Source organism: Dama dama, chromosome 3 (assembly GCF_033118175.1).
Source record: "Dama dama isolate Ldn47 chromosome 3, ASM3311817v1, whole genome shotgun sequence".
NCBI lineage: Eukaryota > Metazoa > Chordata > Mammalia > Artiodactyla > Cervidae > Dama > Dama dama.
The window spans coordinates 49746478-49890656 of NC_083683.1; the positions used below are offsets into that span (position 1 = coordinate 49746478).

General features: G+C 40.6%; 1 protein-coding gene and 2 long non-coding RNA genes across 4 annotated transcripts; 1 reads left to right on the top strand and 2 right to left on the bottom strand.

Annotated features, from left to right (window-relative positions):
- Positions 1 to 39599: 39599 nt before the first annotated feature.
- On the bottom strand, positions 39600 to 101770 carry LOC133046504 (uncharacterized). The gene is made up of 3 exons (XR_009690520.1): positions 101634 to 101770; positions 92142 to 92222; positions 39600 to 39678 (listed from the first exon to the last, which is right to left on the bottom strand). It is a non-coding gene; the product is annotated as an uncharacterized LOC133046504 (long non-coding RNA).
- On the bottom strand, positions 81521 to 86991 carry LOC133046509 (uncharacterized). The gene is made up of 3 exons (XR_009690521.1): positions 86753 to 86991; positions 85740 to 85848; positions 81521 to 82778 (listed from the first exon to the last, which is right to left on the bottom strand). It is a non-coding gene; the product is annotated as an uncharacterized LOC133046509 (long non-coding RNA).
- Positions 101771 to 126491: 24721 nt separating the features above from the next.
- On the top strand, positions 126492 to 140921 carry SLC38A2 (solute carrier family 38 member 2). 2 transcript variants are annotated; one of them, XM_061129361.1, is made up of 16 exons: positions 126492 to 126796; positions 127928 to 128125; positions 128404 to 128485; positions 128634 to 128749; positions 131670 to 131743; positions 131833 to 131925; positions 132056 to 132137; positions 133543 to 133625; positions 134017 to 134075; positions 134167 to 134325; positions 134733 to 134812; positions 134926 to 135026; positions 135611 to 135735; positions 136097 to 136241; positions 136355 to 136452; positions 137922 to 140921. In XM_061129361.1, exons 2-16 carry the CDS (start codon positions 128010 to 128012, stop codon positions 138018 to 138020), a joined length of 1512 nt encoding a protein of 503 aa, XP_060985344.1. In that variant the 5' UTR covers positions 126492 to 126796; positions 127928 to 128009; the 3' UTR covers positions 138021 to 140921. The 2 variants fall into 2 exon arrangements, with proteins under 2 accessions (XP_060985344.1, XP_060985349.1); XM_061129366.1 differs by lacking the exons at positions 126492 to 126796; positions 128634 to 128749 and having other exon boundaries at positions 127986 to 128125.
- Positions 140922 to 144179: the final 3258 nt, after the last annotated feature.

Below are 144179 nucleotides of genomic sequence, written 5' to 3' on the forward strand. Positions count from 1 at the left end.
GGGTTGTCCCAGACCACCAGCTTTGAGTGCCCTGCTTTACACATGGAACTTGCACTGGTCATCTATTTTACATATGGTAATATACATGTTTCAATGCTATTCTCTCAAATTATCCCACCCTCACCTTCTCCCACTGAGTTCAAAAGCCTGTTCTTTACATCTGCATCTCTTTTGCTGTCTCACATATAGGATTGTCATTACCATCTTTCTAGATTCCATATATATGTGTTAATACACTGTATTGGTGTTTCTCTTTCTGGCTTACCTCACTCTGTATAATCCAGTTTCATCCACCTCATTAGAACTGACTCAAATGTGTTCTTTTTTATAGCTGAGTAATATTCCACTGTGTATAGGTACCACAACTTCCTTATCCATTCGTCTGCTGATGGACATCTAGGTTGCTTCCATGTCCTAGCTGTTGTAAAGCATGCTGCAATGAACACTGGGGTACATGTGCCTCTTTCAATTCTGCTAAAACCAACCTTTTTGATCAGGCACAGATCTCAAATTAGTTGAAAATAAGGTGACCAACAATCAATGTTTAAACATAACTTTCAATATATGTTATTTATTGACAGAAAGACGAGAACAGAAACTCAGATTCCAGAAGTTTTAGTATTTGACTTTAAAAATGAACATCGCCCCCAGAATCTTCCCTCTTTTTTTTTTTTTTTTTTTTAACAAATACACAAGAAGAGGTTAAGTTTTAATAAATGTTCTGCCACAGTAACAGACCAGAAGAAAGTATCTTTATCACTAGCAACCAGCAGCTGTCCAGTTTTTCCAAGCCCACTTGTTGGCAGTTCTCACGATCTCTATAGCAAATGAACTTCTAACAATACTCCCTAAGAGTAGTAGACTACACAAGTAACCAAAATTGTCTTTAAAGGCTTTGTGAATGAGTGGATCTCTTTCTGGGTTAACACTCAGAGTCCCACGGAAAGGGAATTTACCACAGACATCCCAAAGATGCAGCTGCTCTTCCCGCTAAGAGAGATCATGAGTGCCCAAAGCTTTTGAAACCTTAATTATTCAGTTAAATTTAGGGAAATTGATATTACCAAAGAGTCCCAGCAAATCTAACTGAATGTACTTCAGGGAACAGTGATACTGGCTGAAAACCATGGTTTACATTCCATCTTCAAAGTGAGATAATGCAAGAATGCCAAAAATTCAACAGAGCTTTCTCAAGTAACAATCTTGTCCTTGAGAGAGCACAGGGATTCTGAGCTGTGGAATTTTCCACTCATTTATTCTTTCATTTTCCATCTTCCTTTGCCTTCAAGTGTCAATTGGCTCCTCTCAGTCACAGCTGTACAAATCACAGAACCCTTTTTTTTTTAATTGGCAGAAGACATATACATTATTCATCTATTCATTTCCATCTAATGGAAATCCAAAAAAGACAATTTTATTTTCCAACAAAACATTTAAAGTTTTTAAAGCTTTTCCGCCCCATGAGAAACAGGACAGAAGCCTCCATCCATGGTCTATGTAAGTACAAAACTTTTTGCCTATTAAAGCATGTATGAATTTGATTTTATTAAAATGTATGACTGCTTTTTTCCTGTTATGCTTCATAGTACTTGTACATAAATATGTAGCAAATTCAGTGTTTTTCTTAGCTTGTGAAACCTTAGTACCATAATAATACCAAGAACACTCTGTGCTTTTCCCAGCAAATATTGACTTAAGAGGGCACTTTGTTTACACTTATGCTACATCCTTGATAGAAAGCATGTATGTATTGCATTGTGGGATGTGTTTTTCTCTAACTGTAAATACAGTGAAGCAGAAAAGTCAAGTAGTGACTACATCAAGTGATTACCTTGGCCCCTGGGTTATTGATTGAACTGGAACGCAGGTTAAGGTCATGGCGAACTCTCATTTGGCAGGCCTCTTTGTAGCGAAAGGAAATGACCTGTGTCTAACTCAACATCCACATGACTTCCTATTTGACAAGCCAATTCCCATATGAAATGAAGGGAAAAGTGACGTTTGCATTGGTAGTGAGGTCTATGTATCTGCCTTGCGTGTCGGCCACAATGATAGGTTCACGATATAAGGATAAACCTTCCTCTCCTTCAGGAGATAGTTTACTTCCCTGCTCTGTAAAAGCCTTGTGGGACACAGAGAGCAGTAGAAAGAAATGTCCACCTGCCTCCCCATCTTCAACCCGGCTTTCTATGACAGAAGAATAGTCACCATCAACTACTAATGAAAATGCTAAGCCAAGAAAAAAAAAGGTGTGAGCTCCAAGCTCTCTGTCAGAAGATAAAAGTTCCATTATAAAAGACAGCCATGGCTTTACAAGCCAAACAGAACTTTCTCAACATCTCACAGCCATCTCATTAACCAATGCTCTCTCATCATGAGTGATCATGGGTGTTTAGAGTCAGAAGCAAAATATGGGGAGCTCTGTCTGCAGGCAAGTAGAGACAAGGCATTATAGAGGAAGAGCTAGGTGTGTGAGGAAAATGATGACGTGGGCATATTTTAGTGCTTAATTCATAAGGAAGAAAATGCAGCGCAGGCAGGAACTTAACCCCTTTCTGGTTGGCATGTCAAATGGATACATAAACAATTATTTCCATTTCTTTCAACATCAGTCCCATCTATATGATTTGAACTTCTCTTTTGACCCCCTACTTGGCTTTATTTCAAGGACTGGTAAAAGCACCTCATAAAGGCCTTTCACATATAAAAAGGTACAAATTTCAACATCTTTAATCGTTTTTGAAAGCTCATTGACTCTAAGTAGAGGAAATCATCATTTGAGATGATTCATTTCCGAGTTGCACCAAGTGAACCGTCGAACTCACAACTGGGCATCCCAAATGAAAGATGGAATTTCTGGGACCTAACACTTCAGGGGCAGCAAGGAGGGTGGCTCTGCAGTAGCTGATGCTGAAAAAAGACTTTAAATTCAAACAGTAAAGGACACCCAGCACATACTCCCACAGCATCACATGAGCGGCAAGACTTATCTGCTCTGCAGGAGTCTATACACAAGCCTGGGTGCTTACTTGGTGACGTCAACTTCCTGTTGCCCCATCGCAAGTTGCCCTTATATTCATTTAACCTAGTTTTCTCTGTATACACTTGTCGACACTAAGGAAAGAACTGTTGGATTTGGGACTTTATATTCTTTTGTGGGAGGATTTTGTATTACCGTTAAGTAACGAGTTTGCTCAAACGAATATTTTAAGAAGTAAAGGGTGGAGGGAGGAGAGAAGGAGTGGTTATTTTATATCGCATTTTACCTTTTATATCCCATTTTTCCTATGTTAAAATGTCTGGAAAGTTCATAAGCTTAATGCTTATGCTGCTGCTGCTGCTAAGTCGCCTCAGTCATGTCTGACTCTGCGGGACCCCATAGATGGCAGTCCACCAGGCTCCCCTATCCCTGGGATTCTCCAGGCAAGAATACTGGAGTGGGTCACCATTTCCTTCTCCAACGCATGAAAGTGAAAAGTGAAAGTGAAGTCGCTCAGTCATGTCTGACTCTTAGCGACCCCATGGACTGCAGCCTACCAGACTCCTCTGTCCATGGGATTTTCCAGGCAAGAGTACTGGAGTGGGTTGCCATTGCCTTCTCCATTAATGCTTATATATAAATACAAATGATAATGATATAACTTTTGCTTATCCCTGGAAATAGAGACTTTTTTGTTTGTGTGTGCATGCTCAGTCCTATTCAACTCTTTGCCACCCCTCAGTATACATAGCCCACCAGGCTTCTCCATCAATGGGATTTCCCAGGCAAGAATACTGCAGTGGGTTGCCATGAAGTAGGATAAGGTGGAGCAGACTAGGGTGTTATGGGACAGCCTAGGTTCATGGAGCATATGGTGGTCATCTCCAGTGGCCTTGGCCTGCAATGCCTTGAAGTGGGTCTTGGGTTCCCCACCAGAGATTGGGCTGGGTTGCAGCAATGAAAGCACCAGATCCTCTCAACTAGACCAGTGGTCAGTGACATAGGCCCTGACCCTTTGACTTTGCAGAAAAGAATTTCCGCAAAGATGGAAAGTAATGGAGCATGTAAAGTGTTTATTAAGAGGAAAAAAGTACAGTACGTGTGGACAGTCACACAGGAGGACTCGGGGGAGAGAGAGTCACTGAATCACACCCTCATGGCAGTTTGAACTACTTTAATGGGATATTTCTTCCAGGTTTCCTTTGACCAATCATTTTGATTTGCCTGGTTCACAGTCCATATTTGGTATATCTCAGGCTCCTCCCACGTGTGCACACGCATCTCTTAGTCAAGATGGATCCTACCAAAAAGGCATCTGGGTAGAAAATCCCTTGACAAAACTCTGCTCTGGCCTCCAAGGAGCCTTTTCTGTGTATGTGTGGCCAGGGAGGTCTCTTGGCTTGGAGAATAAGAAGTATGTGGTCTGGGAAGGGCCTAGCTTCTTCCCTCAATTGCCCTGCTATTCTTGTCTTGGAGTTTCAGTCCATAGAGAATGAATATCCAATTGCTTTACCTTGGCGGGGGGTGGGGGGGTGGGGGGGTGGGGTCCATCTGCCTCCTGCCTCAGTAGTAGGTGAAAGTGATGAAAGAAGATGTCCCTCAGTCATATCCAATTCTTCAAAACCCCGTGGAATTCTCCGGGCCAGAATACTGGGATGGGTAGCCTTTCCCTTCTCCAGAGGATCTTCCCAACCCAGGAATCGAACCCAGGTCTCCCACATTACAGGCAGATTCTTTGCCAGCTGAGCCACAAGGGAAACCCTCAGTAGTGGCGAGGGGACAATAGTACTATAGGACGAACTGCTAGTTCAACCCCCCCACAAACCCCCTCCAAACCCCCGTGGTTTTGGAGCTGAGACCCTAAGCTTCAGTAAGGGGAGAATCTTACACCATAGACAAAGAATTGAACGGTTAGAGTTAACTAGGCAAAAATACTGAAAAGGAAAGTGTTAGTCACTCAGTGGTGTCCAATTCTTTGTGATCCCATGAACTGTAGCCTTCAGGCTCCTCTGTCCATGGGATTTCCCAGGCAAGAATACTGGAGTGGGCTGCCATTTCCTTCTCCAAGGGATCTTCCCAATACTTTTAATAAGAAAAACAAAAATGCAAAGTTTACTTACCTGCCATTTACTAGCTATGTTACCCACTCTTTCTGTGGCTCATCTATAAAACTGAAATATAATGGTCATAGGCTTGCTGGGAAAATCAAATCAGTCGATAACTTAAAAGTCATCTAGAAATGAGAAGTATCTGATAAACGTCAACTGTTTTTATTATTGTTGCCACTGCTAGTGTGAATTCAACTAGGCCTTTCTCAAGTAAGTGAATGTTTGTTGATTGGTGAGCTGGAAAACTCAATCCACTATGAAGTGGCATGTCACAGCAGTGTGGGTGTCAGCATTTTAGGATACACTGAGGCAGAGCCTAGCTTCAGCTGGAGCTGAAGGAAGTGGGGGAGGTATCTGGGAGTCTCGTCTCTGTGACTAATGATCACTCATACTTAAGAGCACTTAGGTATCAGCTTTCTTATAGCATAACAAAAACTCCAAAAATGGAATTGAAAACCCAAACTTTTCCTGAGTCACAATTTTGATTTTTGGAAACCTTGACCAAGCCGCTTCTATATCTGGTATTAATAACAATCTTCACCTGAATCGTTACAGAGATTAAATGTGTTAGAAAGCACGTTATGACCTGCGGAGTCTACAGAGAACTGTACCTTCTTAAAAGCCTGGTGTATTACGATTACAAAATGTTTCTCTTATTTTGAAGTCATGGGGAAAAATTCATTCTTGCTTTCTTCCAAGGATTTAGCTTTGACCATGAAAGTAAGATATATGTCCAGAGTATTCATGGAAAGTGTATTTGAAGAGAAACACTGAGCTGGGAATGTTGGAGGGTGGGTTCCAGCCCAGCTTTCCCATGGGCACAGCATACAGCTCCAGGCAAGTCGTTTAGACTTCTTGGCTCCCGGTTTCCTTTCCTGTAAAACACGGGATGAATTAGATGATCTCTCCCCCTCTCACTCTATAATTCTAAATGTCAGACATAAGTTTGCATGAATCCGTGAGTCACTAAAACTTGGTAAATTTCAGAAAATTATTTAATAAACAAAATCTCTCATAAGCAACTCGAGAAAGCTTGGAACTGACTCCCAAAATATTGCATAATCGTGTTTGGGCAAAGACTTCAAACCTAAGAAGAAGATGTTGGAAGTGGGCCTCTTTTCACCACCATTTGCAATTCACAGAAGACAGGCTGTCAGTTCCTGTGTTCATACTCATTCTGCCTTAAGGGCTCAGAGCATTTGAACATCTCTCATTAATTTTGTGGGTCACTTAATAAACAGAAAATGCTATTGCCTCTTTCAAAATGAAATGAAAGCCATTTCTATAACATGTTTAGCATCTCAAAATGCTTAATAAGAGTTTTAGCTTCCCCCTCTTCCTCATTTCTGATTTGATCAACATAATAACTTTGCTAAGAAGGCTGGGCCCAGGAATGCTTATGCTCATTTTGCAATTGAATATTCTGGGGACCAAGAAATAAAGTAACTTGCTTCCTACTTGGAGTTGATGGTCCTCCTTAGATCTCCTGACCCTCATATTAAACCCAATCCTGTCTAAGAGTAACCTCCTCACTATGGTCCCCCTGCCTGCAGATAAGTCCCTGGAAATGCCTGACTCAGCTCCCTTCTTCAGCAAAAAACTCTCCTCCCTACTCACTGCCCAAGTCATTCTCTGGGACCCCACATAGAACTGAAGTAGTTCTCTGAGTGCTTTAGCCCTTTTAAAGAACTTCCATGGAAAAATAAGATTCCCAAGATAGAAACAATGGGCTTATTGATGACTGAATTAGACCCTGCCTCCTTGCCTTGTGGTTTCTCCCCATAAATGTTTTTCCCGTAATTCAGTGGCTGCTTTGGGAGAACTGTCCAGAACCCTTTCATCAAGAGTTATTTTTTCATCCTAAGATTTTGGCTATCTCGCAAAAGGGCAAGAAATGGATCATGTCCTAGAGAAAGATCCTGCAAGGTCCTCAACATTTATATCCATGGGGATAATTAGGAAGATTGGAGAATTACAGCCCCTCCAAGAACTGACTGAGGAGTGGACCAACTTCAAATCACAAATACAGGATTCTGAACACAAAGTATAATTTTATAGAACTCATTTCCCAACCTCTGTGGTAGAGACAAGATGGTGATAGGTTTGAAGTGCCTGCCCTGGGCTTGGCTGGCAGAGTCAGAGGGCTGGGAATGAAAGATCACACAGAGATTAACTCCACAAGAAACATGCTTGTGCTTGCATAATATTCATCTTTCCACCTTCATACTGGCTTCATTTCACGTATCCCCCAAATTAAGTGGCAGAAATAGCTACTCATGGTGGCACACAGCTCGACTACTGCTTCTACTGGTCCTGTGAGAGAGGCACTGTTGCCTTCCCTCTCTTCCCTGGTTGCTCAGACAAAAGAATCCACCTGCAATGCAGGAGACCTGGGTTCAATCCCTGGGTCAGGAAGATTCCCTGGAGAAGGGAATGTCTACCCACTCCAGTATTTTTGCCTGGAGAATTCCAAATGGACAGTGGAGCCTGGAGGGCTACAGTCCATGGGGTTGCAAAGAGTCAGACACACTATAGTAACTAGCACTTTCTGGCAACTGAAGCAAAATAAACACAGCTCCCATCTTTGACTCACTCTTCACTTATGATGGGTGATATTGGCAGCCATATGCATCACTTCACCTAATTCATGTCCACAAATGGTAAGAAACTAGTGTGGGCAAGCCACACATTAGGTGCCCAGGGGACCAAACTCTGAGCTCAGTGGAGTGAACTATGGCTGGAAAAGGATTGTAGGAAGCTGGTGATGGGGAAGGTGAGTCTTCATATTACTGTTTATAATCAAAGGTTTTATAACAAAAACACACCTAATGATCAAACACAACAAAGATATCAGGCTAGGGATCATATTTCCTTTGAAATATCCCTACATCCCACTCTGGTACCTAAAAAAATTTTTTAAGGAAAGAGAAACATCTTGAGGATTCAGGGAAGGGATCGTTCTTAGGAGGATAAGTAATGGTTTCATGAAGAAAGTGGTGCTAGAAATAAGTTCCAAAAGTTGAACTTATGTATATATGATGCACATTTTTTTGGCCATGCCATGCAGGATCTTAGTTTCCCAACCACAGATTGAACTCTTGCCCCCTGCAGTGAGAGTGCAGAGTCCTAACCACTGGACTGCTGGGGAATTCCCAATGCCCAACTTTAAATGGTCCTATTACATCAGGCTTCCGTGGTGGCTCAGATGGTAAAGAATTCGCCTGTAATCCAGGAGACCTGGGTTTGATCCCTTGCTTGGGAAGATCCCCTGAAGGAAGGCATGACCACCCACTCCAGTGTTCTTGCCTGGAGAATCCCCATGGACAGAAGAGCCTGGCAGGCTCCAGTCTATGGGGTCGCAAAGAGTCAAACATGACTGTGCAACTAAGCCCAGCATTACATACATCATCTTACTTCTTAAGACAAGGAGAGGAGGACCCTCCACATAAGAAGTGGACCAGGAGTAAAGGCAAGGGCCTGGGAAGCACCAGATTGCACATGCCAAACCTTTAGTGAGCACCTACTGTGTTCCAGGTGTGAATGTAGGTGATACAAGGATTCTGAAGCTCAGATGTCTGCCTTCAAGTATCATGCAGCCTGGAGGATAGGCTGACATGGTTGGCTCAGAATGTGTGTATCAGGTGGAAACAGAAGATAAAGGCGGGAGACTCCATCAGGACCAGGTGAAAAGGATCATTAAAACTAGGCTAATAGGGCTTCCCTGGTGGCTCAGAGGTTAAAGCGCCTGCCTGCAATGCGGGAGACCTGGGTTCGATCCCTGGGTCGGGAAGATCCCTTGGAGAAGGAAATGGTAACCCACTCCAGTATTCTTGCCTGGAGAATCCCATGGACAGAGGACGGGGTCACAAAGAGTCAGATACAACTGAGCGACTAAACTTTCGCTTTCACTTTCTAATGGGGCTGTACTTATTTCAGTGGTGCCACGATGTTTCAGTGGTGCTCACTCAGTTATGTCAGGCGCTTTCTGACCCTATTGACTGTAGCCTGCCAGGCTCCTCTGTCTATGGGATTTTTTTAGGTAAAAATACTGGAGTGGGTTGCCATGCCCTCCTTCAGGGGATCTTCCCAACCCAGGGATCAAGCTCACATCTCCTGCATCTCCTGCAATGCAAGTAGACTCTTCACTGCTGAACAACCAGGGAAGCCCTATTTCTGTGGTAACAGAGGATTATTAAAGACTTGAGGCTGACCAGACATGAAGTGGGTGGAATACATGATTCATTTAGAGCAAATGCATAGGATTCATTCAGAACAAGAAACCGAGAAGAAAAACTGGGTAGGAGATGAAGGCAAAGGTACCAGGCTATAGGTAACAGTGCTCTGAATCTGGTAGCATTAAAGAGGAGTAAAACGAATGAAGAAAGGGGGGACCCAGCTAAAACAGGCAGTATAGGACATTAAATTGCTTGCAAGGAAAAAGAAACGTTTGATACGGACCATGCTGAGTTTGGGATGCTAGCAGAATGCAGAGAGGAGTCGTTTAGCCCACAGTTGGACAATCGGGTCTGTGGTATTCAGGTGCTGGCTAGAAAGATATGTTTTTGGTGCTATCCACATGTGGGTGGCTGATAAGGCCATGGGATTGAACAATATAGCTGATGGAGCATGTACAGAAGGAGGAGGAAGAAAACATTCCTGGGGAGTACATCCGTTTATGGGGTAGCAGTATTGGGTTGGCCAAACAGTTCGTTTGGGTTTTTCCATACGCTGTTACAGAAAAACGCGAATAAATTTTTGGCCAAACCAATAGAAAGTGATGTATCTGAGGAAAACAAGAGAAATTAGAAAAGAGTTGAGGGTCAAGATAATACATGCCAGGGAACACAGAGCAGGAGAATGTTCAAAGGAAGAGGTATCAAGAGTGAGATGCTGAGGAGAAGTCAGGAGATGTAGACTGGGTCAGGATGAGCCATTGGATCTAGTGCTTGGTGGGAGGGCAGGGGTCACTGGCTGCCTTGAAAAAGAAACTCCAGTGGGGCTGAGAACAGAAAAATCAGCATGCATCAGCAGCAAGTTAGCGAGTGGGAAGAAAGAAGAGACAGATGGATGGAGGGAGGGATGGAGAACACAGATGAGCAAGAGGATGGATGGACTGACGGGGAAGGGGGCAAAGGAATCAGGTTTGCAGATAGGTGACATAGCAAGGAAAAGGATGTATACAACCCAGAGACAAGTTGGGAAGAAGAAAGAAATCATGGAGGGGGGAACGAAAACACAAAGACTCTCCCTAGGCCATACTCACCCATGCCGATGGGCGCAATTACCACCTCTCCCTCTGATGACTCACACATTTATATCTCCTGCCCTAACCTCTTCCTCAGCTCCTGATGTATATATAATATGATCCACTAGACAGCTCCACCTGGGTTCAGAAAGATACCTCAAACTCAACCAGCCTGAATCAAATGTGTGATCTTTCCCTCCAAGCCACATCACCTCCCAATTTTCCCTTCTCAACATAACATCTTTTTTTTTTTCCCATTTATTTTTATTAGTTGGAGGCTAATTACTTTACAATATTGTAGTGGGTTTTGCCATACATTGACATGAATCAGCCATGGATTTACCTGTGTTCCCCATCCCGATCCCCTCTCCCGCCTCCCTCTCCATCCCATCCCTCAGGGTCTTCCCAGTGCACCAGCCCTGAGCACTTGTCTCATGCATCCAACCTGGACTGGTGATCTGTTTCATCCTTGATGGTATACTTGTTTCAATGCTATTATCTCAGAACATCCCACCCTTGTCTTCTCCCACAGAGTCCAAAAGTCTGTTCTGTACATCTGTGTCTCTTTTTCTATTTTGCATATAGGGTTATCGTTACCATCTTTCTAAATTCCGTATATATGCGTTAGTATACTGTATTGGTGTTTATCTTTCTGGCTTACTTCACTCTGTATAATGGGCTCCAGTTTCATCCATCTCATTAGAACTGATTCAAATGAATTCTTTTTAACGGCTGAGTAATATTCCATGGTGTATATGTACCACAGCTTCCTCATCCATTCATCTGCTGATGGGCATCTAGGTTGCTGCCATGTCCTGGCTATTATAAACAGTGCTGCGATGAACATTGGGGTACACGTCAACACGACATCTTTATCCAAAGTCATAATGTTAGAACTTATCTCAGCACCTCGACTGCTCTGAAACCCCTCACCACCTCTAAAGGGTTTTACTTTATCTCCCCAAATCAACCTTTGCCCTCACCTAAGCTCTATACTACAGCTGGAGCGACTTTTTCAAAATGCTAGTCTGATCACGTCCACCCCTGCCTAGGATCTTTCAGTGATTTTCTGTGGGACAGTGCCAGAGTCTGACCCAGCTTCCCAGCTCCGGACAGCCTGGCCCTGCCCACCTCCCAGCCTCACCTCGCATCCTCTTCAGCATGCTTCTCTTCTCTTCCCCCATTACCCCAGCCACCCTGCTTGTCTTCTCTTCCACCTCTGTGCTCCACACAAGCTGTTCCACCTGCCTGGCATCACTTTCCACCATTCTCTTCACCTGCTTAAGTTATATCTCAAGCAAGACAGGAGACAGTACAACAGAGTGGTTAGAACTCCAGACTTTGCAATTAAATTGAATTCCAGTATTTCTACTCAAGCTGCATGATCCTAAATGAGTTACTTACTATCTCCAAGCCTGAATTTTCTCACCTATATGTTAACATGAGTCCATAACTCACCAAAAATCCATATAAAGCACTAAAATCTGGGCCTGGTACATAGGAACCACTTGGTAATTGTCAGCCAATGTTATTATTCTTGTTTTCAACTGTAGGTCCATCATCCCTTTCTGGAGATACCTCTTGACCTGGTCACCACCCCCCGTCGGCACTCTCGGCCCCCCTTGTACCCTCCCTTCTTCACACCCATGACAAATTTAATTTTGCATTTACTAAGAGATTTTTAGTTTAAGTCTGTGTTCTCTGCCAGACTGAAGGCTCTTTGAGATTCTGCCTCCTTAGCTCATGCAAACAGCCTAGAAAAGATGCTAAGATGCTGGGAAAGATTGAAGGCAGGAGAAGAAGGGGACAACAGAGGATGAGATGGTTGGATGGCATCACCAACTCAGTGGACATGAGTTTGAGCAATTCTGGCAGATAGTAAAGGACAGGGAATCCTGGGGTGCTGCAGTCCATGGGGTCACAGAGAGTTGGACATGACTGAGAAACTAACAATGAACAACAACCAGCCAAATTGAGTCAACAAACACCGGCAGAGTGAGTGAGTGAGCAAACAAGTAAACAGACATGGCCCAGCGGTGGTTAGAGTATGTGAGGGTTGGCCCATTCAGCTCGTCCTCTATGTGATAACCCAGTATTGTCACTTAGCCATTGCATCCTGTCTTTAGGGAGGGCCAGATAAACAGTCTGTCAACTCATCTGTGAAAACTAATACATTGTTATTAGCAATATATATTTTTAAGAAACCAAATGACTCTAGAGTAAAATCCATATTTGTGCAGGCCTCATTGACCAAGGACATTTGGTAATCCATGACTGAGGCAGATGACGACAATGAGGATCGTCTCATAATTAACAAGGCTTATGAATGTTAGCACATTCAGTCCCAGAACACATTGGGCTAGTGAGTGGAAAGAACAGAATAGAAGCTCTGGAAAGTTATCTCATGTGCCAAGTGAGAAACGCTGGGGAAGAGCCACCTTCCCTGCACCCTTTAGCCCATCTTAATTTTCTGTGTTGTAGATAGAGCACAGACATCAAACTGGACCCCTTATCGGGGTATGCCCTGCAGCTTCTGACCGTGAACGTGACTTACAGGCTCGAGGGGCAAATCACATCCTCCCTTCCTTCCACATCACCTTCCCTCCAGGTCTCTTCTGAGGAAAACATCTTAGTTCAGAAAATATTTTCTGAAGAATTCTCTCGGTGTCTGCTACTGGGCTCATATTAAATCCATGGGAAGTTCTATACAACCTTGGACAAATATGAGAAAAGCAGATAAAAGATCCCTGTAGCTCCATACAGATCGCCTTCACTACAGCAGGCAAACAGTTTGATTAATGCCTCCCTTTACTTCTAATATCAGCATGTTCTTTCCCTCGATGGAACAGATGGCTGAGTAAACAGTAGCTAGAATTTATGCTGTTATCTGTGGCCTTTCTTCTATTGAATACCTTGTAAAGGTAGCAAACCACAAGGCCCTATGTGTGTTCCCTACACTTGTCATTAAATTGAGCAGTAGTTTCAATGCTTTCAGTGTAAAATCTAAGAGCTTTGTACTCTTGATAGAACAGGAAAGGAAAATTGACATCTTTTTAGCACTCACAGATTGTGACCCATCCCCTGTTCTCCTAGGACTGTTAATCTTAGGAGCTGTTTGGGCCTTGGCAAGTTGCTCTCTTAGTGGAAGCAATAAAGATTAACCACAATATGGTAACATTGAGAACAGCAATGAAAACCTTTCACTTCCAGAACTTAGATAACCTTTCTGAAGAGATCCATTATTGCCTAGAAATTCTACTATAAAGGCACATTAGGGTTTCAAAATGCAAAGTGGCTGAGAAAAAAGATTTATGTAACATTAGAAACAAAAACCTGATTGTAAAGTCTTGTCTAAGTTATGATTGTAACTATATGAAAATTATGTAACATGTTGATGAACTGGAAGGAAACATTCAAACAACTGGTTTTTAAAATGGCAAAATTAGAGATATGTTTTCCTTTCCTTTTTTTCATGTTTGATTTCTGTGGTACTTCTTATGGTATTGTTTGTACAATACATAGTTGTCAGCTAAACATTCGTATTATGCTTAAAATATGGTAGAAAATTATAATTCACTTGTAGTATAAACATTAAAAATTATATCACACCTTAAAGTTGAATACAGAAAATATTGAGCTATTCTACCATATCTTTTAAAATGATTATTCTATGAAAAACTTGTAGCATGGCTCTTAAAATTGGCAGAAACAAATTTCATATATCTCCTTTGGCATCACAGGCAACAACCTCAAAAATTTTATTTTCTTCAATGAGAAATGATAGAACAAAATTAATTTTTATTAATTAATTATTTTTAAATTATTTTTCCTTCTGATTATCTAGTAGGCCAGAAAACGAGTCTAGATAAACTACCCTCTGTTTAGGGAATCCTTAGTAAGGCTAGGTTAGAAAATGCTTCAGCATATATTTGCCTCATGACTACAAATGCTTAAAGACAGAATCCTGGCTGGGTGCTGACAGCCAGAGTTGAATCACTGCATTACAAGTATACAAATTCAACTCAGAAAATAACCACAAAGTCTCCTGTTTCTTAACCTTCTGTTATTCAGTGTTTCACTCACAGGGCCCTATTGCCTATAAACAACACAATGTAAGGTTAGGATAAATCTCACACTGAATGGACATTTCCTTCTGACCAGATATTTCCACTTTTTAAATGAAATAATTTCTGTCCATAAGAACTGGCTGTCTTTGCCCTCTAGAATGCCATTAAGAGGTTAAGGGAGTCTGTGATTAGGTTGGACTTTATCTATCTTAAAGTTCAGGTCCCTCCTTTTGTCCCTTCCATGCAAGTCATTCCAACAAAAATGTATCCAGCTGCGTGACTTCTCAGAGCTGTTGAATCAATAAACTCTACCAGGAGGCTATGGAAATACCTTATTGGCCCTTGAACGCTGTGTCTCACCCACTGATTAGTTAGCATGGTTCATGCAGCTTCTAAACAGTTCAATCCGGAATCAGGGGTACTTCATGTTCCTAACTTTCCTCTTCACATGACTGGTTATATGCGGTAAGAGTTATCAGCTGCAAAAATAAATAAGTCCAGTGCTACACTAACAAGCAATCTGCTGACCAACAAATGAACGACTCAATACTGGTGAGTTGATTACTACACTAAAGATCATGAACTTGATTCTGGGGGCAAAGGGGATCGCAGAATGGTTTTTAAGAAGAGTGTGCATAACGTAACTCTGGTTTAAGATGAGAACTAAGCCTAGAGGCTGGAGGGAAACAAACTGGAGAGGATAGGAATTGGCTGGAATCAGGAAATAAAGAAGAAACAACTGAAATAGTTGAATTGGCTCAAATCAAGGAAATGAATACAAGCATGAAAATCAAATAAGTAACAGAGTAAAAAGGAATCAAATGCTTTGGATCCAATGGATCGAATGAAACAGATTTGACACAGATTAATGAACCCCTGTAGTAATCTCTTCCTGTTCTCCCTGTTTTATCCTTTACCTCCCTCAGTTCCCCTCTGCATGGCAGATAGTGAGATCTTGCTATACTAAAGATAAGCATCCCATCACTCCTCTGCTTAAAAACCTCTAAAGACTCAGCATTCCTACTCTCAAACATAATACTCTCGCCCTAGCCTCGGGGCCTTGGCACTCGCTGTTCCCTTTGCCTGGAGTGCTCTTCCCTAGATTCCTCAAGCTTAGCCCTTTTACATCCTTCTGCTATTAGCCTACAGTCACCATCTCATGGAAGAAGCCTTTTGATGATCCTTTCTTCACCCACCCCAAGCACTGTACATACTCTTCCTCTGTTTTTATTTTCTCTGTAGAAAATTATCATTTGAAATGAAAAATTCATGTATTTGTTTACATGTTCTGTCTCCCTCTTCAATTGCAATGTCAGTTCTTGATAGCATGTCTGTCTTATTCTCATTAAAACCCCAGTTCCTAGTACAAGGTAGGATCTCCATAAGTAATTATTGAGTACTGGTCAGTTGCTCAGTTGTGTCTGACTCTCTGTGGCCCCATGGACTATAGCCCTCCAGGTTCCTCTGTCCATGGAGTATTCCAGTATTCAGGCAAGAATACTGGAGTGGGTTGCCATTTCCTTCTCTAGGAGATCTTCCCAACCCAGGGATCAAACCAGCGTCACCTGCATCTCTTGCATTGGCAAGCAGATTCTTTATCACTTCACCACCTGGGAAGCCTAATTGTTGAATGAAAGAATGAATATATATGGAAGTATATGAATCCTTAAATATGAAACATGCATTTCTTCCCAAGTAAGACTGAACAGTCTTAACTCAGAAACATAATCCTATGACCTTGAGTTACTCTAACCTGGATGTTTCACTGAGGTAAGCCAATTAACCTCTCTGGCCCCCACTGTCCTTCTCATTATGAAATAGCCAACAATTCCCACTCTCCTGCCAAAGACACATGTAGTGAAAAATAAGCAAGGTGAAATCTGGCTAGTGCCTGGAGTCTTACAAGAGGAAGACACTCCCCTTACCTGTTCAACCCACCAGAAACATGACAGGTTGAGGCCAAAATGACAGAATCAAAATCCCCAAAGTACATCAAACCACTGGACTACAAATCTCCAAATGGCTCTCAAACAACAGTCCATCACAATATCCACCAAGTTATAGGTCACAATTCAATGTGGCAATTCCTGAAATTTTTGGAAAACAAAGCCACTCCCCAAATGGATTACTGATGACAAAGAAAATGTAAAATGCCTTCTGCCACAGCATGGTCAACACCTCAGTTCCCAGGCTTCTGGCTTCCCTCTTTCCATGGAGACCACACATCAAGTCCCTCAGGTGACCCAGAGCCCACTACCAGAGCATTCAGCCAGCACCCCCTAGGAGTTTACTCTCTGAAAACCTTTTCAAGATACACCCAACCAAACTGAAGAAAATAGTTTAATCTTGAGCTTCATTTCAAGCCCAGCAAATGGAAGTTGGCTTTATAAGTCTAGGATAATGACTCAGCTCAGGAATACTGACATAAGCACCACCCTTCTCCAGTTATGAACCCACTGCTGCCTGTGAAGTCTCTATTAGAATAAAGGAACTCAGAAAACTCATCACATCTGGTGTAGGAGTTGAGAAAATGAATTGTAGGGACTTCCTTGGTGGTCCAGTGGCTGGAAGTGTGTGCTTCTGATGTTGGCGGGGTGGGGGGGAGGCAGGGGCCAGGTTAGATCCCTAGTTGTGGGCTGAATCCCACATGCCACAACTGAGTATCCCACATGCTATGGCTAGAACCTGACTTGGACAAATAAAAAAATATTAAAAAAGAAAATGGATTTTGTTTTTTTTTTACTTGGGAGGCACCAGGGTTTTCCTTATTTTATCACTTGCCAGTTGTGTCACTTCAGGCAAGTTATTCTAAATCCATAGAGGTTTCAGTTTTCTATTTATAAAATTGAATTGAATGCCTACTTTAGTGGGTTATGGTAGACGAGACAAAGGAGATAGAATAAAACGCTAAGCATGCTCAATGAATGCTAGCTGTTATTGCTAATCAATAGGCAATAATTAATTGTCAATAAAAATATCTGAATTCATGTTATTTCTTTTGTATGTATCCAGCAAATGTTTACTAAGCATCTACTTGATGCCCAGCATTGTGCTAGAGTAAGTGCTGGTGATGAACCAACAAACATGGGAGACTGATCCCTGCACTGGTGCAGCCAACAGATTTGTAAGCAGACATTTACAGAGTGGTGAAGTAAGTGCCGTGTGGGGAAATTCAGAGTGCAGTGAGAAGACCTGAAGGACGTCAAACATGGGCCAGGGAGTCATGCAAGGTTTACTGGAGAAAGTGGTGCTTAAGCTATATGACAAGTATGTCATCCAGAGGTTGGAGATGCTAGAGCAAGAGAAAATCCTATGCAGAAGAAACACTCTTCACAGATGGCCAAATAACAGCAAGACATTTTCAAATTGTTGAAAACAGTTTTGAGCAAGGCACATTAGACTGATAAGGATCCTAGTGAGTGCTTGTTAAAGAATTTCTGCTTTAATCTGAGTACCCTGGGGAGCATGGTAAGATTTGAAGCAAAAGAGTGGCATGGTTGCATTTGTATTTTAGAATGATCACTCTGGCTGCTGTGTAAAGAATGTACTGTGCTATGCTTAGTAGCTCAGTCATGTCCAACTCTCTGCAACCCCAAGGCTGTAGCCCTCCAGGCTCCTCTGTCCATGGGGATTCTCCAGGCAAAACTACTGGAGTGGGTTGCCATGCCCTCCTCCAGGGGATCTTCCCAACCCAGGAATTGAACTGGGGTCTCCTGCATTGCAGGGGGATTCTTTACCAGCTGAGCTACCAGGGAAACCCATGTGAAAAATAAATTGAGGCAAAGAAACTATTATGAGTCTATGAATCAAGAAAATATCCCACAAGCATGCAGAGAAGTGGACATATTCTAGAGATATTTAGAAGAACAATGACAGGACTTGACAATTGATAGAGTGAGAAAGAGAGAGTGGAAGAAGATAATGCCAGGTTAAATGGTGGTACCACTCACTGAAATAAGAAACAGGAGAGGAACAAATTTTGGATGTTCTGTATAGAATAAGCTGAGTCTGAAATGCCTGCAGTATTCTCCAGGGGAAATATTCATGCATAAGTTGATTAATAAGACCTGAATCTTTTCTTGTCATCACAACTACCTTCCTAGAGTGCTTACTCACTGTCACTATGATCCAGCCACACAGGTCTTCTCTTCTTCAAATATACCAAACTCATTTCCTCTTCTAGGCCTTTGCATCTGCTGTTTTTTCCAGCATGGATCCCCTTATCTCGGCTGGCCAAATCTGGCCAAATTTGATATCAACTCAGATATTATCTCCATCCAGGGGTCTTCTCTGACAGCTCAACCTAAACTTGTCCCAAAGTCATGCTTAATCACTCCATTCTAAATAGCCTTATCACTGCCCTGACAAATGATAACTATCAGGAATTATCTGCTCTTTTATTTATTGTTTTCTTGTTTGTCACCCACCTATACCTGTTGTCTAATACCATAGCCTCATGCTGCTTTGTAAATTTCAATAAATTAAAATTTAGAAAGATTTGAAAATTTGGTACCTCATTTGCACCAACCACATTTCAAAGACTGAAATCACATGTAGCTACTGGTTTACACTTATCATCATAGGAGATGAATGCAAAACTAGGAAGTCAAGAGATACCTGAAGTAAACAGGCAAGTTTGGCCTTGGAGTACAAAATGAAGTAGGGCAAAGGCTAAAAGAGTTTTGCCAAGAGAACGCAACTGGTCATAGCAAAGACCCTCTTCTAACAACACAAGAGAAGACTCTACACATGGACATCACCAGATGGTCAATACCAAAATCAAATTGATTGTATTCTTTGCAGCTGAAGATGGAGAAGCTCTAAACAGTCAGGAAAAACAAGGCCGGGAGCTGAGCTGACTGTGGCTCAGATCATGAACTTCTTATTGCAAAATTCAGAGTTAAATTGAAGAAAGTAGGGAAAACCACTAGACCCTTCAGGTATGACCTAAGTCAAATCCCTTACAATTATACAGTGAAAGAGACAAATAGATTCAAGGGATTAGATCTGATAGACAGAGTGCCTGAAGAAATATGGACAGAGGTTCATAACACTGTACAAGAGGTGGTGATCAAAACCATCCCCAAGAAAAAAATGCACAAAGAGCAAAATGGTTGTCTGAGGAGGACTTTACGTAGCTGAGAAAAGAAGAGAAACAAAGGGAAGAAGAGAAAAGGAAAGATATGTCCATCTCAGTGCAGAGTTCCCAAGAACAGCAAAGAGAGATAAGAAAGTCTTTGTGAACAATGCAAAGAAATAGAGGAAAACAATAGAATGGGAAAGACCACAGGCCTCTTCAAGAAAATTAGAGATACCAAAGTAATATTTCATGCAAAGACAGGCACAATAAAGCACAGAGATGGTATAGACCTAAAGAAAGCAGAAGATATTAAAAAGAGGTGGCAAGAATACACAGAAGGACTATACAAAAAGATCTTAATGACCCAGATAACTACAAAGGTGTGATCACTCACCTAAAGCCAGATATCCTGGAGTGTGAAGTCAAGTGGACCTTAGGAAGCATCACCACAAACAAGGTTAGTGGAGGTGATGGAATTCTAGTTGAGTTATTTCAAATTCTAAAAGATGGTACTGTGAAAGTGCTGCACTCAATATGCCAGCAAATTTGGAAAACTCAGCAGTGGCCACAGGACTGGAAAAGGTCAGTTTTCATTCCAATCCCAAAGAACAGCAATGCCAAATAATATTCAAACTACCGTACAATTGCACCCACTCCACCTGCTTGCAAGATAATGCACAAAATTATTCAAGCTAAGCTTCAACAGTATGTGAACCAAGAACTTTCTGCATTTAGAAAAAGCAGAGGAACCAGAGAGCAAATTGCCAACATTCATTGGATCATCAAAAAAGCAAGAGAGTTCCAGAAAAATAGCTACTTCTGTTTCATTGACTATGCTAAAGTATTTGATTGTGTGGATCACAGCAAACTGTGGAAAATTCTTCAAGAGATGGAAATACCAGACCACCTTAACTGCCTCCTGCAAAACCTGCATGTAGGTCAAGAAGCAACAGCTAGAACTGGACATGGAACAATGGACTGGTTCAAAATTGGGAAAGGAGTACATCAAGGCTGTATATTGTCACCCTGCTTATATAACTTATATTCACAGTACAGCATGAGAAATACCCTGCTGGATGAAGCACAAGCTGGAATCAAGCTTGCTAGGCTTGATCAATCAAGCACAAGCACAAGCACAAGCACAAGCTGGAATCAAGATTGCTAGGAGAAATATCAATAACCTCAGGTATGCAGATAACACCACCCTTATGGCAGAAAGCAAAGAGGAACTAAGGAACTTCTTGATTAAGATGAAAGAGGAGAGTGAAAAAAGCTGGCTTAAAATTCAGCATTCCAAAAATGAAGATCATGGCCTCTGGTACCATTCAGTTCAGTTCAGTCGCTCAGTCGTGTCTGACTCTTTGTGACCCCATAAACCACAGCATGCCAGGCCTCCCTGTCCATCACCAACTCCTGGAGTCCACCCAAACACATGTCCATCAAGTAGGTGATGCCATCCAGCCATTTCATTCTCTGTCGTCCCCTTCTCCTCCTGCCCCCAATCCTTCCCAGCATTAGGATCTTTTCCAATGAGTCAACTCTTCACATGAGGTGGCCAAAGTATTGGAGTTTCAGCTTCAACATCAGTCCTTCCAATGAACTCCCAGGACTGATCTCCTTTAGGATGGACTGGTTGGATCTTCTTGCAGTCCAAGGGACTCTCAAGAGTCTTCTCCAACACCACAGTTCAAAACTGTAGTATGAAAAAAAGTGAAAGTGTTAGTAGCTGAGTTGTGTCTGACTCTTTGCAACCACATGGACTGTAGCCCACCAAGCTCTTCTGTTCATGGAATCCTCCAAGCAAGAATACTGGAGTGGGTAGCCATTCCTTTCTCTGGGGGATCTAGTGTGGGCTTATTTTTTGTTGAATCAATCAATAAATAAAATGTTTTATAGTGCACCTGATTACACTACTCCCAACTCACACCCCTTGATGAGGTAATTACTATACTTATTTTAAAGTTGAGAAAATGGAGGTTGTGAGAGTTAAATAACTTGTCCAGAAGACAAAATTTAAAAGGGTCTCGCTGGATCTCGCTGGCTCTACATCCCATGATCTTAAGCATGGATGTGACTGACTCCTGCAAGAGGAGATGAGATGAGGAGCTTGGAGAGGACTGGGAGGAAATCTGGCATTGGAGGATGAGCAAAGGAGGAAGAGTCTGAAAGACGGAGAGGAGCCTCCTGGAGGAGAGGGAGGCTTTCGGGAAGGAGGGAGTGGTGGAAGCTACAAAGGGGTCCAAATGTCAAGGAAAATGGAGCCTGAAAATTTCAAGTCAAGTTAGCCTTGAGGAGGCTGTCAAAGACTTTAGCAAAAATGATTTCAGTGAAGTGACTGGGAACCTACCTCTGAAGGCCAAAGGTAAAAGGGGAGGTGGATGTACACTTCTGCTGTGAGGGAGGAACAGCTCTGCAGTTGAAGGCAGTCACTACTGATTTATTTTCAAAATAGAGCGTTCTGAGCATAATATATTGATGAGAAGGGAGAGGTAGACATAAACAGTTCCTGAGCTGACGGAAGGAGATAAAATCCAGGGAAGAGATGGAGGGATGGCCCTGAATAATGGGAGGACCAATCTCTCTGGTTTAAGAGGAGGAAAGGGAGGGTGAGAAATGGGTCCAGGCAAACTAGAAGCAGGAGGCTGCCGCAACTTCTCCCCAGTGGTTTCTTTTCTCTGGGAAGCAGGAGACATCTTGTGCTATGAATAGAAAGTAAGAAGAAAAAAAAAATGTGGAAAGGGTATTTTCTTAAATTTACTTTTATTGAAGTATCGTTGCTTTACGTGTTGATTTCTACTGTACAACAGTGATTCTGTCATATTAGTACCTATATATACATATATGCACATTCTTTTCATATTCTTTCCCATTATGTTTATCACAGGATATTGGATGTAGTTCCCTGTGTAGGACCTTGTTGTTTATCCATTCTATATATAATAGTTTGCATCTGCCAATCCCAAATTCCCAACCTATCCCTCCCTCTTGGAAACCACAAGTCTGTTTTCTATGTCTGTGAATCTGTTTCTGTTTCTTAGACAAATTCATCTGTGTCATAGGTTAGATTTCACATATAAGTGATATCATATGATATTTTTCTTTCTCTGGAAAGGGTATTTTTTTTTAATTTTTTTAAATAAAAAATTTTTATTTTTATAATTTTTAATTTATTTTTAAATGTTTATAGTAGCATGCTTCCCTCATAGCTCAGTTGGTAAAGAATCCTCCTGCAAGGCAGGAGACCCTGGTTCAATCCCTGGGTCAGGAAGATCCCCTGGAGAAGGGAAAGGCTACCCACTCCAGTATTCTGGACTGGAGAATTCCATGGACTGTATAGTCCATGGGGTTGCAAAGACTCAGACAAGACTCAGTGACTTTGATTTACAATGTTAATTTCTGCTGTTCAGCAAAGTGAGTCAGCTATATGTTTACATATATCCCCTCTTTTTTGGATTTCCTTCCTTTAGGTCACAGAGCATTGAGTACAGGTCCCTGTGCTATATATTAGTTTCTCATTAGTTAACTACTTTATACATAGTATCAGTAGTGTATATATGTCAATCCCAACCTCCCAATATCCTCCTTTCCCCATTGGTATCCATATGTTTCTCTATGTCTGTGTCTCTATTTCTGCTTTGCAAATAAGATCATCTATACCATTTTTCTAGATTCCACATACATGCATTAATTTATGATATTTGTTTTTCTCTTTCTGACTAACTTCACTCTGTATAGTAATCTCTAGGCCCATCTACATCTTCACAATTGGTAGAACTTCATTCCTTTTAACGGTGAGCAATATTCAATTGTATATAGGTACCACGTCTTCTTTATCCATTCTTCTGTCGATTGACATTTAGGTTACTTCCATGTCCTGGCTATTATAAATAGTGCTGCAATGAAATTGGGGTGCATATATCTTTTTGAAGTATGGTTTTGTCTGGGTATATGGGGCTTCCCTGATGGCTCAGCAGGTAAAGAATCCACCTGCAATGCAGGAGATGCAGGAGACGCTGGTTCTAGCCCTGCGTCATGAAGATTCCCTGGGGGAGGAAATGGCAACCCACTCCAGTATTCTTGCCTGGAAAATTCTATGGACAGAGGAACCTAGTAAGTTGCAGTCCATGGGGTCACAAAGAGTCAGACATGACTGACCAACTGAGCACTGGTTATATGCCCAGGAGTGGGATTGCTGGGTGATATGGTAGTTCTATTTTTAGTTTTTTTAAAGAAACTCCATACTTTTAAAGAACCTTCATAGTGGCTGTATCCATTTACATTCCCACTGTATAAGAGGGTTCCCTGGAAAGGGTAATTTTTATTGTATATTGGAGTATAGTTTATTAACAATGCTGTGTTAGTCTCAGGTTACAGCAGAGTGATTTGATTATACGTATACATGGATCTATTCTTTGGAAAGAGTATTTTTAAAAAACAAGGCTTTATCTACATTTACATGTGCATAAACCCTCAAAACCCTGTTCCTAGTTCTCCTAAATCAGAAAGTCAAAATTTCCCTTTATCACAGTACCCTGAAGGAGTTAGACCTACAAAATGTTGAGAGAAAGGTACTCCAATCACCTGAAATGGACTAGACAGCTGACCCGGAAAGTAGGAATGGGGGGCAGCATGCAGGGACCCCATGGAAGCTGCACCCCATGAACTTCAAGTGACACCAGTCAGCAAGCATCCTGGAAGTGCCTGGATAATCTTGGACTTTAATTGAGCATTTAAGACGTCGGACTTTAGCATAAGAACCTGACCTCATTCCTCCTGTGAAAACTAAAAGCTGAAAGAAACAAACCTCCAGTAGAGAGCAGAAGAAAAATATAATCAATGTGACTGTTGCTTAACTAAACTTGTACCCGTTTTGCACCCTTCTTTTTGTTTTATGTATTCATTGAAAGTTTCCAACCTTCCACTTGTAGGTGCCTAAAATGCTGTTAGTGTACAAGGTTTGCTTAAAGTCTGAGAAACAAGCCCTTTGTGCTATAAAAACTCAGTTTGCTCTACCACCTGAGCTGGGAAAAACCTTTTCTTGCCTACCCTGTGTTTCTTTCCTGTCTGTCTCCTTTGCTACTCACACTGCACACTTCACCTCTGGTCACCAAGTATGTGGGGGTGTCTACTCACACCAAGCAGTTCTCCATGACACCAGCTGGGTGTCCTACAGCTGAATTCTGACTATGTCTACCTGGAGAGGAGGTCTGATCCCACATGCTAAGACCCCAGTCCCAGCAGACTGTCTCCCACCTGAGAGGGCTACAGCAAATTCAGATTGTCACCTGTGCTTCAACCAATAGGCTCCCAAAACCCGCTCAACTGGCTTGATTAATTTGCTTGAGTGGCTTGCAGAATTCAGGAAAACAGTTTACTACATGGACTGGTTTATTGCAAAAGGATATGATAAAAGATATAATGAACATCCAAATGGAAGAGATGCCTAGAGTGAGGTAAGTGGGAAGGGGTGTGGAACTCCTGTGCCCTCTCACTTCCACCCGTTCCCCAACGTGGAAGGTCTCCAAATCCCTTACTTTTGGAATTTTTACAGAGGATTCCTCATGTAGGCACAATTAATTCTTAACTCCATTTCCTGCCCCTCTCCTCTCTTTGGCGGATGGGGGGAGGGTTGAAAAATTCTAAGCTGCTAATCATGGTTTGGTCTTGCTGGTGGTCAGCCCCATCCTGTCACTTAGGAATTTATAAGGATTTCAGGAGCCCTATGTAGGGGTGTAATGAAAGACCAAATTTTAGAACACAAGATGCTCCTAGTACTTTTCTCGCCTAGGAAATTACAAGGGTTTTAGGAGCTCTGTGCCAGGAACTGGGGGCAGAGACCAACAAATACATTTTCTATTCTCTCATACCCTAAAAATCTTGTGTAGTGCTGTCCTAAATCACATTTTAAAAATCAAATTTAAGAACTTCCACCATCACTATGTAGGGACGAACTAGAAATACAACATTATTGAAAGGATTTTCATTTCCAATGGTAACTGCAGCCCTTGCTGTTTCTCTAAAATGTTTGTTCCACTTACACCACTATCCTCATAGCCTCTCACCTGACTCCCTCTCTTCCAGTGAGTCAATATTCTCCTCATCACATAACACTCTTAACAGTTCCTCTGCAGATCCCCCATGTCTTTATTTGCAAACACACTAACAATAAAACAGCATACTACCTTGGGCCCTCCAGAGCCCAGGGTAGTTCTACAAGGCAAAGTCACATCTTCCATGCTGTAGCCACATGCTGTTTGCCCAGGGCTGCCCAAAGCAAAAAGCTCAGTAAATATACAAAAGATTTTCACAGGCATCCAGGGAGAAAGTTGAATCCGTACTTTACACCACATACCCACAAAAAATCCAGATATATCAAAATTTACAAGAGAAAAATGAAATTATAAAAGAAATAAGAGGGAAAAAAACAGGAGAATGTCTTAAAAATCTCAAAGTAGAGAGGAACTTTTTAGATTTTTCCATAAAACCCAGAAACCACAAAAGTAGTGATTGATAGAGTCAGCCAAATAAAATTTCAAAAATTTTACATATAAGTTTTAAAATATCTTAAAATACCATGGGCAAGAGCAAAAGAAATTTTGCTTTACATCACAGACTAAGAGCTAATTTCTTCCATGAATAAGGAACTCTTAAAAATCAATTAGAAGATAAAATTTAAAGGGCAAAATACAGGAAGAGGTAGTCCATGGTAAAGGATAAACAAATGATTTAGGTGTATGAAAAGATGCATTGAACCATTAATAATAAAAGATACAAATTCAAGGTACAATAAGAGACCAGCATTCAGCAATCAGATAGACAAAAATCAAAATATTTGAAAATATTATGCTGGCAAGTATTTATAGAAACAGACACATTCCTGAGTTGGTGGTAGAAATATAAATTAACCTCTTGGAAGGCAAGTGACAATAATCACAAAAAATTGAAATTTTTTATATTGGTTAAACCAGTAGTTGACTCACAGATATTTTCCTTACAAATGTATTCCCACAGGTAAAAATGTATCTTTGTTATAATATCAAAGAATTGGAAACAATCTAAATGCCTTTCCATGGAAGACTGAGATTTTACTACACATTGAGATGGATAGCTCGCCAAGAGACATTTAAGGGGAAAAAGCATGGTTCAGAACGGTGTATAGATTATGCTACCATCTGTATACAAATAAAATATATACATATAATTATCACCTTCAGTTCAGTTCAGTTCAATCCCTCAGTTATGTCTGACTCTTTGTGACTCCATGGACTGCAGCATGCCAGGCCTCCCTGTCTATCACCAACTCCTGGAGTTTACCCGAACTCATGTCCATTGAGTCGGTGATGCCATCCAAACGTCCCATCCTCTGTCATCCCCTTCTCCTCTTGCCTTCAATCTTTTCCAGCATCAGGGTCTTTTCAAATGAGTCAGTTCTTTGTATCAGGTGGCCAAAGTTTTGGAGTTTTAGCTTCAGCATCAGTCCTTCCAATGAATATCCAGGACTGATTTCCTTTAGGATTGACTGGTTGGGTCTCCTTGCAGTCCAAGGGACTCTCAAGAGTCTTCTCCAGCACCACAGTTCAAAAGCATCAATTATTTGGTGCTCAGTTTTCTTTATAGTCCAACTCTCACATCCATACATGACTACTGGAAAAATCATAGCCTTGAATATACAGGACCTTTGTTGGCAAAGCAATGTCTCTGCTTTTTAATAAGCTGTCTAGGTTGGTCATAACTTTTCTTTCAAAGAGCAAGCATCTCTTAATTTCATGGCTGCAGTCACCATCTGCAGTGATTTTGGAGCCCCCCAAAAGTCTCACTGTTTCCACTGTTTCCCCATCTATTTGCCATGAAGTAATGGGACCAGATGCTGTGATCTTAGTTTTCTGAATGTTGAGTTTTAAGCCAACTTTTTCACTCTCCTTCACTTTCATCAAGAGGCTCTTTAGTTCTTTGCTTTCTGCCATAAGGGTGATGTCATCTGCATATCTGAGGTTATTGATATTTCTCCCGGCAATCTTGATTCCAACTTGTGCTTCATCCAGTCCAGCATTTCTCATGATGTACTCTGCACTTATCATCTTAGGAAAATATATATACATATATATGCATATGTTTGTAAATAAGTAACAGACCTCTAGAAGGATATATATTAAAAATGACAGTAATTGGGAGAGGAATTAAGATGGCTAGAAGATAAGGGAAAATTTTTTTATTCAACATCTCTATGTGGATATTTTGAACTTTTATTGAACTATAGTTGATGTATAATACTATAGAAGTTACAGGTATAAAATACAGTGATTCACAATTTTTTGCAAAAGAATCAGAGATCAAATTTCCAACATTTGCTGGATCATAGAAAAAGCAAGGGAATTCCAGAAAAACATCTACTTCTGCTTCATTGACAACACTAAAGCCTTTGACTCTGTGGGTCACAACAAACTTGGGAAATTCTTCAAGAGATGAGAATACCAGACCACCTGACCTGCTTCCTGAGAAACCTGTATGCAGGTCAAAAGCAACAGTTAGAACCAGACATGGAACAACAGACTGGTTCCAAATAGGAAAAGGAGTACATCAAGGCTACATGTTGTCACCCTGCTTGTTTAATTTATAAGAAGAGTACATCATGAGAAATGTACTGGGCTGGCTGAATCACAAATTGGAATCAAGATTGCTAGGAGAAATATCAATAACCTTAGATCTGCAGATGATACCGCTCTAATGGCAGAAAGCAAAGAGAAACTAAAGAGCCTCTTGATGAAGGTGAAAGAGGAGAGCGAACAAAGCTGGCTTAAAATTTAGCATTCAAAAAACTAAGATCATGGCATCTGGTACCATCACTTCACCGCAAATAGATGGGAAAAAGTGGAAACAGTGAGAGATTTTATTTTCTTGGGCTCCAAATCACTGCAGATGGTGACTACAGCCATGAAATTAAAAAACGCTTGCTCCTTGGAAGAAAAGCTATAACAAACCTAGACAGCATATTAAAAAACAGAGACACTGCTTTGCCAACAAAGGTCCATCTAGTCAAAGCTATGGTTTTTCCAGTAGTCATGTATGGATGTGAGAGTTGGACCATAAGAAGGCTACATATCAAAGAACTGATACTTTCAAACTGTGATGCTAGAGAAGACTCTTGAGAGCCCCTTGGACAGCAAGATCAAACCTGTCAATCCTAAAGCATATCAACCCTAAATATTCATTGGAAGGACTCATGCTGAAGTTGAAACTCCAATACTTTGACCACCTGATGTGAACAGCCAACTCATTAGAAAAGACCCTGATGCTGGGAAAGATTGAAGGCAGGAGAAAGGAATGACAGAGGATGAGATGTGGCACATCTTCTTTATCCATTCATCTGTAGATGAACACTTAGGTTGCTTCCATATCTTGGCAATTGGAGAAGGCAATGGCAACCCACTCCAGTATTCTTGCCTGGAGAATCCCAGGGACAGGGGAGCCTGGTGGGCTGCCATCTATGGGGTCGCACCGAGTCAGACACGACTGAAGTGACTTAGCAGCAGCAGCATATCTTGGCAATTGTAAATAACACTGCTGTGAACATTGGGATGCAGATATCGTTTCAAATTAGTAGTGGATTTTTTCAGATACAATGCCCAAGAGTGGAATTGCTGGGTCACATGGTAGTGCTATTTTTAGTTTTTTGAGAAGTATTCATATTGTTTTCCACCATGGCTGCACTAATTTACATTCCCACCATGTACAAGGGTTCCCTTTTCTCCACATCCTCCCCAACATTTGTTATTTGTGTTTGTTTTTTTGTTTATGATAGCCATTCTGAAAGGTGTTATACATCACTGTGACTTTTATATGCATTTCCCTGATGATAGCAATGTTGAGCATCTTTTCACATACCTGTTGGCCATATGCACATCCTCCCTGGGAAAATGTCTATGTAGGTCTTCTGCCTATTTTTTAATTGGTTTGTTTGGTTGTTTGATGTGGAGCTGTATGAGCTGTTTATACTTTTTGAATATTAACCCCCTGTTAGTCAAATCATTTGCAAATATTTCCCCCCATTCAGCAGGCTGTCTTTTTGTTTTGTCAATGGTTTCCTTTGCTGTGTAAGAGCTTTTAAGTTTAATTAGGTCCAATTTGTCTATTTTTGCTTGTATTTCCTCAGCTTTAGGAAACCAGTTCAAAAAAAATATATTGCTATATGTTTTGAATTCTTTGTAGGTGTTAAACCCCTGGAGAAGGGAATGGCTACCCACTCCAGTATTCTTGCCTGGAGAATTCCATAGACAGAGAGCCTAGTGGGCTATAATCCATGGGGTCGCAAAGTCAGACATGACTGAGCAGCTAACACTTTCGCTTTCAACCAATTTAAAATATCAATGTCCAGCAAACTAAACAAGAGTACTACCAACTCCCATAAACACAAAGCTCACTTAACACTGTATGAAACTATAGAAATTTTAATCAGTGATCCTATGGAATCACCTCTGAAAGATTAGAACCTAAATAATGGGACCCTGAAGTTCATTTCTAATTATGAATTCTGGCTGAACATCACAATTTAACATTCTTATAGGTGCAGAAAATACACACTCTCAGAGGCCAGTAGCCACACCACTCCTGGTGAGCAGAATTGTTTTAACAATCCAAGTAACTGACATGCCAGCCAAGAATGCTTCCTCACCAACCACCATTATGTGACTCTGTCTTAGTTCCCATCTTAATTGAAAATTAATTTTTTAATAATTCAAAATAAATATAATCACAAAAGGTAAAACAGTCAAAGGGAAAAACTTTCCCCCAAATTGTCCTGAATCAAACTAGGGAGCATTTCTTCTTCAAGGAAAAGCCAAAACGGCCTCTGAGTTATTTTTGAGTCTGATTAAAACCTCGCTCCCAAGACTGGACTTGTGGATTGCTTGTCATCACAGAAATCTGGCAGATTATGTTCAAGACAAGGATTAATGTGATCCCCAAGTAAACTTAACAATGACGCTCAACCACATTTACTCAAGTTGAATGATTTGGAGCACTGGTACACTGTTGTAAAACACAGTTGACGATTTATATAAGACAGAGAAGCAATTTTATTTCTTGTGCTTTCTCCTCTATCCTTTCTGACCAGTTACATTAGGAAGTGGCTGCTTCTCCTGGCAGCTCGGCTCTGTATCTCTACCCTTGGAGAAGTAGTTCCCTGGGCTTCAAATACCTAGAGGCTGGCTCCTTACAAAAGAACTTCCTTTTGGTAAGAGAGTTTGAAGAACATACTTTAGACCCTGCACTAAACATTAGTGTTAATCATTGTCAGAAAGGCAAGAGTAGAATGCAAATAGGTTGATGAGGTTAAATCCAAAGTTGCTTTAATAAAATTCAGTACCTTGGACTCTAGGTCTTATGTGAATAGTAAGGTCCCGGGTCTAGCACCCAGCACACACATGCGCCAAACAATTTCTCTTTCCATTACAAATCCAGTCTTACTGAGTGAGATATTACACTGCTTTTCTGTTCCCTCACCTGAAAGTTTAAGCCTTGACTACCTATATTAGGGCTGTAGTGAAATTCAGTTTACTGTGCCTAATGCCACATAAACTCTGGTAGAAGTAGCTCATAAAATAAATACATTTTTTAAGTTGTAGGCAAAAATAGAAAGCAGAAAACATGTAATTTCATCTATCACAAAATGTTATAACTAAAAAAATAACAATTCAACTATATTCACATATGTAGTAATTTTTTTCCTACCTTGCTTGCACATTTCCATTTTTTTCTGCCATAAAACAGGAAAAAATTATCTCTGGATACTTTCCAAAGTGGATGTTTTTTTTTTTTCCTTGTCTGGGCATACAGCCAATAAAGATTAAATTGGTGGGAGTCATTAAACATATGACCTTGGACAAGCACATTAACCCTTCAGGATGCCAATTTCCTCTTCCATAAATTAAGAAAACTGGATAAATAAGTCCTTCTGAAAGCACAAAATGTTCTGGAATTATCTAGGGACCATGTATCTTAGCCATTGGAATAGGGTCTATGAAACTACATTTTTTTAAGAACTCCCCAAGAGATTCTGATGCACACCAAGTTAGAGAATCTTTAAACCTGATGATCTCTAAGTCATTTCTGGCTCTCACAATTAGTAATTTTTATTAAAACATACTTGTTCTGTGCACATAGACAACTTCATAAACCACACAACTGTAACCATATACTTGCTTTGTTGTTGTTCAGTTGCTCAGTTGCGTCCAACTTTTTGTGACCCCAAGGACTGCAGCATGCCAGGCTTCCCTGTCCATCACCATCTCCTCAAACTCATGTCCATTGAGTCAATGATGCCATCCAACCATCTCACCCTCTTGTCATCCCCTTCTCCTCCTGCCCTCAATCTTTCCCAGCATCAGGGTCTTTTCCAGTGAATCGGCTCTTTGCATCAGGTGGCCAAAGTGCTGGAGCTTCAGCTTCAGCATCAATCCTTCCAATGAATAGTCAGGGTTGATTTCCTTTAGGATTGACTGGTTTGATTTCCTTACTATGCAAGGGACTCTCAAGAGTCTTTTCCAGAATCACATTTTTAAGGCATCAATTCTTTGGCATCAATACATGCCTTGAGGACCTTTTTTCTCCCTCTTCCTTTTCTTGTGTGGCTTCTTCTGCTGCCGTGCATCCTATTCTATTCATAACAGTCACCTTCCTAAAGGACCCCATATGAACATTCTACCCATGATCTCAATAAATTAAGCAAAAGCCTGCCTGGTTCCTCATTCTAGATTTGGGATGCTGAATCCAAAGTCTTAAATGTACTTTTTAATCTAACTGAAAATATAAATGATTTGCCAGTTCTCTGTGTCCTCTCATCCTGTCTCCCTTGCCATCCAAGTAACCTCATGTAAAAGCAATTGCTCCTTCGCCATCATGGTTGCCTTTACCTCTGTGTCTCCTGAGCCTGGCTCAGTGCTTGGCTGGCACAGGGTATTGCTGTTGACTGATTGGCTTTGTAAAAAGATATTTCAATCTTTGTCCCTGACTGTTTTGTGACTCTTAATGGGTCATTGTCTTTATTGAACAGATATGAGTAAAAAGGTCAGAGATGAATGAAGACTGCAAAAGAGATCGACAGCCAGAACCCAGAGTCTCCTATGATTCTCTGTCTCTCAATTCACAGGCAAAAGACTCTGAAACTGGACATTATGCGTATAATAAAAGGAAGAAGAAATAATAGCTCCTTTCAAAATAGGTAAATAGAATCCTACAAAGGATCAGACCCAAATCGAAATAAATACTATGTGGAATCTCATAAAAGCTCTTTTTTTTTTATTTAATTTGATTTAGTTTTGTTAAATTTTTGATTTGGCAAGAAATTAGTAAATATTTTACTGATAGGTGGATTATGTTCATGAGACTGAATTTGATTACTTTGGCAAATCTCTATGAATGGGAAATTGAGATATGACTTGTCACCCCACGTCCTCACATGTACTTGTAGTCCCTCTCCACGTTTTACTCTGTGCCCACCCAAATCACCCTGAGTCATAACCAGGTACGTGAGTGGACGTAACATTGCAATGCTCATCTCTGAGGTGCCAGGAAGGATGGTGCCAAAACCATCAAGTAAATGGACTGTGCTGCCTACACTGGCATCAGAAACCTGTATAACAGCTCTCCTACTCAGGTCTCTCTTCCGGTGCTGTTAATATATATTACACATTTTATCAAGAATTCAGCAAAAGACCCAAAGCTCAAAAGAGTATGGCTAGTGATAATGACCCACCCTCAGTTACCTAAAAAATCAGTACAGAGCCCACACATTGACCTGTTCTTGAGAACACTTCTGATACTATCACACATGCCAGATAGCTCTGCAGAAAAGACTGTCTTCAGGGACATCAGGCAAACCTCCTGACACGAACATGGCAATAAACATCAATCACCGTGGCACTTTTACGTCAGATCTTTGAACAAACTTGGAATATTATTGAGAGTCCTTTAGAGTCACACTTTCATCCTGTATCTATGAGTTGAGGTGACCACATCCAGGTTTGGGGTCAGAAGAGTCAGCAGAAGTACCATGGGAAGGGGGCTCTTCCACAGCCCTTTCTGGGGTCTTTTGGTGCCTTTGTCAAGTTATTTCCCTGTTCTTGAGATTATTCATATAAAATAGCAGATTCCTTCCTTTTTTCCAGATACACAATGAACCACACTATTCTCAGAACCTAGTGTAAATGGGTGTATATTCACAGCTTAGTCAGGAATACAGATCTTGGAATGTAAACATGTCTGAAATGTTTACTATAGTGAATCTATATTGTTTTGACAAATTTTCCAGAGTTGCTCAGTTGGTGTAGAAGTGTAAACTTTATCCTAGACAAAGCAAGAAAGTCAAGTAGTTACTGCCTGTGAGTTCTAAACATAAACAGCTAGGTTCTATTGTCGCTGGCCTCCACATCTGGAGAAATAAATCTAATGTAAACTAGTTCCCACCAATTTTTTTAAAGTTCCATAAGAGACATCAATATCTGGGACTAAAAAAAAAAAATACTAATTATTTTTATCAAAATAAAATAAATATTAGTTATAATATACTATTGACATACATTTGCATACACGGTCGCCAACCCTTCCATCAAATCACCGTTCACCCTGTTGTTCAAACCCAAAACTATTGTTAATAGTCTCCTTGGTTCCTTGCTTCCCACACCCAATCCACCATTAGCTCTAACATAAGATATATCCTGTTTCCCCACCTTTCCTCAGTTCCCTGGCCAATGTTCTGATCAGGGCCAAAATCATCCCTCTCCCGAACCACCACAATAGCTGCCAAAATTTATTTCTCAAATTTCCTCTTGCCTCCTCCAAGCCATGCTCCAATAACAACAAGAGAGACTGTTATGTAACTCAAACTTTTCATGGCTCTCCTTTACACTTAAGATAAAATTCAGGCTCCTTGGCCTGATTTTTCACAGTCAAGCCCATGTCTACATGTCCAACTCCATCACTTAACGCCCTCCCTGCCTCATGACCCTCCAGCCACTTTGGCTTTCACTCTGACCCTTCCACCCACCAAGCTCACCGTATTCTCTTTCACCAGTGCTTGAAAGGGCTAGATTCTGTCCATCATTCAGTTTTTTAGATCTCAACTCAATATCAGTGCTCCTAAAAAAAGCACTTCTGAACCATTCTTTCTGAAGTAGCATCTCAATCCCAGACTCTTATTTGCATCACCCTGAAATTCCCTCCATAGCAGTAATCATTCCTTCGACTGTCCTTAGCTAGAGAGAGCCAACACACCCAGGGTTACACCCCCTTCCTGTGGTCAGTCTGTATCCACTAATTGGTCCAGGCAACAGTAGAAGAAAGAGCCCATTCTCCACAATGAGGGATCTCTGAAGTCATCCCAGTCTCAGATCTCCCTGCAGAGTTGGCTGAGATTGTCCCTGAGTTGTCGACTAATTGCCCCCTACCTGATCCTACTTTCAGCCCCTCCCATCCACAGACAATGATCCCAAGAGGTCTTCAGAATAACTTCTTACCTGCTAATGGTTTCCTGAGTCAGCTTCTGGGATCCCAACCCATAACAGAATTGCTCATATTTTGCATATGTCTTGAAGATATAACCAACAAAATTTGCTGATAGATGTGATAGAGAGTGTGTGTGGGCGGCAGGGGGGGGGGGGGTGGCGGGAAGGGAGGCAAAAATAACAGCAAGATTTTTATCTTAAGCAACTGGAAAAACCAAGTTGCCATTTACTGTTATGGGTAACTCTGCAAGAAGAACATGTTGGGGATGGGGCTGGGACCCACTGTTTGTTTCTGTTCCAATCACAATGTCTATGAGGCACTGAAGAGGAGCATCAGGTAAGCCCTTGAATATGTGAGACTGGAGCTCAAGAGAGAGGTCAGGGCAGAAATAGAAATGTGGGAGTTGTTAGCATGCAGCAAGTGAGTGCTCACAACTGGATAAGAACACCTTTAGATCAAAAAAAAAAAAAATATCCACTATAGTTTTGGTCAGGGTTTCCAAAGTAAACTATCTGCATTATTATTATAGTATTTTTTAATTTTAAAATTTGTCATGAGATGTATACTGTCACTAATTAGCTATCTACCTTGAACCAGTCATTTACATAACTTACTGGCCTCTTTGTTTCTTCAGACATGTGGAGATAAATTATAATTATAACCTCCAACTTTAGGGGTTAATCTGAGGATCAAATGAGAAGGCAGATAGGAAGGCACTTTGAAGAGTTAAAACTTATTCTAATGAGACATTTTATTGCTGTTAAGCATTTTTTTAGAATATAGTTTCTTTGTCATTAGGAAAGAAAATGAGACAAGATTTAAATTAAACATCCATTGAATTTCATGCAGGGAGAAATAACAAATGAATCCAGGGACTTTCCTGGTAGTCCAGTGGCTAAAGACTCCATGTTCCCAACACAGGGGACCTGGGTTCAATCCCTGGTCAAGGAACTAGATCCCACATGCCACAACTAAGAGTTCGAATGTCAAAACTAAGACCCAGGGCAGCCAAATAAATAAATACTTTAAAAAAAAAAAGGGGGGGGGAAATGTATGGTATGTGTCTTTATCTTAATTATTTAATTAAACATAATATCCTCCAGATCCATCCATGTTGACACAAATGACAAGATTTCATTCTTTTTTATGGCTAAGTAATATTCCATTGTGTTCTTTATCCATTCATCTGTTGATGGGCACTTAGATTGCTTCCATATCTTGGCTATTATAAATAATGCTGCAGTAAGCATTGGAGTGCATTTACCTTTTCAAATCAGTGTTTTTATTTTCTTTGGATAAATCCCCAGGGGCAGAATTGTTAGATGTTATGGTAGTTCTATTTTTAATTTTTTTAGAAATCTTCATATTGTTTTCAGCAATGGCTTTACCAACTTACATTCCCACCAACAGTGTGCTATGGTTCTCTTTTCTCCACATCCTTACCAATACTTGTTATTTGTTGTCCTTTTGATGACAGTCACTCTGATCATTGTCAGCTGATATCTTATCGTGGTTTTTTATTTGTATGTCTATAGTAATTAGCAATGTTGAACATCTTTTCATGTGCCTATTATCCATCTGTATGTATTCTTTAGAAAAATATCTATTCAGGTCTTCTGCCCATTTCTTGATTGGGTTGTTTGGTTTTTGGTACTGAGTTATATGAGCAGTTTATATATGTTGGATATTAACCTCTTTTCAGTTACATCATTTGCAAAAAAAAATATCTCCCCATCTATAGGTTGTCTTTTCTATAGCCAAACCACCCTGAACATGCTTGGATCTCATCTGTAGGTTCTTTTTGTTTTGTTGATGATTTCCTTTGCTGTGAAAAAGCTTGTAAGTTTACTGATGTCTCATTTGTTTATTTTTGCTTTTGTTTCCCTGTCTGAGGAGACAGATTTAAAAGATGTATATATAAAGACAAATATCGAAGAGCATATTGCCCATGTTTTCTTCTAGGAATTTGTTGTAGATCTTACATTTAAATCTTTAATCCATTTTGAGCTTATATTTGTATATGGTATGAGAAAATATTTTAGTTTCATTCTTTTACACATAGTAATGCTGCCTGATTTTCCATTCACCAGTTATTTTAGAGAGACTATCTTTTTCCCATTGTATGGGCTTGCCTCATTTCTCATAGACTAATTGACTTTGTAAGTATGGATTTATTTCTGTGCTCTGTTCTGTTCCATTGATTTTATGTGTCTGTTTTTGTGATAGTACAATACTATTTTGATTACTATAACTTTGTAGTATAGTTTGAAGTCAAGGGGCATAATAACTCCAGCTTTCTTCTTTCTCAAGACTGCTTTGGCTATTCAAGATCTTTTGTGGTTGCATAAAAATTTGGGGATTAATTTGTTCTAGTTCAGTGAAAAATGCCATGAGTATTTTGACAGGGATTTCATTGAATCTGTAGATTTTTTTTAATAATATGGACACTGCAACAATATTAATTTTTCCATGAACACACACTGTCTTTTGATTTATTTATATCATCTTCAATTTCTTTCATCAACATCTTAAAGAGCTCAAAATACAGGTCTTTCATCTCCTGGGTTAAATTCATTCCTAGGTGCTTTATTCTTCTTGATTAGATTGTAAACCAGATTGTTTTCTTGAGTCCTTTCTGATAGTTCATTTTTAGTGTATAGACAAGCAACAGGTCTCCATTTATTAGTTTTGCATCCCATAACACTACTAAATTTATTAGTCCTAATAATTTTTTGGTAGAGCCTTTAGGGTTTTCTATATACAGTATCATGTCATTTGCAATTTAGTGATAGTTTTACCTCTTCCATTTCCATTTATACGTCTTTTATTCCTTTTCTTGTCTGATTGCTGTGACTCTGACTTATAATTCTATGTTAAATATAACTGATGAGACTAGGCATCCTAGTCTTGTTCCTGAATCTAGAGGAAAAGCTTCCAGCTTTTTATCACTGAGTATGTTAATTGAGATTTCTCATTAAAAAAATCTCAGCTATATTAAGTTGTGTTCACTCTATACCTACTTTATTGAGAGTTTTTATCATGAATCATGTTGAATCTTGTCAAATCCTTTTTCTGCATCTACTGTGATGGGATTTTTATCCTTCATTTTGTTTAGTGTAGTATATCACTTTGATTGATTTGTGGAATTCCTAAATTTTCCTACTTTTCCCCCTTTTAACATCTTTGTATGATTTTAAAGCTGGAAATAATTTCTGAAGAATCTTAATAAGCTATTAATTATTAATAAATATCTCCTGTTTCTTTGTGTATTCTTTTTAAGAATCTAACCTAAACATGCACATTTTTAGAGACTGTAAAACATAAGAACACTGCCAATTTTTTTTAAGAATACCTATTTAAAGTAATGTTTTAGGTCTTGTAGCTATTTTATGTTATTCCAGGTCATGTAAGTATGACATGAAAATGACTAATGAAAAGGGGTAGGTTGGTAAACAATTCATCTGGCTCATCTATGGAACTCTAGTCAAGTGACCCTGTCTGTCATCATGGGGTAACTCATTTTTCCTGGCTGGGCAGCAGTCAGTTTCCATGTCTGTAATACAAAGACTGTGAGGATTCAGAAAAATTTGTCCTCAACAGAGTACATACTTGAAAAACTTTGCTCGAGAAAACCCAGCACACAGTAGGTACCCAATGAATATTCAGTAAGTATATCAAACTGGTAAAAGTACTGACCAGACTCACAGACATCTTTAGTAATTAAACTTCTAAACAACTTAACAGTGCAAAGATACAGTTTCATAAAGTCACACTTATACTGAATTATACTTTTTCCACTGGATTCAAGGAAGAGTAGGAGGATGGAAACTAACTCTTAAATTATGAGTGTAAGGAAAAGAACCAGGAACACCTTTAGAAGCATCAAATCCAACAACAACTGGGTTATGCCAAAAAGTTCATTTGAGTTTTTCCTAAGATCCTAAGATCTTATGGAAAAACCCAAACGAACATTGTGGCCATCCCAATGCTTCTTTTAATAGAATCATAGAGTTTGGGGTTGTTTAAATGACAATTTCTTTTCATATTCCACAGTTGGATACTGAATGAACAAAGTCTGGCTTCTCCTCAGAATGAAACAGATTTCTCCCAGCCAGTGAACTCAGCCTACTTTCTCCTAGTGTAATTTTAGACTGCACAGGAAACACTCAAGACTGAAGAAGCCGGAATGTGACCTTTTACCTGTAATGATACTGGCAACACTGGCATGTGCCACCAGTGACGTGGACCAGAGCTGACAGGCACGCTTTGCTCAGCAAAGCTCCTTCTCATTTGACCTGCTCTCTATCCCTGTAGTTGCGCAATGTCCTACAATTACTTCGGACATCATTGATTTTAAAACAAGGCATACCATACTTTTATAATCTACTCCTTTTAAAAGGAATTGTAAAAATGCTACCATAGTTTTGTTATCCCTGATTGAAGATGCAAACCGATGAATGAAACGGCAGTCCAGCAGGGTTATCCTTACCATAGGTGGCTACATCATCCTTGAAACGCCAATACTTTGGCCACCTGATGCGAAGAGCTGACTCATTTGAAGGGACCCTGATGCTGGGAAAGATTGAGGGCAGGAGGAGAAGGGGACGACAGAGGTCACACAGGTGGGATGGCTCCATTGTCATCAATATGCAACTCTTCTCTTTGGCCCAGGGAAGGTCCAATATGGGGCTATTTCAAAGCTGTGGAAGGCAGGTGTGAATAGAAAATATCCAATGATTTTCAAACACATACAAAACTCCTCACATACCATTGGCTAGAAATGAGTTGCGAAGCAAACTTAATCCCAAAGAAAGCTGAGGGGATATAGTGACTAGGTAGGCAACCGTGTACCCTGCTAATACTTATGGGTGGGTTGGGGGAGGGCTGTGCAGGGGGAGAATTGGATATTTTGTTAGAAAAAGAAAGAAAAAAACAGTTATTAGTATAATATCACTCTCTTCCATGTCTACCCCTCAGTCCAATATCCATGTCTCCCCTTATTTCTGCAAATAGATCACACAACCTAAGTGGAATTCTAATCTATTGGCTTCCATGTGAAAGAAACAGTAGCCAAAGATCTCTCTGGCCACAGCTCTTGAACCAAGATTCCTCTTTTTTTGTTTTTTACTAGCCTCTCTCTTTATCCTTTCCCTCTTTGCTTCTATTTCATGTTGGCGACCTTTAGTGGCAGCCATTTGAAACAGTTAAGAAGGCAGTGCCTTTTATCCAGTCTTTGTTTTGGGCTGATTTCCATTTTCTGGCCAAGGAAAATACTTAACAGAAGGTCCACAAGAAAGACCTCCATCATCAAACTTATCTACTGTTGTCTGCGGACACAGATCTTCCAACCTTGCATGGTTCAAACTTAAGCTCTAAGATATAAAAGATTACGATCCATAAATGAGAAAACCTCCCTCATTAGAGCTATATTCCTTTCTCTCTCCACTTACTGACCAATAATTACCTGACTTCCCTTTCCTCTTATAATATATTATTAACAGTAGTGAGTACTAATCAATGTATACCTATATTCTTAATTGCTCTCCTTGAGCTAAAGGTCATGAGGCCAATGACCTGTCTTCCCAATTATAATAGGTAACTGTCTTAGCAAATGCTATGTCCCAGAATAACAAGTGCTACCAGTGTTTCTAAATGAAATACTGTGCCTATGTCACCTCTGCCTGTTGCTATCCAATGTCACAAAATTCAGGTTTTTTTTTAATGCTTACATCCCATTTCCAGAACCAGTTTCTGTATTAATTGGATACACGCTTATTCATTCCTTTTAAGCAAATGTTACTGTTCAGTTGTCTCAGATAGTTCCAAAATTATATGATTAGGGAACTTTTTGCTTTTTAACCTAGGTCTGTAGTTCTCTTCTTGTTTGTTACACAATCTGATGCTTAAAAATATTACACAGCAATGTCCTTGAACTTTTTCAGTTGTACTGCCAGATCCTCTGTACTTGTTTAATTTTCACCTTTAAATTTGCAATGTGTTAGTTATAGTTATGACCAACCTAGATAGCACATTAAAAAGCATTGACATTACTTTGCCAACAAAGGTCTGTCTAGTCAAGGCTATGGTTTTTCCAGTGGTCATGTACGGATGTGAGAGTTGGACTGTGAAGAAAGCTGAGTGCCGAAGAATTGAAGCTTTTGAACTGTGGTGTTGGAGAAGACTCTTGAGAGTCCCTTGGACTGCAAGGAGATCAACCAGTCCATCCTAAAGGAGATCAGTCCTGGGTGTTTATTGGAAGGACTGATGCTGAAGCTGAAACTCCAATACTTTGGCCACCTCATGCAAAGAGCTGACTCATTGGAAAAGACCCTGATGCTGGGAGGGATTGTGGGCAGGAGGAGAAGGGGACGACAGAGGATGAGATGGCTGGATGGCATCACCGACTCGATGGACATGAGTTTGGGTAAACTCCGGGAGTTGGTGATGGACAGGGAGGCCTGGTGGGCTGTGATTCATGGGGTCGCAAAGAGTCGGACACGACTGAGCGACTGAACTGAACTGAACTGAACTGAACTAAGTGTCTGCATGAACAACCTAGCATGAGGCTTCATGGTCTCTGTGTGATGGCAGTTGATACAGTTTGTTAACTTTCATTCTTTGGGGATGTGAGGATTTTTTTGTTTGTTTGCTGGTTTGTTTTTAACAAAGATTTCGATGATGACATCTGAAAAAATTTGGATACATGCTAAGATCTTTTTTAAATTTAGAAAAAGAAATCCCAAAATACAATGTCTTCATAACATAGAAACTTGCTTCTCTTTCACCTAACTGTGCAGAGGCAAGCAGGGAGACTCTGCTACCAATATGTGACCTTCATCTCTGGGTGCCCTTTAGCTGTTTGAGTGTCACCCTCTCTCACCCAGCAGGAATTGTCTTTTAAAAGTAATATTCAGAAGGTACCACCTCACTTTTGCTGACTTTCCATTATTAAGAACTTAGTCTTGTAGCTGCAAAGGATGCTATGAATTACTGTCTCTACCTGAGTAGGTGTGTGCCTTGCTAATACTCAGGAATCTCATCACTCAAAGAAGCAAAAGAAAAGGGATGCTAGGAGATAACTAGCACCCTCCGCTACTGATTACAGCTGTTTGACTCCAGATCCCAAAGGCAAAACTACTTCCAAAACTCTTCCAATATCTAGAAAGAATGTTAAGTCTCTTCTTCTTCCTCACTACTCTGATGGTCCATATTCTCTAGAATAACAAAGTTGTTATTTTTAAAAATAACAATAAAAATTGTTAAAAAATAACTTTGTTTGCCATCTTGTTTCAACTTATTTAATCATTCATTTATTCTAAGAGCTATGCTCATGTGCTCAATCATGTCTGACTCTTTGTGACCCCATGGACTGTAGCCCGCCAGGTTCCTCTGTCCGTGGGATTCTCTAGGCACGAACACTGGCATGGGTTGCCATTTCCTCCTCCAGGGCCTCGTCCTGACCCGGGGATCGAAACCATGTCTCCTGAGGCTCCTGCATGGCAAGTGGATCCTTTATCTGCTGAGTCACTGGGGAAGCCCATTCTAGGAGCAATTATTTATTGAATACCTACTATATGATGGAATTTAGTTAGACAATAGGAAGAAAAAAATAAGACAGAATCATCTGGACTCTTTATTCAAGAGTTTCTATTTATTTGGAATAGAATATTTACTTAGAAAAGTCACCATTCTCTTCTGAACATAACACCAAAAATGTATTTAAAAATAATAAATTGAAGAGAAGGACATAAGAGAGTTTTATATTTTTCACTTTCCTTCCTCAATTTTGTATTACTTCCATCAACTGACCTAACTAAAAATTATAATTTAGTGCCAAATGAATCATTTAAAGCACAAAAATCTTGCCAATAAGAACAGGCTGCAACTCAGTTATACCTACAACACTCTTACTAATCAACTGCCATATTGACACCAGTCTTCATCATTAATATGAAACTGCAATATGCAAAAGACCTTTTTCCCTCCACTGAGCCACCCATTTGGAATTCTACTTCTGTCAGATCTAAGTCAACATCAAAATATTCCCCAAAAGAAGCCATACACAAATGAATACTTACTACTTTATTCCATTTATACTTAAAGTATAAAGACAGGAGAAAACAAACTTACTCTATCAGAAGTGAGTATAGGATGCCCACCTTGATGAGGGGCATGCAGGATGCTTCCAGAATGCTGATAATGTTCTGTTTCTGGATCAGGGTGGTGATCACATGGGTGCATTCTGTTTGTAAGTCCCACCCAATATTCTATGTTGAAAGTTCCGGTAGTAGTTTGTCATATAATTTAGAAGGCATCTAGAGGGCCTTATGACGTGTCAAGCATTTTACCAGTCACTGTGAAGGTTTCCAACAACATATAGTACATGTTCCACCTTTCCATTTCCCATCAAAATGAGGCAGCTGTGATGTGAGAGGGAAGAAGGGGAATCAGGAGCTAGCCTGTGTGTCCATGTGTAAGTCCAAACTAATAATCCCCTCTCTGAGCCTCAAAATTTCTGCAATAGAGCTGAACTCTAAGACTCTCTGCTCTATAATTCCCTACTGGTGAGTCATGGTTGCCCATTTTCCTGTTTGTATCTAAAGCACCTTTTTTTTTGGAACTCAGAATATCAAATTAGGTGAACACTGAAAAAACATTAATACATTATAATGAACTTACACAGCTCTTTACCAAAGGGCTTCCTTGATGGCTCAGTTGGTAAAGAATTTGTCTGCAACGCAGGAGACCTGGGTTCGATCCCTGGATCAGGAAGAATCCCTGGAGAAGGGAATGGCTACTCACTCCAGTATTCTTGCCTGGAGACTTCCATGGACGGAAGAGCCTGATGGGCTACAGCCCATGGTGTCACAAAGAGTCAGACACGACTGAATGGCCAACACTTTACCAAAGCCAGGACAGTACGACTGGAAAACCCTGGGACCAGGTACCCCTTGACTCCTGATTTACGGTCAACACCCAGCCACTAGCTCATTGCATGACGTTAGACAAAGCCCTTCAGCTTTCTGGACATCAGTTTCATCATTTCTGAGACAAAGGGCTTAGACCCTAAAGATTCTGTTTCCAAGTTAACTTGTTCAGACTAAGAAGTAGCAAAACCCAGACTCTGGTTTTAGGGCTCAATTCCAGTTTTCTTCCTATAAAAATGTACCTTAAAAAACAACCTAAATTCACATTTAAAAATTCTTGTTGCCCAATATGTGCTGGACATAGACATCAACTATGTGAGGGAGATATGTTACCTGTGCTTTTCAGATTAGGAAACTGCCCATCAGAAAGTTAAGTGACATGACCCTGTATGTGCCCTGGGCCGTACCAGAGGTAGCAGGGGAAGCCTGGTCCACAGACTGAGGACCTTACTCTCCACATGGAGGCTTGTAAGGGGCCCAGAATCAACAAATAAGCCAAAAATAAATCCAATTCTAAAGCAAAAATGTTTTACTTTTTCTAGTTTCCTCTGGTTGAGAAAGAAAAATAAGAACTGGGAGTTTCACCAGTAAGTATAAAATTTCATGTCATTTGTTAAAATGATAAAACTATATACTGTTGAATAAAGCCTCAGGATGGCTCCAAAGTCACAGCACGTTTTAAGACTTGATACACATGTCACCATTTTCACTGCAATTCACATTTTATCTGGAAGATAAGTTCCTTGGGGGTGTAAAAGATTTTACATGCCTAGAATCAAAGACGAACAAAAGTTTTCTCTTTTTTTTAATGCTTATTTTATATTGGAGTATAATTGATTTAGAGTGTTTTGTTAGTTTCAGGTGTACAACAGAGTTGTTCAGTTATAAATATTCAAAAATCTATTCTTTTTCAAATTATTTTCCCATTTAGGTTGTGTTAGTCGCTCAGTTGTATCCGACTCTTTTCGATCCCATGGAACATAACCTACTAGGCTCCTCTGTCCATGGAATTCTCTAGGTAAGAATACTGGAGTGAGTAACCATTTCCTTCTCCAGGGGCTTTTCCTGACCCAAGGATCAAACCTGGGTCTCCTGCACTGCAGGCAGACTCTTCACCATCTGAGCCACCAGGGAAGCCCATCCCATTTAGGTTATTAAAGAATATTAAGTAGTTCCCTATGCTATATGGTAGGTCCTTGTTGGTTATTATTTTAAATTTAGTAGTGTGTATACGCCAATCCAGAGAAGGCAATGGCACCCCACTCCAGTACTCTTGCCTGGAAAATCCCATGGATGGAGGAGCCTGGTAGGCTGCAATCCATGGAGTTGCAGAGTCGGACATGACTGAGCAACTTCACTTTCACTTTTCACTTTCATGCATTGGAGAAGGAAATGGCAACCCACTCCAGTGTTCTCGCCTGGAGAATCCCAAGGACAGGAGAGCCTGGTGGGCTGCCATCTATGGGGTCCCACAGAGTCGGACACGACTAAAGCGACTTAGCAGCAGCAGCAGCATATGCCAATCTCAAACTCCCAATATATCCCTCCCCTCAACCTTACCCCTTAGAACCCCTAAGTTTGTTTTCTAAGTCTGTGAGTCTGCTGCTGCTGCTTTGTAAATAAGTTCATTTATATGATTTTTTTAGATTCCACATATAAGTGATACGTGTTTGTCTTTCTCTATCCTATTTATTTCACTGAGTATGATAATCTCCAGTTTTCTTTTCTTAAAAAAAAAAAAAAAGTCCTGATAAAGCAGAAAGGTTTAGTTATACCATTGCTCCTGCCAGGTGTCATGTATGATATGGGGGCGTGGTCCCCGAGGAAACAGCTCAAAAATGCAGAGGATAAAAAGTTTGGGGTGAGTGAGATGCTATCTATACACGGTGTTCTTAGCAAGCCTAGAAATATTTTAAATGTTGTTCCAGCCCAGCTGATGATTGTTTTAGAACAAGTCTCCTGAGAAGGCCTGACCCTTGATCTGCAGAATTCCTTCAAAGACACTGAGGCAGGCAGGCAGTAATATATCATCTGCTAGGGAGGACACCAAAAGTCCTGGAGGTTGCCATGACTCTCAGGTTATTAGAGTTCACTTGAGTACTTCTAAAAATACAATGGGATAGCCATCCCAATCTTTCTTTTAAAGCTAGACCATCAATGAATAGGCAAGAAACAGCTATTATAAAACAGCTTTGAGAAAAAAGTATAATATTTTTTACAAGTCATTAACTTTGTCATTTTTCTGTGCAGAAACTCCAGTTTTTAACCCTAAATTCTACCGTAAACTGAATGCTGAGGTATGGGGTTAACAGTATAACAGGACTAGTTTCTAAATCAGCCATTAATAAGCCTATTTGCTCCTGTAATTGTAAATAGAGAGGAATGTTCCCAATAAAGCCATGTTCCTGAGCCTCTCTACAGTCCCACCCCCAACGCCTCCCACCCGGAGCGGGCAGGGTGACCCCCCACCCCTCACAGAGTGCATGGATAATGTCTCCTGCAAACTGCTTAGTTCCTCAGCACTTTCTGGTGTTCCAGGTATCATTTGTTAAACATATTTTTAGAATCTATTCCGCCCGAGTTCAGAAGTTACAGATAAAGCAGAGCAAGTCAGAACTGACCGCCAAAATGGATGTGGCCCGGAGCCCTGGGTGTCCCAAAGGGAGGGAATTAGAGGGGCCTGTGGAGGCTTATTGAAGGCCATCACATGTTTTCTGGAACTTTCATCCAGGATGAGACTTGAAAGGCAGCAGGAATTTTCCAAATGAAGGAAGAGCGCGGGGGCGAGGAGCAGTGTCGGGGGACGGGAGAGACCAGGAGAAACATCTCTGGCAGCGGAGGCCAAAGAGGCCCAGCCTGAGTTTCGGCGGGGGCCCACACGGGCCTTCACCTTGACCCGGGTGCCCACTGTGAGGGCAGGCAGTGACCATCTGCAGGCCACAGCCTTGCTGTGACATTAAGGATGCTGACAGGAAGTGCTCTGAGGCTCCCGAACTGTGAGCCAGACTCCGCTCCACCTTCCTGGCCACGTCTCACCCAGAAACCGGAAGCGGAATTCTACTCAGTACTGGGTAACTCTTATCAGCCTGTGCAGTCTGCACATTTATGTGGGGTCCCTGCAGAGGCAGGGGGCAGGGGGAGAGCAGGGCTCTCCTGCCTGTTGTCTGCAAGCCTGCGTGTGGAAAGCATGCATCATGAGGTGAGCAGTCTGGGGGAGGTCCTCTGAACAGTGACAGCAAACCTGGAACCAAGCGCTGTCCTAAGCCGTTTACACATTTGGGGATTTTCTCTTTTAATTCTTATACCCCCTATGAGCCTGCCTGTGGATTTTTTTCTGTAGTTTTTCCCCCACTATGATTCCTGTTCTACAGATAAGGGAAACTGAAACCCAGAGTGTCAGAGTAATTTGTCTGAGGTCACACAGCTAGTTCCTGAAGAGAAGCCCTGGGACCCAGACAGCCCAGCTCCAGCCTGAGTTCTTAGGCCCTGACTTCTGTGGCCCTTACTCCAGCACAAGGAAGAGTACCACAAGCCCCCCATTCCTCCAGGAGCTGGGGTATGGAATAAACACCCACGGAGAGCACAGAGGCTTGACTAGAAATAAGAGTCATGTGGGTGCAGCTCACAAAACAGACTTCAAAGAGACCTAGTCCATAGCATGTATACAAAACAGAACTGATTCTGCCTAGGCAAAATAGCTGCTTCACTTAAATTATCTCATTGCTGTCTCATAACCACTGGGCAAGGGAGATAGAATCTCCTCATCTGATGCAAGAGGAAACTGAGGTGAAGATGGTTGTGTAACCAGGTCCAGATGGTGAAGTTGAGTTCTTTTCCTATTCAGTGAAGCCTCCTTAAAATTCAGAGCTTTGTCCTCACTCCTAAAAGTTGGCATCCATTTCAGGCAACTTCTCTTTGACATAGAGAGTAAGGGGAAGTGTTTTCATTCAGGCAGTTACCAGATTCACTTCCTAAACTCTGCAACAGGAAGCTGATGCAAACACACCAAAACATCCTGCTCACGGCAGCCTGGCTGCTTAGAGAGAACTCTAGCTCCAGACTATTCCATCTGAGGCTGACGGGGACTCTGCTGAGGGCACTGTAACGTAAAGGGGTGCCATGTTGGAGTTCTAGATCCCACTTGGCCTGAGGAGAAGGCATTTGAAGAACACTGCAAGTCAGGAGGGGATAAAGAGGAAACAATATAAGGAGGAGGGCGGCGTGGGTGGAGGTTGGTTATGGATCAGACATCACAGCACAATCCGAGCTTTGATCCTCCCATCAGGATCTTCCTTCAACAGTAAAGGTTGCCCAGCCCATGCTGGTCAACCCAACGTCTGCTCTGGCTGCGAAGGATCTTCCTGGAAAAGAAAAAAGAACTGAGGAGCCAGGGCTTATAGCCAAGATTTCAGGAGAGGAAGGTACATTTTAGCTCTGAAGTACAAGACACATTGCTTCGAAGAATAGGGAGAAAAACGAGAGGTATAACTTTGTTTTTAAGCATAGAAGTAAAACTTTGTTCCAGTTCTATAATAACTGCTTCCTTCCTCACTCCTTCAGTTCCCCAACCCTGTGCGACAAGGACAACTGTACTAGTGAAATCCGCAGTCGCATAACCTGAAGATCAGTTTATATTGGGTTTTACTCTTTGGGGAAGATAAAAGGGGCAAGGTCTTAGACTTTACAATGAGTAGAAAAAAAGAAAACAAAGAGTCAAATAAAAATAATCCAGCATTTGGGTATCAAGGGCAGCAATGATTCAAGTAAGAGTATAACAAAGGAACTGTGTGGCTGAGTCAGAACCATAGTGTCTTGTCTGAAAAACAAAGGGAAGTGAGTCCTGTCCCTTGTGGCCAAGGTGTGCAGGCAGCATGCCTAAAGCCTGGGGGCAGCCTGCTTTCCCTTGGGGCTGCTTGAGGGATTAGGTAAATATAAACCTCTTCAAATAACCCAAGATGTGAGAAATTGAAAGCATAACAAGCTGGAGTAGTCATCAGAAGATATATTTAGGAGAGCTTATTTTGCAAGCTAGAATTACAGAACAACAAGATGCAGTCAATTAAAAGTATTAAAGGGTGAAGTTTCTATGATTGGGAGAGAGTTGCCATCTATGATAAAGAGCCAGAAGGGACCACTGTTCTCCAAAAATCAGACAATCATTTTAATAAACTGGCTGATTCTCCCTTGCCCCAACAGCCAGTTTCTACATCAAGACTAGTTCAAGATTTCAACAAAAGGAAGTGGTTAACAAAAGAATCAGCAGGAATCCAGAAATGTTTAATTAAAAAAAAAAAAAAAAAAGACCACACAAAGAAAAACTTGCTCTGTATACCATTTAGGTTACGCGTGTTTTTTAAGTAGCAAAGGGTAGGAACTTTAAAAACAGACACTGCTACAAAATTTCACTATATTCACAGAATTCTGTATAGCCCTTTAGGTACTGTCATATCCCTTACCTTGGTGGAGCCTCATAATTCCCTACTCAGGTAGAGCAAGAATTATGGTCATTTTACAGATGAGGAAACTGTAGCTCTGGAAGGTTAAACATATTGATATGGTCACACAGCTAATAGGGCAGGACTGAGATATGAACCCGGTCTGCATCATGCTTTTTTTCCATAGGTACCTCAAAAAATAAAATCTTAGCTCAGCTAATATGTCATAAGTGTTTATCATGTGCCAGACACATGATGAATTATTTATATTTATTATTTCACTTAATCCTCAACCACTTTCCTCAGATGAGGAAATAGAGGAACTGAGAAGTGAAACAACTTGCTCAAGGTCACACAGCTTGTAGGTGGCAGATTCAGATCCCCACTAGGGGTCACATTTTAAAGTGGTCATTTGGTGCAATTACACATAAATTCTATGGTCTTTTTTTTCCATGCTTATTGAGATATTATCAATTTACGTGATATTTCTGCTTTAATTTTCACAAAAGCATTTTAAGATGTGTAATATTGTTCTTCTGGATCCAACATTTTAAAAGTTCTGTATCTTTTAAAACATTACTGAAGCTGAGGGCCTTTGCCTCTATTTCATACTCTTTAAAATGAGAAATGAATGGTTATCATTAATATTAAACTAATTTATTCATGGAAAACACTTGTAATTAGCACCAAGTGGTGCCCATGGCAGCCTTCTGCTGGTATAAACTATTTTCATTATTGCCCATGGCCTGCCTTCCCCAGTATGGCTAAGAACTTGAGTTGTAGAAATCCACTTACTACCATTAAGGCAGATGCATATGCCTCGCCAGCGTTCAGGATGCGCTTTAAAAAAAATTGGAATAAATGATCAAAAGTTCAAACAAGAAAGTGAAAGACTGATAACAAAACTACAAAGTTCAAAATGATCTGCAGGACCTGGAAATAAATGCCTCCAAAGAGGAGTAAAATGGAAACCACATATTTTTTTTTTAACTTTCCAAGAAATACATTTCACTTAATCCACTGTGAACCACATTTCTGTTAAAATGCAATGATTATTTTCCAAAAATAAGTAGTATGAGGTCACATAAGAAGCTAATAAAGTCCATGTCCAACTATAAGAGAGCCTTATTGAGATCTCACTTAAAATTGAGGAAGGAAGTCCGTGGTCAGGTTTTTATTTCATCTTTAATTTCCCACGGTTTTCAAAGAGCCATATTACAACTCTCTCTCAAACATGTTTAAGGAAGTATTGTGATTGTGAAAATAGATACTCCAAATACCTAAGCTAAATATTTACATTCTGCCTTTTTTAGTTAAACAATTGACTTTGTTCTTTAGCATTTAGGTCAAAATATTTAAATGCTGTAAAACATCAATAACAAGAGGATATGGTTTTTCACCAGATAGTCTAAACTTACTGGTTTTAGCAAAAGCTTCACAAGAAGGAATTGGGCACTTAAAAAAAATGTTAACTTGCATACACCCTGGAAATAAGGGAAAAAAGGTGGGGGAGGTGTCAGTCATTTATTCTTTTTGGCATAACACCACATTCCTTCCACTTCCTTATGTTTATGTAGTTAAGACTTGCTGAGCATTTACACCTACTTACATCACTGCAACAATAACTTCAATTTTCTGACTTTACAAAGGATTTACTTCAAAGTAGTTCTTGGATTGACATGCCTTGGTTTATTTATTTTCAGAGCATGCCTGTCCATAATAGGTATGGGACTAGCATCTTATCTTTATCCTACAAAATTAAAACTGGAGGTACTAGGGGATGAAGGGACCTGCCCCCAAAAGACAAACCATTGCTAGGAAATGTGCCTTATAACTCACATCTTCTTTAATATAGTAGGGTGTTTTCCCACTGGATTGTTTTTCCTTCACATAAGGGAGCAGCCAGGTTGACAACTGGGCAGGATAGACCACCTGGGCAAATTCCAAGAACATTTTTGGAGGATGGGTTAATGTGACCCAGCAGTGGCTCTGAGGCTGGAAAGAAAAAGTGGGGCTCAGAGAACTGCATATGTTTTGTGATATTCAGTGAGCTACATGTAACTACTGTTAACAAGAGTCAAATCCAGCTGTGTAAGAGAAGTTGAGAAACAGAAGTTTGTTTTCTAACAAACTTCTTTCCTTGTTAGTTTCGTTTGAGGCTTCCGCTCAGGCCCTGTGTTTCGCGTGTACCTCGTGCCTGCCCAGCCGGAGTCCTCCTGTGTGTTATTGGAGCTGCCGTTGCAGGAGCTGGAAGGCCAGCTTCTGCAGCCGCCAGCTCGGGGCAAGAGGCTTTATGCAAGGAGGCTATAGAGGGGAATGTCCGACTGCACCAAACCGGTCACATTGATGACACTGGAATGGCACGTTCTTCCAGAAGGAAGCCATTCAGACACCCTTTGCTGCAAAAGCCACAAGGAAGCATTTGGATTCCCCCAGTCATTTCTCTCAAACCCGACTTGAGCTGCCAGGACTGAGTCACTTTCTTTCCACTGCGGTTCACGTTACAGGTGGCAGGTTCCACCTGTTTCAATATTTGAATGATGACAAAAGTGACCCTTGAGAGCTGAGTGACGTGGGCAGCTGAGCAGGCTTCCACACCAATTGTGGGAGAAACCAAGATAACCTGCCCCCTATAAAAGGGATTACAAAGACAAATAAGGCCAAAAGAGGGTGTTCCGAGAGGCTCTTTTGTCTAAAGCTCTTTCTGGGGGTTAACGAGTGCTGGAGGGATCAATTTAAACAGTAGCAGGAGAGGGCATAAGCTTAAGTTACGGCAGAGAGAATGAAGGTCAGATATATTAAGGACCTTCTGAACACAGGAAAGCTAACATGGGAGGAGAAAGAATAGACGACGCAGATCTCTGAAGTAAGATCTGTCTCAAGTCTTTCTCAAACTAGGATTTTCGACAAGGAAATAGGTCTCTGCCCAGTGAGGCACCTTGAGAAGAGAAGATTCAAAATCCTTCTTTGCGATTTTGAAACTCTTCCCCTGAATCCCTCCATCCTTGCCCTCCAGTGCAAACCCCACCATGATCTGTTTTTTGTGTTAATTGCTATAAAACTGAATATAATGCCGGAAACAGATTGCTCACAGCTCTGCTTTTCACTGCATTCACCTTCTCCAAAGCACGACCACCTTTCCAACCACCTCTCGGGAGAGGATGAAGTGATTAATTAATAATGATTTAAGCACTGGGGAGAATTTCACCAGTTCTCCTCCATCTTAATCTTGCCAATCCAAGAAGTGGCAGCCAGCTGTCACAGAAACAGGGGACAAGGTCAGGGGGTGGTGGAATAAACACGCACTTTAAAGAGAAGCTCAAAAGATCAGGGGTTTTGTTTTGCTTTTGCCACTCAGTGTTCTGTGCAGCCTGTGTTAGTAATTCCACTGCTCTCTGCCTGCTTCCCTCATAAATCCTGACCATGCCTTCTCCTGATGCTATCTAAATAACAAAGAATCCAGCAATCAATATATAGCCTTTTCTCCTCCTGTGTCTGATCACTCACACTAAAGGTTTCTGGAAGATATAAATTCCCATCATCAGAATCTCAGAAAATGACCATGAGTTGGACAAAGCTGGCCCTTTACCAGTGCTTATATGATGTGAATAATATGTCTCTCTGAAGTCTATAGTTTCCCACTAAAAGAATTTATAGAACAAGAATAATTTTGTGATTAAAGATTGTTTTAATGTAGGAATTGTTAGCGAATTCAATTATAATAAAGACATGGGGGTATATGCATTTCATGTCTGAAAAATCAATATATATTTGATGCCTTTCTTTAACTGCTACTAGCACTGATATTTTCAGGATTAAAACATCTGTAGTTAAACCATTACAATTCAGCATTTCCCATTGAGGAAGATGTTATGGCTGGGTTTTCATTAGATGATGTTTATGAACTTTTTATAAACAAAGATCATGGGATCTGGTCCCATCACTTCATGGCAAATAAATGGAGAAACAATGGAAACAGTGACAGACTTTATTTTCTTGGGCTCCAAAATCACTGCAATTGTGACTGCAGCCACAAAATTAAAAGACACTTGCTCCTAGGAAAAAAAGCTATGACCAACCTAGGCAGCATATTAATTAGGAGAGACATTACTTTGCCTACAAATGTCCGTATAGTCAAAGCTATGGTTTTTCCAGTAGTCATGTATGGATGTGAGAGTTGGACCATAAAGAGGCTGAGCACCAAAGAATTGATGCTTTTGAACTGTGGTATTGGAGAAGACTTTTGAGAGTCCCTTGGGCTGCAAGGAGATCAAACCAGTCAATCCTAAAGGAAATCAATCTTGAATATTCATTAGAAGGATTGATGCTGAAGCTGAAGCTCCAATAGTTTGACTACCTGATTCGAAGAACTGACTCATTAGAAAAGACCCTGATGCTGGGAAAGATTGAGGGCAGGAGGAGAAGGGGATGACAGAGGACGAGATGGTTGGATGGCATCACTGACTCAATGGACATGAGTTTGAGCAAACTCCGGGAGATGGTGAAGGACAGTGAAGCCTGGTGTGCTGCAAATCCATAGGGTCACAAAGAGTCAGACACGACTGAGCGACTTAACAACAATGGACTTTTTATAATCATTAAGCCTCATTATATAACTAGATTTTCACCTTCTACAAAATTTTAAGGATCAAAACAAATAAATTAAGCAGGAAAGGATGTATGTGTTGCTGTATCTCCTCGTCGAATGGGAAAAATAGCATAGGAAAACAGCCAAGTTTACCAAAAATCACAAACACAGATCCTCGAGACAAAAAGAGCAGAATTCTTGAATCCCAGGCAAGGACAGATGACTCTGTCTCCTCTCTTCCACTGTGACACCTGTGCCCAAAGGGATGTGCAACTGACACACTGCTTGTCCCTCAACTCCCTTGTGATTTATAGGTAACACCCAGGCCCACAGAGTTGAAGTCATATAGCTAGTAAGAGAGGTCTCTTTCCCACCTAGTCACCACGGCTCTCTCCCAGACACTGTTCTGTTCATCTCATGTTCCATCCCAGAGTGACTGGAACAGACTGTCTCATTCATTCAGCCAACATGTACTGAGAACCTAGCAGGCTAAGCCCCAGGAGGAATGGCCAAATCTCATCAGCTAAAACACATTCCTCGCTCCCCTCAACAGAAAAAAAAATGAGATCAAAAGTCAAAATGTACAGGGTCCTAGGTAAGAACAAGGCTTGGATGGGCTTTAAGGTTAGACAGACCTCCTTACATAATCTGACTACACTTTGCTACCGTGTAACCTTGGGCTTCTGCATCCTCTTCTGTAAAACTGTGAACATTCCTCAGAGGTGGTTTATGAGGATTAAATGAGATAGCACTTAAAAATAATAATAACATAGTGTCTGGACATAGTAAGGGACTGAGGAAGTGTAAGCAGTCAGTGCTACTACTGATTACATCAGGCTGGGCGTGAGAAAAGTATCAATATTTCTGCCGCTTTTTCTTTCTTCTCCCATCAGATGGCCTCAGAGCATGCACCTCATGCCATCTGAACCACATCAATATGAGAGTTATGGGTAAGTTACAGGTGGCCTTGCAAGGCTACTTTTAGTGGATTCTGTCTGCAAGGTTTCCTAACTGTGTGTGTGTGTGTGTGTGTGTGTGTGTGTGTGTGTGTGTGTGTATAAGAGAGAGAGAGAGAGAGGCTTTCTCACTAAACCATGGCTTTTAAATTCCTTAGGGTCTATGAGTCATCCACCTGTCCAAACTTGTACACCTTCTGCAAGTAAAACTTCAGAACCTTGCCTAATAAGTTTTTGGTTAATAGATACCAGATTCAGAAGAGAATTACTAAACTGAGAAGCAAAAAGAAGCATACTGAGAGTTTCCCCCAGTACACCCTGTATGCATTGTCTCTGTAATTCCTTTAATCCACAACCATGCAAGGCACTCCATGAAAAGAGACACGAGATCCTCTGAGTTCCCCTGGAGGACTTAGGGTAAGTGCTGGTAAACACGGAGTGACGGGCATGGAGATGCCAGGCAGTCAGGGCTATATAAAGACAGGCGCATCAGTGCTCAGAAGGGCGACCGTCTCTAAGACACAGGGGTTAGCAGGATGCCGGTCAAGAGTGAAGCAAGACAAACACCTGTTTGGAAAGACTTCAAGGAAAAGAGTTCTGAAGGGCAGTGGGGTGACAGGCAGACGTCAGAGTTGACAGGAGGGAGCAGAGCAGAGATGGCAGGAGATAACAGAAAAGGTGACCGCTGGAGAGCAGAGAGCAAAAGGGAGGGGATCTGCAAACTTCTCCAGGACCCCTTGACACCTCCATCGTCAGAGAGAACCAGAGAGTGGAGAACGGCAAATTAGAAGCATACATAATTATGTTGTCCACTTTCCCCCGTCCATGTTTGTCTGTATCAAACATGGAATACAGACAAATGGTATTTAACTTTCTATCTACACTTATCACAGTGGGAATGTGAATGTCCCAAACCCAAAGTCAGACAAACAACTTCAAAACCCCAGAAGTGAATTATTAGCCTCACATGGATCCCTGAAAAGTAGAAGCATCTAGGAGGAACGGTAGAACTTCTTTTAACTACAGAACTACCTATAATTTAAAGAAAAACAAACCTCCAGAAATGGTTTCATTAACATGGCGTGCCATATATGATGGCACGTTTTTAATGACTAGAAGGTTTAGAGTTTTACTTTTTGAACAACAGTGTCTAATCCAGCAGTACTGTGTAGTCAGTGGAGACTTCTATAAAAATATTCGTTGACTAAGCTGGTCATGCCCTTGACTCAGGTCACAAGACTCACAGGCATATTCCTTGCAAGAAACTTTGATTAGATCCTCCACGAAGGCCCTGTGGGCCATGTGGGTGACAATTTATAGAATAATAGTAAAATAACATCTCCTTTAAGGAGCACATTGGAGGAGACAAACACTATTCTAGTGCCTTCCTCCTCATCATCTCCAATGCTTAATTATCCGAATCCCACCCTGTAATAAAGCAGATGTCTTTAGAGATGAGAAAACAAGGGCCTCGAAGGAGAGACCGTGTTCCCAAGTTGCATAATTAATAAGTCATGGAAAGGAGACTACAGGCCAGCTCTCTTGAATTCCACAGCGAGGTTGGGGGAAGGAGAGGGGGTCCTACCTAACAATCAGATTACACGAAGAAATCTCTTAAACCTATGCTTTAAACTAAAAAAAAAAAAAAGCCCTAAATGAAAAAACTATCTTTGTAGACCTGTAAGTAGTTTTTCAAATAGGAAATTAAATACCCAGTAAATAAGCCCCAACAGTCACCATTGTAAGACTGGAACTAGACTCTGAACCGCAACGAAGAGCCCTTCCCCCACCCATCCCCTGAGGAAAGGAGGTCAGATTTCTCCAGGCACCCCAAGGCCTCCATCCCATCAGCCTGCCAGAAGTTGTGCTCTCCAGGTCTGACACCAGAGGTTGAAAATAACTGCAGTCTGAGCTCTCACCTCATTGCCACTGGCAGCTAAAATCAATCTTACTAGTCAAGACAATCTCATAGGAAACAGTCCATAATATCCTTGAGACATCTGCCTCTGAGAACGATGGATCTGATAGAGTCGCCTCCGCGCCCACCCTGGCCCCCGCTCGGCTGGCAGGGGGAGGCGCCTGTGGGCGGAGAGGAGCCGCCAACCCCAACACCGGCCTGGCCTCCCGCTGGCTCCGCATCCTCGCCCCCAGGAGGGTGCCTGGCCCGCGCGCAGGAATAACAGCAGCAGCGGGGAAAGGCCAGTGTGTTCAAGTTGTTGTTTCTGGCTGGGTGAGCAAGTCTAGACCTCGGGAACTAGGAGGCCGCCTGGGCACTGACTGGCAGAGGGAGGCCCGTGTGGAAACGGGGCTGCCTCTCCTGCGTCCTGCCTGACTTCCAAGGTGACCCCCACTGCTCCTGCACTCCCCATCTTCTCACCTGAAGCCCAGAAAAACCACAGTCACCACCTTGGGAATTCACTGTGACCAACACGCCCCAGAGATGGCATTTCTAGCGCAACTGGACAATGCCAGCCATTCTACACTCTTTAAGAAGGTGAAGGGGCTGGGTGAAGTAGGAAGCTGTGACATTGTGACCTTATACTGTGAGACAAGAGATGGCCAGGAGATACAGTACAGCCTAGACAAAACCAAAGTAATGCGGATCACAATAGGAAGAAATTAAAAATCGAGAAGAAAGGGGGGGATTAATATTTAACACTGCATCCTTCGTAAAGAAGGCACAGCTTCTGAATTCACATCGCTTGTATTTTCCAACACAAAAAATGTTTATCCAGCTGCAAATGTATTTGGAATGCATATTATTCTACAGTCCCTCTTTCCAAATACCCTTCTTCTATTACTTTTTCTTTGCTAGATCTTTTTAATATTGATAATCATCTTTTTGAATCTCTTCCTCTCTCCTAGCTTGAATCTCTAGGAAAAATGATAATAGTAGTAATAAAGTCAGATATAAAGGAAAGGATCAAAAAGAAAGAAGTCTTTAGATCTGAATTCTGATTTCAGAATTCCCTTTTGAAGCATGATTTCTTTCTAAGCTGCATTTATGAACACGTGCTCCATGGTGGTTTAATGACCCCTTTCCTTAGGAAACGTGGTGAATTTCAGGACCCACGCCCTTCCTCCTCCACTTGCATTGCTTTGGTTTAATCCTGCCTTTACTCTTTGCCTCTCAGAGAGACTGGCAGCCACTGCTCTCCAGTGCTCCAGGTTCACCGTCCCCATGCCCCCCTACCGCTTTGATACCCAAGTAGCATCCTAAACTTTAAATCTCTTAATGTTCACCTTAAAACTTTTCAGTGGCTACCCATGACCTACAGCAGAGGTTCTCAATAGTTTGGGACATTTGATTAGAGTTTTGGTCACTCTTTGTCACTCTTTAAAAGCAAATCACTCAGGATAAATAATAAATCCTGAGTTAAGAATTTCTTCCTTGGTCAAGAGCAGGGGTCACTAAAGGATTGTGTGTGTACCCTGCATCGGCTGGCCATACATTAGATGGCCCATGGTGGTACAGAGAAAACAATTATTAGCACTTTTATGTTTACACATTCTTTGTCTTTAACAAAACAAAGAATATAATTAAAAAGTCATTTAAATGTATACTAATACTGAATGTATGAAATGACACTGGCACTCTTGCCCTGTCTGGCTTTCACCTAACACATCTAAGGTTCTCAAAAAAGAAAGGAAATTCCACAAACAAGGGGTGATGCTGCATCCTCATTCATTTCTTCACCTTCCTATGGTCATGATTTGCATTCTACAGGTTGTAAGATGCCATGGATGGTTAGGTTATGAAAACTGAGTCCTTCATAAAGGAGATTCTTTGCAGTTCTCTTAAGTTAGATGAAAAATTTCACACCCATACCAGTCTGCTAGTTATTTTGTATCCAAATAATTAAAAAGAGTTATTCCACTACAAGATGATTTGCATATTTTCCTTTTGCAAATGACAAGGATCCCAAGTTGCCAGACTTTTTCATCTGAGGACTAGTGGCTGCCAGAATTATGCAGATATTTTCAGGAAAAGGAATGTGCTTGGTCGATCTCTTTAAGGTAAAGATGGCCTTTTAATGGTGAATGAGAATGTAACTGCTTTTCTAAAATAATTTGTTATTTTGACAATGGGTGTGGTAGGCAGCCTCTGAGGTTGCCCCTCCTCCTTCCCATCCCCTCTTCCTGGCGTTCATGCTCTTGTGTAACCCCTTCCCCCTTGAGTGTGGGCTGGACCTCAGGACTCACTTCCAACAAAGAGACTATAGGAAGGTCGAGTGCGTGCTCAGTTGCTCTGTGGTGTCTAACTCTTTTACAACCCTATAGATGATAGCCCACCAGGCTCCATGGGGTTTTCCAGGCAAGAATACTGGAACAGGTTGCCATTTCTTTCTCCAGGGGTCTTCCCAACCCAGGGATTGAACCCACATCTCCTGTGTCTCCTGCATTGCAGGTGGATTCTTTACTGCTGAGCCATTAGGGAAGCCCATAGCAAGGTTACCTCTGAGATTAAGTTACAAAAAGACTGTGATTTCTGTCTTATGCTTGCTGTCTTTACAGAGAAGCCAACTGGTAAGGAAGTACTCTCTCTGCAATAGCCATGAGGATCCGGACGAGGTCTGCCAACAGGCATGTGAGTGAACTTGGGAGCAGGTTCGCCCCCATCCCAGCCTTGAGCTGCCTGGAAAACTGGCCACCACCCCAGTTGCAGCCTTAAGACAGAAGAACACAGCAAAACCACTCCTAGATTCCTGACCACAGAAACCATGAGGTAATAAATGTCTGCTGTTTTAAGCACTAATTTTAGGGATACTTTGTTACACAGTAATAGATAACTCATGCAACTGGAGAAAGCTTTCCTATCGTCAATGAGCTGATGGCTGAAAATCATATGAATGCATTTCATTAAATAAAAGAAAAAAAAATCTCTCCCATCTGCACATTTAAAAAAAAAATTAGAAACAGAATTTGCTAGCTGATTTTTTTTAAATCCCAGATAAAATACCAATCGATTTGAACCAACTGCTAAAAATACAGAAATGCAACACCTTCTAAAGAGTTTTCAATAATGAATGAATGATTGACACCAGAGAAGATGAAGTTATTAATTAAACTTCATGAAAGATCTGAACATAGTGCTCAAAGTAAATAGAGTCATGATTTGGTCAATCCTGCTAACAAACACTCCTGTTGAAACTTTCTTTGCGTAGTATCTTGTTTTGATTAAAACTAGAAATTAAAATAAACTGAACTTAGAACCAGTCCTTCAAATTACCTTATCACAAGATATTACACAAAAGTTTTCAAAAATATATAACATTTTCAAACACAGTGCTCATGCTAATATTTAATAATATTTTTGTGGGAGTAAAAGTTTTAAATGTTGTCTATGTAATCTTATCTCTCTGTATTTTGTAAGAGATACAATAAACTAAATATGTATGATGTACTTGTACATAAATGATTAAATATGAATATAAATTATTAAATAACTACCTAGCTGGGGAGGGCAGGCTCACATTATTTAACAATTGAAACAGTTTATATATCTCTGACCTTGAAGGTAAGTCCAAATGCTTTCCCTGAGTTTGTATAGCTTTCACCTATCTTTCTAGCCCTGCACTTAGAGCCACTTGCAATTCTCAAGACACTCTTTAGTAGCTTAGAAGTGAATCCTCCCCCAGAAGCCTTTCTTCCAGCACCACCCCCACCTAGCCCGCCATGTCTAGTAAGAATTCCTACTCATATTTCAATGGTCAGCTTACCTGTCAGCTATTCCATGGCATTTCCTCTTTCCCTTCCCCTCCCTCCACCTCCCGAGGTATACAGTACCATTGTAATTCCTTTATTATACGACTTACCACACTGTGATACACTTCAAGGATTTATTTTTCATCTCCCCTTATCAAACTGAGGGCTTCTTACAAAATTTTCTCAGTAGATGCATGTACAGATGACCTCAGTTTTTCAGATCATTTTTCTCCATGGTTCAAAGTCTAACAAGGTGAAAAGAGACTCTCCCTTCATCTTATCCTGGCCAGCTATCTGGAAACTTCACCACCAAGATTCGGTTTAATAAACTTTTAGATATTTAAAAATTGATTTAAGGACCAGATCCAGCATTTGGATATATGCTTTCTTATAACATTGGGTAAGCCTGCATTGTCTGCCAGACTGCCTCAGGTTAAATCTACTTCTGCCGCTTGGGCACATTAAATATCCTCATGGCACTCAATTCCCTCATCCAGTAAATGAGGAAAAGAATAATTAATGCATATAGGTGTGGCACAGAGTAAAAGTTCAATAAGCGTTGGTTATTATCCTGTTGCTTTTGTGCAGAGATATTCAGCAAATGAGTAATAAGTGTTAACTAAGCTCCCAGCGTGGATCTCCCCTGTGCCTACCCCGGTGAACAGACGCAGGCATTCACAGAGAGAAGCATCTTAAGGACAGGGCTGTGTCTACTTTTATTTTCATTGTTGCAACCCCAGCGCCTGGCATAGAGTAGGAGCTCCATTAATGTTTATTGATTTATTTAAAAATTCCCCATACATTTCTGCCTTGTACAGATTTGAATTCACATTATGGTTCAGACCACCCTTTGGAAAGCATTTTCAGGGTGGCTATTGTCAGAAACAGGATGTGTGGAAACAGTTAACGAGGCTGATGTTGCAGGAAAAGCTGAGAAAGAGACATGGGAGGAAATTATGGTTCAATAGGGTCCAAAAGTCTATCAGTAATGTAATGGGAAATGATTCACAAATGCAGTATTTACACACAAGTACAAAATGTTCCAGTGACTTCAAAAAGTAAAATGGCTTATTTTAAAACAAACAAACGACAACATTGACAAATTCTAACACAGAATAAAAACTGTTTAAAATTGATTCAATGTTGTAGTCAGAATTCTTTCAGTTACAGGTGACTAATGCAAAGTTAACTGCTATAAGAAAGGAATTTTATGGGCTTGCATAAATAAGGGTAGAGGTTTGTCTCGGGGACATGTAAATTGTCGTCAGGTGGGTCTTTCATCTATTTATTCCTTTATCTATACATCCGCATGTCCATCTCTCCGACTTCCAATCTGTCTCCCTTGCTTTTGATTGTCTCTTACTTCAGGCAAGTGTTCTCCATTCGGCAGAGAGAAAAAGGGGCAAAGTCACCAACAACTCCAAGCATACATCATCTCAGTTCATTAGCCAGAGATGGGAAGTTCCTTTTCCCTCCTGGGTCCATGTAGGGTGAGAAGGGTTATTGGATAACCCGAACAGTATCTGTCTACCACAACCATGATGGAAAAACCACTCCAAATTCTACTACCTCAACATACAAACCACTTGCCCCCTTCACATTTTCTGGCCGTGCTAGTGAATAACTTTTATATAGTATCCTGGCACCTATTTTTTCATTTGACATTTTGTCATAAGCATTTTACCTGTTGCTACATAGACTTTATAATGACCAGTTTTAAGGGTCCATATAAGATTTAACTGTCATTAGTCATTATGCAATAATTTACTTAATCATTTCCTTAATGATTAATATTTCTGCAATTTCCAGCTGCTGTTATAATTTAAAAATAAAGTAATTATTCTCTTCCCACCTGTAGTTTGAAAATATATATTTCCTTAAGATACTTCCCAGAAATTGGATTAATAAGTGAAATGGTAAGAACAGTTACATAGATCTAGTTCTTAAGCTATATAACCAAATGTATGTTCAAAAAGTTGAACCAATTTTCAGTGTATCCAGTGAGGTGTATATGCCACAGCATCACCGTATGATACTGAGCATCATGTGCAGATAAACCTTCATGAAGTCATGATGCCTGAACATTGTCACCAGTTCACAGTGTTTTCATTAATAGCCTGACTCTCTTGAGGAAACACACATGAGATTACTTAGCCCAGTACATAATACATAGGCAATAAAAGTTAGGTAAATCTGCAAAGGAATCTATTATGTTCCTACTTATGTTTCTAGGGAAGTCCACCCTTTGAAATTTGGGCTTTGCTTATACAAAGTACAGCACAAAGATAAGCAAAAATAAATCTGTGGGGTCATTTCTACATAAAACTATACAGAAGTTAATTTATCTGCTGACTTGCTTGAGCTTCTCTTGTCTGTTTTGGAAAACAATCAAAGAAATCTGAGGATGTTATTCTCACAGAAGCATAATGCAATTATTTGGAAGGTCCTTCTCTAAGAATTTTTTTTTTCCCCAAGATTAACCAAGCCCACCATTGCTCAACATTGCGTGTCAAAAGCCTGGGTGTGTCAGAATGACTTACAGAAGGTCAGGTCATGCTTTTATGCTGTCACCTGGACCCCATCCCCAATTCTCCCATTGAGAACTCCCATGGAGAGCCAGGCATCGGTAACTTTTTCAATCTGTTTAGGTGATTCTGACACAGCGCCAGAAGCCAATAATCAGGGAAGCAAATAAATCAGTCAGTAATGAGGTATCAGTATTGATGTCAGTTATTTTTAATCCTTCAATTTAAATTGAGAGCAAAGTTGATTGGGGGTTTTTCTTATACCTTTGCCCTGTCTCATGGCTCCACGTGGCAAGAATCTGCCCCTCCCCAAGCCTGCCTCTTGCAGCCCCTTGCCCACTATCTGCGGACTAGCCTGCTGCACTTCTTGCTTCCCAGAGGAGACGGTGCTTCTGGGTACATCCACCCGAAGCCTTACTGAAGCATCAGTGCGTGCCCTAGGCTGACAGATGCATGTCGCCTTCTCCAGAATCCACCTTCGTCACTCTCTCAATCTCCTGGCTCCCAACTCTGCCAGGAAAGGGGGAGCTATTTCTTGCACCCCCTCAAACCCCATGACTAGTCATCTATTTATGCATCTCACCTTCCTTTCTAGACCACATGCTCATTGAGGGCAAGCTGGCACATCTTCCGTATGGTTTGTAAGACAGAGCCTGGCACCTGTGTCTTACAGACATCAGATGAATGTGCAATGAACAGAGTGTGAGGAGAGATGTGACTCCTCTCCACGCCTGCGCTCTGCCAAACAGCATGTGAGGTCTTTCCATGATCTCACGCTGCCCGCATCACAGCCCCTGGGGAGGTAGGATTTAATATTCCCAATTTGCAGGTAAGAATAGAAATTATCATCAAATAGAGCCCATCCTGTCTGAGAGTGTTTATTGGCAAGACCATTAAAAAGAGAGAATTTATTCCCCCTTCTCTACCTGCTGCCTAGTTTTCTTGAGATGGTTTGCTCTAATCACACAAATAAAAGTCCACAGATCCCTGCCATCACAGACATATAACTACCTAGAGATGTGTGCTCTTGGTTGGAAATTATCAAACCAATGAGCTCTAACCCAGACAAGTGCCCTTTCCCTCTCTACATCATTCATTTTCATGAGATCTTGGTATTTTAGATAGGATTGTGCCATTTGGACTGAGCACTCAAGATTCCTCTAAGGGCCAAGGCTGAGTCATTTTCAGGTAATGGGCTTTAACGTCCAAGGGAAGAGACATCCTGAATCACCTTCTGAATCTGTGCCACAGACCTGCTGTTTATACTCAGCAGTTGTTCTAGAACCTTACATAATTGATCTCGTGATTTGAAATTGAATCACTTTCCAGTCTTCCTCCAAAGTAGTTGCCCTTCTGAACTGCACTCTATTACAGCTGCACTAAAGAAAATAATAATGATCTAAAGAAAATAATAATGGCAGCTAAAGAAAATAATAATGGTCATTCCTAGTGCTACCACCTTCACTGAGGAGCTTCAAAGTCACTCTGAGCCCCCTTTAGCCTCAAGGGCAGAGTGAACCACAGGCAAACTTTTCCTCAGTCAGAAACAATACTGAGGGTGAAAATCAGGGGAAAAGGAGACCCTTGCACAGGCCCAGGGATTCAGGTCCTTCGTCCTCCAAGGACTCTGGCCCACCATTCACCCTGAGGAAGTGATCCGAGTTATGCTCACCCTTTTGCACACCACCAGGTAGAGAATCTGCATCAGTGTAAAACATGTCAGTGTGCAAAGTGTGGTAAAATTCATTAGGACAGACCCCACTCATTTAAAATTTGAGGTTGTAAAACCTGAATGTTGGCACTCTCTCCATTTACAGATAGGGAAACAAACGCTCACAGAGGTTAAGTGACTTGACCAAAATCACACAGCTATCAAGTAGTAGAACTGTGGTTTGAAGGTAGTCCTCCCAAACTTAAAGTCAATGTTTTGTTTAATAAAGAGTACTGCTCTTAAGGCGGAGAGAAAGCTGAAATTTAACTTTATTCTAAGATAAAATAATTTATCACTTAAAAAATAGTGTAACAGGATGTGCAGAGAAGAGGGTAGACAGAAAGATACATGGTTTTTCTAGTTTAAAAGAGATAGTTTGGAATAAGGAAGAAGTAGGAGATTAGAATTAAAAGTACACTCTTCAATTCACCAGTTGATAAGCTTGGGAAAGTTGGTTGACTGCCATGAACTTTGAATTTTCTCATGTACAGAATGGACTACTCACAGGGTTATTGTAAGATTTAAATTAAGTAATCCAGATAAACTAGCTGAAACTCAGGTGCTCAATAAACACTCCTTATCTTCCTTGAAACAGACATGTTAACCACCATTCTTATCATTCTTATTCATTCAATGAAGAGTCCTCCTAAGGACTCTTAGATAATGTGACTCTTAGGGTCTGTTACTGTGTACATTTATTTGCTTAAATATTTATTTTCTGCCTCTTCCCACTAGGAGGTAACCTCAGAGAGGACAAGTCCATTTTTGTCCTGTTCTCCTCCTTGTACCTGGTTCCTAGTACAGGGCCTAATTCATAATGACAATTACAAAAAATTAGCAAATGACAGAAAATAATTAAAAACTTCATAGATATGAAGCTGCTTTCCCTCACCTTTTTTTTTCAAGAAAGGGTAGTATTTTTGCTAACTATTTTACCATATATGTGCCCTATATAAAGAATATGATTATATATATTTTTTTTAATTATGTGAAATTGAAAGTGTTAGTTGCTCAGTCGTGTCCAACTCTTTATGGCCTATAGACTGCCAGACTCCTCTGAATTATGTATATATACATATTATCCAACACAGTATATGCTATAGTTATAATGTAGTACACTAAATTATATATTATAGTTTATATTATATATCATGGGCTTCCCTTGTGGCTCAGCTGGTAAAGAATCCACCTGCAATATGGGAGACCTGGGTTCAATCCCTGGGTTGGAAAGGTCCCCTGGAAAAGGGAAAGGCTACCCACTCCAGTATCCTGGCCTGGAGAACTCCATGTAGAGTCCATGGAGTCGCTAAGATTCGGACACAACTGAGCGACTTTCATTTTCACTTTCATGTTATATATTATAGTTACATATATAGTTTTATATTTTGTATAATATATAGATATATATTATAGTTATAATGTAGTATAATAACTTATATACTAAAATAATGCAATAAATATTATGTATTGTATATTAATATTAGTGTCAACATGTTATATAGGTAATAAATTATATTTAGATATAAAAATAAAGGATATGAGACGGTGGTTGCCACTGGAGAGTGAGGTAAAGGTATAAGCACTCAGAAAGAAACACAGATAAGCTCAACATAGATCTGAAAATGTCCTACTTCTTTTATATTAAAGTGGTAGACATGCATGCACCTCAATGTTCACAGTAGCACTACTCTGGAAGTGATTCCAAGACATGGAAGCAACTTAAGTGAATGGATAAAGAATATGTGTGATATATATGTATAATGGTGAGGTATTACTCAGCCATCCAAAAAATGAAATAATGCCATTTGAAGCAACATGGATGGACCTGGAGATTATCATACTAAAGTGAAGTAAATCAAACAGAAAAAGACAGAAATCATATGATATCACTTATATGCGAAGCCTTTAAAAAATGATACAAATGAACTTATTTACAAAACAGAAATAGACTAACAGACATAGAAAGCAAACTTATGGTTACCAAAGGGGAAAGGTGGGAGGGAGATAAATAGGAGTTTGGAATTAACAGATATGCACTGCTGATATATAAAATAAACCACAAGAACCTACTGTATAACACAGGGAACTATATCTAATATCTTGTAATAACCTATAATAGAAAAGAATCTGAAAAGAATCTGAAATGTATATATAGATATATGTATATATATACTGAACCATTTTGCTGTACACTAGCAGAAAATATTTTTTTAATAATTTAGAAAATGATAAAGTCAAACAGACAAAGAGCTGAGAGGATCAGTGGAGGTAAAACCTCATGGGAAAGAGGCATTGATATGAAAGAAATACATCAAAACTGACTCTGCCTTAACAATCTTAGGAAGTAAATAGTCCATTTCCAAGTTTACAGATGGGGAAGCTGAAGCTCAGCAATTTTTCAGGGACAAGTAGGCAGCAAGCAGCTGGGCCAGGGTTTGTCAGCCTCAGACATTGCTTCCACCACTAGGATCCAGTATGATTTCCCAGCAATCAGATTACCACCAGCAGAATTCCCAGTGTATTTGTCCTTAGAAGAACTTATATAATCATCATTTAGAGCAGTGTCACTCCGCACAAGAGAGGTATCACTGAAACGGCTTTTAGGCAAATAGGTATTTGTGAATTGTCGCCCTATTGTAAATGCTCAGTTGCTAAACTGTATCCCACTCCTTTTGACCCTATGAACTGCGGCCCGCCAGGTTTCTCTCTCCTTGGGAGTTTTCAGGCAAAAATACTGGAGAGGGTTGCCATTTCCTCCTCCAGGGTATCTTCCACCCAGGGATCAAACCCTGGTGGATCAAATGTGTCTCCTGCATTGCAGGCAGATTCTTTACGCACCGAGCCATGGGGAAGCCCATTATGATCATTCATAATCCCCAAATCTCAGCAGTTTTTCAACGGCAAAGATTTTATTTCCCATTCACATTATATAAGTAGTCTGTGGCTCTGCTCCATGTAGTTTCTCCATTCAGGATCAAAGATGAATGAACAGCTTCTCTGGAGGACAGGAGGCCTATGATAGGGAAGGGTGGCAAATGTAAAGGTCCTTAGGGTTTGCCTGGAACTTCATTCAGACATGCGCACACTGCCTCTTCCCAATGGGTTGCCCGAAGCAAATCACGTGGCCAAGCCTGATGTCAATGGGACCAGGAGGCAGACTCCACCCACAGAGAGGCCCTATAAATCATCTAGATACTAACAGGCATGTATCAAACTATGAAACGGTGCAACAAATGATTGAGATTAATAATATACTATTTCACAGACACTGTGCTTTCTGCTTTTTGTAATCAACAGGTAGACTCTCTCCGTTTCCAGCGAACACTGCATTTGTTTTTTATCATTTACCCAAATTAGTTCTTCAGAGGCTTAGGCTGCTGGTGAATGTATTTAAATATTCCCTGAAGTTCCCTGTCCTTTAGGGAGGGTGGGAATACAATAAATAATAAACATTCATGACCCATTGTAATATCCTATGGTTCTTCCAAAAAATTGTTATGGCCACACCAAATTGATTTGAAAATATTCTCTTAGATCCACAGATGTTAGTTACATCATAATAATACTTCAGAAGAAACAAATGGCATGAGAGCCCAGACCAGGTTTATTTTGTTAAACAGTGGTTTGGAATTTTTCCACTGTTGGTGTCACAGTCTAAGTGGAAGGAAATTCATTAGAAACACCTGTGTCTGACTGACTGCTCTGTTGTCCCCATTTTGAAATTCTTAATAGTTTTAAACAAGTGGTCCCCTTTTTCATTTTGCAGTGGACTCCACAAATGATGTAGCCAGTCCCGTTCAGACTTGATGATCCCTACCCTGGAACAATTTCTGTTACTTGTGCTCTCATAAGGCCCTGTGATTACAGCCCTTGATATCTCATACTGGAATTTAATATATTGTCTTCCCTCTGGTCTGTGAGTTCCTTGAAAGTAGGTAAGTAAGTGTTAGTCACTTAGTCGTGTCCAACTCTTTGCGACCCCATGGACTGCAGCCCACCAGGCTCCTCTTTCCATGAGATTTTCCAGGCAAGGATATTGGAATGTGTTGCCATTTCCTTCTCCAGGGGATCTTCCCAACCCAGGGATCAAACTCAGGTCTCCTGCACTGCAGGGAACAATGATTAATTCATCATGGTACTTCCAGCATCTGCTACCCAACAAATATTTGATGAATAAAGGATTATCAGATATGGGTTTATTTTCATTGTTTCCAACTTTGCAATTTTTCTCTCCTGCAGAAGGAAATCTCTTGGTCCTTCAAGAGTGTTCTTCCTGTGCTCTTTGCTAAAATTTCCAAGTAAATTGATAGCAACAGTGTGCCATCTTACACACCTTCAGGTTGCTACAGTGCTCCCCAGAGGGACCTAAGGGGCCAGCTGGAATCTCACATCACTCAAATCTGTCCCCCAGGCCACTTTTTTCCTCCCATACAATACAGAAAATCATATTCAGTAGCTCACTGATGTCTGTTACTTGAAGTCTTTGGCTACTGCCAGAAGCCTACAGGAATAGAAACAAATACAAATTACCCCACTCCAGGAAAAAGATAAATTAGAAATTCATGGAGTACATTTTCCCAATCCTACACAGAAATTAGGAAGCTTCCCTGTTGGCTCAGGGGTAAAGAATCCACCTGCAATGCAGGAGACTCAGGTTCCAATGGAAATGGCAACCCACTCCAGTATTCTTGCCTGGGAAATCCCATGGACAGAGGAATCTGGCAGGCTACAATCCATGGGGTCTCAAAAGAGTTTGACATGACTTAGTGACTAAACAACAAACAACACAGGAATTAAAAGATTGTATTTTCAACTCATTAGGTCTTTCTGATGCACAATAAGGACTAAATACAAGATAAACTTCAACAGGCCACAAAAGGAACTATGTCTCTCTACAGACCCTTATCTTAGAATAAAAATAAACTGGAGCATGTGCCACTTGTGTAAAAAAAAAAAAAATTCCGGGCAGTTCACCAAAGCCAAACTGGGAGAAATTATTATAATGTCAGTGTTGTTTGATGGGCGTATGCATCATGGTACAACACATAGACTTGGAGCCCAAACATTCATGAATTGGAATCCTGACTCTGCTTTTTATCTGCTGTGACAACTTGGGTTATTTACCTAAATCTTTCTGAGCCAGTTTCCTCATTTTTAAATACAGATAATAATATCTGCCCCCTCGTAGTCTTGTTAAGGAGAAGATGTAAGCAGGGTGCTTAGCACGGAGCAGGAAAAGCACAGAAAATCTCAGAAGCAGCAGTTACATCCTTCCGGCTGCTCTCATGCCCCAGTTCCTAGACAGCCTTTGGGCCCTCCTCTTCCTTTACCCCATTCACACTATATCTCATCCCCTCCGTCTTCTCCTCTAAACTGGACTCTAGGCAGATTCCGTTAATCCCCCAAACCACAACAGTCAATAAATATCTTTAAAAGAAATACTTTCAAGCTTTAGGTTTCTGTGGACAATTCCTTCCATCCCACAAGAACTTTGTACTGTGTATTTTAAACTTTGTACTGTGTACTCTTAAAAAATATGAATAATCATACATCAAGAATGACCTCTCTGATGCCAATAAATAACTCAAATAGGTCAAAGAAATCTTGCTTTGCTTTACTGAAAGAAGAAATGGCATCACTGACAAGAGGCACCTAATATACAGCATGACTCAACCCAAGGGAATTGTTCTCTGTGGCATTTTTCTTCTCCGGTTGCCCTTAACATTATTCATAAATAACATTTGACAAGGAAAAAAATGCAATAGTAAAACTATTTTAAAATCTATCTCCAAATATGTACATATTATGTTTGTTACTGTTTAATTTTCCATGATTTCACAGTCCAATAATTCGGGGGTGGGGAGGAGGGAAATTGATGCCTTAAAACATCAATTAGCAGTTACCTGCCTAGATCAAAATAACCAGATAATTACCAAAATCTTGACTCTGCATAGTGTTGCTTAGATACGTGTAACAGTGTTTAACAACACCAGAATTTGCTGCTAAATGAGATTTAAATATTATCAGCAAACCATGATTGAGTACCTATTCCATTTATATGCAAATATTGTGCTATAGTGACACCAAACCAGAGACTACAAAGGCCCTACTAAATACTGTTTAGCTAAACTCTACAGAGTCCCAAGCCTGTAGAGTAGAGTGGTCCATCAGAACAGAGGACAAAGAGAATTGGATTTAAAGTAAAAAAAAAAAACCAAAAAAACCAGACGTGTCCTGAAGCACACTCTTTGTGACAGGGAGGCCTCAAACAAAGCGCTTGATCTTCTCAGTTATTAAAGTTAGAATAAATATTATATCCCTGATTTATTTTAGAAGGTTGTGATACTTGGATGAAACTTCAAATAGGAAAGAATTTTGCAAAATATTGTATAAAACACAAGTAATTTTATTTGAGTGAACCGACGTCCTGAGAAGGTTCAGCTGCTACAGTGTGAGGTCTTAACCTGAGATTCACTGATAGACCATCGTCATTGTCAACTGGGTATGCAAAACCATAAATATATCTGCCCGTGGACATTTTTTGAGTGGAGGGGCCATAGTTTTCAAGAGTTTCTCCAAAGGATCTTTGGTTCTTCTCTTCTTTCATGCCTCACTTTCAAAATTAAATACATCATTCTAAAATACTTTCGTATCTTGACTGAACTGTGATCACATATTTTTGTAAATGAAATATCCTCTTCTAATGTATATAAGTTCAGATTTCCACTTTTTGGACTTTTTTCATAAAGGTATCATGTACATTTAGAAAAATTTAAGGTTAGAAGGACATGTGGCCGTAAACTGGTTGGTTGCATTGCTTCCATGCAAATAGGGGTGGAAGGAAATGGTTTCTTAATATCTCTTCCCATCTTAAATCCTTAGTTACCTTGCTGCCATTTACTTTAATTGATCCCTATGAATCACCTTAGAAATATCCTTGGTCCTGAAATAATAAGAACATAATGCAAACTCTTTATATAATGATGTTCACCCACAATGCTGTTTAAAACAATGCTATTCAAAATACTGGGGTGAGAAACTAAATATTCGGTAATTGATCATATAGCTTAAGATGGAATATTATGCAACATAAAGTGATACTTTCAAAAGATTTTTAAGAACATGGTGAATGTTAATACTAAAAAGTAAGCTTAATACAAAAGGAACAATACATATAATTATGTTGCAAAATTACATGCAGTGTGTATATCTGTGTGTGTGTGTGTGTGTGTGTGTGTGTGTGTGTATTACATATTGCATATTGTATTCTAGCTAGCCTGAAAGGAGGTATACCAAACATTAATAGTGGTTATCTTTAGGTGGTGGGATTATGGGAGTTTTTTTAATCTATTTTATTTTCTTTTTGTTGCTTGTTTTTCTTTTTGCTGTGTTGTCTTCAAAATAAAAATACTTTTTTATTTCTGATTATAAAAAAACTGTAAAATATTTAGGTAGTACATAAAGACACCAAATGAAAAGCAAGAATCATTCAAAACCCCCTACTGGCAGACACTGCTGTTAACACTTTGATGTAGTCCTTCTGAACTTAGTTCTACACAAGTCCCCCTATACTCACACATTCATACAGTACAGAAACAGAATCAAACATACATGTGCTTCATAGTCTGTCTTCTTTTAAACTAATAGACTTTATTAGAACAATTTTAGGTTTACAGAAACAACAAACATAAGGTACAGGGAGATGACACCACCTTTACGGCAGAAAGCAAAGAGGAACTAAAGAGCCTCTTGATGAAACTGAAAGAGGAGAGTGAAAAACCTGGCTTAAAACTCAGCGTTCAAAAACCTAGGATCATGGCATCCAGTCCCATCACTTCATGGCAAATAGATAGGGAAACAATGGAAACAGCAGCATACTTTACTTTCTTGGGCTCCAAAATCACTGCAGATTGTGACTGCAGCCATGAAATTAAAAGATGCTTGCCCTTTGGAAGAAAAGCTGTGACCAGCCTAGACAGGGTATTAAAAAACAGAGACATTACTTTGCCCACAAAGGTCCATCTAGTCAAATCTATGGCTTTTCCAGTAGTCATATATGGATGTGAGAGTTGGACCATAAAGAAAGCTGAGTGTGGAAGAATTGATACTTTTGAACTGTGGTGTTGGAGAAGATTCTTGAGAGTCCCTTGGACAGCAAGGAGATCAAACCAGTCAATCGTAAAGGAAATCAGTCCTGAATTTTCATTGGAAGGACTGATGCTAAAGCTGAAGCTCCAATATTTTGACCACCTGATACGAAGAACTGACTCATTGGAAAAGACCCTGATGCTGGGAAAGATTGAAGGCAGGAGGAGAAGGGGACAACAGAGGATGAGATGGTTGGATGGCATCACTGACTCAATGGACATGAGTCTGAGCAAGCTCTGGGAGTTGGTGATGGACAGGGAGGCCTGGCGTGCTGCAGTCCATGGGGTCGCAAGGAGTCAGACACGACTGAGCGACTGAACAACATTCCTCCCTGCACATACACCCATTCCCTCTTCAATTAACATCTTGGCATGGTATATTTGTTACAACTGATGAAACAATATTGATATATTATTATTAACTAAGGTTCACATTAGGATTCACTCCTCTATGGTTTTTACCAAATGCATAGCGTCATGTATCCACCATCAGAGTACCATACAGAAAAGTTTCACTGTCCTAAGAGTCACCCGTTCTCCACCTATTCAGCTATCCCCACTCCTCCCCTAAACCCCAGCAAGCTCTGATCTTTTTATTGCCTCCATGGTTTTGCCTTTTTCAGAATGTCATGTAGATGGAATCATACTGCATATAGCCTTTCAGATCAGTTTCTTTCACGTAGCAATATACATTAAAGTTTCCTCTGTGTCTTTTCTATCTTTTTATGATGTGACAGTTGTTTTTTTTTAATTGCTGAATAACATTCCATTGTCTGGATGTACCACAGTTAATTTATCTATTTATTTACTGAAATGTGTCTTGGTTGCTTCCAATTTTTGGCAGCTATGAATAAAGCTGCTATAAAAAGGCATGAGTAGGTTTTTGTGCAGACAGACATTTTCAACTCCTTTGGATAGATACCTAGAAGTGTGATTGCCAGTCATATGATAAGACCATGTTTGGCTTTATGAGAACCTGCCAAAATGTCTTCTGAAATGATTGCTGCAGTCTGCATTTCAATTAAAAATTTAGTATAGACATCTTTCCATATAAATAAATAACAATTGCTTGGTATTCCATACTCTATACTATAGTTTTTTTAACCATTCGTCTATTATAGGCTTCAAGGCCATTTCCAATTTTTCATTATTGCAAATGATGCTGAGATAAATATTCTCATACATACATCTTTGATCACATGTTCAGTTATACTTGGGGGGAAATCTGAGAAAATGTGTAAAGCATACGTAGTTCATATGTAGTTCCGAGGAGAGACTATACAAATTTACTCTCCCATTAGGAGTAAATGGAAAATGTTGTTTCCCCTTTGTCTCTCATAATTAATCCTCTTCAACCTTACCAATCCAACAGGTAATAAATTGCATCTCAATGTGTTTCAGCTTATCTTTCTTTAAAAGCTCAAGAGGTTAAACACTTTTTCAATTTTGTTGAATATTTCTCTTTCTTTGTTAACTCTGTTCATATTCCTTTTACTTGTGCTGTGTGAGTATACCAAAAAAATATTTTTGCTTCCTAAAACTCTTGAGATACCTTATTTCTGCTTTCTAATAAGTAGTTTATAAGAATATGTATTATCAGTTTAATCACTCTTAAGAACAAGGGGAAAGAAACATTATAACATTAAAGGTATATACGAATTTCAGGAAGGGTAAAAAAAACAGAAAAAGGAAATTTAGTGTTTCTGTGATGTGTGTTGTTTTTTTTCTAATGTAACTTTCGTGATTGAGGATTTTTATTTTTTGTTTCTTTTGCTTTGTTTCTGCCACATTAAACTTCCATGTGGTCAACTCTGTGGACCTTCTATTTTGTTTTCTGCTTTGTTATCACATTTTAACAGGCTTTCTCTAGTCAAAGCATTTGAGTACAAAAATATTTCCTTAAATATTTATTCTGTAATTTAATGTATATAAGCTGTGCTGTGCCCAGTTGTGTTGGACTCTTTGCAACTCTTTGGTCTGTAGCGTTCAGGCTCCTCTGTCCATGGAATTTTTCAAGCAAGATAGCTGGAGTGGGTTGCCACTTCCTCCTCCAGGAGATCTTCCTGACCCAGGGATTGAACCCGCATCTCCTGCGGCTCTTGCTTGCAGGCAGATTCTTAACCCACTGACCCATCGGGTATGTATTTCAACATTAAAGTCTTTAATCCATTTGCAATTTTTGTCTATAAAGGTAGGATCTCAACTTCTTTTTTTTTTTTAACAAATGTCTAGCAAATTGTTGCAACACTGTTTATAAACAGGTGGTCTTTTTGGCCACTTTATCACATGCTAAATCTTCACATATATTTGGGCCAATTCCTGAACTCAATATTTTGTTGCATTTTTTTCCCCCTGTGGCTCTTTGAAGCTAAGACCACACTGTTTTAATTACTGTAGCTTTTAATATCCCAGATAACCTCATGACTCACCTCTTGCAGGTCTTTACCCAAATACCACCTTTTCTGTGAGATCCTTCCCAGGCAGCCTACTTACAATCGCAGTTTCCCTCTCCTCTCTCCCCGCCCGTCCCCTGCCACAATGCAGTCTCTTCTTTGCTTTATTCTTCTCCTTAGCACATCTCCATCTGACATCCTAAGTGTTATACTTACTCATTTGCTTATTGTCTGTTATCTCTAAACTGAGTTCCACGAGATGATAAGTTCCATGAGAACAGGGATTTTATTCTCTTGTATTCACTTTTGTGTCCCCAGTGCCTGGAACACTATCAACGACAGAATAGATTCTCAAAAATATTTGTTGAATGAATGACTATCTGGAGAGAAAAACACACTACATACAACCACTATGATTTTTTTTTTTTTGAGACTTCACTAGTTCATTTTACACAACCATTCTTCCATGAAATATAGTATAGATTGACCAGGTCAAAAAAGAAAATCCATAGGATTTTGATTAGTCTCAGTTCAGTTGCTCAGTCATGTTCAACTCTTTGCAACCCCAATGACTGCAGCATGCCAGGATTCCCTGTCCATCACCAACTCCCAGAGCTTGCTCAGACTCATGTCCATCGAGTTGGTGATGCCATCCAACCATCTCATCCTCTGTTGTCCCCTTCTCCTCCTGCCTTCAATCTTTCCCAGCATCAGGGTCTTTTCCAATGAGTCAGTTCTTCGCATCATGTGGTCAAAGTATTGGAGCTTCAGCTTCAGCATCAGTCCTTCCAATGAAAATTCAGGACTGATTTCCTTTACAATTGACTGGTTTGATCTCCTTGCAGCCCAAGGGACTCTCAAAAGTCTTCTCCAACACCACAGTTCAAAATTATCAGTTCTTCGGCACTCAGCTTTCTTTATGGTCCAACTCTCACATCCATATATGACTACTGGAAAAGCCATAGATTTGACTAGATGGACCTTGGTGGGCAAAGTAATGTCTTTGCTTTTTAATATGCTGTCTACGCTGGTCATAGCTTTTCTTCCAAGGAGCAAGTGTCTTTTAATTTCATGACTGCAGGCACCATCTGCAGTGATTTTGGAGCCCAGGAAAATAAAGTCTCTCACTGTTTCCATTGTTTCCCTGTCTATTTGCCATGAAGTGATGGGACCAGATGCCATGATCTTAAGTTTTTGAACATTGAGTTTTAAGCCAGGTTTTTCACTCTCCTCTTTCAGTTTCATCAAGAGGCTCTCTAGTTCCTCTTTGCTTTCTGCCATAAGGGTAGTGTCATCTGCATGTTTGAGGTTATTGATATTTCTCCTGGCAATCTTGATTCTAGTTTGTACTTCCTGCAGCCCAGCATTTAGCATGATGCTCTGCATATAAGTAAGTTAAATAAGCAGGGTGACAATATATAGTCTTGATATACTCCTTTCCCAATTTGGAACCAGTCTCTTGTTCCATGTCCAGTTCTAACTTTTGATTCTTGACCTGCATACAGATTTCTCAAGAGGCAGGTAAGGTGGTCTGGTATTCACATATCTTTAAGAATTTTCTACAGTTTTGTTGAGATCCACACCGTCAAAGGCTTTGGCCTAGTCAATAAAGCAGAGGTAAATGTTTTTCTGGAACTCTCTTGTTTTTTTTAATGGTCCAATGGATGTTGGCAATTTGATCTCTGGTTCCTCTGCCTTTTCTAAATCTAGCTTGAACCTCTAGCATGTGAGATGAGCTCAATGATTTGAACCATTACTGAACATTGAACAATGTAGTTTGAACATTCTTTGGCATTGCCTTTCTTTGGGATTGGAATGAAAACTAACCTTTTCAGTCCTGTGGCCACTGCTAAGTCTTCCAAATTTCCTGGCATATTGAGTTCAGCACTTTGACACCATCATCTTTCAGGATTTGAAATAGTTCAGCTGGAATTCCATCACCTGCACTAGCTTTGTTTGTAGTGATGCTTCCTAAGGCCCACTTGACTTCACATTCCGGGATGTCTGGCTCTAGGTGAGTGATCACACCATCATGGTTATCTAGGTCATGAAGATCTTTTTTGTATAGTTCTTCTGTGTATTCTTGCCACGTCTTCCTAATATCTTCTGCTTCTGTTAGGTCCATACTGTTTCTGTCATTTATTGTGCCCATCTTTGCATGAAATGTTCCCTTGGCATCTCTAATTTTCTTGAAGAGATCTGTAGTCTTTCCCATTCTGTTGTTTTCCTCTATTTTTTGCATTGATCACTGAGGAAGACTTTCTTGTCTGTCCTTGCTGTTCTTTGTAACTCTGCATTCAGATGGGTATATCTTTCCTTTTCTCCTTTGCCTTTCATTTCTCTTCTTTTTTCAGCTATTTGTAAGACCTCCTTGGACAACCATTTTGCCTTTTTGCATTTCTTTTTCTTGGGGATTGTCTTGATCACTGCCTCCTGTACAAAGTTACGAACCTCTGTCCATAGTTCTTCAGGCACTCTCTCTATCAGATCTAATCCCTTGAATCTATTTGTCACTTTCACTGTATAATCGTAAGGGATTTGATTTAGGTCATACCTGAATGGTCTAGTGAATTTCCCTACTTTCTTCAATTTAAGTCTGAATTTTGCAATAGGGAGTTCATGATCTGAGCCACAGTCAGCTCCCGGTCTTGTGTTTGCTGACTGTATAGAGCTTCTCCATCTTCAGCTGCAAAGAGTATAATCAATCTGATTTTGGTATTGACTATCTGGTGATTTCCTTATGTAGAGTCATCTCTTGTGTTGTTGGAAGAGGGTGTTTGCTCTGACCAGTTCATTCTCTTGACAAAATTCTGTTAACCTTTGCCCTGCTTCATTTTTTACTCCAAGGCCAAAGTTGCCTGATACTCCAGATATCTCTTGACTTCCTACTTTTGCATTCCAGTCCCCTATGATGACAAGGACATCTTTTTTTGGTGTTAGTCTAGAAGGTCTTTTAGGTCCTCATGGAACCATTCTACTTCAGCTTCTTCAGTATTAGTGGTTGGGGCATAGACTGGATTACTATGTTGAATAAATTGATTATTTTAAGAAGAATTGACAACTTTACAGTCTCAGATTCTCAGATCCTTCCAAGTAAGATTCAGTTATTTACTTTTTCAAGTCTTCTTTCATATTGCTCAGTGTAGGTTAATTTTCTACATAAGGGCCCTATATTTTTTATATTGATTGCTCCTAGTCATTTTGGTATGTTTTCATTATTATTCATTCACTTATTCAATAAATGTTTATTGTTGTCTCCCACATGTCAGGCAGTGTTTCAGGAGCTGGGAAAGCAGTAGTGAACAAAAATTGTTCTCTCCCTTCATGGCCTTTGTGTTCTAGTGAGAATGGAATTCTTTTTTCCCTTATATTTTATAACTGGTAATATTTGGTATATAAAACAGCTTTTGAGTTTTGTGTACTTACTTCTAACCAATCTTTTTACTAAATTCTCTTACTGATTCTAAAAGTATTTTAACTGACTTTCTAGTTTCACCAAGTAGGAAACCATACCCTCAGATAGTGAAAAATTTGCCATCTCTTTCCAAACATATATATTTCTAGTTCATTTGCTCCTTTTATCTATTAGCACAGTGAAGTTTTCTAATAGAGTCCCTGTATTTATCCCATACTTAACTTTTTAGAAATTAATTCCATTTTAACAGTCAGGAAGAAAAGACATTAAAAATATTTTTTAACCTTAGGCCCATACAAGCTACCAGAAATTTTTATTTAAGTATCAAATTATCTGATATGATTCAAATATTTGATTTGATACAATTGACATTAGCCGGGTACAGCTGAGGCTTAAGTCATTTTGAGAAAATACTAATTTTTTTCTCTTTGCTGCCAGATTGTGGATGTAGAATTAAGAAAAAGAAAAGAAGACAAATTGGTTGAGGCCTAGAGGGCTAAATTATTCATTGAGTCAGCTATTGCTGAATCTATCTTTTAAAGTAAAACATAAAATCATGTTTTACCACTGAAATTAGAAAACATTAAATCTACTTATTTCTTTTATATTTCTATATGCGTATTACGTGTACAAACATTGAAATAGCTACAGATTTAATTTGTATGTCCAATTCCATTAAAAAAGGGTTGCCTGAGTAAAGTTTTACACCACATTTGTAAACTAAGTTTTTGTGAGTCTCATTTGTCCTAATAAAATGAAACAGGGATTAAGAGCAGTGATACGGTGCCCATTTCTACTGCTGAAGCAAATGGGACTTGGCAGACCTGAGTGTCTTTCTCATGCTCACCCCATACACACAGAGCCCAGTCTCAAACTGGTTTTCTGCTTCACATGAACTATTCTCTCCACAAAGCGGTCCCTTTCGTGTGGCCTTTTCTACATAATTAGAAATACTCAAATGTGCTTCCTCACTTACCTAGGAAATTTTCTTAATTGCTACCTTTGCCTATTATTTTAGCAGGAAATTGTTTTTTAGAAAACTCACATGTGGCTTTTGATTTTATGGCGCCCTTTTCCTGGAGGTTCAAATAATGAACATGTGTTTGAAGCGTAAATTCTTCCAACAGTCCTGTGTGGGGGGAAGCAGAAGTGATGAGCCTTCTGTGATGTAAATCAACATTCTCACTGTTAAAAAATAGATGCACTCATTCATAAGTGTCACCAAGCACTCCAAACTGAATAGGAAGGTATATCTGAGTGGAGCTGATAACAGCCAAGCCTGGAGAGGAAGCAAGACAGCCCATTACCAGCTATTGAAAAGCTCCATGAAAAAAAAAAAATGACATACAGCAGGAAATTCCTGACCAGTAGTGTAATCTCTTACATAAATGTGTTGGCAGATAAATGGATTTTTATGATTTTCGCTTACGCCCACTGCTCATTGCCCCTTTAGATATGTCACCTTGTAACTGTATTGTAACTTCACTCTAACTCTGTTTAATGTTCTGATTCAATAAATTGTAGGTTTGTCTTAATCCCCTCAAAATTTGGCCCTTTGCCCAAAAGTGGGGAAAGGCGTAACTAAAATACCACAAGAAACTTGATGTAAGCTAATTCTAGGAAAAGTATATGGAGTATAAAGTACAGTAAGACCCTAATTTACTATTATAGTATGGAAAATAGGCAGTGGAAATTTTAGTGTACTGCCTAAGGCCAGACCAATAGAACTATGGAACTAAAAGAGCAAAAAGTAAATGAAATAAATATGTGTTAAAATCCTGGCATATGTTAAATACTAACCTAAATGTTTTACTTATATTTTCTCATTTCATTTTTATAACAGCACTGCAAAATGACTATTATGCTTATTCCACAGAAGCATCATAGAAATTTCAAGAAGATGAAGTTATATAATCCATACCCTCCCACCTCCGGGGCAGACCTAGATTTAGTAATTCCTGGCGCTGCCACTTGCTGCCTACGCAACCCTGGGCCAAGTGTGAGCTTAACTTTCCTCACTTGTAAAATGAGAATGAAAATACCTACCTCACCACCTCAAGGTTACGGTGAAGACATTGAATATACGGCAAAACTAAACACGTTGGCGATTACTACTATTAACACAAATAGTTTAACTGATAAGAGAAAGTGATGGGAATCGATTTCCAAATTGTTTTCTCGGACACTTTGTTTTCGAACACTTGATTACGCAATACTGATCTGTGTTTTCCAGGCAAGGTCTTTCTGGTTGAGCATCAGTGAATCATTTCCTTCATATTCAGATGAAAGATATGCCTGGTTAGGTCAGGTTCCGCCCTGCTTTATCTTAACAATCCATACATCGCAGGTAAGCAAACAATTAGGATTGTTAAGAATTTCACTCCTAGGAGACCAAGATTCCCTCTCTGCAGATATTTCCAGCCCAAAAACGGGAACTGTAGGGTCATTGACCTACTGACACTGAGTCTACAATGACAAGTTCTATGCCAGTAAAGTGAGAGGCCAGGGGAGTGATTCCAGTATTTTCTGTTTTTCATGGCAACTAAAACTCAGTTTGCAAATGAAATCTCATGTGGCTCTACAACATAAACGACAGATAATAAAAGCAATATCTTACCAAAATATTTTATTGGTCCAAATCTGTTACATACATTTATTATAAAATTAATAAATGAAAATGGCGAGTTTTAAGGAACACAGAAAATTTTGAAATTGGAGATTATTCATGATAGTGATACAAATCTTAACGCTCAGTGCTCCAAAATCTCATTTTGTTTTGTTTACACAAAATTGAGATGCCTGATTCACAAGTAATCGCAGATGAGAACAGTTTTTGTTAGTTGGCTGTTGGTTTGTTTCATTTTTGTGGTGACTGTAGGTTTGGATGTTTTGTTTTGTGTTCATATTTAACAGTTTACACTGCTTTTCTATTAAGCAATTAACCAGAGCGACTTTATTTGAAAATGTGCACAGGTATAATTTACTAGCCATACAACATAAGACTACCATAATTAATATTGCTCTGAAGGTATATGTAGATAAAATAATTGTTTAGGTGGAGAACTCAAGAGAATCAGCTGAAAAACTATTACTAACAATGAAGACTTAAGTACGGTGAAAAACATAATATGGAAAAATCAAGTCTTCAAACAGACAACAATCAGAAGATACAATAGAGGAAATCACTCTATTTACTGAAAAAAAGTTAAAAATTCTTCAAGATAAACTCAACAGTTATTTTTTAAAGACTCAAACAATTAGAAAGGCATATCATGTTTTTGGTTTCAGCATCTTAAGATGTCAGTTCTCTCAGAAGGTAATTTATGAATACTAGGCATCCCACTCCCAAAATTGCTGATAGGATTTTTTTCAGGCTAGGTAAGCTGATTTTAAAGTTCCTGTATATAACTAAATAAGCAATAAGAGCCAGTAAAAAGTATCTAGGGGAAAAAAAAATTTTTAAAGGAATGAGAAAGGGTTGATCACACCAGTTATTAAAACTGATGGGAGAGAAGAAAGAAATGGAAGGAGGGAGAAATATAAACATAGAATTGTCTGGAACTGCATTGAACATCTCAGAAGACATTAGCTATATTGCTTGATTCTGTGAAACAGAATTAGATGCCTTTTGTATCAGTTTTACATTTTTTATCACTACATACATGCATGTATGAGCCATTCAAAAACTTGAAAATAACTTTAATATACAGATATAAGTTGAATAAATGAAGGCTGTAATAATCTATAAAGTTAAGGGAAGCATATATCAATTGCATTTAAACACCTACAATCCATTACATGTATTAGATTTACACCATAAACTGTGATTAGTTATACTTCTTAACAGAAAATAGTTAATAATGTGGTATATTTTGAAAGTCTTCCCTGGTGGCTCAGCGGTAAAGAATCTGCCTGCAATGCAGGAGATACCGGTTCGATCACTGGGTCAGGAAGATCCCTTGGAGAAGGAAATGGCAACCCGCTCCAGTATTCTTGCCTGAAAAAGCCAGTCCAGGAGGTTGCAAAGAGTTGTGCATGACTTAGCGATTAAACAGCAACAGTATTTTGAAAACTTCATCCTAGAATCTAGGACACTCAAATATTCCAAAACCATATAACAATAAGCTATAATACTCAGCATAGGTATTTTTCAAATAGGAAAGAAATTAAAGGTAAGAAAGGAATCAGTTTTCATAGTTGCTGCTTTGGAAATAGGTTAAAATACAGTTTTCCATACAAATATATTACTTTTCCTCTCCTTTCTATGTCACCAGTATGCAAATGTCTTTTTATAAATTTAATGGAATAAATGAGCAATTATTAAATAAATACTTTTAAATCTTAAATTTCAGCAGAATTCCAATGATACTAGGAGGCATATAATCTCAAACCCTTAACATTAACCCTGGTACATAGAGGCACTCAAGAAATATTGGTTGAATAAACACTACTAGAAATATGGCTTCCCTGGTGGCTCAGACAGTAAATAAATAGAGTTTGGAGTTCGATCCCTGGGTGGTGTCAGGAAGATCCCCATGAGGAGGGAAAGGCTACCCACACCAGTATTCTTGCCTGGAGAATTCCATGGACAGAGAAGCTTGGCCAGCTACAGTCCATGCTATGTTTTAGAATCCTAATGTCATTGAGTGGATTTTAAAACTATGGTAATCGGCATTTTTTAAAGGTAATGGATATCTTTTAAACTCATTTTGAAAAGTAAAAATCATAGGAATTCAGGCCACAAGTAACCAGAAAAGAGTGTCCTTATTTTCAGTAAATATAGCAAAAGTATTCTAATCATTCTCCAAAGGTCACTTGGTCCTGAGAGCACCACAAAATGTACTATTATAAAAAGATACATTGTTCTTTGCAGCATTATAATAGTAATAGCAAAAGTCTGAAAACAATCTAAGTATTTATCAATAGAGGACTGGTTTTGAACAAACTCTGGTATATTTCTGTAATGGAACACTATGTAACTATTTAAAAGAATAAAATAGATCTCTATACTCTGGTGTGGGACAACCAAGATATCCTATTACACAGAGCTTTTAAAAATAGCTTTTCCCAGGAGGAGCAGGGAAGCCTACTTTACATGGGCTCCCAAGTCAATGAGTAAGGCTGAAAAGTTCCTCAAAGACCCCCTTAAGAGGAATGCCAGTTTGGAAGCTTACAAAACCTCTCGCTCAATCCTGCACAGAGCTGGTGTTTCCTATGGCATTGAAAGGCATTGCTAGTTCTTCAGTTGCATATCAGATGAAGCTAACTATCATTTACAGGTCATGTTGTGTAATAGATACAGTCCTAAAAGTCAGCCTGTCTTGAATATCACAGCAAAAGTGAAGGACAAAAGCAAAAGTCAAAAGTGGGACTACATCAAACTGATAAGTTCCTGCATAGCAAAAGAAGAAAGTGAAAGAACGTGAAGTCGCTCCGTCGTGTCCGACTCTTTGTGGCCCCATGGACTGTAGCCTACCAGGCTCCTCTATCCATAAAATTTTCCAGGCAAGAGTACTGGAGTGGGTTGCCATTTCCTTCTCCAGGGGATCTTCCCAACCCAAGGATCAAACCCGGGTCTCCCACATTGCAGACAGACACTTTACTATCTGAGCCACCTGGGAAGCCCTGGTGGGCAAAATAAGCAACCAGCAAAATGAAAAGTCAACTTACGGAATGGGAAAAAAGCATTTGCAAACCATCTGATAAAGGTTAATATCCAAAATGTTTAAGGAACTCATACTACTCAATAGCAAAAATCAAACAATCCTATTGAAAGATAGCCAGAAGACTTGAACAGACATTTTCCTCAAGACAGCATACTAATGGCTAACAGGTGAAAAGATGCAGATTGCTTTTTTGGAGCTGTTTATTTGTTAACTCTCCCTTTCTCTTTGTATTTTAAATTCCTATGATAGGAATTTGAAATTGGTGTTGATGTTTGACTGTGCTTCTGAATAACTTATTTTTACTCTCTGATTGCATTAGATTTGGAGTGTTAGATCTATCAAAATTAAAATATCAAACTAGACTTGGGGAATATTCAGAAAAAAAAAAAGTCAAACTTTTCTTCAGCCATAAAAGAGAAGGCGATCTTGCAACATGCAGTAATGTGGATGAAACCTGAGGGCATTGCACTAAATGAATTAAGCAAATCCCCAAAGGGACAAATAGTGGATGGTTTCATTTCTATGCGATATCTAAAATAGTCAGACTCAGATTAGAATGGAAGTTCCAGGGCATGGTGGAAGGGGAAAGGAGGAGTTGCTAATCACGAGGTATAGAGTTTCACGATGTATATGCATGATGACTAAGTTCTGGACATCTGCTTTACAATACTGTGCCTAGAGTTAACAATACTGTATTGCCCACTTTAAAATCTGTTAAGAAGGCAGATTTCATGTTAAGTTTCCTCACCACAGTAAAATAAGAAGCCAGCCTCATTCTGGGTGCAGGGCTGTGCATATGCTTAAAGTGAGTCCAGTTGAAGGAACAGGGGTTGCTGTGTCCATCTCCTGCTCAGTCATTGAGTGGAATGGCAGGTGAGATCACCAGCATGGATTCCTCCTGCTTTAATTTCTTTTATTCTGGTGTTGTTGCTGTTGTTTTTGTTGTTGTTGTTGCCAAGTACATGTAGGGAACTCTATTTTTCACTCCAGATATGTAGAGTAGATTTAAGTCATATTCACTTACGGTACACTTCCTCTACAAAATTCTCCCACTTGTGTAAAATAAATAAAAGTACATAGATGTGTGCTTAGCCGTTCAGTCATGTCCAACTCTTTGTGACCCTATGGACTGTAGCCCAACAGGTTTCTCTGTCCATGGAATTTTACAGGCAAGAATAGTGGAGGGGGTTGCCATTCCCTTCTCCAAGGGATATTCTGACCTAGAGATAGACCCTCATCTCTTGCCACTGTGCTACCTGGGAAGCTCTTCACATAGCCACATACATACTTACCTGTACACAGACTATGTGAAGGGACACCCAAGAAACTGGGAATACAGGTTACTTTTGCCAGGAAGAACAGGGTACTTGAAGAACTGGAGTCAGAAGGACACTTTTCACTCTGTAATATTTTTGTGTTATTCAAATGTTTTATCTTATATCACATTCATTTAAAAATACAAGTGAAAACACTGTTTAAAAATATACAAAACATCTAATGGTTTAAGATTTATTCATAGCTGTAAACTGAAGACTGATTAACCTCCTGCTAATAATGACTTATTCTTCCTCTTCCCCCGTTCTTAACTTTTGGAGCTCATAGAATCTTCAAAAGTTTGATAAAACTGAAAACCTCTCCCAGTGGAAAACAGATACATACATATACATAAACCCATGAAATCTCTGAACCTTCAGTTTAAAGCTGTTACACTACATCAACACCTATCTGTAAGATTCTTGCTGCAAAATGTTTAACCTGAATCTCTTCATGAAGATATAATCAGATAAATTCAACATAAGGAATATTCTCCAATATAATCAGCCTAAATTCTTCAAAAATTCAATATCATGGAACACAGCAAAGCAAAATATAAATCCAAAGAAAATAAGACACACAACAACTAAATACAATGTGTGAACTTTGATCAAATCATGATTTGGGGAAGAAAAGAAATCTATAAAAGATATTTGGGACAACTAGAGAAATTTGAATATGGATTCTATATTAGATGCCATTATGGGATTATTATTTATTTTAAGGGTGTGATCATGCCTATTAAACAACCAAGGGGTGAATACTGCCTGCAACTTACTTTATAGTTCAAAGCTATTGCACCCAGTGCAAATGAATATAACTAAATGTTAGCCATTGTTAAAGGTTAGTGCCTATAGTAAAGGGTATTTTTTTCACACTATTTTTCTAACTTTTATTTCAGTCTGAAAGTTTTCGATAGAACAAGTTCCCTTCACTCTCCCATAACTGTGGCAGAGCAGCATCACCAGACCTCCCCCTTCTTCCTACTCACCCACTGGGCATTCCACCTCCAGCTGTCTTGCCAAAATGCATTGTCAATACAAGAAATCTAGCACTTGATCCATTTCTGCCACAAATATTATGAAGCATAGGCAGCTTCTCACCCTCAGCACAGGCTGCCTTTGCCTTTGTCTCTCTTGGCTAAGCCATGAGGAACTGTGCTGTTACCGTCTTTATAACCCCAGTATTACAAACGCAGTAGGAGGAAGCAATAAACCTTTACCGAGCTGAGACTCTGGGCCAGTGTCCCTGATCTTTATTACCTATTGTGCTGCTCCTTAGCAAAGTAGGTAACAGATGTCACAGGAGGATGAAACAAATGCTGAAACCGAACCCCCAAAATCAAACTCTAGGGCCGCCTCTCCCACGAGTACAGATCAAAAGAGTGGCTCACAGTAGCTTTGTGCACGTTACCAAGAGTATGGGAGCGCAAAGCATGCCCCAAGTAGAGTACAGTTAAGGCTTTTGCACTGCCATCTGCGCCTGCTGCTGGCTTTACCCGACTTCAACCTGTTAGCTTTTTATTCTCCAATACTGCACTGACAGCATTTTCTGTAATGAGGGAGCCACAGAGGCCGTCACTGGCAACATAAGCACCATCCTACTTTAGAGTAAATAAAACTATTTCAAGCAAATTGGAAACTAAGTGACAGAAAGTGTCACAGATGGAAGACACTGGGAACAGGAGGGGAAGGCTGCGTTGCTCATCGTCCCCGAGGTCCATGATGGAGTCGATTCTGAAAATGCTGGCCGTGCATCCAAGCTGCCTATCGCCATGCGTCTGCAGAACGAGCCAACTGAACTGCATTCGAATTTGGGAATAAGATGTTCCTGTACTCTCCATTACAACCAAAATCAAATCTATCCACTGCAATCGGAATTGCACTTTTAAAAAAAATGTTTCCTTTAAACTTTACTCATTGCCCATTATTTTTCCTCCTCTCTTTTCCTGCAGCTTCCTTTCTCTTCAGAGAAGTCTCTAGAAAGAAAACATCCTCAATCTGGGAGATCAGAGAATCTGATTTACTATCTCCAACTCCCTGCTAATACTGGAACCCTTGACCTGACTAAAGGAAGAAAAATAGTGACACATGTTTTCACTGCCTAAGTAGTTTCAATTCCCACCTCTTTCTGATTTGGAATCTAATCTTCCCTGGTGGCTCAGACAATAAAGCATCTGCCTGCAATGCGGGAGACCCAGGTTCAATCCCTGGGTGGGGAAGATCCCCTGGAGAAGGAAATGGCAACCCACTCCAGTATTCTTGCCTGGAAAATCCCATGGACGGAGAAGCCTGGTAGACTACAGTCCATGGGATCACAAAGAGTTGGACATGACTGAGCAGCTTCACTTTCACTTTCTCTCTCACTCTTGATTAAGCTTTAAAAATAAACAAAGAAATGGAAATGTTTGCAGGCAGAGTAAAGGCAGAGCACACTGGCCCAAGACAGGAATTAGGAACCAGGTGAAATAATATGTTCCCTATCCTATTCTTTTTCTCACCATCAGGTCCTTCTTCATCTTTCTGCCCTCTCCCTTTTTTTTCCCCCTCCCTTTTGACCCTCTCCACATTCTGTGCCAGTGTCAATTAATGACTGCCAAAGCCGAAGAGCCTGACTTGCTGAAACTATTTCTGTCTTGTCGAACCAAGGCTATGAGTTCCCTTCTCCTTTTCACTCCTTTGTCAGCAAGAAGGTTGAGCCCAAATTAGTCTGCAGAGATCCACTAGCTCTACATACTCTGATGCTTACTGGGTAGTGCTCTGTTCCAGGTACAAGCAAAGAGGAGGAAGCCTCATCCTGCCTGCAAGAAGCCTCTGCTCCAACAGAGGAAAGCAAGCCCGACAACAACTAAATCTAGGGCAAGGGAGAATCACCGAGGACAAGTGATTAAATTCCAATGAGTTCGCCAATCCCCACCAGGAGATTATACCATAGAAATTTTTTTTCTACAAACACTTAAATAAATAAGAGTACAAAATAAAGATTTATTGGATGCCACACACAAAAAATCCTCAACCTCAAAAAGCATCTCTCCTCCCAAATTTTTGCAAGGGGTGGGGTGTTGCACAAGAAAAATGCTTATTCTTTAGCACTGCTACTGCTGCTAAGTCACTTCAGTCGTGTCCGACTCTGTGCAACCCCTGAGATGGCAACCCACCAGGTTCCCCTATCCCTGGGATTCTCCAGGCAAAAACACTGGAGTGGGTTGTCATTTCCTTCTCCAATGCATGAAAGTGAAAAGTGAAAGTGAAGTCACTCAGTCGTGTCCGACTCATAGCGACCCCATGGGCTGTAGCCTACCAGGCTCCTCCGTCCATGGGATTTTCCAGGCAAGAGCACTGGAGTGGGTCGCCATTGCCTTCTCCAATTCTTTAGCACAAAAGGAACTAAATAGAAGACCAGAGGAACTTCTTATAAGGTTATGTTTCCACCTCTTAGTCAGGAAGAGCAACACATACCAGCATGTATCTGATGATCTCAGTGGCTCAGTATCCTTGTCCTGGGTTGGAGATAGCACGAGGATTTTTCTAATCTCAACTACTTTCCATATACCACTGGTAATTATGACTTTTGGACAATCTAAGCCATATCGAAGTGAGGACTATTGAAAGAACTTTAAGAATATTACAAATCTCATCAATAACACCTTCATTCAGACTCAATTTGGCATAGCTATTGGTCCTGAGAGTTCCAGGAAGGTAATTTTAAGAAGAGCACTGTTGTGCCTTTCCCAAAAGATGCTACACTTAAAGCTGCATAAATTGTCTAGGGTCTCCGAGGTCATAAGAAGGGAGAAATATCTGACTGGTAGGTGATCCCCTTTCCCTTCTTTTAGTTATCCAGGGAATGAAGCGAGTTCAGAGAAAGGGGAACTGGGTTAATGAACTAAAGAAACATTTATCTAGAGTTGGGCAACCCTGATCCATGGAAAGGGCAACACCATTGGGAGAAGGCAGGAACCCAGCAGAAAAAAGAGTGCCAGTTAGAGGCAGCCATCTGAGGTCTCTGAGGCCCCGACTATAAATAACTGCTTTCTCCCATGTCCCTGTCACCTCTTCCCAAAATGAGAGTTAGATTCCCAGTCAAAAGGTAAGCCTCAGTACCATGACTTCCTCTCTCTAACCTAACCTCGTCTTTCCTAATGCAATATGGTGGTGGGCCGTCAATCAGAAAGAGGTCCAGAGTCAGGTGCCTCCCTGTTGAATTCCCGCCTTCCATTTCCCAGCTTCCTGAGTCTCTGAGTCTGTCACTTCTTCATCTGAAAAATGGAACACTGATGATGATGATGATAACTAGCAACCATAAAAGAGGCCCTGTGCTAAGTACTTTCACATTATTGTTCATTTAATCTTCAGGGGGAAAAACTCAGGGCAGTATTAATTACTGTTAGAAGTAATAATACTTCTTCCTTTAGCGATGAAAAATTGCATTTTTGAGAAGAGTTAGTTAACTTATCCAAGGGCTAACCTCCTTCCTATGGTTATAAGTGGAAGTGTTAGTCACTCGTTCGTGTCTGACTCTTTGCAACTCCATGGACTGCAGCCCGCCAGGCTCCTCTATCCATGGGATTCTCCAAGCAAGAATACTGGAGTGGGTTGCCATGCCCTTCTCCAGGGGATATTTCTGACCCAGGGATCAAACCTGGGTCTCCTGCACTGGAGGCAGATTTTTTACCATCTGAGCCACCAGGGAAGTCTATGGTTATAATACCTGCCTAAACAGGATACTGAAAGGGTTAACATTGGTGTGTATGCCTACCAGTGAACACTATTGTCATTATTTTTGGTGCTATTGCCTTCTGTGGTGATACTTTTGTTTTGTTGCTTTCCCCTCTCTCCAGATGCTGGGAGCTCTGAGGTCCATTAGGCACAAATCATGAGCCCATACACCCACAAGTCTAAACCAAGGCCTTGGGGACAATTTTGAGCACCAGAAAACAAAATTGATAGACCTTTTAGATGTTTCATTGTTGAAATATACCTGTTAAACGTAAAATAAAAATTAAGAAAAAAACAGAAATAAAAACTTTTAGAGCTAATAAATCAGTTCAGTAAGCTTGCAGGATACAACAAGATCAAAACACTAAAATCAGTTGTATTTCTGTAAACTAGCAATGAACAACCAGGAAATAAGATAAACAAAATGCAAATAGATGAATAGATTTTCGTTAACAGAATAAAAAAGTTTTATTTATATGGTTTCTACTTCCACATTGCAACTAACCTTTAACAAACTATCACTTTCCTAGTTTTGAAATGTCAAAGAAAAATATTTCTATCCCTAAAGGCTATTAATACTCCAACCTTTTCAAGTACAAAATATATATACATATATACTTTTTGAGTATGAATTAGATTATCAAGAGGCAAGGAAATGAAATTCAGTACTAGTATTTCAATTCTACCTAAAAGGGTCCCCCAGAGCTTATGTTTTCTAAGAGTTCAGAATGACAGAATGCAAGGTATATTGTCCTTATGTGTTCCACTTAGCTTTCCTAAATTAAAATTATCCTATGCCAACTTTCAGCTATCCAAGCTGTACTTTAGCTCCATTCTTATCTTTTAATTCACTTTTGACTGTCATGAAATAACCACGATAAACGTTTAAACCTCTGACATGCCAAGATGCCCATCAGATTAAATGCAGCAAGCATTTAGCACACACATGGAGAATTCCCTAAGTGAAATAGAATTAGTACTGCATGTCATCACTTCCTTCCTATTGCCAGCTAATATCCCCATGTCTGAAAGTGTATCTTCAAGCTACACATCTATTTATAATAGTGTGCTCACTGTCTTCCTTTCTCTGGTACATTGTCTGTGACCTTGACCATTTGAAGGCTGACAAAATAGGGCCATCAACATATGTTTATGAAACTCTAGACAACTTGTGAGAGATTCTGCAGTTATTAAAAGCAATAAAGAGTGACAAGGATAGTTCTAGACTATAATACTGCCTGTCGAGAGAAAAATGTCACCCTTCCCAGAAAGGACCCAGAGGCATAATTAGGAGGTAGAAAAGACACACTAACAAGAAGCTGGGGCAAAATACAGAAGCAATGGAAAGTGCTTTCTCTCCAACTTGCCTAACTGACATCCCTCAGTCCACATCCAAAGAGTCCAGGTAACAGTGAGGACTCCATGTCCAAAATAAGCAGCATGAAAGAATGCCCAGCCCAGCAGCCCTCCTGAAGAGGGGCCAGCAGGAGTTTCTGGGAGGAAATGTGGCTTTTCCTAAGAGCATCAATATGAAAACTAAAATAATGAATCCACCAGGACACCTACAAAGAACATTAAAAGAATTTAAGCTTCATAGCTCCTGAATGTCTATACCCATAAACACAAATCCACACCCCCTACAGTACTATAAACAAGTCTTACCTGAAGACTTCACATGTTTCTTCATAAAATCTGGTAGGATCTCCTTCCCTTTATCCTAGCCTTTGTCCTTGTCATTCCTGTCTGTCAGGAACAGAAGGTAAAGAAATACACAACTATATGATATCACTCATATATGGAAGCTAATTTTTCAAATGAATACAAATGAACTTACTGACAAAATGTAAACAGACAGATTTTGAAAACAAATTTATGGTTACCAAACGGGAAACTTGGGAAGTAAGGGTAAATTAGGAGCTTGGGATTAACATACACACACTATATATATAAGATAGAGAACCAACAAGGTCCTACCAGAGCACAGGGAAGCCTACTCAGTATTCTGTAATAACCCACAAGGGTAAAGAATCTGAAAAAGGATGAATATATGCATATGTTTAACTGAATTACTTTGCTGTACCTCTGAAACTAACACAATATTGTAAATCAACTATACTTCGGTAGACGTTAAAGAAAGAAAGATGCAAATAAACTGGGCTTCAGATGTTTTCTCAATTAATTGGCCCCTGAATGCTGACTTTCCTAGGATCAAAGTAAAGGTGTCTCTGGCAACCCAGCATTAAGTCCACGTGGTACCTTAGAGACCTCTCTGTAAAATGTGGGGTGTTCGTGTAACCCCAACTATCCTTCCAGCGCAAACATTTTATGATTCTGGGTGCATGGTGGTGCATGAGAAGAGTCTCCGCAGCTGCCCCACGCAACCTTTCTCCTGATCCTTCTCATTCTAGTGGAGTGGAACCTCCCTCACCCCCCATCCCCATCCCCAAAGGCCAGGGACAGGGAGCTGGATGCCACTCTCTCACCTCACTGTTAGCAGTGGCTACAAAGATGGAGCAGCCTTTTCCCAAGTGACTCTCTTCACCTCACAGAAAAATTTTACCTTCTTCACTTTAATTGTCAGTATCATTCACCTGCCAGCACCGTCACCTGTCCCCGCTCCACCACCTCTCAGATCTCGGTCTCCTCACCTATAAGAGGAGGGTAGTAATGGTATCCGATGCTATTGTGAGGACTAAATGGGTTAACACAGGGAAGGCACTTAGCCCCTAGCACAGAGTACGAACCAGGTAACAGCTCTCATTTGTATTGTTGTTACTGCTGGTAGTAGTGATGGTAAGAGTAGCTTTCTCTGTCACCAACTCAAGGATTCCAACACTGTTATCGTTCCCTCCCTTATACTTGGCTTAGGGTGAATAGTTCAGATCCCCACTTTAAGAGTCTGTACTCTCAGGACAAAGCCAGTGCTCTGGGGACTTTACCGGAAGGTTTTCATTTTCTCTTGACAGGAGGCACTGTGTATTGAATGTGTCCTCGCCACCTCTACGATATTAATAACTATCAAATGGGACGAGGGAATCATAAACATGTCAGTGATTTGATTCCACACGTTCACATCATGATTCAGAGTCTGTGTTTTGAATAACACCCCAGTGAATAGATTGAATCAGGGTGATAGCAGCAAATGGCAGAAAAGTAATAGTCTAAAATTGTTCCCAAACCCAAACCTCTTCTCTCAGAATGAGGTCTGGACCTGTGGCAAGTAGAAACCAGATCACTGCTGCTTCTTCTACCCACAGTATCTAGCAGTACTCAAAGGCTGTGGTTTTTAAATTATATTTTAACTAAGGTTTGAAAAAAAATAATAGATCCAATCATTTATTTTATTTATTTTTGCCAATTCAATGTTTGAAATCTTTATAAGCTCTAAAATAAATAATATATAAAATAATATAAATTAATATATAAATAATATATAAATATAAAATAATATATAAAATAAAATAATGATACATTCCAATCATTGAACGTTTTCTTTTACAGGATCCTATCATTTCAACACATGCCATGAACTAATTTATCCTTGTTCATCTTAAATCTAGAGGGACATCCTGTCACCAGCCAAGGTAGATGTGGTGAGAATCACTGCCAGAGACTGATTTACTTAACATTGTACCATTCTTCATGGTGTGGGGGGAGATGTATTCAGAAATGGGTGGCTAAAAAATATAATTTTCTCAAAAATTAACTGTACCTTAGTGTAGATGGAATAGAATAATCAGAAGTCAAAGTGTCACTGGTGGTAGATTGATCCAGAGGCAACTCTGTTCTTAGCCCATCATTCCCCCCAGAAAGGTCCAGACAACTCTCTCTGTGTATGGTTAGGGAGGTTCAGGTCCTACCACTGACTCAGATCAGCACCCCCAAAAGGCAGAAGACTGTACAGGTGTTGTAACCCATCGCGTACAACATTCCAAGTATGATGAGGAGTTGAGGGTGACGACTCTAGCCTAGCTAACTCGTTCCTAGTACTAACTCTGGGAGCAGATCTCAGTCTCTTTTATCGGAGCCCCGTCTGGCCACACCACTGGTGGTCTGTGAGTAACTCCCTCTTGCCAATCTTCCATACATCCTCTCTCTCTCTCCTTCCGTTCCTGTCTTTCTGGAAGTTCCCGTCTCTGGTCTCCTGGCCATTCAAGTGTGTTCTCAGTCTCATGATCTACTCCACATGATTCTGCTGTGAGACAGGGAAGATTCAGACTTCTATGGGTGGAGGCAGGGAGGGAAGGTCCCTGACAGTGATCTGCTCTCTGCGTAAGGCAAGGTTACACTGCAAGGGTTAATCTCCTGCTAGGACAATTTTTTTCCTACCTTTTTCAGCTACAACAGTGTAGTCCTCCTTTCTAGCTTTCAGTTGTATTTTCTAAATTTGCCTTCACTACCACACTACCCTACATAAAGCAACTGCCCCAACACTCTATTCCATTAAGTAGATTTATTTTATTGTTGGCGGTTAATATTAGGTAAAATCTATTTGGGAGCTTCCCAGGTGGAGCTAGTGGTAAAGAATCTGCCTGCCAATATAGGAGACTTCAGAGACATGGGTTCAATCACTGGGTTGGGAAGATCCCTGGAGGAGGGCATGGCAACTCATCCCAGTATTCTTGCCTGGAGAATCCCATGGACAGAGGAGCCTGGCAGGCTACAGTCCAAAGGGTCGCAAACAGTCAGTCATAACTGAAATGACTGGGCATGGACGCACGCATGCAAAATTTACTTGAACTCTCTTACATATGAATTGCCTCCTTCCCCATCTTCCCCCTCCCCTCAACCCCACCAGAATGTAAGCTCCATGGGAACACAGGAAACACCTCTCTCAGGATATTCACTGCTTCATGCCCAATTCCTATCAAGGAGCCTGGCACAAGGTAGTGATTTCCTATTGCATTTCCTATTGTTGGTTAGTTTTTATCATGTGGGCAGTTCGATTACAACTTGGAAAAAAACTGAATCCAGGAGAGATGTTCCCAGAAAACCTCCTCTTTCTTCTTTCTACCATCCTCCCCAGCTGGAGTATTCAGTCTTCCGGGAATTAGCCCTCTCCTCCTTTCTCCAGCTCCCACATTCCTGTCTTCTTGCACATTCTCCTCCTTCTTCCCCTCCGCACATCTCACTGCCACGACCCCCTTGCTGCATCTGATTGGTTCCCAACTGCGCCAATTCTCCTTCCTCAATCATCCCTCCTCCCCACGTGTAGGAGTTACTGCTGATGTGAAGCCTGTTCCTTCCCAGTACAGTGAGCGGCTGTCATCTTGGGGCATCACACCACTGTGTCTATTGATTCACTCAGTGCTTTTTAGGTCCTTTTAGGGTCTCACATCTTCTCCAGAGTTTGATCAAAGTCATGAGTCCAAGAACATCCATATGGTCTCACACTGATATAAAATATCAGGACTCTGTATTTTACTACAATATGCACCCTGATTATTTTTATTTATGGGGGACACACCTGTCTCCCTCACTAGAATGTAAGCAGTTCTAGGGCAAGTTTGTATGTTTTATCTTTTTTCTTTAATCTTGTTGTGGGTAGCACTGTGCTTAGTATGTACTAGCTACTAAAAACTGTCTGTCTACAGACTGTCTACAGTGCTATTTAGGTGTAAGGTTAACACAGTGTCAGACACTAAATACCAGTCATGTAAGTAACACCTTCACAATTTTTGGCATCTCTGCTACAACCTGTCCTATTGTTTACTTACTCACCTTTTGGGGTAGATTGTTTACAAAATGATTGCCAAAGATTCCTTCCACCCCTGAACACAAGTGCCACTAACCTCCCCTCAAATATGCAAATCTATTTCTCCTCCCTTTGAACCTAGACTTGTCCTGTCGCTTGCTTAAACCTATAAAATGGAGCAGGAGGAATGCAGTGTGACTTCTAGAGCTAGACTTTAAGAGATTTTGCAGCTTTTTTTCCCCCACTGTCTTGGGATCCAGGCACAGTATAAGAAAGCCCAGCCAGACTACAGAATGATGAGAGACCACACAGAAGGCAGCTGAGCCAACTGCAGTCACTCTAGGTGGGCTACCAGACTCATGTGTGAAGCCGTCTTAGACCTCCTACTCCCAGTTGAACTCTCAAGGAATGATCTCAGGAGACAGCAAGTGAAAAAGAACTGCCCAGCTGAGCCCAGTCAATTCACAGTCCTAATAAGTCATTGCTTTTTAAGCCACTGTGTTTTGGAATAGTTTGTTAACACAGCAATAAATAACAGATACACCACTTTTCTTTAAATCAATTCTTTTTTGAAAACTTTTTTGTTAAAAGAAAATTTTGTCACTTTTATAAATAGAAAATTAGTTTCTTCTCATAAGACTAAACATGATGAAAGAGATACAAAACAATATTACTCACTTCTACCAGATACTGCAGCCTACAGAAGCCTTTGTATTAGTTCCCCAAAAAGATCTCCAAATGTCAGAGAGGTATTAAAGATACACCAGAAGTAAACTGGAACTCTCTGCTTGGTATAAGCCAGGTTGAAAGAAAACATAGTGAAAATAAGTTGCTCATTTTAAAATGCAATATTATGTAGGGCTCTATCACCAAAAATCATTTTTGTGCTGCTATAGATAATAAATAATAATTCAGGGACTAAACATCTACAGCAAAAATTACAGAGGAATTTACTCTAATGACTGACACTTGGAAAATGCCATATTAACCTAACACCTATACATTGAGATAGGCCATAGACAGTTCACATTTTAGTGCTTTCTGTACAACAATTCTGGCTTTCTTCATGGCTCAACGGTAAAGAATCTGCCTGCCAATGCAGGAGATGCAGGTTCAATCCCTGGGTCAGGAAGATACACTGGAGAAGGAAATGGCAACCCACTCTAGTATGGTTGCCTGAGAAATCTCACAGACAGAGGAACCTAGTGGGCTATAGTCCATGGGATCTTGAAGAGTCAGACACAACTTAGCAACTAAACAGCAACAAATACACTATTCAATGTTAACCAGAAAGGGATTTGAATAATAGATAAAACATAATGATGTCCTAGAAATGCTTATGTTCCAGTAGAGAAGACAGTATGTAGTTATAAGACACTAACCATGGTAAATATAATTAGATTCAATTTAAACTCAAAAGCCCATGGACTCAGACTCCAAATCCCTGACACTGTGTGTAAGAGTTTGAGGGTAGATAGCTATTTCCAAGCCCGTAACTTTCATCAGCTTCTCAAAGGAGTCCAGTGGGACATATTTCATAATGTAGGAAACACTGGTTACGATAATGCATAGTGATGAGTTCGTTTCCATTGTTTCTACCTCAAGACTCTTCCAGATTGTGTGGACACTCACTTTTAGTCTGTAATTCTGAAATCCAAACTCTGACCTTCTCTTTCCTCCCTGTGACTTTTTTCCTTTCTCACATAGCATGTAAAAGTTCTCTTAAATTCCTTGATGTCCAGACTTGCCTCATCACTCCTACAATGTCAACTTTTTGAAGCTAGAGATACATCCTGTAACTTCTTTCCTTCCATTATCAATAAACATCTTTAAATGAAGAACAAACCTCTTAGAACTCCTTTAGAAGGTTTTTCTCTGCCGTCCAAAACTGATTTTGAAACATGTTTTCTATTGCTCAGACTGACGTCCAAATCGGTATTTAATCTGAAATTTGTGCCTAATAAAATGTTTGGGGTGGAGGGAAGCATCAAGTTCTTCCTGCAACATGTTCTATGTGTATATTCATCAATGTCTGCCTGGAGAGGCATTTTCTGTCCGTGCCTACTTAGGTCAATGTTGAATATTTTAAACGGTGTGGGGTTTATTGACATAGTGCATAAAGCAGCCTCGCAATGCCCTTCACACACGGGGTCTCGGGGCCTCTCCTGGGCATGAAAGTGCTGCTGTTGATATTTATGCTTTCCTCACTGCTTCTTCTTTAATATTATTCTTCCAACATAGTGATTTTGTTTCTCTCCGGAACATAAATTCAGTGAAAAACAGACACCACTGAAATGTTAGTACTTTCATCAGACTTAAAAAAGAAAAAAAAAAAAAACTTTCTTTAGCCATGCTTAAAGTGAGTGAGCTAAAGTTTCCTCTGTTCAAAGTTCTTGAAGGTTTGACATTTAAATTTCTTCTAAAATATTTTTTGCATGAAAAACCAAGAAAGGGAGGACTGTGGTTTGTAACTTGGCATGGAATTTTATACAAGTGGGACGGAAACAGAACATTGGTGTTGAAGCCGTCTGCAGGGCTTGCTGGCACTGATCTGGGCAGCAGTGGCCCAGGATCCAAACAAGCACATCATTCATATGACTAATTCCAGCTTTTGCCTCGTCCTCCGCCTCCACCCCCACCCCCACCAAACGATCAACATATATGGAACTCTTAGCAAAGCCATCATCTCATTCCTCCAAAATGATGGATTCTCCCCGTACCCATGCCCGAGCTTCTCCACAAAGAAGGGCACCTTTGGGGCAATGAGCAGCCAAGCAAAGTGAGCACCCACGCAGAACCTTCTGTGAGGGCAGAGGACTAAACATCGTTCATTCTGACACGTTTTCCTGGGGTATGCTTCTGAACCACAGAAGGAGTGAGTGAAAGTTGCTCAGTTGGTCCGACTCTTTGTGACCCCATGGACTATAGAGTCCATGGAATTCTCTAGGCCAGAATACTGGAGTGGGTAGCCATTCACTTCTCCAGAGGATCTTCCCAACCCAGGGATTGAATTCAGGTCTCTGGCATTGCAGGAGGATTCCTTACCAGCTGAGCCAAAATATCTTATTTACATATATAATCATATAGGCATATATATACACACATATACACAAACACTCTACAATTTACCATTTTTTTCTAAACACTTATTAACCTAAACTTTCCTTTTTAAGGACTTTTCCAGTGTCATCTAAATACACTCCTTATTACATGTGTCTTATTCCAGTACCTGTAATGCCCTTTTCATTCATCTATAGCTCTGAACCTTGTTAATAACACCTCATTACAATTAGGAGTTTGAACAGATTAGCCATGACATGACACCATTGTTTACAGAGACTGAACACATGTGTGTATTAATATGTGTAATAGAAAACACCTGCTGCTTGGAATGTACAGTTCATCTGATACAAAGTAGCAAATTTTGAGGAGTGCATCCCTGTGGATACTGCTTAGTCATGTCTGACTCTTTGTGACCCCCATGGACTGTAGCCTGCCAGACTCCTCTGTCCATGGAATTTTCTAGGCAAGAATGCTGGAGTGGGTTGCCATTTCCTTCTCCAGGGGAACTTCCTGACCCAGGGATCAAACCCGCGTCTTTTGCTCCTCCTGAATTGGCAGGCGGGTTCTTTACCAATTGAGCCATCAGAGAAACCCTATTTTGAGGAGAATGCATCATATATCAGGTAATTCCAGGAGCACGCCAAAGTCCTACCTCCTGGGCCCCCCAAAATGATTGCAACAGCAGTCCTTGGAAGAGCAGGAGAGTTGTTTTAAGGCCAAATCCTCATACCTTGTCTCTGAGAGCTTCTTCCAGAAGAGAACCAAACAAATGTGGGTGTGTGTGTGTTTTCCTGAGTTGAGATAGAAAGGTCTAGAAGTAGATGTTTGGTAGTGCTTGCCGTGCCAACACAGAAGCTGAATAAAGCAGGGGGCATAAGAAGAGGGTTACATCAGAGGTCCTGGAATGGTTCTTTCCAAGTAAAAAAATCCGCTCTCCTTCTAGGGGCATTTGAATGAGCATTAAAAACCTGCTTCTCCCCAGATCTAAAACGCAAAAGGAAAAAGTGAAGCATCTACCAAAAAGTGGTGGAAGGCTGAGCAGGCAGGGAGGTGCCGCCCAAGCTCAGTCTCTCAGAGGCTATGGAGAGAGCGGGAGCCTCCAGAGTGCTCTGAGACTCCACTCAGCATCTGGGCATGTATCCCCATCTTCTGCAAATACTGGCGCCCCCTCCACATGGTTAAGAAACACCTCCGTGGTCTGCATGGATTTGAACTTACACAATCACCCCTGGGGTGGGCCCCAGTGCAGACAAGAGCAGGAGAAAGATGTGGAATCTGAATCTTTGGAAGTAAAATCTCCATTCTCTATCTCCTCCAGCCTCCTCTGATGATGATGTGGAAGAATCCAGAAACAGTCAAAGTGTCTGGGGCAGTTCTCTGCTCTACAATTTACTCACAGATGACCTTATGTCAGTAACTAAATTGGTCTGAACGCAAGTCTTTTCTTTTTCCATTATGGTTTATAACAGGATATTGAATATAGTTTCCTGTGCTATACGGTAGGACCTTGTTGTTTATCCATTCTATATATAATAGTTTGCATCTGTTATTTCCGTACTCCCAGTCCTTCCTTCCCCCATCCATGCTTCCCCTTGGCAACCACAAGTCTGCTCTCTACAAGTCTGCTCTCTATTTCTCTAAGTCTGTTTCTGCTTCATAGATTGGCTCCTCTGTGTCATACTTTAGATTCCACATATAAGAGATATCATATGGTACTTGTCTTTTCTCTGTCTGACATACTTCCCTCAGTATGTAATCTCTAAACCCATCCATGTTGCTGCAAATGGTATTATTTCTTTCCTTTTTATAGCTGAATAATATTTCACTGTATTTATGTACCACGTGTTCTTTATCCATTCATCTGTTGAGGAGCAGTTGGGTTGCTTCCATGTCTTGACGATCATAAATACTGCTGCTGTAAAATAGGGGTGCATGCATCTTCTCAAATTATAGTTTTATCTGTCTGGATAGATGCCCAGAGGTGGGGTTGCTGGATCCTGTGTGAGCCCAAGTCTTTTAAACTGCAAAATGGACAAAAGGGTAGTATTTCCTTAAACAAATTGCTGAGAATGAGCCCAGGCCAGGGAACAGCCCCTGGACTCGTGTGCCGATGAGAGGAGGGGCAGAGAGGTGGACTTTCACAGACAGCACATGTGCACGTGGGACAGAGGCCCGCAAATGGCACCTCAGTCTGTCAAATACATCAACTGCCAGCCAGAGTCCACCTGAGCAACAATGAGTGGACGTCTGGGCCTCGCCCAGCACAGGGCCCTCTGCGCCCACAACCCTGCCTCACCCCTGTGGTCATAACTGAATGCTTCCTGTCTCTGCCGCTGTGCAATGGGGCCCAGTCCCTCTCACCTCCTCCAAGATAATGCTCCAAATCGTATACTTACTCTTGCATCGCTGAGCTGTTATTCTCTGTTGAGTCATTCCCAGCACACAAATGTGCTGTCAGAATCTCTCCCACTTGATAAAATTGTAAAACGTTCCTGGTCCCATATCCTCTTCCAGCTACCACCCCATTTCTCTTCCTTTTAAGAGTAAAACTCCTCTAGAGAGTAGCCTTAGAGCCTGCCTCCTGTCCAACTCCTCCCATTCCTTCTGGAATCCGTTCCAAGCTGCTCTCAGCCTCATTACTTCACCAACATAGTTCCTGTCAAAGTCACAGATGACCTCCACATTGCTATACCCAGGGTCAGCTCCCAGCTCTCCCCACCCATCCCATCAGCTACACGCTGGAGGCCTGCTTCTTTCTGAAAACACTTGATTCACTCAGCTTCTGGGACTTCATTCAATTTAGAACCCTAGAATGGTATTCCAGCTCACTCAGAATGAAAACCTTAGAATGGCTTTAAAGACCTTTTTGGAGTCCTCTTCTGGGAATGGTCTTCTAGATAACCACAAAACTTCTTCCCTCATCTCCTTTAGTTCAAATGTTACCTTATCAACAGTGCTGCGATGAACATTGAGGTGCATGTGTCTCTTTCAGATCTGGTTTCCTCGGTGTGTATGCCCAGAAGTGGGATTGCTGGGTCATATGGCAGTTCTAATTCCAGTTGTTTAAGAAATCTCCACACTGTTCTCCATAGCGGCTGTACTAGCTTGCATTCCCACCAACAGTGTAAGAGGGTTCCCTTTTCTCCACACCCTCTACAGCATTTATTGCTTATAGAACTTTTGGATAGCAGCCATCCTGACTGGCGTGTAATGGTACCTCATTGTGGTTTTGATTTGCATTTCTCTGATAATGAGTGATGTTGAGCATCTTTTCATGTGTTTGTTAGCCATCTGTATGTCTTCTTTGGAGAAACGTCTGTTTAGTTCTTTGGCCCATTTTTTGATCGGGTCATTTATTTTTCTGGAATTGAGCTGCAGGAGTTGCTTGTATATTTTTGATAGCCAGGACATGGAAGCAACCTAGATGCCCATCAGCAGACGAATGGATAAGGAAGCTGTGGTACATATACATCATGGAATATTACTCAGCCATTAAAAATAATTCATTTGAATCAGTTCTAATGAGATGGATGAAACCGGAGCCCATCATACAGAGTGAAGTAAGCCAGAAAGATAAAAACCAATACAGTATACTAACGCATATATATGGAATTTATAAAGATGGTAATGATAACCCTAAATGCAGAAAAAGAGACACAGATGTACAGAACAGAATTTTGGACTCTGTGGGAGAAGGCGAGGGTGGGATGTTTCGAGAGAACAGCATCGAAACATGTATATTATCTAGGGTGAAACAGATCACCAGCCCAGGCTGGATGAATGAGACAAGTGCTTGGGCCTGGTGCACTGGGAAGACCCAGAGGAATCGGGTGGAGAGAGAGGTGGGAGAGGGGATCGGAATGGGGAATACATGTAAATCCATGGCTGATTCATGTCAATGTATGACAAAAACCACTACAATATTGTAAAGTAATTAGCCTCCAACTAATAAAAATAAATGGAAAAAAATAAAAAAATAAAGGTAGTCAAAAAAAAAAAAGAAAGAAAGAAAGCTGAGCACCGAAGAATTTTTTTAAAAAAAGTTACCTTATCAGCCCGAGCGTCCTTCCCTAGGTAAAATAACTGCCTCCCTTACCCACTCCTTCCCTTGTGCTAAGTCGTTTCAGTCCTGTCCAACTTGATGCGACCCCATGGATGGTAGCCTGCCAGGCTCCTCTATCTATGGGGATTCTCCAGGCAAGAATACTAGAGTGAGTTGCCATGCCCTCCTCCAGGGGATCTTCCCAACTCAGGGATCAAACCCTCACCTCTCATGTCTCCTGCCTTGGCGGGCAGGTTCTTTACCACTAGCGCCACCTTCCAGCCCCTCCTTCCCTTACTGGAAGATTAATATTACAATTGCCCTTGTAATATATCTTGTATAATTACACAGTTAAAGGTTAATCTCTTTTACATTAACTGGTTTTGTCTACTGCCCTATCCTCAGCACCTACAGCACTGTCTGCGCATAGTAGGGATCCAGGTATTTGGAAAAGTAACTGAATGAAAGAATTCTAAGCCCTGGAAATTGGACAGAAGCTGTGTACATAGCCAGCCTTCAGTGTTCATTGAGAGAGGAAAAGTGGTCAGAACAAAAGTGGACAGAGCTAGGGCCATTCAGTACACCCTGTTTATACTGGGCTACATAGAGCTCTCCTTGACCAAAGATGAGGCAGGACAAAAGCAATTCAATGCCTTTGAAAAGATTTCACAGTACCAGGGAAAATGTCAGTGTCCTCTTTGGTGTCCTAAGTAGAGGTGTATGAAAACACGATCTCCATGAAATCAGAGGACAGATATTCAAGAATGAATAGATTACAATGAAAGGAAAAAGCAGAAAGAAAAAAAAAATATGCAAGGGAATTCAAAATGCCATATCAGAATGAAAGTCTTCCCTTGAAGTAATAATGATTACATTTGGTCCTGCACAAAATCACCTGTAGTATGGATGGATAACTTGAGTAGCTCTTCTGAAATGCAGCACAAAGGCAAAAAGAATGCATAAACAAGAATAAAAGAAATTTCCCAATATATTAACAAGGTTAGAAACTTCAGTGATTTTTTTGTCCTTCTATATAATTTTTGCTATTTCTAAATTTTCCAAAACATATGTGTAGAATTACAATAATACAGAAAAAGGGGAAAGGGAAAAAATTAAATATATATCTTAAACTGTTCATAGTCTTTGGGTTTTTTTGAGAGAGCAGGAAATTATTCCGTAGCTGACTATGCCCCTGCAGTCTAATAAAACAATTCTTCTCCACTGAACCCACTCCAGTATCTTGCCTGGGAAATCCGAGGGACAGAGGAGCCTGGTGGGCTGCCGTCTATGGGGTCGCACAGAGTCCGACACGACTGAAGCGACTTAGCAGCAGCAGCAGCACTCAACTACCTGATTCAGAAGTGCCCATGAAATTTATTCTAGTAGTAACTACTGTAGGACTTGGCTTTTTTAATACAACTAGATCTCAGGAAGGTCCCAATACTTGGGGTCAAACTAGGAGCACAAAGAAATCATGAAACTGGCAACACTTTATTTCATAATCCTCTGTCATAGTAATGGGTATACAATCATTTTGTTTAAATGCCTGTGAGGATGGAGAGTGAGAATTCCATTTAAATGTACACATTTTAAGTAAGGGATAAAAAATGTTCTCGAGCTACTGGACCAAAGTGAGTGTTAGAGCTTTGATGGAAACTCTGCCTGGAGATCCTACAGCCCGAATGTGGTGGCGCTGACTGCTTTGGGCATGTTTCCAAGACTGCAGTTAGGGCTTTCAAACCTCCACTGGCTCTGCTAGTATGTAGTGCTATTTTTTTCCCTCCTTCCCCAAATTTGCAAGCTTGTTTCTTCTTAAATGTGCCATGAGATGATGCATGAACGCATTTTATTTCCTCAATGGAAATGTAGATGCTGCACAGCTGTTAGACTTGAAATTACCAGGTGGTACTTGGCATGAACTAAGATGCTGTTACCAGGGTAACCACACATTTTTCCAGCTATGGCAAGAGCTGCCATGTTTTCTATGCTCTTAGGAATATATGTTATAAAAGGACTGGCTTAGTGTATATGGATATTTACTATTTTAAAAGAGCACCCATCTCTTCATACACCAGCGGAATTTTTTTCATCTGTCTTTCTCTTTTTAAATTAACTTTTATTGGAGGTTAGTTGCTTTAAAATGTCATGTTAGTTTCTGCGGTACAGCAAAATGAATTAACACCAAATTTATCCAGCCCCAAACTTTTATCTTTCGGGGGCATTAGGTCTCATTTTCCTTTGCCAATAGAATTGTAAGGATCCAGTAATAACTCATATTTTATGCTACCCATAATGTACTGGTGCATCTCATGTCATACACTCAGTTCAGTTCAGTTCAGTCGCTCAGTCGTATCCGACTCTTTGAGACCCCATGAATTGCAGGACGCCAGGCCTCCCTGTCCATCATCAACTTCCGGAGTTTACTCAAACTCATGTCCATCAAGTCGGTGATGCCATCCAGCCATCTCATCCTCTGTCGTCCCCTTCTCCTCCTGCCCCCAATCCCTCCCAGCATCAGGGTCTTTTCCAATGAGTCAGCTCTTTGCATCAGGTGGCCAAAGTATTGGAGTTTCAGCTTCAGCATCAGTCCTTCCAATGAACACCCAGGACTGATGTCCTTTAGGATGGACTGGTTGGATCTCCTTGCAATCCAAGGGACTCTCAAGGGTCTTCTCCAACACCACACTTCAAAATCATCAATTCTTCGGCACTCAGCTTCTTCACAGTCCAACTCTCACATCCATACATGAACACTGGAAAAACCATAGCCTTGACTAGACGGACCTTTGTTGGCAAAGTAATGTCTCTGCTTTTTAATAGGTTGGTCATAACTTTCCTTCCAAGGAGTAAGCATCTTTTAATTTCATGGCTGAAGTCACCATCTGCAGTGATTTTGGAGCCCCCCAAAATAAAGTCTGACACTGTTTCCACTGTCTCAGCATCTATTTCCCATGAGGTGACGGGACCAAGATGCCATGATCTTAGTTTTCTGAATGTTAAGCTTTAAGCCAACTTTTTCACTCTCCTCTTTCACTTTCATCAAGAGGCTTTTTAGTTCCTCTTCACTTTCTGCCATAAGGGTGGTGTCATCTCCATATCTGAGGTTATTGATATTTCTCCCGGCAATCTTGATTCCAGCTTGTGCTTCCTCCAGTCCAGCATTTCTCACGATGTACTCTGCATATAAGTTAAATAAGCAGGGTGACAATATACAGCCTTGACGTACTCCTTTTCCTATTTGGAACCAGCCTGTTGTTCCATGCCCAGTTCTAACTGTTGCTTCCTGACCTGCATATAGGTTTCTCAAAAGGCAGGTCAGGTGGTCTGGTATTCCTATCTCCTTCAGAATTTTCCACAGTTTATTGTGATCCACACAGTCGAAGGCTTTGGCGTAGTCAATAAAGCAGAAATAGATGTTTTTCTGCAATTCTCTTGATTTTTCGATGATCCAGTGGATATTGGCAATTTGATCTCTGGTTCCTCTGCCTTTTCTAAAACCAGCTTGAACATCTGGAAATTCACGGTTCACGTATTGCTGAAGCCTGGCTTGGAGAATTTTGAGCATTATTTTACTATCGTGTGAGATGAGTGCAATTGTGCGGTAGTTTGAGCATTCTTTGGCATTGCCTTTCTTAGGGATTGGAATGAAAACTGACCTTTTCCAGTCCTGTGGCCACTGCTGAGTTTTCCAAATTTGCTGGCATATTGAGTGCAGCACTTTCACAGCATCGTCTTTCAGGATTTGAAACAGCTCCCTAGATAGATTCATTCTAAATATGCAATTAGAGCTTAGTATTCATACCACTGTGAATTCTATACAAAAATACATTTACAGAATGTACTCAATTCATCAGTTATGAAAACCTTTATTTCCATTCACAGTAGAACCTCAGAGATATAGAGGCTAATCTTCTGAGTCCCCAAAGTTGCAATGGAGTTGACAGACTCTTAGGGCAGTTTGGGACCACCCTGGCAAGGAAGAAGCAGTCCCTCAACACCCAGAACAAAGCAAAAGGAAGTAAAAAACATAAATTCCCTTCCTTCCTCCCTCCTTCCATCCCCTCCTTCCATCCCCTCCTTCCATCCCCTCCTTCCTTCCCTCCTGTAAATTCTATACACTGAGCTCCTACTTAGACTTAGACTATGGTTGGTACAGTGGGACTTCCTCCATGGATTAAACCCAGCAATGGAGATACAGGTAGTACAATAGGCTCATCTTCAACTGTACTACATTTTGTCAAAGTGTTTTCCAAAATGGTAATGCCAGTGAAATTCTCCCGCAAGAAATGCCTAAGATTTCTCTTTGTTCTACATCCTCACCAACACTTGCTGTCTGGTGGGACCAGACTTCTGACAGTTTTCATATTGCATTACCATGATCACCACTTTCTTGTGATTACTAGCCATGTGGGGTAATCTTTTCTGCGCACTACCTGGTCTTATCATTTCCCCATTTTTCTATTGGGTTGTCTTCTCCATACTGATTTTAAGGGATTATTTATATATTCTGGGCATGATTTTTTTTTTATACGTTTAAATGTCTTTCTTACTTGCTTACTTGTCTTTCACTTGAGTCTTTTTGTTACAGAAGGATCTAATTTTAACATAGTCAAGTTTATTTACCCAGTCCCTACATTGTTTAAGAAATCTCTACTTATCTCAAGTTCATAAAATATTTTCTTTTAGATGTTTAAAACATGTGTTTTTCACATTTAAGCCTTTACTCTGTCTATAATTGATGTTTATGTATAGTATGATATAGGAATCTAATGTTAGTTTTTCTCCTGTTATAACAAAATCCATTACTGAGCCATCAAACTTTCTTCCATGTGACCTCTTACACATGCCAAGTTTTGAACCTGGTCTATACATATATAAAAACTTGATATGTGTAGATGAGGTTCTAAACTTTACGTTCTATGCACAAGCATAAATATCTAAGCCTTTAGCCATTACTATTCTATCTTGATTACTACAGCTTCATAGCAAGTCTTCATATCTATTAAAGTAAAATTCTGCACTTTTTTAAAGCAAAATTCTATTATTCTTCAAAATTATCTTAACTATTTTTGGCTTTTTGCTCTCCTGTGTAAAATTTAAAATAATTTGTTGAACTGCTACTGTCCTCATGAGCATTTTATGCTATGGATTGTGCAGCTGATTTTTACAAAGGTTAAATAGATATGTACAATCTGATCAGTGGGAGCTTAAATACTAATAAGTTACATATACAAATTTGAAAAGTGCCATATCCCCAAATCATATTAAAAAATGATTGCTGTAAAACATTGGTTAATTATGAATTAATGATGAGTTGCAAAGTAAGTCATAAAATCCCAAACTTGCAAGTAAGGAGGCTGAAGATCAGAGAAGTTATTGCCTAAGGAAAGTGTAATAACAAGCAGTGAATACTAGGGTGAAGATTCAGATCCAGATCTTTCCAGATTCCAAAGTCCTTGCTTCTTCCTCATCACTTCAGACTGTCAAAATTCATAATTAACCAATGTTGGGTCTTTCATCGATAAGAGACTTGGCCACCTCACTCTGCTTTATATAATGGCAATCAGTGACCAATGATTCTTTCCCCTCCTGATTAGTGTCAGTAGCTGGTAGCAGCTTCTTCAGTTCCTGATGACACAGGAGGAAGTCCCAGCATTGTTTCACTGGCCAGTGTGCAAGGCAAGATTGGAGAATGTCCTACTTCATCTATACTGACCTCTGGCACTGCTCCAAACTGCTTTACCCCTCAGATTCCTCAACATGAATCACACAAACTCTGGGATAGGATTTAAATTAGTCTGTACTTCTTTGGAAACTTCAGGCTTGTCACTACCTCCATCCCAAGTGTAGGAATCTTACAGAGCTAGGAGAATATTATATATTATCTTTACATTCCTATCACATGTTTAATACCTACTGGCACTCAAAAACATCTTTATCAAAGTGCAATAATGTAGAGCCCATGACAGTTATCTCTGTCTTCATCAATTGCTGACCATAAACTCAGAGCAGTTTATGCATACTTGCATACTTTGCATGTTCTGTTTCAAATGATCCCTACAGCAATCTTGCAAAGTAGGCCATAAAATCCCAAACTTGCAAGTAAGGAGGCTGAAGATCAGAGAAGTTATTGCCTAAGGAAAGTGTAATAACAAGCAGTGAATACTAGGGTGAAGATTCAGATCCAGATCTTTCCAGATTCCAAAGTCCTTGCTTCTTCTTCACCACTTCAGACCGTGTCAAAACCTTCAAGTTTAAAACCATAAATATAATGTGATTATTTGTATTTAGGGATATGTATTTACAAATTGCCATGTGTCCATATGTTGAACAATTCAATCATTTACTCAAAATGCATTAAATGCCTATAATGTGCTAGGCACTGGCTGTCCTTAAAAGCAGTTCAGAATTAACCTAAGTGTCAACACACCCAGAAAAAAGTTAGAAAAAGTGAAAATGTCAAGTTAACTGGGGCACATAATATGCAAAACAAAACAGACATTCAAGGTTCTCTGACTGATTTACTTGGAAAGGCTAGATATACTAACTACTTAAATTTTGCTCCAGAGTTGTTTTACTGTCCTTTGTCTCGTCTGAGTTGAAAATCCCAAGAATTTTAAATCATTCCAAAAGTTTTCTCTAAATAAATTGGGACAAATTCACAGGCTAGCTACCAAGGTATGTGTTTCCCACCACATGAACTATGCTACACATAACTAAGCAAGTGAAAGATGTTCTTAAATTGGTGTACTGGTTAGTGGGAAACAGGGGGACAAATATCTTTTTTTAATCAAAAAAGGGTAAAAAAATAAAGCATGTTTCTCTTCCTATGTCCTTTAGGTAGCAGAGTAGACAGCACTCCAGTTTGCCAGTTTGTAAAAATGAAGAAAATCATCACAACCCTCTCGAAAACTCAGGTTGATTAAATGTGATGACGCATTTGAAAAGTACTTTAGAAACTGTAATGTGTTGAGTGCATACTACTTACTATTAAATAGAAATCTGATAATAGAAACAAGTGTTTCTAGAGTTATGCTTATACCACAAATGAGCTAAAAAGCAGAGTTCCTACTCATTTCAGAATGTAAAAAAACATAGGGCAGGAGATGGGAATGGAAAGGAAAGGTTTCTAAATGAATAAAGGATAAGAATAGAACCAATAGAAGTTCTTTCAAGTTTCGCTCAGAATGAGAGTAAATATATTTGAGACAATGTAACTCTGAAATGCCTTTTTACATATGGCACTCTCCCTGACGGGCTAGTAGAGATATTAATTGATTCCAGAGATGATGACCACTGAAACTGTAATAGAAGAATCTGCCGAGGTAATGTCAAAGAGTCAAGACTTTCCGCTATGTTTGGTTGAAGTCCAGGCTTTAATGTGATTTTAATCTATTGCATGTCCAACGAAGAATTTAACTGACGATAATACTGAAAAGATATATTGAATGAGAAACAAGCGAGGCCAAAACCCACAAATCTTGTGAGGCCACTCTTGACATGATTTTATATCAATAGACTGACTGGTTATTAGCCAGGGCCTTCACCAAGTACTTGGTCTTTCAGCTTGTAAATCATTGGAAATAGAATAAAAAGCATCATCTTAAATTGTAAGTGCATGTAGGTAAAACAAACCAACGGCATCATAGAAATATGATTTCTGGCTAAACAGGTCTAATATTCTGATGCCTTTCTCCTCATTTTTAGACACATATAGAGTTTGGCAGGATCTTAACCCTAAATTAACTACCTTAGTAAAACCTCTGATAGAAAACAGTCTTGGACTGTCAGCAAGATGCTTGTGGATTATCTTAAGTAGTAATTAACAACTGCCCAATGGATTCAATGACAAAAACCACTCAACCATCTCTTCCCCAGCTCCAAATATTTAAGTAGACTATGATCAAACCAAATGCACAGCACATCTGAGTTGAGGCATAGGAGGTAATATTCAAACACCTGCTTTCAGGGCTACCACATTCAACGTGCAGTCTGTGGACCACACCAAATGCTGCGTGGAGGAGGGGGTGGGGGCTGAAATCCAGCCTGTATTCCACTAGTCAAGCCCTGCACCTGGGATGGGCCTGCATCCACCAGGAAGAAGGGAGCCTTCTCCAAATCAAAAGCCCATGAGTCTGAAGGGCTGCAAGACTAGCTGTCACAAAACTGTCATAGAGACTAGTGGGCCTTACCTGACTGACTCAGTAGTGAGTCCCTAAATGATTTGGGGAAAAAACATGACTTTTTCCATTTTCTCCAGAGTAAGCCTTTCATATGATCAAACTACAACTGCTTGACACTCCACACACTGACTAAGACCCATCTCACACTGAAGGGTACTACCAAGGGCCTTTATCTCCAATTGGAAATAATATAAACAAATCAGTATGTAGCAAGGCCCCCACCTGGGGCTCCAAGCAATAGCCTTCACACTCTGCTACATGTTCCTCATCTTCTTGTCCTCCAGTCGTAGTCCCAGTCTGATAGAAGCACCTAGAAGGTGTGTCATAAGAGGGGATAAATCACAAGGATCATCTTCCTTCTAACTTTAACAAGTGATATACTGCTTAGACTGCTACTTGATATTAGCATCTCTGACATGGCAAAGACAAAATTTGAGATTTTTTTATTTGTTTAAAAAAACACTAGCACAATAATTAGCGTGAGCTAGGCAGGATTCTAAGTGCTTTCTTTGCAAGTACAAACTCATTAAATCCTCAGCAGTTTTTATTCCACTTTACATTTGTGAAAACCAAAGCCCACAGCTATTAACAAACAGAACCAAGAATCAAGATAGTCTGTCTAGACCCAGAATCCATCCCTTGGTCTGGATTGCCTTGGAAAGATCAGGAAATGGCAACCCACTCCACTATTCTTGCCTGGAGAATCCCATGGAGAGAGGAACCTGGGGGGCTGCAGTCCATGGGGTTGCAAAGAGTCTGACACAAGCATAGCACAGTTGCTACTCTATTTGCAACAAAACAGTCACCTCTGAAAAACATATTTACCAGTCCTTCCATGTTGTAAATAATGCCCTAGGTTAAAGTCTGGCAAATAAATGCTATGGTCCTTGAAGCAAGATATAATACCTAGTTTTTCTTTCTTTCTTTTTTAGTGTTTTAGATATCTTAGCAAAAGAGTTTATCAGGATGCAATGTTCTCAAGTAAACAGAGACCAGCTAAGAAGATCTGCTTTGTATTCAACAGAAACCATAATTTTTGCCATCTGAAATAATTTAAACAAGATGAAACACTCACCCTCATCTTCCCTCTCTTGGGGAACAAGGGATGCAAAAATCCCACTCTTGGTAATCATCTGACCTGTCAGAGAAAGCATTCAGCAACTTTTCTCTTCAATACTTTGTAAATTCAGGTTACAAAGTTTATGAAGACAAAAATTTCAAATTATGTTAAAAAAAAAACTTAAGGAGTGGTGGGGGAGAGTTTTAATGACTTTTCATGAAATTTCAGAATCACAAGCAGCGTGATTAGTTAAAAGGAAACTAGAATACTACTTTCCAGATATATGTTCTCTTTACTTTTCAAAATGAAATTTCCAGGACAAAGGAACTTTGTCAGTAAGTCAGTACTCAAAATGGATTTCTAATTGTAGTCAAAGATATATGTATACATGAGCACATGTGTATGTGTTAGTCGCTCAGTCATGTCCAACTCTGCTACCTGATGGAGTATCTGTCCATCCTTCTGTCCAACCCTCTGTCCAGCCCTCCATCCATGGGATTCCCCAGGCATAAGAATACTGGAGTGAGTTGCCATTTCCTTCTCCAGAAGGTCTTCCTGACCCAGGGGTCGAACCTGGGTCTCCTGCATTGCAGGCAGATTCTTTACCACTGCGCCACCAGGAAGCCCATGATTGCTTGTACGTATGTGTAAATATACAATACTTTGGCCACCTGATGTGAACAGCCGACTTATTGGAAAACACCTTGATGCTGGGAAAGACTGAAGGTAGAAGAAGAGGGCGACAGAGGATGAGATGACTGGATGGCATCACCAGTTCAACTGACATGAACTTGGACAAATTCTGGTGAGAGACAGGGAGGCAGAGACAGGGAGGCCTGGTGTGCTGCAGTCCATGGGGTTGCAAAGAGTCAGACATGACTTGGCAACTGAACAACAACAACAATGTGTAAATATATGTTTTATCTGGTTATAATCAGGTAACTTGAAGTACACTGCAAAGTAAGGCCAATTTAGAACCAACTTTACAAAGTAGCTAGAAATTGCTAGTTCATCAACTAACTTCTGGTTCTCCAAAATTGAAAAAGTAGATTTTTGGCTTAATGAGTTAAAAACATTAAGTGCTAGGTACTTTCTGAGAGCACATCTGGAATCACTTTCTCCAGAACTGTTGTATAATGAGGTGCTAACATAGCCAACTATGGCTCACCCCCCACTGAAACTAGTGTGTGTGTCCTGGACTTAACCCCTTTCAGTAGCAAGTTCAAATTCCAGAACGGCTTGTCCAGGGATCATGTTGGCAGGAATGTGCTTGTCTTGGAAACCTTCAGAGCCAAATATGCTCATCCTTAAGAAAAGCAAGTCCTGCAGATAACGGGGCTGACAGCATTCTCAGATGTCTCAGAACGGCTGCTTCTCACACATCCTTACCCTCTTTTCAATATCAAGCCCATGTTCTCTTTAGCACTACTTGCAAAGCAAAAGGCAATAAGCAAGAAGTGGTAATAAGTCCTGACAAATATCCACCAGACCAAGATATCTGGGGAGATGCAATTTGGGGAAGAGAAGGACAATTTTTCACTATGGCAATGATGAAGTCTGTGAATGTGCCATAGATCTTATAGCTGTCAAATCACAGGTTTTCTGGTAGGTACAGATTTATCTAATCGCTGAATAATACAACTTATTAATACTCATGACTCTCTGAAGTGGATGAGAACACAGGAGACCTGTGTTCTGCCACCAATCTTGCAGTAGGTCATCTTCCTGCAGGTCATCTTCCTGCCTGGCCTCAGATGCTTCCCTTCATAAAATAAGACTAAGCAGATAATCTCTAAAATCCCTTCCAATTCAGAAAAAAGTGAAAGTCGCTCAGTTGTGTCTGACTCTTTGCGACCTCATGAACTGCAGCCTGCCAGGCTCCTCTCTCCATGGAATTCTCCAGGCAAGAATACTAGAGTGGGCTGCCAGTCCCTTCTCCAGGGCATCTTCTTGACCCAAGAATCAAACTCAGGTCTTCTGCTTTGCAGACAGATTCTTTACCCTCTGAGTTACCAGAGAAGACTCCCAATTCAGAAGTTATCCTATATTCAGTTTTTTACTGAATCTCAAATACATGTATGTATATATAAATACATGTATGTATATATATGCATGCATACACACACACACACACACACACACACACACACAGAGAAAGAATCCAAACAACCCGCTGAAAATTAAAGTAAGCTGTTCAGTTCAGTTCAGTTCAGTCACTCAGTCAAGTCTGACTCTTTGCTACCCCATGGACTGCAGCATGCCAGACTTCCCTGTCCATCACCAACTCCACGAGCTTGCTCAAACTCATGTCCATCGAGTCTAGGATGCCATCCAACCATCTCATCCCCTTCTCCTTCTGCCTTCAATCTTTCCCAGCATCAGGGTCTTTTCCTATGAGTCAGTTCTTTGCATCAAGTGGCCAAAGTATTGGAGTTTCAGCTTCAGCATCAGTCCTTCCAATGAATATTCAGAACTGATATCCTTTAGGATTTACTGGTTGGATTCCCTTGCTGTCCAAGGGACTCTCAAGAGTCTTCCTCAACACCACAGTTCAAAAGTATCAATTCTTTGGGGCTCAGCTTTCTTTATGGCCCAACTCTCACATCCATACATGACTACTGGAAAAACCATAGCTTTGACTAGATGGATAAAGAAGATGTGGTACAATGGAATATTACTCAGTCATAAAAAGGAACAAAATTGGGTTATTTGCAGAGATGTAGAGGGACCTAGAGACTGTCATACAGAGTGAAGGAAGTCAGAAAGGGAAAAACAACTGTCGTATACTAACATATATATGTGGAATCTAGAAAAATGGTATAGATGATTTTGTATCTATAAATAGAGACACAGACATAGAGAACAAATGTATGAACACCAAAGAGGAAATGGGGGATGAGAGGGAGAAATTGGGAGATTGGGATTAACATATATACTCTATCAACACTATTTATAAAATAACTAACTAATGAGAACATACGGTATTGCACAGGGAACTCTATTCATTAAATGTTTTAAGTTCTCATATGGGAAATATCAATAGGTTAACTCACATGAACAAAACTCTTCATGGTCCTCAATAATTTTTGAAAGTGTGTGTGTTGAGGTGGGGGTTGGGGGGAAGGAGGGTTGTCCTGAGACCAGAAAGCGTGAGAATTGCTAGAGTAGTGATTAATCACAAACCGCAGAGCCAGACTGACTGAGTTCAAGTCCTCCTTCTACCACTTAGGAGTTGTGTGACATTGGGAACAGGTGTTCAACACCTCTGTGCCTCAATTTCCTCATCTACTGAATGGGGATAAAAATAAGAGTGTTTATGTCATTGGACTGTCATGAGGCTTAAATGAGCCGATACATGTACTGTGCTTAGAACTATTGACAGTACCCAGCATTCTCTTTGGCATCCTTCCCTTCCTCTTCACCCACCACCTCTCCCCTGTTCATTCTCTTGTTTTCATTCCCTCTCTCTCTCCCTCTCCCCTCACCCCCCCAACGCCATTTTTATTTGTTTGGCTTTATTTGGTTTGGTTTGATTTGCTCTGTTCTAACTACTGCTTCCTCTGCCTTAGGCCAGCAAGTAGCTATGACTGGCACTGCTACCCCAAGAGTTAAAGGCTTAGCTGCCCAGGACCCCTCAGAAACACAACCACCGTTTTCCTCCCCCTTTGCTGTGGCAGTCAGTTGTACTTTAAATCTGCCCTTCACAGAAGCTCCATCAGCAAAAGACAACTGGAAAATCAAAGTAAGCAACGTGAAGTTTTTTAAAACATGCTATGTCAGATGAATTAGGATGTAAAGTAGAAACTTTAGCCTTAGGAATAATCAATGAAACAGAAGATGGAAGAAGGGGGAAAATGCAAGCGATTACATTCATTCCTTAAAGGAAAAGATGGTATTTATATAAACTCTTGCCAAATTTGAACTATTTTCTTTCACAACCTTCCATTTCCTTTTTAAAATCTTTTTCCATCTCCCAGAACACCTCCGCAAACCTCAGATCCTTCAAACCATCAACTAGCTTACATACTCTGATGAACCAGATTCTGACCATATGCACATTCGAGGGCCATTTAACCTTGGGGTGGGGTGAGTTGAATTTTATTAAGATATATAATCATAGTCTCTTGTTTTATATTAATTTTCTAATCTATATTTTCACATAAAGTTTCCTTTAATTCCTGACAATCAGCATGTTATTATTCCTATTTCACAGTTTAGAAAACTGAGTCTTAGAGAAGTGAGACCACAAAACTGAACTACAAATTAAACTGGAGAACTGTAAAAGACTGGGGGAGTGGGAGAGAAACAGAAATTCAACAAGGAGGGGCGGAGCCTCACAGAGAAAGGTGGAACTAGACTATTTTAGTCAGGGGGGTTACCACTTAGGCAAATCTGCTCTACTGTAGAAATAACCTCTGTCAATTCCCCAGGGTTTTCCTCAGCGTCTTTACTGCCTCTACAATTCAAGCTATCCATTTTCTAAAAATTCCAAGATTTATTTATTTGTTTATTAATTTTTTTGTACTATGACTACTTTGGCAATACTGTTCTAAGGAGGAGATTAAGGAAAGTACACCAGTGTGTTTTATATTTGGGCTGCTTCTGAATAGAGTGTTTGTAAATTGAAAACTGTCTCTACGGTATGTGTGATGTCATTAAATATATATTTGGTCAGTCCAAAACTATCTGGCATATGTCCTTTACCAACATTACTGAGTATTCTAGTTTCTCAATCACGCGAGCTTAAAATGCCCAGCCGAATCTGATGAATGTCAAACTTGTGCAGTGACTCAAAGTTGATCAGAGTATTTTTAAACAGAAAAAAATTAAGATTCCCAAAGGACTGACTGAGTGCATATTCACATTAGGGGTATACAAAGAGGAATACTTTTGAACCATCTGTTCTTCTGAATACTTTTAAATGTGCATTAAACACAACTACTAAGGAAAAATCTTTATCTATGTGAAATAACATACATCTTAGAGAGGAATGTGCTGTCCTTTGTATGTAAAAGAACTGCTGTGAAACCTGAAATACTTTTTAGTAATAGTGATATATTTAAGTTAATGAAACTAGGCCCTTTTACCTACTTTTTGTAACTTACCAGCTCTGTCCAATAGTACCTTCTGCAATAATGAAAATCTCTTTATCTGTGCTCATCAATAGAGGAGCCACTCCTCACATGTGTTATTAAGTCCCTGAAATATGAAGTAACTTAATTTTTAATTTTATTTTAATCAATTTAAATTTAAATAGTCTCTTGTGGCTAGTGGCTGTCTTAGAGAGTTGTCAGGTTTCCTTCAGCAATTTAAAAAAAAAAAAAAAAGGAAAATCCTGTGCTTCTGTCATTCTAAAGATTGCAAGTTGTGAGGTCAGGATTAAGGCGGGGATTATTAATTGGGTGCAGAAATAAAGTTAGCTAACCTGACACAAAATTTTTCAGGTTGCTTTGTGCTCATTTAATAAACATTAAAAACTGTTACGTGCCAAATAACAAGCCGGACAATAGGATCTATACACACACTCAAAATATACAGCTAGTTTGTATCTAGCGGGAAAGGAAGGGAGGAAGAAAACAAGGAAATGTAAGAAAGGTGGAAAGTGGGAGGGGTTTGGATGGAGACTGCATTCACAGTGGGTATACTGGTCTCGTGTGTGCTCAGTTTTGTAGCCCGCCAGGCTCCACTGTCCATGGAATTTTCCAGGCAAGAATACTGGAGTGCATTGCCATTTCCTACTCCAGAGAATCTTCCTGACCCAGGGATCAAACCCACATCTCTTGCACCTACTGCATTGGCAAGTGGGTTTTTAACCACTGTGCCACCTGGGAAGCCCCTGTTGGTCTCACAGTTTGTTATAATCTCAACTCAGTACATCCCAACAAGACCAGGCTTACCAGTAAACTCATCCTTTTAACTAGTATTGCTAAGCCCCTTCTTAAGACAAACAACTATGCTGAGATCTGGAGACACACTGTTAATGAGGACAGAGTGCCCCTCAGAAACTTAAGAATCTCCTGGGAAGTAGAGTCAGGCGAGCAAGCAATGAGAATACAATGTACCACCACAGGCACAGATTCTAGGCGCCACAGGAGCATACAGAAGAGGCTTCTAACCCAGTCGTGGAGGGTCAGTTCAAGGGCAGAAAAGAAGGTTCCAGGAAAAAAAAAAAATACCCTGGAGTATCTTCCCTATTTAATCCACCTAATATTTATGTTTCTTTTTGGAAATTTCATTTGGCATTGTGTCATCGATGACTTCAAGGGTGTTCACTTCTTAAGCACATTTAATCAATATATATTTTTCAAACTGATGATTGAAGAGCTTCATTGTCATTTTCCTGGAGGGCTCACCATGCTCTTGGGGCTCAAGATAAACGAAGACAAACAAGTCTCCAAACAAAAATAAGCTCCTAGGTCAAAAAGTTCAATAATCTTACATGTAAGAAAAGCATAAAACTGCCCCAGAATGTATGGTTTGTTCTCAAGAGTTTCTATTTTAAATTGTGTGTGGTTTTCTAACCACATTAAATTCAGACATTTCTCCAAAATAAACTTCAGGAAGGCTAAATAAGTAAAAGGAAAATAATCCCCAACAAAATGTAAATTTCATGTTTCAGTACAATCATGCTTGTTAGTAGAGTGTTTCTATAACACTGTGGCCACAATATGGATTTTACCTCAGACAGTTTTGGGTTCAAATCCCACTTCTTCCACTTACAAGCCGAAAAGAGCCTTGTCATCTAACTTGACTGTGCCTCCATTTCCTCATCTCTAAGGAATGAAGTAAGGTGAATAATGGGACAATAATAGTTCATACTTCACACAGTGGATGAACTAAAGAATTGCATATTTATAAACAACTGACTCAAGTACTATATGAACATTAGCTATTCTTATTAATTACAATAATTCTAATTACAGAAGCCTATAAGAAAAAAATGCAGTTCTGGTGGGAAAGTTAAAACCAGTGTGGAAAATCAGGGACCTCGGGCAAGTCCCGGTCTGGGCTTTTTTCTCAAGGTGGGAGTGAGAGGAAAATGCCCCCAGAAGAGGCTGTTAAGAAACCTGAACGTAGCAGATCCATAAGGCTGTCTTTTCAGGCAAAGCAGTCGGTAAACAAAGATCTTAACTTTCTAATTTGGTCTAGTATTTTCTTTTTCTCTTTTTTTAATTTGCTTCCAAGACTTTGATGGAGTGACTTCAGGAGAAGGAAACGGTCACAGTTACTAGAAAGAATCTCTTTTAAAAAAAACAAAAAACACGAGAGATGAAACAGTTGGGAGTATCTCTGTAACAAACGTTTCCTTCCTTACAAGAGCAGAGATGGGGCGGGGTGTCTGGGTAACGTCTATTCAAGGCAGTAGCAGGATCAGAGGACATTTTTGATAGGCCAATTTCGATTTCCAAAAGTCTTAACGGGGGACCATCTGGAACCTGCTGCACGACAAATCCCACATTCACCGAAAGCCTCGAGGATTTCCTGGTGGGTCCGGGAGTTTCATCTGAAAAATACCAGTGCCTTCGGGACTCCCCGGGCACAGGGGATGGATTAAGGCCTCAGCCTTTCGTCCCTCCCTCCAGTGCAGGCTGTCAAAGCCACACTTCCCCACGGCAAGAGCCACGTACACAAGCATCGACAGCTGCCAAAAGGGCGTGATCACTTTCCAGGCTGCAGTCTTCCGCAATGCATCCCCACGCGGCCAGGCGAGTCCGCGAAAACTCCGCGGGGCCTCGAAGTTCCCTGCGGCTTTCCTCAAAGAACCCCAGATTAGCCCTGATGTTTAGGGCTCTCTAGGTTTTCCACGTCGCAGACGCGGGCTGGGCGCGTCCCGGGCGAGCCCGGCTGGCGCGCACTTGGCAGCCTCCCAGCTGGCCGAGCTGGACGGAGGAGGGGGGTTGGTGGGGCCGAGATAAACGGCCGGCCCCCGCACCTCTAGCCTTCTCTCCAGTTTCCCTCCGCTGCCCTGCGCTGCCCTGCCTGGGACCTGGGAGGCGGCTCCTGTTGAGTCACGGTCACGTGGCCCTCGATGCGCAGAGGCTGGCAGTGCTTCGGCGGCTTGGTAGCTCGGGGCTCTAGTGGAAAATTTTCAGAGACCTACTGCGGCTGCGCGCCCGAGGCCCCGCCCCACCTCCCTCCCCTCTGTCCCCCTCACCGGCCCCGGCCCCCAGCCTTCCGGCCGCTGCCCGACCCGCCTCTGCAGAGGTTCCTTTCTCCCCCGGGAGCAGCGCTCCGCACGGCCCCCCCCCCCCGCCGCTGCCGGCCTCCTGGCTGGCGCCGCCCGCGCCGTGGCCCTCCGGCCGGCAGTCTTCGCTTCCTTCGCGCCCCTCCTTGGAGCTCCGAGCCGCCGCGCGGCCTTGCCCGCGACCTTGCTTGTACCCCGCTGGCATCCTGAAAGGCGAGGAGCGGCGTCTTGGCGCCTCCGCCTTCGCCTGTGGGGCGCCGCAGCCCCCGCGGCCCCGCCACCTCCGCTCCGCGTGATACCGGTCCCCCCACACCTTTCAGGGGAAGGATGGAAGACAAAGAGAGGACACGGTTCTGATGGGCGTCTTGCCTTCCACTCATTCAACGCCCTGCACTGCGTCGTCGTTCAGACACAGCGTGTCGTCGGTCTCTACTGTAGTTCACTTACCCGCTCTCCACCTGGAAAACAAGTTGTTTTCTCTGTCCCTGACATTCCCCTCTTCGTTTCCCCAGCCACGAATAAAATGTATTCCCGAGACAGCAACTTTGGGGAGTTTGTTGACTTCACCCACCCAGGGTTGACAAACGGTTACTCAAAAGGGATGTGCTATGTGCATGGTTCACTTCAAGAGAGCAAACAAAATTTAACAATTGCGGGGACTGGTGGGCTCTGGACTGTTCTTGCGAATGGGTGTCGCTGAATGGGGAGAGGGGTTGAAAAGTGGCGTTGGTACACCAGGTGTCCCATGACGAGGTTACTTGGAGGTGGACCCAGGCACCTTAATCTGACACATGGTGCCAAATATTTCAGTCAAAACAGTAGTTTTACCTGAGTAAAGATCCCAGAACCAAGCCCAGATATAAAAATGCTTTTCATCTAAGAACCAGAATTGTACATATGTTAATTTTAATAAAACCTTATTTCAGTATCTTATTGCCCTGGGCAAAGAAAGAGCGGGAAATTGAAGACCAGGAACAAATGTCCATCATGGCCCCAAATGGCTGAGCGGTAAAGAATCCGCCTCCCAGTGCAGGAGACAGAAGGGACATGGGTTTGATCCCTGGGTGGGGAAGACCCCTTGGAGTGGGAAATGGCAACCCACTGCAGTATTCTTGCTTGAAGAATTTCATAGACAGAGGAGTCTGGTGGGCTACAGTCCATGGGGTCACCAAGAGTTGGATACCACTGAGCTTGCAGGCATATATCCCTCAGTCGCTGTCGTTTTTCTCTGGACTGAAAACAGTCTGAAAACAGACTGCTAACAATTAAAAACTAAAAATAAATTTTAAATCGCTTTATTATAGAAAATTATGAGTGAAATTTTAAAGTTACTTACTACTAATTAGCAGATGTTAACTTATCCAGTGAAAGAACTATTGTCAGTTAAAAAATCTGCCATCTTCCTGACACTGTTTTTGTTCATATTCATTAGTATATACCACGCCTACCAAAATGGACTTGAGGGTCTCAGGAAAAGGCCAGTGTGTAAATACCACAAAAAGATCTTTAATCAAGTCTTTCCTTCCCCTTTTATTTGGGGAGGAAATGAGATAAAACAGAGTACTGACACTCTGGGTAGTTGTTCTACAGTCCTGACATAATTAAGTATACTTATACTAACAGGTCTGTAAAGCTAAATATTTCTAAGAAGTTTTTTAAGACTGAATTTCTGTGGGCACCATAATTTTCTTTTTCTGGATGAGAAGGTGTGCACTTGCAAAACATTGCCTGCAAACATACAGATTCACAATATAAAGTGGTTTTTTTGCATATTACCTAATTCTGGCCAATAGGATCAGAGATATCCACAACAGTACTTTCAGGAAATATTACCTCTCAGTAAAAATGATTCACAGAATTGACACTTCTTTCTTTTTCAGTGGACGTGGCCCCATCTACCCAGGAGCCCTGAAACCACTGCAGCCAACATGCGCCCATGCCAGGAGCTATCGCTGCATCTTGAAGATGACAGAATGAAAAGATGGTGACCTCTCAGTCTTTGAGGAGATTAAAAGGCCAAGAATTAATTCTAGGACTGCTCTATCTGTAGACTTTCTATTATATGAGATACTAAGTGTCATTATTTAAGTCACTGCTAATTGCATATTGTGTGTCTTACAATAAATAGTTTTCTGCAACTGACAACCTCTCTGGGTGGTACCTAGCCTCCAGAAAGGCCCCAGTGATCCCTACCTCCTGGTACTCATGTCTTTGTATAATCCCCCTCTACACTGAATCTAGGCTTGCTTTTGTGACTGGGAGAATGTGGTGGAAATATAGTGTGACTTCCAAGTCTGCTTTATAAAGACATTGCAACTTTTGCCTTGATCACCCTTGGATAACTTGCTCTGGAGTCAGCCAGCTACCATGTCATGAGGACACCAGTCGGGCTTGTGAAGAAGCCTTCTTGGAGAAGGGTCAACTGGCCAGTACCAACTTGCCAGCATATGAGTGAGTGACCTTAGAAACAGATCTTTCAGCCCTAGTCAGGCCATCAGATAGCTATACACATAGTTGTCAGATTACTACAACCTCATAAGAGAGTCCAAGCTAAAACTACACAATTGAGTTGCTCTCAAATTTCTGATTCACACAAAGTTTGAGAGTTTCAGCCACTGAGTTTTGAAATAATTTGTTCCACAGCAATTACTACCTAGTAGAGTACCCTTCGATACCAGAAAAACGCACCAAAGTCCCCAGGGTGCTCCGAGTTAATACTATTTTGGGGGGCCTAGGAGCTGTCTTAAAAACAACCCTGGAAAGAACTTAACATAAAATCAAGTAAATGGACAACACAAAAAGAAGTGCCACAAAAAGATATTTTAAAAGCACAATGTTCAAAATAGAATGAGACCATTTTCAAATGGGAGTATCAAATAAAGAAAAATTAATTTAAGGTGGGTGTCAAAGGAAATCGTTTAGATATATATTAACAGCAGGGACAAGGAGGTATAAAGAATATTCCAAGCAGTGGGTATCACTTAAATGAGAAATGGTTTCTAGTGAGAACAGTGGCAAAAGCATAGGGTATAAGAAGAGAAATGTATTAGTTACTTATGGCCAGTAATAAACTATAGCAAAACTTAGTGGTGTAAAATGATAAACATTTATTATCACTTATTTCCGTGGGTCAGGAATCCAGGCTGGGCTTAGTTGGGTCCTCTCACGAATGTATTAGCTGGGGCTGCAGTCATCTCAGGGTTCAACTGGGCAGGATCAGCTTCCATGCTTACTTTTGTGACCTTCAGGCCTCCCTGGGCTGTTGCCAGAGACTTATTTCCTTGCCCTGGGGGTATCTCTGTGGGACGGTTCACAAGATGGTAGCTGGTTTCCCTCAGAGCAAATGAGGGAGAGAGCAAGAGAGAACAAGATGGAAGCCAGAACTCTTTGTAACCTAATCTTAGAAGTAACATACCATTGCTTTGCTGAATAGAAGCGCATCATTAGGTCCAATCCACATTCAAGGAAAGGGGGTCACAAATGAGTATGAATATCAAGTGAGGTTCGTTGAGCTCCATCTCAGAAGCTGCCTACCACAAGAAATAGTGGGGGATCAGGGTGGAAACAGAGGCTAGTGCCAGACTTTCCAGATGGCTTCAAGGGTTAAGAAACCACAGTGCAGGAGACACAGGAGATGCGGGTTCAGTCCCTGGCACAGGAAGATCCCCTGGAGAAGGGCATGGCAACCCACTACAGTCTTCTTGCCTGGAGAATCCCATGGACAGAGGAGCCTTGTGGGCTACAGGTGAGCGCTCACGCAGCCCACAGATTAGGGCCACATCAAAGACAGCCGTGAAAGCCAACCTGAGGATGGCTGGGCATGAGGGACGTGTGCCTGCATGCTCAGTGGTGTCTGACTCTTTGCAACCCTATGGACTATAGCCCGCCAGGCTCCTCTGTCCGTGGAATTCTCCAGGCAAGAATACTGGAGTGGGTGGCCGTTTCCCTCTCCAGGGGATCTTCGGACCCAGGAATTGAACCCCGGGTCTCCCGCATTGGAGACCTTTTGAGCCACCTCTTTACCGTTTTGAGCCACCAAGGAAGCCCATGCACTATAATACACACCACCAAAAAATTCAACTGACAAGAGAACTAGTCTGAGAGTAGGACTTGCCAACCACAGTCACTTCAGACTATGCGGGGGACTAAGTTGGATGAAGAAGTGACTTAAGACCTTTTGATTTTCATCAGTTGAAACTTGACAGTAAGGAACTTTCAAGGAGTCCTCCCTAACCCACTACTAAGATTGCTGTCCAGTCTAGAAGGGTTGATCAGTGTTATCGGGGAATGTGTGTGAAAGTCACAATTGTGTATCAAATGCCAAACTTGCCCTGGCGTGCTCACAGTCTCCCTGGTAGGACAAGATTACAAACGTGAACAATTTTGGGTACAAGACAGCATAGGTTCTAAAACGTTTTCACCACACGGTTTAGAAAACAGTCGTTGCAATAAGAGGGGTGAGGACGGAAGCCTTCCTGAGGCTCAGTGACTAAGCCCTGAGTGATGGCGATGGGAAGTTGGGTACTAAAGCAAGAAAGAGTATTGTTTGGCTGAGACTGGTCTGACCAGTTGAAGGGGTTGGGAAGAAAGGAGTGTAAAGTGGAATCGGGTCCGCCCATGTCAATCATACACACTGGTGCAGGCCAAGGGCACCCGCAGCCTCACGTGTCATGGAAACAGACAGTTGTATAGATTTCCTCAGGAAAACACTGAAAGCAAAAATTGTGATCACACCCAACCCTGCTCAGTCTCTCCCACGTCTCCAAAAGGAAGAGAGCAGTAGGTCAGGTCGTTTGTTTATTCATTCATTCAACCAACAATTCTCTCTCCTAAGAGGCCTTTGTTTCCAGCCTTTCCGGCAGAACCGAGTATTCCACAGCGAAGGGGCCCCCTAGTTGCCCGGCTCAGCAAGAGCACATCCACACTGGAAGGGGAGCACCGGAATTCCAACGGAGGCAGTGCCTCTGTAAATAGGAGAGAAAGGCGAGGAGGGGGAGGAGAGCTCTTCATTTGGGGTGGGGGAATGAGCGAAACGTGTCCAGGAAGGAAAAACGGGATCCTACACCCCACTCGGCGAGCCGAGTCGCCCACTGGGGACCCTTTTAAAGAGTCTGGCTTGCTGGGCATGATGTAGCTTTACACTTCATAGGGTTTTCCGTGTCCGTACAAAAAGGATATTCCGATATGGAGCTGCCAACCGACCTAATCAGGCTAGTTCTGAAGAGTGAAAGCAGGTCTGGGAACCAGAAGAAAGAACGAGAACAGAAACCTACCATGGAGACTACGTTGCTCCGTTGGCCCAAGAGTGCGAGAGAAACCCCCGCCCCCACCCCCCCCCTGTAAACCATAAAAATAACATGCAGAAAAGCATTGGATGGGCGGGATGTGTCCCCAAAGAGCCTAGAGGAGAAAAGAAAGCCTGCTGGTCACTCGGACACGAGCATATTTGGAGAAGGTTCCTGAAAGACAACCGCATCTCTTGGGCACCCATCTGGGCTTGAAAGGGAGAGACAGAGGAAAGCAGGGGCGAGGGGAGGCGGGGGTCTTTCAAGCTGACCAGAGTGGGCAGAGTGGAGTTAGCCTGGAAGGAGCGGGGGAGGAAGCAGGCGGGGCTGGGCTGCCTGATTCCGCCACCCCGGAGGGGCGCGGGGGGGCAGGGGGCAAGGGGCAGGGGGCGGGGCTTCGCGGGCCCAGGCGGTCCGGGGGCGGAGCCCAGGTGGTGTTGATATACAAAAAGCAGGCTCCCGAAGGCTGGGGCCCCGCCCATTGACGCGTCCTCCCGCTAAAACCCGCCGCTCGCCCCGCTGCTCCAGAGCCGCGCGTCGCTGCCGTCCCGGAGCGCTTTTCTCGCACCGCCGCCAGCAGCCGGACCACGCGCTCCGCACACTCGCGCCTTTCCCTTCAGACGGCGGACGCCGGTCGATTGGGGCGGCAACTTGCCATTTCCTTGTTTAATTAAAATTCTTTTCCTGCTTCTTGTTGGGTTTTTCGTTTTCTTCTGTTTTTCTTTATGATTTTTGTTGACTGAGAAAAACTCACCGAAGTCGTCTGCGTGTTGTTTCCGGGATACAGAAGCCCAGACCACCAAGGTAACACGCGCGGGGGCGTCTGTGCAAAAGGCGCGGGGACCGGGCGGGAGTGGGGGAGGGGCCGCAGCGGGAAGGCAGCTGTGGGTGTCGTTTCTTCCCGGGGAGGGCGTTTTCGGTTTGTGGGCCAGTCTTCTATCTCGGCCTGCAGTGGGGGGGGTCACTGTCCTCTTACGGGCGGGGGAGGGGCGCGGCGCGGGGGCCGTGTGCCCGCCCAGATCCGAGCCGCATCTTCCCGTTAGGGGGAGGGGAAGTCAGTCAGGCCCGCGGTTCCACTGCGACAAGTCTGGTGACTGATTTGAGTTAATAAAAATAATTAAATGCAGGGGTCTTGGAATTTGGGGGAAGGCGGAGGTGGGTTGGGCTTTTAATGTAGCAGAGGCCACGATTGGGGAAGACGAACCGGGAACGTTTGACAATCGGCGATCGATATTGCATCAGTTTCCTTTCCGGGCATAGGAGGGGCCAGCGGGGCGAAGAGCTTGCGAGTGAAATGCCAGTGGACGGGTGTGCTCGAGGGCACGGGCGTGCGCGTGTAAACAAACCCTCGGCACTCTGCGCGCCCTCGGCTCCTCTTCTCGGAAGAAAACTCGTGTCCGCCCTAACGCCCCCTTCGAGTCTGTCTGCCGCAGAGGCATTTCCCTATCTGGGGGCTCCAGGCGTGAAAGGAACGGATTACGCGGCATTGCTATTGTAAATGCTGGAAACAGGGAGTTGTGGCCTGGGCTACATGCAATGCACACCTAGCCAAATATCTGAGTGGGATGTGTGCCCTGCGTGCCTGTGCACGACTAAGGAGGCTGCGGGAAAAGCGAAACAGAGCTCCCCCACGCCCCTTTCGTAAAACTTGGGCTAATAGAGAGGGCAAAACGTTAAATTGCGCGGGAGAGGAGCCTTAGGATCTGGGGGGCGCGGGCCTCCGCGGGCGCAGCGTTGCGGTGGGACCATCTTTGTTCTCGGCGGCTCCGAGGTCTGTACTTTTCCGCCCCTCGGCGCGCGCCCCCGCCCCTCGCGCTCGGCTGGTACTTTTCCACTCGCCTGGCGGGGGATGAATCAGCCGCTCTGCGCCTCCCGGCGGTGTCACGTGACCAGGGCGGGCTCTGCAGTCCTGACGCGCCGCCTCTACCTTCACAGGCAGCCGCGCGGGCTCGTGCGTCTCCAAGGACAAAAGGAACCCAGCGCTACCTTCAGCGCCCGATTCCTCCCGCTGCCCAACATGAAGAAAGCTGAAATGGGAAGGTTCAGTATTTCCCCAGATGAGGACAGCAGCAGCTATAGTTCCAACAGCGACTTCAACTACTCCTACCCCACCAAACAAGCTGCTCTGAAAAGGTGGGAGATGTGTGCGTTTTTAAAAACGGCTTGTGTGCATCGGAAGTTCTTTACCTAGGATTCTGTTGCTTTAAATTATTGTAGCATTTGGAGAGAGCGTGTAATCTCTGGAGGATTATCTGGTGGTTGTGTGGGAATACGCCTTCAGGTCGTGTGAAAGTCGACTACTACTTAATATGCATATAAATTAATGTGTGACAGCTAAACGCGGGGGCGTTTTGTGTTGAAGCATTCCTTTGTGTATTTCAACCAATTTAGGATTTTTTTGTCTTTTGTAGCCATTATGCAGATGTGGATCCTGAAAACCAGAACTTTTTACTTGAATCGAATGTGGGGAAGAAGAAGTATGAAACTGACTTTGTAAGTTAAAAATAATCGTTTGTGTTTCTGTGGCTTTATGGAGTAAAAGAATAGTTTTATTTTTAGATTTCAAGTCTAACTTGCCCAAAGCTGGTTTTCTCCATTTAATTATTGTTATATGTTTGGTTATCCTTTTCCCTCTATGTAGCATCCAGGTACTACTTCCTTTGGAATGTCAGTATTTAATCTGAGCAATGCGATTGTGGGCAGTGGAATCCTTGGGCTTTCTTATGCCATGGCTAATACTGGAATTGCTCTTTTTATGTAAGTATGTGTAAGTAGTGAGTCTGCCACGCAGGGCAGTTAATATGATGATACAGCATATATTTTGGCTCCAGAGACTGAATTTACAGTTGCAGTATTTGACTTAATCATTTGCTTAAAATTTAAAATGTGAGAAATCCAAAAATCTCTTTATTCTGCTACATAACTGCATGATATCAAAAAAGTCAATTAGGTAGGAAAAATTGGGACAACTCTTAAAACTAATAATCCAAAAAGTCTTTGAGTCGAAGGGAATAAAGTTGAATAGGGATTGGATATTTATAAAGAACTGTGGATGGATCCAGGGTAAAATTTTTACTCTGACAAACTCTGAAGCAAGAAATATTTTAAAAGCATGATACCTTCAATTCCGTTTTGTAAATTGACAGTCTCCCCAAGGATCTGTGGCCTCTAATGTACATAAGGAAAACAACTTTTTTTTTAATATATAGGGTGTGGTGGTATTTGTCTAATCTAGAACATGTTTCAGAAAAGTGACTCACAATTTTCTGGACACCGAAAAACAACCATATGTGATATATTTTTTTTTGTTTGGTCTCAATTTTGGTTTTTTTTTTTTTTCTTTTTTTAATCCATGTCTGTGTGATTACCACAAAAAAATATGAATACTTTAAAAAATATCTGCTTTGAATTGCTTTGTCTTTTTCCTTAGTTGTCTAGTTAGAATTAGTTACTCCCATGCTTTCCCACGTGAATACCTAGAATAGGATTTCGGAGCAGGAGAAGACTTTCAAACAGTGGTTTTTAACCATTTTGGGGTCACTGACTCTTGGAGAATATAAAACTATGGACCTTACTTCCAGGAAAAAAGCATAAAAGAAAAATACCTGTGATTTTGAGTATATGTTTTCAGCGATGTTTGTATCATAGCTACTAAGATTGGGCTACAGTGGACTCCTGGCTAAGGCACTTTCTTTTTGGAGTGATTTACTGTGCAGACGAAGAAACCACATATACACATAGCATGGAATTCTCTCTTTGCTACAGTCATATTTTAGTTAGCTGACTGGTGCCTTCTCAAGTTATTTTTTCTACCAGAAGAAAATGTTCCTGAAAAGAAAAGCAAACCTTTGCAAAACTCCGCTTTGTGGTGAAATTCCACATGTGTTAAGTGTGGCTTTGAGCACTGGAAGCTAGGATTCACTCAACTTGCTTCATGAGCCATGAGGCTTTTTGAGGTCTAAGACCAAGAGCCAGGAATTTGCGTAGAAAGAACCCTAGAGTTTTCAAGGTTTTTAGTGGGGTACTTGAATGGCATCATTGTTAAATATTTGAAACTCTTCCTAACTCTTCATGTAAAAACCAGAGGCAATCTTTAAATGTTTCCAGTGTGGTTGTGGTGCAGAATTTACATGAGGTAAAATGCTACCTTTGTTTCATAAGAGAACTCAGAATTCTGATATGTTACCCTTGCACTTTTGAAATTATTTATACTTTAATAGTGTTTGCATATTTGATTATTTAATAAATGGTTGAATAATATCACAAATGCTAAAGTGAGTTTTAAATCCATCACTGTTTTACATGGTATGTGTATCGGTATAAAGGTAAATGGTCCAAAAACCTCATGGCTGCCCTCATCTGGTTACACAACTCTATAGCTTACCCTATAAAGTAGACCCAGTCTTGAGATTGAAAGTGACCTCAAAGGTTATGGAGTCTGTTCATTCCTCATTGTCTTCTCTGTGTAAAAGAGGGACTGAGTTTGTTAGCACACTTCGGACATTGTTTTTGATTAAGCCATGCTTTGTGCAGTTAGTGATGAGGCTGATGGTGTCATTGCCACTGCAGATTAGACACCATGAAACTTTTGGCATTAGAACGGCAGCTGAATGCCACCATCTATGTTTAATGACAGACATCTATTTCTTTGCCAGACCTGAAACGGTGCTTTATTCAGTTTGCCATTTCAGAATTTGGAAAATGTGACTGTCGCCTTGTTTGCAGAGTTTTCTATGAGTTTCCCTGATTTTGATTTTTGGTTGTTGTTGTTGGCTCATTTTAATAAAAAGAAATCTGTTTTTCTTGGCTTGCCTGGTGGGGAGGAAAGGGAAGCTGGAATGAGAATGTGTGCCCTAAAGGAAAACTTAGTGACTGAGTAGAGAACCTTTAGTGCTTCTCTATTCTTTTTTTTTTTCTTTCTCCTGTTCCATCCAAGCGAAACAACTGAAGGAGGAGACAGCCCAATCTCACTGATAGATTGCTTGTTCTCACACAGACATTGTTTAACTTAGTGACAATGCTGGGCTTGTCTTCCATACCATGGGGCGCAATATAATATATCGTCACAGTAGTTATTCCTCTGATGTGTGCTGATGACACCCATCAATTTCACAGACAACGGATGACAGTTTTTTGTAAAGCTGTCCCTGACACTTAGCATGTATCATCCCTCCTTCCTTTGTATAGTCCCATTCCTTTGCTTACCTATATGGTTCAAAGGGACTCCAGACCTTTCCTGAACTTGTTTCAATTGGATTTCCCAAGTAACTGGCAAGTGTTAAAACCGTTTTATAGGTATAGGAACACAGAGAAGTAGCAAGTACATAGCTAATTACCATGGTACCAGAATCAAAATATAAGTCTTATAACTCTACCACTGGAAAGTTAGTCTTTCCAGTGTCTCCCAGCACCTTTGGTTCAGTGGGTGAAGCCTGTTCATAACCAGTACTGCAGAGCTGTTACCTGAGACAGGATGCAATCATGTTTAGTGCCAGGTAAGAGGGCTTGTTGACATTCTAGCCAGAAGAGTGAACACACATCATTGGGGTCATTCTGTCTAGCACACAAAATACTAGGACAAGTTTTGTATTTAATGTTTAAATAAAGTCAAAACGAATTGTCTTTTAAGTATAGACGTGTTTATGTATAACCCTATACCTTTTTCTTCTCTCATCAGAATTCTGTTGACATTTGTGTCAATATTTTCCCTGTATTCTGTTCATCTCCTTTTGAAGACTGCCAATGAAGGAGGTATGGTAGCACTCTATATTTCTAAAACAATTATGCCTGTCATGATTTTCTTTCTCTTCCTTCATGCGTCTGTGTTCTTTAAATTATAGGGTCTTTATTATATGAACAGCTGGGACATAAAGCATTTGGAATGGTTGGGAAGCTCACAGCATCTGGATCCATTACAATGCAGAACATTGGAGGTAAGAGTTTTTAAAAGACGATTTGGGTATAGTTTTTTGCTCTTTATGTAGCAGAGAGTGGTGACAGGCTACTTTTGGTGTCACATGCAACATTTTGCACTTGTAATGGTATAATTTTGTTTTCCTCCAGCTATGTCAAGCTACCTCTTCATAGTGAAATATGAGTTACCTTTGGTGATCCAGGCATTAATGAACATTGAAGATACAAATGGGTAGGTGCTAAGTAAGGTTACTCATAAGAAACAATTGCAGTCTAAAATGGTTAGATACATTTTATCAAAGTTGGATACAAAATGATTATCAGTAAATTTTTTTTTGTTAATATTCCTGTTGAAACTGACCAAGAAGTCCCCCAGAAACTGATTTGAACTTCTCCAAGGAAAGGCCAAGATAGTAGCTAGTTAACTCTGAATAACAAATTTCAAATGTATGTATGAAAACAGGTTTTCTGAAACTACTTACCTTTTCTCCTTACTGTCCCCAGAAGATACAGTTGAATAACTTACACCCCAACCTAAGTTAGCACTGACATTTTGAGTTACATTAAAAATCAATCCCTGTCTGATTTTTGTGAATTGGAAAATCTGTTGAAAATGCAGAATAACAGAAAATGCATGGCCATGCTGTAGAAGCCTTGTCCTTCCAGCAGAGTTACTCATCCGAGCAGACTAACAGGTTTTTATCTAAAGTAAACATGAGGAGGGATAATGTACTTCCCTGCTTACATGCAACTCATTATCTCAAAACAGAAAAGTGTGGTTATCTCTGCGGCATTTGAACCTAATAAGCTGGTCTTTAAATACAAGTTTTCTGTGGGGGGTCTTTATTGCTAAAGTAAGCTGAGTTAGAATTGACAGGCAATTGGAATTTGAAAATAAGTGATTTAAAGCAAGGTGTAGTTGATTACCTAAAAAGGAAAAGGCATTGCTAAAACTTTTAGAGAGGTGCATTACATTTTCTCTGAGTTCAGAAGGGATCTTTTTACTCTTGGAGTCAAGGTGGGTCAGGGTGTCACAACATACTCTTAACAACCTGCAATAAGCTCTTGTTTGGAGGGGACTGGATTTTGTTATTTGTTTTTTGCCTATGTATTTTATTGAACTGTGAAAAAATTTCCTTGTTGAAATGTTTAGTAAGTACATTTGCTAACAAATGTCTGATAGAAACTTGTTTTAAAATTTCCTTGTTTCCAGCATTAAAAAACTGTGAGCTAAAGCTATGACAAAGTTGGTGTATAATTTTCTAAAAATGCTTAAAGATAAGATTAACTGGCTTAACAATGCTGCTTTGTTCCCTACGTTAGTATCAAGCCTTTAAGAAGCATTTTATGTTATGAAGCAGCTGGCAGCCTTCCCAGAGCAAACAATGGGACAAAAGTTATACTGTTTCAGACCCCATTTCTAACCTGAGTGAATATTCACTGTGCACGTTAAGTTAGAAATCTGTTCCTGTGTATGTGGGCTTTTTGAATAAGTGATAACTCTTTCCAACCTGTCTCTTTCTCTTTTTTTTTTTTTTTTTTTTTAAGTATAAAACGGGTCCTGTGAGAAGAAAGGTATGTTATTCTGAGGATATTTATGACTGGTTGTGACCTTGTTTTTCTTTTCTTTTTTTCAGATTGTGGTATCTGAACGGTGACTATCTGGTTCTGCTAGTGTCACTGGTGCTCATTCTCCCCTTGTCACTGCTGAGGAATTTAGGTGAGCAAACCTATCTCTAAAGAGAATTGAAGTGAGCCTCACCAGCTAGTTGACTTTCTCTTAATAGAAATGAATGAGAGCTGAATTAAAGAACCCCAAAAATATACCACTGAGAATCGCAGCGTTTGTAACTTGCCAGTCTTCCAAAAATTCTAGCAAAAGGCCCAAGTACTTGGTTGACCTTTAGAACATCTTGTGCTTTATAAAAAATGCAAAAGGGATAGTTGTTACCGATTTAGCGTGTAACAAGTATTTTTAAGTAATTCTACATCTTATTGTATAAAAATTAGAAATTTCATGTGTCCACACTGCAGCCTTGGAAACAGAATTGAGTCGTCTTTGCCCTAAACCTGTTTTAGGAAATTAATCCCATGTTTTTTCCTCCTTACAGGATATTTGGGATACACCAGTGGTCTTTCCTTGCTGTGTATGATGTTCTTTCTGATTGTGGTAGGTATAATTTTCCTTTAAAGCTAGAGATTGTTTTTCTAAGCCCTGTCACATTATTCATTCTAACAAATGCAAAATAATATATTTTCAGGTGATTTTCAAGAAATTTCAGATTCCTTGTCCTGCGGAAATTGCTTTTCTAGTTAATGAAACAGTAAACGGCAGCTTAGCACAGCCAGCAGCTTTTGTGGGTTTTAATAGGACTGAAAGTGATTCTTGCCAACCACGTTATTTTATCTTCAACTCACAGGTAACTATAATCATTTTGTTTTCAAAGAAAGATTTTAGGGAAGAAAACAGGGAAGATAAGCCACTGGAAGTTTTAACACTCCCAAGGTAAAGGGAGATGAGGTAATAGCTTCCTCTTTAGGAAACATGGTTATTAGCTCATTATTGAAGACTGAGAAGAAAGTGTTGGTTTGTATCTTAAAGTAGATTGAAAGATGAAAAGATCATCTTGTCTCAGTAACTGCCACATTCGGAAGTGAGAACGTTCGTCACACCTAGTGAACAAATTAGAAGAGCTAATTAGGCAAGAAAACATTTTAAGCTTTGATTTCTAAGATTAATGAGTATAAAATGTAAGTTGCAAGAACTGTGATATCACATGAGTTTATTACATCAGGATGTTAAGAAGGTTTTTACTTTTTTTTGCAGACTGTCTATGCTGTGCCAATTCTGACCTTCTCATTTGTCTGTCATCCTGCTATTCTTCCTATTTATGAAGAGCTTAAAGGGTGAGCACTTTAGCAACTTTTATATAAATTAATTGGAAAAGCTGGAAAAATAATAATTACTGCTATAACTACTGCTCTAACATGTATGTGTGTTTTCCTTTGAATTTGCACAGCCGCAGCCGTAGAAGAATGATGAATGTGTCCAAGATTTCCTTTTTTGCTATGTTTCTCATGTACCTGCTTGCTGCCCTCTTTGGATACCTGACATTTTACGGTAAATAATGTCTAGTTTACAAAAAGGACACTTAAGAAATGAAGTTCTTACTTTGTATGTTATAGTTCTGTCACTTTAAAAGCTCACTCTGTTTGAGTATATTTCATATTTGTGATGAGCGATTGAACCTAGAGTTTAGAATTTCCTGTAGTGTATATTGAATCAGTAATTTCTAGAGTATAGGCTCCAAAATCCACCGTTAGCCATATGATGGCATTTTTATATGTGATGTGCTTGCACCTAGGTTCATCCTGACTCTCCTCTCCCATTCCCTTCAGATTATACAACACACACGCAGACTGTAAGCCAAACCATGGGATTTAGCTATTTAGCTCTTGTTGTTTTTAATGGGGGTCATGTGGCTAAATCTCTCCTAGGTATTTAGGAAAATTTTCCTTCAATGTTATTTTAATTGCATTAACCCTAATTCCGAATTAATCTTATTAGCGTCTTAGTTTATAGTCGTTTTGTGAGTAGCTAATAACTTCGGTGCAGATAATAGCTGTAAGTTAGATTTTCTAACTAATCTCCAGAGAGAACAGCACACATGAAGCATTTTTTCTTTTTTTTGTCTTTCTCTATAGAACACGTTGAGTCAGAATTGCTCCATACCTACTCTTCTGTCATGGAGACTGACATTCTGCTTCTCATTGTCCGCTTGGCTGTGTTGGTGGCTGTCACCCTGACAGTACCAGTAGTTATTTTCCCAGTAAGTGATCACCTGCTCTCTTTTCCATAGGAAGGGGTTGTTAGACATGAAGATTTGTGAGATTTTCATGTTCTGTGAGAAGGAAAACACTACTACAGCAATATCAAGGGTTTTTGGTTTTTGAAAGTTTTTTTTTTTTTTAATGTTTTGTCCATCTTTAAAATACATCTTGGGATCTTTTCCCCATAATTCAGGATATAATGATCTTTCTAATGCTTAGATGTTTAGGAAAAGAGCAGTAGAGGAGGGGTACACTTTTAGTATTTAAATAGCTACTCGTTTAGGTATATTTCCTATTGTTTGTCACTCTTTTTTCATTGATTAAAGCTGCAATTTTTATTTCTCCACTTATTTTTTGCAGATCCGGAGTTCCATAACTCATTTGCTGTGTGCATCGAAGGAGTTCAGTTGGTGGCGTCATAGTGTCATCACAGTGTCTATCTTGGTGTTTACCAATTTGCTTGTCATCTTTGTACCAAATATTAGGGATATCTTTGGTTTCATTGGTAAGTTTTAGGAAGTAGCAAAGTTGATTGAAATATCAGGAGTTTTACAGTTAAAAAAGGAATAACAAGTGATTCATTGAATTCTTAAGAAATAGTCAATGCTGTTTTTACAGGTGCATCTGCGGCTGCTATGTTGATTTTTATTCTTCCATCTGCGTTCTATATCAAGTTAGTGAAGAAAGAATCTATGAAGTCTGTACAAAAGATTGGGGTGAGTGAGAGTTTATGACCAGAATAAGAAGAATAATAATAGTCTAATGCCAGAAGTTCCTCAACTGATTGTAATTTTAGTCTCTTAAATGTCATTTATTGTAGTTTCATTTTTAGTTTCTGATAAATATACCTATAACTGTGTACTTCACAGATGGAAGAATGGGGGAGGAGGGGAGGTGAGAGATGGTTTGCCTTCTGATATGTATTCTTAAGTTTATCGCAAGAAAGTTACTGGATACTTTAGAAACAGGAATAGAGGTTAAAAGTAACTTTGACCACCTGCTCTGTGACAGGCACTTAAATGGGCCTGGAGTGTTTAAAAGAGGAGAAAATGGCGTATTTAGTCAAATAAGACCATTTTCAAAGCAAAGCTCAAGTGGGGTCAGGGGGTTATTAAACTGTAAAGTATAATTATAACAACTGATTTTACAAAGATTATGATATGTTAACCACAAATGATCCTGGTGGGAATACTTAGAAAAAAGACTGCATTTCAGTCCTTTTTCTCCACTACTGTTGTCTGACTGAAGTACTAGAAATGCTTACGAACCAACAACTGTTATTTTGTTTTACTGGTGCAGTAATTGAAGAGTAGAATTAGAGTAGACCTACTCATGTCTTTCAGAAAAACCTCCAGCTTCAGCTCAGGCTGCATTTTTAAGATAATTTAGATTTTATTTTATAAGTTAAGATTTTTCCCTTTTAAAAAATGCAAAAATATCATTCCAGTTCTGTTGTGTGCAATAGTTTATTTAGTAAAGGAAGATTATTTACTTTTTCTTTTGATACAAAGGAATGAGAAGGGAAAGTTTGGGAAGATTTTAAAGATACAGTAACATAGTATTATATAGATAACCCCTTGATCATTCAGTGGCTTCCCTTGTGGCTCAGATCATAAAGAGTCTTCCTGTAATGCAGGAGACCTGGGTTCCATCCCTGGGTCAGGAAGATCCCCTGGAGAAGGAAATGGCAACCTGCTCCAGTATTCTTGCCTGGAAAATCCCATGGACGGAGGAGCCTGGAAGGCTACAATCCACGGGGTCACAGAGTCAGACACAACTGAGTGACTTTACTTACTTTGATCATTCAAGACAGTTCAGCAAGCTAAACTGTAGCTATGTGAAGTAATACGGACACACTTAGGAATTTATTGTATGTGCTAATTCACTCGGTTGTGTTCAGCTCTTTGGGACCCATTGACTATTGCTCACCAGTGCAAATCCTGTGTCCATGGATTTCTCCAGGCAAGAGTACTGGAGTGGGTTGCCGTTTCCTACTCTAGGGGATCTTCCCAACCCAGGAATCAAACCCACATCTCTTGTGTCTCCTGCACTGGCAGGCGGGTTCTTTACCACTAGCGCCACCTGGGAGGCCCTTTAGAAATTATAAGCCTATTCTTTAAAAGTAGAAGAATATTTAGCATATATGTTTTGTGGCTTGCTGATCTGTTTTCTCTGCTCATTGCAGGCTATGTTCTTCCTGCTAAGTGGCATAGTGGTGATGACTGGAAGCATGGCCTTGATTGTGTTGGATTGGGTCCACAATGCCCCGGGAGGTGGCCATTAACCACCACCTCTAAAACTCCACAATAGTCCATTTGATGCCAGTGTTGAGTCCACAGCTCTCAACTACTATGAAATTTCACCTAATGTTTTCAGTTTCACTTCCTTTTGAAGTGCAGATTCCTCGCTGGTTCTTCTGAGTGCAGAATAAGTGAACTCTTGTTTTGTTTTGCTTTGTTCTTAAAGAAACTATTCTGTATGGTAGAAATGGATATTAACACCAAACCACGAGTCTCGGGTTATCGGAAGTGACAATTTTATTCCATTCCAGAGAATGGACGAACTCTTAACTTTAATCAAGCCACATGTTTGGCTGTGTCATTGTTTAACTTGGATATTTTATGATTTTACTTGAATGTGCCTAATGGAACCATTCGATGTGAGAAACAATTCTTTTTAATTTACAGCAAAGTATTGAAATAATCATTGAGAAAAACACTATTAATTTTTTGTACCAAAAATATTCAAAGACCTCAGAAGCACTATTTTATTTTTTAAAAATTGCTTTTTTTGAACTTTATCCAAAAGCAATTGTCAATGAATTCCATGAAAAAAATCATTGTTATTTAAAAACAATTACTACTAGTATTATGAAATGATTTGCCTTTTTGTAGGCATACTAAGCCAAATACTTTTTTTTATCCAAAATAATTTTTAGAGAAAATGATATAATGAAAAATTATACTGTAATTAGGAGCATTTTCCATTCAGACTTTACCTTTAAAGGACAATTGGTTGATTGTGGCTACACCAAATCAGGTGAACTCTGTTCATCACTTTTCTTCTCTATCCCCAAATATTTTTGTTCATTTACACTCTGCAATATTTATGGCTTCAGTCTATTAGAATGGAAGATAATGCAGGTATTTCTGTGGGAAATAAAATAACTAATTTTGAGGTACCAAATAGTGCAATTGGGTAAAACAGGGTTTATTCAGTTGCATCTGCCTCCAGAGTTGGGTTGACAGCTCTGGATTTTTTTGGGCCAGCCCTTTTTTGGCATTGCTTCCAGAAGTGGAAAATGGGCATTTGATGGCTGTAGGCCAAAACTGTTCTATCCAGAGAGGACAACTTTTCATATGGCTCATCTGCTATGGAAGTGTGAATTACTTGACAATGTATGGTTTAGTTGTGTTCATGTTTTGTCTACAGTAGAGGTCTAGTTAATCCATAGGTTACACCTATATTTGGTATAAGTTCTCTTCATACAGGCCACTGGGTTTCTCATGCAGTAAGCTTTTTAAAAAAACTCATGTGCACTGGATTGTCATCTCATTCTTGTACAACGTAGAAGTACTTGTTTACATCCAACAAATGGTTAGCTAGGGAAAACAGTGCACCCTGAGTGTAACTATTGGTCCGACTGCATGATCACCCTTCCATTTCAACTCCAGTTAGAAGTGAAAAAATTAACTTGGCTTTAAGAGCACATTTATTGTACGTCATGGTGTATGGTGAATATGTTATTAAATAATGTGGTACTTTGCTCGTTAGGCATAATGTCTAAAATCTAATACACATAATTCCATTAGTGGTTGAGGGAAGCAAATAATGGAATCATCAATTGGTCACCTGACTGTAAGGTTGTTCTCTTGAACTTAACATTTTTAGTTTTAGGCAAGGGCCAGAAATGTGGCAGACATGATTTTTGTTACGCATTCTTGTATTATATGTGACTCAGTTGCAGACAAGATGTGTCTGTAGTCAGAGACCCTTGTGGAACTGAACTGGAAGACGTCTTGTAGTGCTCCATTGGGTGAAACCAATGGTCCATTTTTGTTTGTTTCTACAAAAATGAAAGTGGGGACCATCTCGAAAGGCAGTGAGAAGACGGATTCTACAGCACTGCTTTCATTCAATTGGGCTTTTGGCACTCCATTCGAATCCAGAACCTCACCTCTAGCTCAGACCAAGAATTGGCACTTCTGCTTGAATTCCTGGAAAGAATCGCTGGTTTTGTATCTTAAGACTTGCCTGGGAATACCTCTACAGTTTACATCCTTTTATTTGGGAGAAAATACCGAGGCAACCAGGAAGAAATGAAAAAAAAAAAAATTCAATGTGGAAGGTTCCTCCAGTCCCCTGGCTATTTGAGGTTCCAAATCAACTGCCAAGGGTAAATTTCATTGCATGATTTTCTTGGAGCTATCTTTGTCTACCTGGAGGTTCCTAAACTGAATTCCCAGTAATGAGCAGTCTTCAGTATTAAAACCACTGTCTTGTCACCTCATTTTGCATTACTGTCTTCCGTGGATGTTTCAGTTATAACTAATGTTATTTATAGAACAGCATTAATCCATTAAAGCTAACCTATTTTTCAATATTTATGATAATCTTATGTACATACAGTGTCTGTCCATATGTATTTGTAAATAGGTTGTATATAATATCAGGTTTGGGTCTTGGGTTGAAATGTATATATCCTTATAAGTTTCTTAACTGCATTTTGATGAATTCACACTATCTATAAGAATTGTCCCAAAACTACCTGTACAGAGATTTCAGTAAACAAATTGACAAATTGTGTAAACACTAAAAATTTAGAATACTGTTAAAATTGTATTTGCAATAAACAGAATACATGAACAGCATTTTTTTCATGAAAACTTGGTGCAAGTTCAGATCTCTTAAATTTTAAATAAGGTCTAAATTTTCAAAATGTAGCTATTAAAACATTAAAACATGATCTAGTGTAATGAAATCAAATATGCTGTAGTGTGGTGGAAGACCTTTGAGAACCTGGATATGTGGTAAGCTTTCTGTATATAATGTAAATATGTACCCCCACTGTACTGTCGTAGAGGCCAACAATTCCAGTAAGACTTGTTGGCAAAGAGTGCTACACCGTTTCAATGAAACATTGTATGTTTTAACTAAACTAAAATAAATACATGCTTAATCCTGAGTAGCAGTGTTTTATTTAAAGCAGTGATAAGTCGTGTCTGGTGTGTTTTGTTAAGTGCAATAAGGTAGCATTTAGTAAGGGTTCATATAGTGTTAGTGATTATGATGAAGAAAAAATGGTCATCAAAAACGTTTGTGTCCCAAGTATTTGGAGGAATGGGAAAAAAATGTTAAAAAGATCTGGAGGACCAAATCTTGGACCTGCTGTTAAGGAAACAGTGCACCGTAATCACACCTGGGGAGCTTTTTTTAATGTGCCACTATTTGGGGACTCCAGGTCCAAGAACTAGGATCCGGAATGGAATTGAGTTTTCTGGAGCATATGCCTATGTAGGCTGATTCCATGGGTCTGAAGGGCAGCCTGGGAATTTTTGTTTCCCCAGAAAAGTATCCAAGTGATTTCTGATGCATAAGTAAAATAAGGGGTGCTGAAATAGGCCTGGGAAGAAGTCAGGTGTTCCAGTAAAGGAGAGGAAGTGCTATGGCTGGAGAGAGATCAGAACAGCTGAAGGTTACCCTAGGGATGGACATTGAAGAAGGTTACTGACAAACACGGTAGTTCAGGTGTGGCCTGCTGGTTGGTGAAAAAGCTTGAGGCTTAGAAAGTGAAATATCCAAAACAGGTGCCAGGGAGTGGTTCCAAAGACAAAGGGAACCTTATACATGGAAGAAATTTATATCCAGTTACTAACATTGTGCAAGAGGAAAGGAATTATTTGTGTTTAGAAAGTACAGCAGAATTTGCAACATCTCAAGAACAAAGGACTAGCAGAGTTTCTAGTCATCTGAGAAGCTTTAATGAAACACCTACTGTGTGCAAGTAACATGCTCATGGAAAGAGCCTGGGGTAATGTGTCAGACTCAGGTTTTCACAGAGTCCATAGTTTTCAGTTACACCATTTTTAAAACGTAGTGAAATGATTTCATTTTTAAGAAATACTGAACTCGGGATGCCAGTTTATTGATGCTGAAATTTGAAATCTATTTGGTGGGTGGGTCCCTTGAGATCAAATTTCAGCACTACAGAGAGCCATATATTTCCAGTAAGCTTGAGGAATAACCAAGGAACAGAAAAATCCAGAGCTGTTTATCATCTTGGAAATACTCTTACCTAGAGAATTCATTTTAGTTCAGTTTCTGACAACAAAGTAAAGAAGATCCACTTAATTAACATAAGCAAGAATGATGGCAGAGACTTCCTGTTAAAAGACAGCTCCAGCTGTCTACTGGAGCAGAGAGTGACCTTGTCAAGAAGAACAACCTGATGGAGTCAATTTGCCTGGACTGGGAAGGAGGGGCCGTCCTGTCATGGCTATAAAAGGAAGAGCTTGACATACCCACACCACTGCTGCTGCTAAGTCACTTCAGTTGTGTCCAACTCTGTGCGACCCCCTAGACGGCAGCCCACCAGGCTCCGCCGTCCCTGGGATTCTCCAGACAACAGTGGAGTGGGTTGCCATTTCCTTCTCCAAAGCATGAAAGTGAAAAGTGAAAGTGAAGTCGCTCAGTCGTGTCTGACTCTTGCGACCCCGTGGACTGCAGCCTTCCAGGCTCCTCCATCCATGGAATTTTCCAGGCAAGAGTACTGGAGTGGGGTGCCATTGCCTTCTCCGGCCAACACCATTGGACCTCTAAAAACTTTTATGAGATTCATATGAAACACATTTTTATCACTTTCTAAAATAATGTTAAAATATCCATTTGGTATTTGCATTGGACTGCATCAAAATAGTAGTTTAGCTATGGAAGCATTAATAACACATCCAGCAAAAAATCTTTTGTCCCTTCATTTTGAAGTAATTGTATTTCTTGAAAAAAAAAATGGCAGTGAGCTTCTTAGAAGGAGATTGGGGTACCTCAGAAAGTTAAAAGTTAAACAGGCTAATATGACCCACCAATCCCACTGGTGGGCATACACATTGAGGAAACCAGAATTGAAAGAGACACGTGTACTCCAATGTTCATCGCAGCACTGTTTATAATAGCAGGACATGGAAGCAACCCAGATGTCCATCGGCAGATGAATGGATATGAAAGCTGTGGTACATATACACAATGGGATATCACTCAGCTATTAAAAAGAATGCATTTGAATCAGTTCTAATGAGGTGGATGAAACTGGAGCCTATTATACAGAGTGAAGTAAGCCAGAAAGATAAACACCAATACAGTATATTAATGCATATATATGGAATTTAGAAAGATGGTAACGATGACCCTATATGTGAGACAGCAAAAGAAACAGCAGATGTAAGGAACAGACTTTTGGACTCTGTGGGAGAAGGCGAGGGTGGAATGATTTGAGAGAATAGCATTGAGACATGTGTATTATCAAGTGTGAAATAGATCGCCAGCACAGGTTTGATGCGTGAGGCAGGGTGCTCAGGGCTGGTGCACTGGGATGACCCTGAGGGATGGGGTGGGGAGGGAGGGGAGAGGGGGTTCAGGATGGGGACACATGTACACCCATGGCTGATTCTTGTGAATGTATGGCAAAAACCACCACAATATTGTAAAGTAATTAGCCTCCAATTAAAATTTTTAGAAAAGAAACTTGTAAAATAAAAAGTTTAACAGGCTAGATTTATTCTAGAGACCTCAATGACAAGTGTGCAGACTTCACTATGGGGCTCCACAATTAGATTCAGAGCAACTTCTCCAGCCAACTTCTGGAGATAAACTCTGGCTAATAAAGGGTCCTAATTTCTAGTCAGGTGGACAGGTGGACAGGTGGATAGCAGAGCCATGGCTGCAGGACCCAGCCCCATGGTTGGGAGAACAGTTTTCACAGAAAGAGTCCTGCATCCTAGGAAACACCTCAGTTCCAGACAAATTAGAATGGCTGATCTAATAAAATAGTCCAGAGACACCAATAACCAGTTTCTTTGGATTTCTTTTTTTCTAGACTTCCAGGCAGTACACCTGCCTTCTCTTATGACTTTGCTCTAAACCCAGTAGATTATAGCTTCCTCAAATCACATCCGTTCTGATTTCTCCCCACAAGACTTGTATGCTTCATAAAAACAGACATCTGAGTTTTCATTAATTTACCCCCAACACAACAATGTCTAGTAAATAGTACATGCATTCTGAAAACAATTGTTGAATTAATAAATATGCCCTTTGCAGCATAGTTGAGGTGAGGCTCAAAAATTTACTAAATGCTTGCCAAATAAATAGAGCTAGTATCATGAAATTAAACACTTAGACTTAAAAAATAGAGTTCAGTCATCTTTAACAAGGGGTCTCCATATATACC

Bases quoted from the DNA above. Each gene is read 5' to 3' on its own strand.
- SLC38A2 (XM_061129361.1), top strand. From the start codon at position 128,010: ATGAAGAAAGCTGAAATGGGAAGGTTCAGTATTTCCCCAGATGAGGAC. The intron at 128,126-128,403 runs GTGGGAGATGTG...TGTCTTTTGTAG, and splicing joins AAACAAGCTGCTCTGAAAAG to CCATTATGCAGATGTGGATC. The intron at 135,736-136,096 runs GTAAGTGATCAC...TATTTTTTGCAG, and splicing joins TACCAGTAGTTATTTTCCCA to ATCCGGAGTTCCATAACTCA.